This window comes from Heterodontus francisci, chromosome 36, assembly GCF_036365525.1.
Source record: "Heterodontus francisci isolate sHetFra1 chromosome 36, sHetFra1.hap1, whole genome shotgun sequence".
Taxonomy (NCBI): domain Eukaryota; kingdom Metazoa; phylum Chordata; class Chondrichthyes; order Heterodontiformes; family Heterodontidae; genus Heterodontus; species Heterodontus francisci.
The window spans coordinates 53,399,328-53,543,506 of NC_090406.1; the positions used below are offsets into that span (position 1 = coordinate 53,399,328).

General features: G+C 45.9%; 3 protein-coding genes and 1 long non-coding RNA gene across 10 annotated transcripts; 1 reads left to right on the forward strand and 3 right to left on the reverse strand.

Annotated features, from left to right (window-relative positions):
• Positions 1-4,861: 4,861 nt before the first annotated feature.
• LOC137351838 (zinc finger protein 551-like) lies at positions 4,862-24,421 on the reverse strand. 5 transcript variants are annotated; one of them, XM_068016744.1, is made up of 5 exons: positions 23,656-24,284; positions 23,407-23,504; positions 15,472-15,673; positions 7,982-8,076; positions 4,862-7,136 (listed from the first exon to the last, which is right to left on the reverse strand). In XM_068016744.1, the coding sequence occupies exon 5, from the start codon at positions 6,714-6,716 to the stop codon at positions 5,649-5,651; it is 1,068 nt and encodes a 355-aa protein (XP_067872845.1). In that variant the 5' UTR covers positions 6,717-7,136; positions 7,982-8,076; positions 15,472-15,673; positions 23,407-23,504; positions 23,656-24,284; the 3' UTR covers positions 4,862-5,648. The 5 variants fall into 5 exon arrangements, with proteins under 5 accessions (XP_067872845.1, XP_067872842.1, XP_067872843.1 ...); XM_068016741.1 differs by lacking the exons at positions 7,982-8,076; positions 23,656-24,284 and adding an exon at positions 24,297-24,421; XM_068016742.1 differs by lacking the exon at positions 7,982-8,076 and having other exon boundaries at positions 24,123-24,284.
• A 59-nt stretch (positions 24,422-24,480) lies between these two features.
• On the forward strand, positions 24,481-36,359 carry LOC137351839 (uncharacterized). The gene is made up of 3 exons (XR_010969586.1): positions 24,481-25,075; positions 29,296-31,051; positions 32,794-36,359. It is a non-coding gene; the product is annotated as an uncharacterized lncRNA (long non-coding RNA).
• A 2,408-nt stretch (positions 36,360-38,767) lies between these two features.
• Positions 38,768-98,843, reverse strand: LOC137351426 (zinc finger protein 229-like). 3 transcript variants are annotated; one of them, XM_068015875.1, is made up of 3 exons: positions 98,772-98,843; positions 98,232-98,319; positions 38,768-39,987 (listed from the first exon to the last, which is right to left on the reverse strand). In XM_068015875.1, the coding sequence occupies exon 3, from the start codon at positions 39,888-39,890 to the stop codon at positions 38,853-38,855; it is 1,038 nt and encodes a 345-aa protein (XP_067871976.1). In that variant the 5' UTR covers positions 39,891-39,987; positions 98,232-98,319; positions 98,772-98,843; the 3' UTR covers positions 38,768-38,852. The 3 variants fall into 3 exon arrangements, with proteins under 3 accessions (XP_067871976.1, XP_067871975.1, XP_067871973.1); XM_068015874.1 differs by lacking the exon at positions 98,772-98,843 and adding an exon at positions 98,455-98,538; XM_068015872.1 differs by lacking the exons at positions 98,232-98,319; positions 98,772-98,843 and adding an exon at positions 57,309-57,429.
• Positions 92,591-98,345, reverse strand: LOC137351487 (gastrula zinc finger protein XlCGF7.1-like). Its single transcript, XM_068015935.1, has 2 exons — positions 98,232-98,345; positions 92,591-93,076 (listed from the first exon to the last, which is right to left on the reverse strand). The coding sequence occupies exons 1-2, from the start codon at positions 98,343-98,345 to the stop codon at positions 92,591-92,593; spliced, it is 600 nt and encodes a 199-aa protein (XP_067872036.1).
• Positions 98,844-144,179: the final 45,336 nt, after the last annotated feature.

Here is a 144,179-nt window from a genome sequence, read left to right on the forward strand (position 1 = left end):
CAAGTGCGGCGCCCAGAATTGGATGTAATACTCCAGCTGAGGCCAAACTAAAGTCTTATACAAGTTCAACATAACTTCCTTGCTCTTGTACACTATGCCCCTATTAATAAAGCCCAGGATACTGTATGCTTTATTAACTGCTCTCTCAACCTGTCCTGCCACCTTTAATGACTTATGCACATATACACCTGCACCCCCATTAGAGTTGTGCCCTTTATTCGATATTGTCTCTCCAAGATCTTCCTACCAAAATGAATCATCTCACATTTCTCTGCATTGAACTTCAGTTGCCACCTGTCTGCCCATTCCACCAACTTGTCTGTCCTTTTCAAGTTCTACACTACCCTCCTCACAGTTCACAATGCTTCCAAGTTTCCTATCATCTGCAAACTTTGAAATTGTGCCCTGTACACCAAGGTCTAGGTCATTAATTTATATCAGGAAAAGCAAAGGTCCCAACACTGATCCCTGGAGAACTCCACTGCAAACCTTCCTCCAGCCCAAAAAACATCCATTAACCACTACTTTTGTTTCCTGTCACTCAGCCAATTTTGTATCCATGTTGCTACTGTGCCTTTTATCCCATGAGCTACAAGTTTGCTCACAAGTCTGTTGTGTGGCACTGTATCAAATGCCTTTTGAAAGTCCATATACTGCACATCAACAGCATTGTCCTCATCAACCCTCTGTTACCTCCTCAAAAAACTCCAGCAAGTTAATTAAATATGATTTCCCTTCAGAAATCTATGCTGGCTTTCCTTAATTAACTCGCATTTGTCCATATGACTATTGATTTTGTCCAGAATTATTTTTTCTAGCAGTTTTCCCATCACCGAAGTTAAACCGACTAGCCTGTAGTTGCTGGGCTTATCTTTACACCCTTGGGTGGATATCATCTGGACCTGAAGCACCATCTGGTTTATTTCCAATTTATCCAGGATGACAATCCCTTTCTATTTTAATATTTATGATGTTATTGCTGACAGCACAGCCCACAGCTGGAATCTGAGCATCATCCACAGAAGTGCAGACTGATGTAAATAATTATTTAACAGCTCTGTCCTGAACTGTCTTTTAGTGGCTGTAAACCATCTTCTCACTCCTGCTGTAGCTGCAAAGGTTTTTGCTATCAAGACCATAATTGTGCACCATCTCCTTTTCCAAAGATGTCTTAGCTTCTCTCATGGCTGCTTTTGTCTCTCTCAATTGTGGGTGATATTTGTCCCTATTCTCCAGGAAATTAAATTCATCTTGTTCCAAAGTGGGTTCAGTGTAAGACAGTTCAGGCAGTCGGACATCATGCACCGTTAGAACTACAATGGCAGGTAAAACCCCAGAAAGTTCCTTCGTAAGGATTCCTCTGGCACCTCACCCTATCTTGGTCAGGATACGGAAACCGAGCTTTCTTTCAGTCCACTACTGGAAGCCCCACTCTCTAAGGCTACAACCTTCAGCAGGGAGTGGAGTTTCACAGTGGGAGCTGTCCCTGAGTAACTGTCAGCATTGCACCCCTGTGGGTGTTGAGTCGTGTATTTTAAGTTATCCTGGTATCTGCAACTCACAATCCTTCAGTGAAGGAAATATGCCATCCTTATGAGGTCTGACCTACATTATTCCAGAGCCACAGCCATGTGGTTGACTCTTAACTACCCTCTGAAATGGCCTAGCAAGCCACTCAGTTGTCAAGGACAACTGGGGATGGGAAACAAATACCTGCCTTTTCATTAACACCCAAATCCCATCAAAGAAAAACAGGGAATTCCTGGAAACATGCTGCAGGTTTTTAATTATCTGGAGAACAAATGTCTGTTGTATAACTGTACCTGCAGTTAACAGGCTCTTGTGAAATCCTCTATCTTCTATTTTAATACAGACTTAACCAATTTATTTTAAACGGGCTTATTTGAAATGAGTTAGTCCTGAGGCAGGGTTGTCCTGCAAACACATTAAATTTTCCTCAAATAATTACTAGTCATTTTCTGACTGGAAACTTAAACCTGCCGTTTCACTTGCAGTCAGGAACAAATCAGTTTTACACCAATTCTGATTGGACAGTACATTTCCAGCATTCACCGTTGTTCTTTCTGACACAGTTGTAAAGGAGCCTTCTGTTCCATACCTAGCAGCCCTGAACCATGGAAGAGCGCGGCTGGGACATATTTCTTACACGCCTCAAGATTAACTCACACAGGGACTTTGGCCTTTCTTGTCTATCTTCACTGACAGCAAAGTGTTGTTTTTCCCTCAGTGTGACCCTGATGGACTGTGTCCAGGCTGATGTTCTGCTCCTGCCATACAATCCTCCCCGCAGATTGTCCTTTCTGAGCTCCAGGCCATCACTCAGTTGGGAAAGACAAAAATCTGCAACAACGTGTTTAGAACAATGTTGATTTATTTCAAATCTATCCAGAATATTAGATTCCAGCCCAGTTAGAGTGGTTATGAATGTCAGCAGAAACAAACACCAACTGTCAGAATAAGACATAGAAAATTTACAGCATAGGAGGCGGCCATTCGGCTCACTGCATCTGTGCCGGCCGAAAGAGCTATCCAGCCTAATCCCACTTTCCAGCTTTTGGTCTGGAGCCAGAGGTTACAGCACTTCAAGTGCATATCCAAGTGTTTTTTTTAAATGTGATTTCTGCCTCCACCACCCTTTCACACATTCCAGAGTCCCACCATCCTCTGGGTGAAATGATTTCTCCACTCCACTCTAATCCTTCTGCCAATTACTATAAATCTATGTTCCCTTTTTATTAACCTCCATAAGGGTAACAGGTCCTTCCCATCCACTCTGTCTAGGCCCAATTAAATCTTCCCTCAGCCTCCTCTGTTCCAAAGAAAACAACCCCAGTCTAGCAAATCTTTCCTCATAGCTAAAGTTCTTCACTCCGGGCGCATCCTCTGTAAATCTCCTCACTGCGTCCTCTCTGGTGCGATGACATTTTTCCTGTCATGTGGTGACCAGAACTGTAGGCAGTACTCTAGCTGTGGCCTAACTAGTGTTTTATTCAGATCTTGTACAACCTCCCTACTCTTGTAATGAAAGTGGAAAATGTTGGAAATTTTCAGCAGCTCTGGCAGCATCTGTGGAGAAAGAGTTCACATTTCAGGTCTGTGACCTTTCATCAACAGAAAATGCCTGTATGCATTCTTAACCACCTTATCGACCTGTCCTGTTATCTTCTTGGAGTGCATGTCCACAGATCCCTGGTCTCTCTGTTCCTCGACACTTCAGTATTTTACCAGTATTATATATCCTTACCTTGTTAGCCTTCCCCAAATGCATTACCTCACACTTCTCTGGATTAAACTCTATTTGCCTCTTTTCTGCTCACTTGACTGGTCCATTTGATATCTTCCTGCAGTCTACAGTTTTCTTCCTCGTTATCAAGCACAAAGCTGCAAACGTCTTAATCATGTCCCCCACGTTAAAGTCTAAATCATTGATATATATTTTTTAAATTCGTTTATGGGATGTGGACATTGCTGGCTAGGCCAGCATTATTGCCCATCCCTAATTGCCCTTGAGAAGGTGGTGGTGAGCTGCCTTCTTGAACCACTGTAGTCCATGGGAGGTTCATTCTTTTTTATTGACTTCGTAGTGGTTAGATACAACTGAGTGGCTTGCTAGGCCATTTCAGAGGGCATGCAAGAGTCAACCACATTGCTATGGGTCTGGAGTCACATGTAGGTCAGACCAGGTAAGGACAGCAGATTTCCTTCCCTAAAGGACATTAGTGAACCAGATGGGTTTTTCCAACAATTGACAATGGTTTCATGGCCATCATTAGACTAGCTTTTTAATTCCAGATTTATTAATTGAATAATTGAGCAATACCCTGGGTCTCTGAGTTACTAGTCCAGTGACAATACCACTATGCCACCGCCTCCCCACTGACATTGATATAGTACTTAATCATGCGGAACCCCACTGGAAACATCCGTCCAGTCACAAAAACACCTTTCTAGTATTACCCTTGGCTTCCCGTTGCTGATAATTCCCGCACATGCGGTTGTCCAGAATATGAGAAGTGTCCTTGAATTCCCACATGGAACAGGATATACACTCCACTGGACTGAGATGCCCTGCCATACCTTTATATATTAGACTATTAATTGACTTAACCTGAATAAATCTAAGATTTAAATAAAGATTCATCAGCTACTCACTTGTCAGCTGCTTCCTTCATGCTGATGCCACCTTTCTTTTTTATAGGGAATTAACTTAAATGTTTTACTTAACTCATTATCTAAATATCTCAAATTTTAACCTACTAAAAAATTCAGAACCCTTTATTGTCACTATGGCTTGTTATTTAACATTGTTCCCTATATCCGATTGATTGAATACTGATTGTAATTATAAATTATCAAATTGGTTTTAGTTTTAGGCTGCGTTTGCCGACAACGCAACAACGAGGTGGCACTATACTAGCATATGCCGTTCACTCCCCGTTTCTGCCCCCCCATCGCTCCAGATGCTAGCTCTAGGCTGCGGGCCGCTTCCCTCTTCTCGGCCAGTCGCTCCTACATCGTCCTGTCACCCCTTGCGTCCTGCCTTGCTTCGTCGGGCAGGGCTGTGAGGAACCATTGAATGTTGGAGCGAGTGGCCGAGAGGAAGAATGCGGCACGGTACACGGCCTAGGGCTAGTGTCTGGAGGGATGGGGGCAGGGGGAAGCAGGGAGCAAGCAGCCAGAGAGCAGGGGGGAAGCGAGGAGTAGGGAACGAGCAGCCTGGAGTGAGTGGCCGGGGTGCGGAGGTTGAAAGAGTGCATGAGCCAGTTAGTCCTGGCAAAGCAAGACATAGGCTGCGCATGTGCAGCATCTCAGATCGCAGGAGACCATTTGTGCATGTGCGCATCTTAAAGTGCTCTGATGATGCCAGCAGGCCGCTGCTTTGTCAATCATTTTGTTAGTTTTATGCTAATTAATTGATCCAGTCTTACTTTATGGTTGATTAAGTGTAGTTACCAGATCTATACGCAGTCCTCTAGCTGTGGGGGGTTGGTCTAACTTGTGTTTTATACAGTTCCAGCATAGTCTCCCTGCTCTTATACTCTAGGCTTCATCTAATAAAGTATCCCGTATGTCTTCTTCACCACCTTACTTACCTGCCCTGCCACCTACTGGTATCTGTGGACATGCACTCAAAGGTCCGCCTGTTCCTCTACACCTTTCAGGATCTTACCATTCACTGTGCATTCCCTTGCCTTGTTTGTCCTCCCCAAATGCATTACCTCACACTTCTCTGGGTTAAATTCCATTTGCCACTTTTCTGCCCACCTGACCAGTCCATTGATATCTTCCTCCAGTCTGCAGATTTCTTCATTATCAACCGGATGGCCAAATTTTGTAACATTTCTTAATCATGGCCCCGATATTTAAGTTAAATCATTGATAAATACTACAAAAAGCAAGTGGCCCAGCACTTTTTAAAATTCTTTCACAGGATACTGGCAAGGCCAAAATTTATTGCCCAAATTGAGTCCTGTGGAAACCCAAATGGAAACAGGCTTCCAGTCAGGATTCAGTTCTGGTTATGATTAACAGTAGCAATAACAGTAGAATCCAAACCCTGCTGTCACTTGTGAACTCACTGGAGCAAGCTGCCTTTACTTTTAAAACTCTTCCCACAGTCAGAACATTTAAAAAGGTCTCTGTTCAGTGTGAATAAGTTGGTGTTCGGAGAGGTAGGATGTCGCTGTGAATCCCTTCCCACACACAGAGCAGGTGAACGGCCCCTCCCCAGTGTGAACTCGCTGGTGTCTCAGCAAACTGCCTTTACTTTTAAATCTCTTCTCACAGTCACAACATTTAAAAAGTCTTTTATCAGTGTGAACAAGTTGGTGCTGAGTGAGGTGGGACGATCGAGTGAATCCCTTCCCACACACAGAGCAGGTGAACGGTCTCTCCCCTGTGTGAACTCGTTGGTGCATCAGAAGCTCGGATGAATGCCTGCATTCCTTCCCACACTCCGTGCAGGTGAACGGCCTCTCCCCTGTGTGAACTCGCTGGTGTCTCAGCAGATTGCCTTTACTTTTAAATCTCTTCTCACAGTCAGAACATTTAAAAAGTCTTTTATCAGTGTGAACAAGTTGGTGCTGAGTGAGGTGGGACGACCGAGTGAATCCCTTCCCACACACAGAGCAGGTGAACGGTCTCTCCCCAGTGCAAGTTTGTTGGTGATTCAGTAAATTATTTTTGCTTTTAAACCTCTTTTCACAGTCAGAACAGTTAAAGGGCCTCTTATCAGAATGAAACTGCTGGTGTGACTGGAGGCTCAATAAAGGGTTAAATCCCTTCCCAAATTCAAGGCACTTGTGAGTGTGTTGGTGTTGCAACAGCTCGTTTTTGCTTTTAAAGCTCTTTTCACAGTCAGAACATTTAAAGGGTCTCTTCTCAGAATGAACCCGCTCATGTGTCCGGAGGTTTGATAAAGTATTAAATCCCTTCCCACATTCAAGGCAGGTGAATGGCCTCTCTCCAGTGTGAAGTCGCTGGTGTGTCAGCAGGTTGGATGAATTAATGAATCCCTTCCCACACACTGAGCAGGTGAATGGCCTCTCCCCAGTGTGAACTCGCTGGTGTGTCAGCAGATTGGATGGATTAATGAATCCCTTCCCACACATTGAGCAGGTGAACCATTTCTCCCTAGTGTGAACTCGCTGGTGTTTCAAAAGGTTGGTTGACTGAGTGAACCCCTTCCCACACATGGAGCAGGTGAATGGCCTGTCCCCAGTGTGACTGCGCTGATGAATTTCCAGCTGGGATGGGTAATTGAAACCCTTCCCACAGTACCCACATTTCCAGGGTTTCTCTGTGGTGCTGGTATCCTTGCGTTTCTCCAGGTTGGATGATCACTTGAAGCCTTGTCCTCAGAACACATGTACGGTTTCTCCTTGCTGTGAATGTTGCAATGTCAGTGCACTGGAACACTCTCACTTGGGTGTGTCTTGGTGCTTTTCCAGTCACACTAATGTTTGAAATCTTTTCCCACAGACAGAACATAAACATTTCTCCTTCCACATTTAAAGGCCAATGAGATTCAGGTCCCAATGAATCAAGTGACTGTCAGATCTTGACGAGATGTTTGATTTGAGTTTCTCATCTGTAAAGCCTCTCCTTCGAATCCCCTGTAAAAAGATTACACAGAATGATATAGAATACACAAACGGGCCATTCAGTCCAACTAGTCTGTACAGGTGCTTATACACCTCATGCGTCGGCTCTCATTCCATCTACCTCATTTCAGCCTTTCAGCAGACCTTTTTATTCCCTTTTGCTCTCATGTTTTCATTTAGTTTCCTTTATTGAAAGCATCTCAACTATTTGCCTCAACCACTTCCACATTCTACCCACTGAGTGAGAAATCTCTCCTAATTTCCCTATTGGATTTATTAGTAACTGTATTCATCGCCCCTAGATTTCACTTAATTCAGAAGTGGAAACATTCTCTCCATGTCTATCCTGGCCAACCCACTGATAATTTTAAACAACTCTATCACATCACTGCCTAGTCTTCTGTTTCCTAAATAAAAAAGCTCCAAGCTGTTCAATCTTTCCTGATACTTGTAATCGCTCAGTTTACAAAAGCCATCACTGTCAGTCCAGGATAGAAATTCAGAAGAGACAAACATTTCCCTTGGTTTGAGTTTGCAGTGTGTAAATCCTCCCTTTCTAAGCCCCTGTAAAAGGAGTTTACAAATGATCACTGTCATTCCAGGATAGAAATTCACAACATTTGCTCCTCCTGCTTCCTGGCCCAGGATTGCCGTGCATGTGCCCTGCTGCATATTGCCTCCTGTAAAGATGACGGCCTGGGCTGGTCACTGGGAGAAGCCTTGCAGCTGCCGCCCCGTTCAGTGCAAACATGGCACCGGTAGCTTCTTATTCAGGGTTTGAGGCTGACACCGGGTGTTTAAGAAGCCTCTCCACCCACGTCAGCTCCATTCCTCTCCTGAACTCAGTGGTTTCTCACCCGCTGCGGATCCGACATGACCGCCTCTGTCCAGGTCCACCACCTCCACTGCGCATGTTCCAGACACAGCCCACACCGCACCCGAGCAGGAGCTTCTGTAATGAGGATAGGGCACATTCTGTCTCATGGGAATGCTGGGTAACAGACCAACCATTGAAAGACCGCATTACTGAAGAGAAAATAATGTTACAATCCGACTGAGATTGGAGCCAAAAGACCAGGATATAAAATTAATTGATGCAGAAACCCAAGTGCACTATGCTCTATGGCATAATTTTGTCCTGGATGTAATTAACAGTAGCAATAACAGCAGAACTAACCTCTACAGTCAGATATGAACTCCCTGGTCTGTCAGCAGGTTAAGTGAAAATGAGGTCCCACATACACAACATTTCAACAGCCTCTCTGCAGTAAGAATGCCCTAATCATGCATCAAATCTTTTCAACTTTTAAAGCTGGTGTGTTAGTAGATGGGAAACTGAGTAAATCCCTTCACACACGAACTTACAGCATAGAAGGAAGCTGTTCAGCCCATTGAGTCCATGCTGACTCTCTGTAAAGCCATCCAGTCAATCCCACTCTCCCATTCGATCCTCGTAGCTCTGCAAGGTTATTTCCAAGTGCCCATCCAATTTACTTTTGAAAGCATCATCGTCTCTGCCTCTGCTACCCTCGTAGGCAGCGAGTTCCAGGTCATTATAACAAATTGTATAATAAAGTTCTCCCTCATATTCCCCCTATATCTCTCACCCAAAACCTTAAATCTGTGTCCATCAGCTAACGGGAACAGCTTTACTTTGTCTACCCCATCAAAACCAGTCATAATCTTGTACCACCTTATCAAATCTCCTCTCAAGCTACTTTGCTCCAAGGAGAACAACCACAGCTTCTCCAACCTAGCCTTGTCGCTAAAATCCCTCATTCCCTGGAACCATTCTGATAATGAGCTGACAAATAGCAAGTAACATTCAGGGCACACAAGTACCAGGCAAAGACTATCTCCTCTTGATATTCATCTGCATTATCACTGTATCCCCCAATATCAACACCCTGGGGCTTACCATTAACCAGAAACTGAACTGAAGCAGCCACATAAATACTGTGGCTACAAGAGCAGGTCAGAGGCTGGGAATTCTGTGCTGGGTAGCTCACCTCCTGACTCCCCAAAGCCTGTGCACCATCTACAAGGCACAAGTTTGTTTTATTATTCTTTTATGGGATGCGGACATCAATGGGAAGGCCAGCATTTGTTGCCCATCCCGAATTGCCTATGAATTGAGTGGCTTGCTAGGCCAGTTAAAGAGTCAACCACATTGCTGTGGGTCTGGAGTCACACTTAGGCCAGACCAGGAAAGGATGGCTGATTTCCTTCCCTAAAAGAACATGAGGGAACCAGATGGGTTTTTATGACAATTGATAATAGTTTCATGGCACCATTAATACCACTAGTTTTCAATTCCAGATTTTATTAATTAATTGAATTTAAATCCCACCAGCTGCTGTGGTGGGATTTCAACACAAGAATATAGGACTTAGGAGCAGGAGGAGGCCTTTCCGCCCTTCGAGTCTGCTCCGCCATTTCAATAAAATCGTGGCTGATCTGGTTGTGGTCTCAACTCCACGTTCCTGTCTGCCCCCCATAACCCTTGACTCCCTTGTTTATCAAAACTCTGTCTAACTCAGCCTTGAATAAATTTAATGACTCAGCCTCCACTACTTTTTGGGGAAGAGAATTCCACAGACTAACGACCCTCAAAATAATTAGAGGCATGGTGTACAAAGGTCAAGAAGTTGCATTAAACCAATATGAAACTTCCTCTGCTGCTTCCCTCCCCAAACCTCACCGCCTTTCTACCTCTCTTTACTCCTTTAAGACGCTACTTAAAACCTACCTCTAACAAAGCTTTTGGTCATCTGCCCCAATATCTCATTCTGTGGCTTTGTGTCAAATTTTGCTTGAAAATGCTCCTGTGAAAAGCATTGGAAGGTTCTATAACGTGCAAGGTGCTATAAAAATACAAAGGGTTATTGATTTGGACATATAGCGCTGTTCCTTCATCGTCACGGAGTCAAAATCCTGTAACTCATTACCTGACAGCATTGTAGGAGCACCTTCACCACACAAACTGCAGCAGTTCAAGAAAGCGGCCCAACATCAATCACCTTCACAACTGGCAACTAGTGATTCACAACATATGTTGGTTTTGCTAGTGATGTGCATATACTGAGAATGAAATTTAAAAAAAAACCTGTATATGTAAAATGCATTAAAAGCCACTACAGAAATATTTGTTCCTAAATCAATACTCTTTTACACTGTACAGGCCATGTCTCTTGAGCAACTTAATCTCCCCTAGAATCTGCCACCCTTGACAGTCCCACATCAGAAATGGTTAGGCCAGACTGGGCTCAAAAGTACTCGGGGTTCAACCAGCAGTTTTTTCTCCATCTCCACTTCAGCTCAAACTGATGGAGCAAAAAAGACTTGCACAGGAGGCCAGGGACCGACTTCGGCATCCAACACCAATACATTCCAGTAATAGCTGCAAATCAGGAGGTGGAAGGAAGAGAGGAACTTGGTGAAATTACAATCACCAGGGAAGCGGTACGGAGCAAACTGATGGAGCTGCGGGCTGACAAGTCCCCGGGTCCTTATGGGCTTCATCCTAGGGTCTTAAAAGAAGTGACTAATGAGGTAATGGATGAGTTGCTGTTAATTTTTCAAAATTCGCTAGATTCTGGAAAGGTTCCATCAGACTGGAAAGTAGCAAATATAACCCCTCTATTCAAGGGGGGAGGAGGCAGAAAACAGGTAACTATAGGCCATTTAGCTTGATGTCTGTCATGGAGAAGGTGTTAGAATCGATTATTAAGGAGGCTATAGTTGGGCACTTAAAAAACCTCAAGGTAATTATGTGAAAGGGAAATCATGTTTAACAAATTTATTGCAGTTCTTTGAAGGCGTAACATAAAGGGGAGCCCATTGATGTACTGTACTTGGATTTCCAGAAGACATTGGACAAGTTGCGCAAAAGTAGGAGCTCATGGTGTGGGGGGTAACATATTAGTATGGATAGGAGATTGGCTGGCTGGCAGAAAACAGTATGCAGAAATGGGTCCTTTTCTGATTGGCAGGATGTGACGAGTGGAGTCCCACAGGGGTCTGTGCTGGGGCCTCAACTTTTTACAACTTATATCAATGATTTAGATGAGGGGAGCGATGGCATGGTAGCTAAATTTGCAGATGACACAAAGATAGGTAGGAAAGTATGTCATGAAGAGGACATAAGGAGGTTGAAGACCGATGTAGATAGGTCGAGTGGGTGGACAAAATTCTGGCAGATGGAGTATAATGTGGGAAAACATGAAGATGTCCACTTTGGCAGGAAAAATAAAAAAAGCAGATTACTTAAATGGAGAATTCCGAGGTGCAGAGTCATAGAGTTATACAGCACAGAAACAGGCCCTTTGGCCCATCGCGTCTGTGCCAGCCATCATGCACCTAACTATTCTAATCCCATTTTCCAGCACTTGGCCTGTAGCCTTGTATGCTATGGCTTTTCAAGTGCTCATCTAAATACTAATTAAATGTTGTGAGGGTTCCTGCCTCTACTATCTCTTCAAGGCAGTGCATTCCAGATTCCAACCACCCTCTGGTGAAAAAATGTTTCCCCAAATCCCCTCTAAACCTCCTGCCCCTTACCTTAAATCTATGCACCCCCGGTTATTGACACCTCCGCTAAGGGAAAAAGTTTCTTCCTATCTAACCTACCAATGCCCCTCTTAATTTTGTACACCTCAATCATATCCCCCCTCAGCCTTCTCTGCTTTAAGCTGAAATGCTCCAGCCCAGGCAACATCCTGGTGAATCTGCTCTGCACCCTCTACAGTGCAATTACATCCTTCCTATAGTGTGGTGCCCAGAACTGTACACAGTACTCCAGCTGTGGCCTAACTAGCATTTTATACAGCTCCATCATAAGCTCCCTGCTCTGATATTCTATGCTTCAGCTAATAAAGGCAAGAATCCCATATGCCTTCCTAACCACCTATCTACCTGTGCTGCTGCCTTCAGTGATCTACGGACAAGTACACCAAGGTCCCTCTGACCTTCTGTACTTCCTAGGATCCTACCATCCATTGTATATTGCCTTGCCTTGTTAGTCCTCCCAAAAATGCATCACCTCACACTTCTCAAGATTAAATTCCATTTTCCACTGCTCCGCCCATCTTACCAGCCCATCTATATCGTCCTGTAATCTAAAGCTTTCCTCCTCACTATTTACGACACCACCAATTTTCGTGTCATCAGCGAACTTACTGATCATACCTCCTATATTCACCTCCCATAATCATTAATGTACACTACAAACAGCAAGGGTCCCAGCACCAATCCCGGTGGTACACCACTGGTCACAAGCTTTAACTCGCAAAAAGAACCCTTGACGATCACCCTCTGCCTACTGCCACTAAGCCAATTTTGGATCCAATTTGCCAAATTGCCCTGGATCCCATGGGCTCTTACCTTTTTAACCAATCTCCCCTGCGGGACCTTATCAAAATCCTTACTGAAGTCCATATGGACCACATCAACTGCTTTACCCTCATCTACACATCCAGTCACTGCCTCAAAAAATTCAATCAAGTTAGACACGATCTCCCCCAGACAAAGCCATACTGACTATTCCTGGTTAATCCCTGCCTCTCCAAGTGGAGATTAATCCTGTCCCTCAGAATTTTTTCCAATAGTTTCCCAACCACTGTTAGACTCACCAGCCTGTAATTATCTGGTTTATGCCTGCTACCCTTCTTGAATAATTGCACCACATTCACTGCCCTCTAATCCTCTGGTATCTCTCCTGTGGCCAGACAGGATTTGAAAATGTGTGCCAGAGCCCCTGCTATATCCTCCCTTGCCTCACATAACAGCCTGGGATACATCTCATCTGGGCCTGGGGATTTATCCACTTTTAAGCCTGCTAAAACAGCTAATACTTCCTCCCTTTCAATGCTAATATGTTCAAGTATATCACAAACCCCCTCCCTGATCTCTACATCTACACTGTCCTTCTCCATAGTAAACACCGATGAAAAGTAATCATTTAAAACCTCACCTATGTCCTCCAGCTTCACACAGATTGCCACATTTGTCCCTACTCTTTCCCTGGTTATCCTCTTGCCCTTAATATACTTTATAAAACGCCTTAGGATTTTCCTTTATCTTGCCCGCCAGTGTTTTTTCCATGTCCCCTCTTCGCTCACATTACTTTTATTTTTTTAAGTACCCCCTACACTTTCTATACTCCTCTAATGCCTCTGCTATTTTCAGCCCTCTGAATCTGCCACAAACCTTTTTTTTCCTGATCCAATACTCTATATCCCTTGACATCCAGGGTTCCCTGGACTTGTTGGTCCTACCCTTCACCTTAATGGGTACATGTTGGCTCTGAACCCTCACTATTTCCTCTTTGAATGACTCTCACTGGTGTGATGTAGACTCTCTTACAAGTAGCTGCTCCCAGTCCACTTTGGCCAGATCCTGTTTTACCATATTGAAATCGGCCTTCCCCCAATTCAGTCCCTTTATTTCCTGTCCATCTTTGTCCTTTTCCATAACTACCTTATATCTTAGAGTTATCGTCACTATCCCCAAAATGCTCCCCCACTGATACTTCTACCACTTGTCCAGCTTCATTCCCGAGGATTAGGTCCAGTACTGCCCCTTCTCTTGTAGGACTTTCTACATACTGGCTCAAAAAGCTCTCCTGTATGCATTTTAAGAATTCCGCCCCCCTTTAAGACTTTTGCACTAAGACTATCCCAGTTGATATTGAGGAAATTGAAATCCCCTATTACCCTATTATTTTTACACCTCTGAGATTTTCCCACATATCTGCACCTCTAGCTCTCCCTGACTGTTTGGAGGCCTGTAGTACACTCCCAGCCAAGTGATTGCCCCCTTTTTGTTTTCAAGTTCTACCCATATACCTCATTTGAGGAACCTTCTAAGGTATCATCCCTCCTTACTGCAGTAATTGACTCCTTGATCAACAGTGCAATGCCACCTCCTCTTTTACGCCCTCCCCTGTCTTGTCTGAAGATTCTATACCCTGGAATATTGAGCTACCAGTCCTGCCCCTCCCTCAACTATGTCTCTCTGATGGCATTATGATATTATTGCTATGTACTAATCAATGCCCTCAATTCATCTGCCTTACTGGTCAGACTCCTTGCATTAAAATAGATGCAATCCAGCCTTGCATTTTTCACTTGTGCCTTAACAGGTCTATATTTGCTCTGCCTTCCAGACTGACTCAGTTTCTCTGCTATATTTGATTGTGCATCACCCCTACTGTACCTCCACTCTGTATCCCATCCCCCTGCCAAATTAGTTTAAACCCCACTGCCGCCAACAGTACTAGCAAACCTCCCAGCAAGGATGTCTGTCCTGTTCCGGTTTAGGTGCAACCCGTCCAACTTTCACAGGTCCCACCTTTGCCAGAAACAGACCCAGTGATCCAGGAAGCTAAATCCCTCCCTCCTGCACCATCTCCTCAGCCACGCATTCATCTGCTCTATCCTCCTATTCCTATACTCACTGGCATGTGGCACCGGAGTAATCCAGAGATTACTACCTTTGAGATCCTGCTTTTTAATCTGCTACCTAGCTCCCTAAATTCTTATTTCAGAACCTCATCCCTCTTTCTACCTATGTCGTTGGTACCAATGTGTACCACGACCTCTGACTGTTCACCCTGCCCCTTCAGAATGTCCTGCAGCCGCTCCGTAACATCCTTGACCCGAGCATCAGGGAGGCAACATACCATCCTGGAGTCACGTTTGCGGCCACAGAAACGCCTATCTGTACCCCTTACGATAGAATCCCCTATAACTATCGCTCTTTCACTCCTTTTCCTCGCTCTTGTGCAGCTGAGCCACAGACTTGGCTCTTGCTGCATTCCCGAGAAGTTATCTCCCTCAACAGTATCCAAAGTGGAAAATTTGTTAGAAAGGAAGATGGACCCAGGGGATTCCTGCACTACCTGCCTAGTTCTTCTACTCTGCCTGGCGATCACCCATTCCCTTTCCGCCTGAGCAGTCTTTACCTCCGGTGTGACCACCTCCCTGTACGATGATCTCAGTCTCATGGATGCTCCACAGTGTCTCTAGCTGCCGCTCCAGATCCGAAACCCGGATTTCGAGTAGCTGCAGCTGGAGACACTTCCTGCACACATGTTCGTCCTGGACACTGGAAGTGTCCCCGACTTCCCACATTGCACAGGAGGAGCACTCCACGTTGCCGAGCTGCCCTGCCATGACTTACCCTTAATTGATCTCCTTAAATTACCTATAAATTAGATTTACACTAGGGACCCTGATTCCCTAAAAAGAACACTACCTACTATATTAAAAAAAACTGTAGACCTTTCCCTTTACTTTTAGTTACTTACCCAACTATTTAGAGTCATTCCCTAATAGCAGTTACTTACCAACCAATCATCTTTCAGTTTTCCTGTGATGTCACTGCTCACTTTGTTTTTCAAACTCTGGCGCGCCTGGACTGCTCTCTGCTCTGCTCCTGGAAGGTAAGCGACTGGGCCTCGATCCTCGGGCTTAATTTATCTGCTCCGCTCTCGGCGTTCTCCCCACAGATTTGCTCCTCTCCCAGAAGGTAACAGGAATCTAGGTGTTCTAGTGCATAAGTCACAAAAAATTAGTATGCAGGTACAGCAAGTCATAAAGCAGGCTGATGGCATGCTACACTCTATTACGGGAGGAATTGAAAATAGAAGTATGGAGGTTATGCTTCACTTATACAGGGCATTGGTGAGACAACATCTCGAATACTGTGTGCAGTTTTGGTCTCCTTATTTAAGGATGTAAATGCATTGGAGGTGGTTCAGAGGAGGTTTACTAGATTGATACCTGGAATGAACAGGTTGCCTTACAAGGAAAGGTTGAACAGACTGGGCTTATTTCACTGGGGTTCAGTACAGTGAGGGGAGACTTGATTGAAGTATTGAAGATCCTGAATGGTCTTAACAAGGTGGAAAGGATGTTTCCTCTTGTGGGCAAGTCCAGAACTTGGGGCACTGTATTAAAATTAGGGGTCGTCCTTTTAGGACTGAGATGAGGAGAATTTTTTTCTCAGGGTTGTGCAACTTTGGAATTCTCTGCCTCAGAAGCTGGTGGAGGCAGGGTCATTGAATATTTTTAAGGCAGAGGTAGATAGATTCTTGTTAGACAAGGGAATCAAAGGTTATCGGGGGTAGAAGGGAGTGTGGAATTCGAGATGCAAACAGATCAGCCATGATCCTATTGAATGGCAGAGCAGGCTCAAGGGGCTGAATGGCCTACTTCCGCTCCTAATTTGTATGTTCGTATGATACAAACCAGCTCTTAGTTGGTCCGTCTGTATTACTAGACTGGTTCTGTGAGCAACGCCTGCAATAAAACAAAAACAAAACTCTGCGGATGCTGGAAATCTGAAATAAAGAGAGAAAGTGCTAGAAATACTCAGGTCAGGCAGCATCTGTGGAGAGAGAAGCAGAGTTAGTGTTTCAGGGTGAGCAGATTGAATTATAGGGAATAAAAATGGTGCAGAATTTGATGGTCAATATTAGCTCAGAAGTGGAGCAGAAATTGACTAGTGCAGGAAAAACAGTTGCTGACCATGAACGATAATGGGGGAGACAAAGCTGGTAGTCCAGCAGCGCAAGGTCGGGGGATGGGCAGCAGTGGAAACCACATTTAGTCATGGTTGGCAGAAGCAGTAAAATACCAAACATGTCTAAAATACACCCTTTACTAGAAGGAGAGGAAGTTAGACAATGGCAGAGGGGCAATCAGGAAGGGCAGAGGTTAACCAAAGCAACAGATGGACATGGATTCAGATCCACAGCAAAGGAGCTCACCAGCCCCAGAGCCATGGAACCTCTCAGATAACACAACATAGCAGTACAAGTCCTAAATTGCAGATAAATGTTGAAAAATAATCACCTCTGAAACTATTTCACTGTTTGAAAATTTAAAACCTCCTGCTGGGGCCTGCAGCTAAAAAGGTCTCAGAAGCCCTCGGGTCAGAGGTTTCAAAAATCATGTCACTGAGGGAATACCCCAGTCAATGGGATGACGTCACCAAGTAATTGCCGCAGCGTGAAGACGTTAACAAGCACACACATACCATCTGCGCCTGCACAAAACAGTCCTGGCAACAGTGAACTGGCTCTGGGAAAACTGCGCATGCAGTATCTCCTGTCAATGATTTTCTCTGCTGGTCACTGGGACTTTGAAGCCCCACCCACTCTCTGTGCCATCACCAAGCTGGCTGCGCATGTGATCTGCTCCCCATTCAACCAAGATGGCGGTTGTTTACCTAGGCCTGTGCCCTGGAAAAAGCCTCGAAGCTGCAAATGCGGGACTTGGAGGTTCCTATTCGGGGCTTGCGGCCTACACCAGGTGTTTCTGAAGCCTCCCTGCCCACCCATCGGCTCCATTCCTCTCATGCACCCCGCCAACTCTCACCCAGTGCTAATGCATCTCCAGCACTTGCACAGCTCTGATCAAAGTGACACTGAGTATGCTCCAGATACAGTCCATTACAGGCAGAGTCAGGAGAATTTATAATGGGGAATAGAGAAATGGCAAAGCTAAATGATTACTTGCGTCTGTCTTCACTGAGGAAGATACAAGAAATCTCCCAGAATTAGAGATCTGAGGGATTAGGGGGTAATGAGGAATTGAAGGAAATTAGTATTAGTAAGAAGGTTGTATTGGAGAAATTAATGGAACTGAAGGTTTATAAGTCCCCAGAATCTGATATGCTACATCCCAGAGTTACATTTGCAGTTTTCCAATCTGCTGGGACCTTTCCAGAATCTAGGGAATTTTGGAAGATTAAAACCAATGCAACCACGATCTCTGTAGCCACTTCTTTTAAGACCCTCGGATTGCAGGCCATCAGGTCCAGGGGACTTGTCAGCCTTTAGTCCCATTAGTTTTCCTAGTACTTTTTCTCTAGCGATAGTGATTGCTTTAAGTTCCTCCCTCGTTTTTGCCTCTTGATTTTCTGCTATTTTTGGGATGTTTTTTGTGTCTCCTGCTGCGAAGACAGATACTCATTCAAAGTCTCTACCAATTTTTGTTTCCCATTCTCATCCTCTAAGGGATGAACAGTTACTTGAGCCACTCGCTTCCTTTTTATATATTCATAAAAGCTTTTACTGTGTTTATATTTCTCGCTAGTTTACTCTCATACTCTAATTTCACCCTTTTTGTAGTCATCCTTTGCTGGTTTCTAAAATTTTCCTCAACTTTCTGGCCTACCACTAATCTCTGCAGTATTGTATGCCTTTTCTTTCGATTTGATATCATTCTTAACTTCCTTAGTTAGCCACAGATGGCCCATCCTTCTCAGTCTTTCTTTGTCAATGGAATATATCTTGTTGAGACTTATGAACTATCTCCTTAAACGCCTGCCACTGCTTCTCTACTCTCTTATCTTTTAACTCATTTTCCCAGTCCACTTTAGTCAACTGTCTTCATTCACTTGTAAGCCTTTATTTAAGTTTAAGACACTAGCTTCATACCCAAACTTCTCACCCTCAAACTGAATGTGAAATTCTATTATGTTATGATCATTCTTGCCTGGAGGATCCTTAACTATGAGGTCATTTATTAAATAAAAACAGAAAGTGCTGGAAAAACTCAGCAGGTCTGGCATCATCTGTGGAGAGAGAAGCAGAGTTAACATTTCAGGTCAGTGACCCTTCTTCAGAACTGGCAGATATAAGAAATGTAAAAGAGTTTAAGCAAGTAAAGCAGGGGTGGGGCAAGAGATAACAAAAGAGGTGTTGATAAGACAAGGTCACAGAATAGCTGACCAGACGGTCATGGGTAAAGGCAAATGGTATGTTAATGGCACAAAAACAAGAAATGCTGGAACCACTCAGCAGGTCTGGCAGCATCTGTGGAAAGAGAAGCAGAGTTAACGTTTCGGGTCAGTGACCCTTCATCGGAACTGACAAATATTAGAAAAGTCACAGGTTATAAGAAAGTAAGGTGGGGGTGGGGCAAGAGATAACAAAGGAGGTCTAGATTGGACCAGGCCACACAGCTGACCAAAAGGTCACGGAGCAAAGGCAAACAATATGTTAATGGTGTGTTGAAAGACAAAGCAGATTAGGTGTTAACACCTACAGATTAGGTGTTAATACACTGAATATTGAACAGCAGCAAGTGCAAACCTGAAAAAAAACAGTGGGTAAGCAAACTGAACAAACTAAGATTAAATGAAATAAACGCAAAAAAAGATTGTAAAAAATGTAAAAGCAAGGAAGAAAAAATAACTAAAAATGAAAGTAAAATGGGGAGCTGTCATGCTCTGAAATTATTGAACTCAATGTTCAGTCCAGCAGGCTGTAGTGTGCCTAATCGGTAGATGAGATGCAGTCGCATCTTCCCCTCCCTTCCCGTCAACATTCCGAAGGGATCGTTCCCTCCGCGACACCCTGGTCCACTCCTCCATTACCCCCACCACCTCGTCCCCGTCACATGGCACCTTCCCCTGCAATCGCAGGAGGTGTAATACCTGCCCATTTACCTCCTCTCTCCTCACTATCCCAGGCCCCAAACACTCCTTTCAGGTGAAGCAGCGATTTACTTGTACTTCTTTCAATGTAGTATACTGTATTCGCTGCTCAGTGTGGTCTCCTCTACATTGGGGAGACCAAGCGCAGACTGGGTGACCGCTTTGTGGAACATCTCCGCTCACTCCGCAAGCAGGACCCTGAGCTTCCGGTTGCTTGCCATTTCAACACTCCCCCCTGCTCACATCTCTGTCCTGGGATTGCTGCAGTGTTCCAGTGAACATCAACGCAAGCTCGAGGAACAGCATCTCATCTACCGATTAGGCACACTACAGCCTGCTGGACTGAACATTGAGTTCAATAATTTCAGAGCATGACAGCCCCCCATTTTACTTTCATTTTTAGTTATTTTTTCTTCCTTGTTTTTACATTCTTTACAATCTTTTTTTGCATTTATTTAATTTCATCTTAGTTTGTTCAGTTTGCTTACCCACTGTTTTTTTTCAGGTTTGCACTTGCTGCTGTTCAATATTCAGTGTATTAACACCTAATCTGTACTAATGCTTTGTCTTTCAACACACCATTAACATATTGTTTGTCTTTGCTCCGTGACCTTTTGGTCAGCTGTGTGGCCTGGTCCAATCTGGACCTCCTTTGTTATCTCTTGCCCCACCCCCACCTCACTTGCTTGTAACCTGTGACTTTTCTAATATTTGTCAGTTCCGAAGAAGGGTCACTGACCCGAAACATTAACTCTGCTTCTCTTTCCACAGATGCTGCCAGACCTGCTAAGTGGCTCTGGCATTTCTTGTTTTTATTTCAGATTTCCAGCATCCGCAGTATTTTGCTTGTACGTTAATGGCATGCTGAAAGACATAGCATTAGCACAGAGGGTATTAATGGACTGAGAACTGAACAGCCACAAACATGAAAAAAAGTGGGTAGGCACAGTAGAAACAAACTAAAATAAAATAAACACAAAAAAGAAAAAATAACTAAAGATAAAAGCAAAAGGGGGGGCCTTCCAGCTTTGAAATTATTGAACTCAATGTTCAGTCCAGCAGGCTGTAGTGTGCCGAATCGATAAATGAGATGCTGTTCCTTGAGCTTGCATTGATGTTCACTGGAACACTGCAGCAATCCCGGGACAGAAATGTGCACATGAGAGCAGGGAGGTGTGTTGAAATGGCCAGCAACCGGAAGCTTGGGGTCATGCTTTCGGACTGAGCGGAGGTGTTCCGCAAAGCGGTCACCCAATCTTGTTTGGTCTCCCCAATGTAGAGGAGACCACATTGTGAGCAGCAAATATAGTATACTAAATTGAAAGTAGTACAAGTAAATCGCTGCTTCACCTGAAAGGAGTGTTTGGGGCCTTAGATAGTGAGGAGAGAGGAGGTAAATGGGCAGGTATTACAGCTCCTGCACTTGCAGGAGAAGGTGACGAGGTGGTGGGGGTAATGGAGGACTGGGCTAGGGTGTCGCGGAGGGAATGATCCCTTCGGAATGGTGACACGGGAAGAGAAGGGAAGATGCTTTGGTAGTGGCATCACGCTGGAGGTGGCGGAAATGATTTATTAATCCTGTCTTATTACGCATTACCAGGTCTAAAACAGCCTGCGCCCGGGTTGGTTCCAGAACATATTGTTCCAAGAAAGTGTCCCTAATACACTCTATGAACTCATCCTCCAGGCTACCTTTGCGAATTTGATTAGTTCAATCTATAAGAAGATTAAAATAGTCTACAATTATTGCAGTACCTTTCCTACAAGCTCTCATTATTTCTTGATTTATATTGTCCTACAGCGTAGCTACTGTTAAGGGGCCGATAAACTACTCCCACCAGTGACTTCTTTCCTTTGCTATTTCTTATCTCCACCCAAACTGATTCTACATCGTGATTTTCTGAGCCGAGATCATCTCTCACTACTGTACTGACCCCATTGTTTATTAACAGAGAGCATCCCCTTTTCCTTTCATCCTATCCTTTTGAAATGTCAAATACTCTTCAATGTTGAGCTCCCAGCCCTGGTCAGCTTGCAACCACATCTCTGAAATGGCTATCATAGCACAAATAGAAAAAAGTGGGTATGACATCAATTCATCCATCTTGTTATGAATGCTGCATGCATTCCGATAAAGGCCTTTAATTTTGTCTTTTTACCATTTTCCCTACTCTGACCTTACTTGCTGGTGCACTCTTACTCTTGTATGTTCTATCCCTTCTTGTCACACTCTGGTTATCATTGCCCGTATTGCTATCCTGCAATATTGTCTTATCCTTTTTTGTTAACTTTCTAAATTGCCCCTCAACTGAACCTTCCCTCACCATTTAGTTTAAAGTCCCCTCTACTGCCCTAGTATTATGATTCGCCAGGACGTTGGTCCCAATAAGGTTCAGGTGAAGGCCGTACCTATGGTACAGCTCCCTCTTTCCTCAGTACTGGTGCCTTATGAATCGAAACCCATTTCTCCCACACCACTCTTTCGGCCACGCATTCAACTCTCTGATCTTATTTACCCCAAGACAATTTACTTGTGGCTCTGGTAGTAATGCAGAGGTTCTGCTTTTTAATTTAGCCCCTAGCTACTCATACTCCCTCAGCAGAACCTTTTCTTAGTCCTACCTAAGTTATTGGTACCCACATGGACCACGATAACTGGATCCTTCCCCTCCCAGTCCATGATCCTCTCCAGCCCCGAGGAGCTGTGCTTAACCCTGGCCTTTGGGACTCACGCTCTTAGCTGCAAAGAACAGTACCTATCTCCCTAACTATACTGTTCCTACTACTACATTCCTTTTTATTCAGCTCACTTTGAATGGTCCCCCTGCAGCACGGTGCTGTGGTCAGTTTGCTGTTTTTGCTCTCGTCCACACAAGCTGAAAGAACCTTGAAGCTGTTGGACAAGTGCAAGGGCAGACCGATCCTTCATTGCTACCTCCTGGGTCCCCATACCTGCCTCACTCACAGTCACACCCTCCTGTCCCTGACCATGCACCAAATCTTAAGTACCTAGCCTAAAGTGTGTGACTGCCTCCTGGAACAAAACGTCCAGGTTACTTTCCCCCTTCTTGATGCATGGCAGCAACCGAATCTTGGATTCTAGCTCATCAACTCTGAGCTAAAGTTCCTCGAGCTGCAGACACTTACTGCAGATATGGTTGCAGTGGATCACACTGGTATCCTCCAGCTCCCACATGCTACAGCTGCAACACATCACCTGCCCTGCCATCTTTATGATGTTTTACTTGGTAACTAATTAGGTCTCTAGTTTAGAAATATCACTAATAATTTTAAGAGTTATATTAAGTAATTTAACTAAACATACAAATTTAATAAAATACTTCTATCTTGCTAGTACCAGTTTAAACTGCTGACCCAGTTTAGAAAGGAAAACTCACCAATCACTTACCTGCTCCCTAATTGATGCCTCTGGGCTTCAACTCTTATTGGCTCCAGCTCCCAGTTTAGGATCACTGCTTGTTTTGTCAAAGACCAGACCAGAACAGCAGCTCCTCCCTCACTGCATTAAATTCCCACACTTCTGAGTTCAACTCTCCATCTTGCAGATATTTGTGCTACTTACTTTGTGCATCAGCAAAACATCCTGTATTTATACTAACCAGAATTTCACAGACCCGAGTCAGACCCTGCTGACTACAGAATCAGCTCTAACTACCTATCTAAGTAACTGTGCAGCGGACACTAGCAGACAGCTTGTTAACTGTTGACTAAGACTGAAAGGAACTACCATTTAATGTTAAAGTCAAGTTAAATGCCAAATGAAAACTTGACTAGATTTTAGAAAGAGATCAACCCTTGAAATTCCCACACTTACCAAATTCCCAAATAAACTCAGCCGTGGTTGTGTTACATAAATCCAGAGGCAGAGAGTTCAAATCCCGCCATGGCAGTTCGAGAATTGGAAATCAAAATCTGGAAATAAAAGAAAGCTGGTTGTCAGTAGAAGTGATGATGAAGCTGCTGGATTGCATAAGAATGTGCATTTTATACAGCACCTTTCCTGACCTCAGGGTGTTCCAAAGTGCTTTTCAGCCAATTAAGCATCTTTAAACAGTGTACTTACTCTTGTAATGTAGGAAAACATAGGCAGCCCAAGCAGTGCACAGCAAGATCTCACAAACAGCAAAGGGATAAAGAACCAGATAGTCCACTTTTTCACAATTACCGTACGGCCCCTCAAAGGATGGAAACCTGCTGACCTTACCCGGTCTGGGCCTGTACGTATGACTGAAGTCTTACACTAACATGGTTGACTATTAACTGACCCCTGAAGTGGCCAAGCGAGTCACTCAGTCATATGAACCCAGTTCAAGGAGGCAGCCGCCCACCACCTTTTCAAGGGGTGACTAGGGACAGGGTAATAAATGCTACCTTTGCCAGCGAGGCCCACATCCCAAGAATGAATTTATAAAAATTTGCAGCCAGTCCTTTCCTCAAAGAGACTGGTGGAAAATCTGAACCCTACTCATTGGAGACACTAAACCCATCGAAACTCAGTACTTGTCAAACACGTTTTCCCGCACCTATTACCTCCTCCCTCCCTTCAAAAGTGGTGGCATTAAAATCACGCGTTTCAGCGTTTTGGGTGGCCTCCCCAGCAGAGAGGCCTATCGACTGCCGCCTCCCACTCAAGCCCCAGGCTCTCTCTCTGCGGCCTTGCGCCTGGCCGCTCACATGCTGATCAGCGTGAACTCCATGACCCACCTGTCGCGCGAACCATTGCAACGCCCCGCCCCCCACAGCCATGGCAACGCCAGCAACCGTTAACCATTTCCCGCCCACATTTCTCGATGCGGGAAATAAAATCCTTCATGCGCCGCCAATAATCGCAATTCGCGCACGCGCAACTGCTCCGGTCTGAGAGAAATGTCAAACTCCGCCCATCGTCGCCATCTTTGTTAGAGGCAAATCTGCTCGAACGCTACTAAAGCAGGCGAAATGAAGCACCACAGCCCCATGCCACTTCCGAAAGGACGTTTTACAACATTGCTTTTTTGTAAAAAAAGTATTTATCTTTTATAGCCAATGTTGTTCCTTTGTTTAAGAAGGGTAGCAGGGATAATCCAGGAAATTACAGGCCGGTGAGGCTTACATCAGTGGTCGGGAAATTATTGAGAGGTTTTTTGGGACAGGATTTACTCCCATTTGGAAACAAATGGACTTATTAGCGAGAGGCAGCACGGTTTTGTGAAGGGGAGGTCGTGTCTCACTAACTTGATTGAGTTTTTTGAGGAAGTGACCAGGATGAAGGAAGAACAGTGGATAAAAGCAAAATACTGCGGATGTTGGAAATCTGTAATAAAAACAAGAAATGCTGGAACCACTCAGTAGGTCTGGCAGCATCTGTGGAAAGAGAAGCAGAGTTTCGGGTCAGTGACCCTTCTTCGGAACAGTGGATGTTGTCTACATGGACTTCGGTAAAGCCTTTGACAAGGTCCCTCATGGCAGACTGGTACAAAAGGTGAAGTCACACGGGATCAGAGGTGAGCTGGCAAGATGGATACAGAACTGGCTCGGTCATAGAAGACAGAGGGTAGCAGTGGAAGGGTGCTTTTCTGAATGGAGGGATGTGCCTAGTGGTGTTCCGCAGGGATCAGTGCTGGGAACTTTGCTGTTTGTGGTATATATGAATGATTTGGAGGAAAATATAGCTGGTCTGATTAGTAAGTTTGCGGACAACACAAAGGTTGGTGGAGTTGTGGATAGTGATGAGGATACAGCAGGAAATAGATCGGTTGGAGACTTGGGCAGAGAAGTGGCAGATGGAGTTTAATCTGGACAAATGTGAGCATTTTGGAAGGTCTAATGCAGGTGGGAAGTATACAGTAAATGGCAGAACGCTTTGGAGTATTGACAGGCAGAGAGATCTGGGCGTACAGGTCCACAGGTCACTGAAAGTGGCAATGCAGGTGGATAAGGTGGTCAAGAAGGCATACGACATGCTTGCCTTCAACAGTCGGGCATAGAGTATAAAAATTGGCAAGTCATGCTGCAGCTGTACAGAACCTTAGTTAGGCCACACTTGGAATATTGCGTACAATTCTGGTCACCACAGTACCAGAAGGACGTGGAGGGTACAGAAGAGGTTTACCAGGATGTTGCCTGGTCTGGAGGGTATTCGCTATGAGGAGCGGTTGAATAAACTCAGATTGTTTTCACTGGAACGACGGAGGTAGAGGGGCGACATGATAGAGGTTTACAAAGTTATGAGCGGCATGGACAGAGTGGATAGTCAGAAGCTTTTTCCCAGGGTGGAAGAGTCAGTTAGGTTTAAGGTGCGAGGGGCAAAGTTTAGAAGGGATGTGCGAAGCAAGTTTTTTACACAGAGGGTGTTGAGTGCCTGGAACTTGCTGCTGCGGGAGGTGTTGGAAGCAGGTACGATAGCGACGTTTAAGGGGCATCTTGACAAATACATAAACAGGATGGGAATAGAAGGATACGGACCCCGGAAGTGCAGAAGGTTTTAGTTGAGACAGGCATCAAGACCGGCGCAGGCTTGGAGCGCCGAATGGCCTGTTCCTGTGCTGTACTGTTCTTTGTTCTTTTTTTGTTTTGCAAGCTGGGCTGGATCTTATTTTCAGTTCTTCTCGGGCGAAAAAATTATGCAGGTATATTTTAACTTTAATGTTGATTTACTTGTGCCCATTCATTTCTCCTTACAAAGATGGCCGAAATCTCTGAGCCTCTGCCTTTAGGGCTTTCAATGGTGGGGTTGTTTGGCATCCTTCCATCTATGAAAGATGATGGACGTCTAGCAAATAATTCATTTTGGTGGGGTGTCTTCTTTTAGAACAAAGAACAAAGAAAATTACAGCACAGGAACAGGCCTTTCGGCCCTCCAAGCCTGCGCCGATCCAGATCCTCTATCTAAACATGTCGCCTATTTTCTAAGGGTCTGTATCTCTTTACTTCCTGCCCATTCATGTATCCGTCTAGATACATCTTAAAAGACGCTATCGTGCCCGTGTCTACCACCTCTGCTGGCAACGCGTTCCAGGCACCCACCACCTTCTGCGTAAAGAACTTTCCACGCATATCCCCCCTAAACTTTTCCCCTCTCACTTTGAACTCGTGACCCCTAGTAATTGAATCCCCCACTCTGGGGGAAAAAGCTTCTTGCTATCCACCCTGTCTATACCTCTCATGATTTTGTACACCTCAATCAGGTCCCCCCTCAACCTCCGTCTTTCTAATGAAAATAATCCTAATCTACTCAACCTCTCTTCATTGCTAGCGCCCTCCATACCAGGCAACATCCTGGTGAACCTCCTCTGCACCCTCTCCAAAGCATCTACATCCTTTTGGTAATGTGGCGACTAGAACTGCACGCAGTATTCCAAATGTGGCCGAACCAAAGTCTTATACAACTGTAACATGACCTGCCAACTCTTGTACTCAGTACCCCGTCCGATGAAGGAAAGCATGCCGTATGCCTTCTTGACCACTCTATTGACCTGCGTTGCCACCTTCAGGGAACAATGGACCTGAACACCCAAATCTCTCTGTACATCAATTTTCCCCAGGACTTTTCCATTTACTGTATAGTTCACTCTTGAATTGGATCTTCCAAAATGCATCACCTCGCATTTGCCCTGATTGAACTCCATCTGCCATTTCTCTGCCCAACTCTCCAATCTATCTATATTCTGCTGTATTCTCTGACTTTCCCCTTCACTATCTGCTACTCCACCAATCTTAGTGTCGTCTGCAAACTTGCTAATCAGACCACCTATACTTTCCTCCAAATCATTTATGTATATAAAAAAACAAAGAACAAAGAAAATTACAGCACAGGAACAGGCCCTTTGGCCCTCCAAGCCTGCGCCGATCCAGATCCTCTATCTAAACATGACGCCTATTTTCTAAGTGTCTGTATCTCTCTGTATATCACAAACAACAGTGGTCCCAGCACGGATCCCTGTGGAACACCACTGGTCACATGTCTCCATTTTGAGAAACTCCCTTCCACTGCTACTCTCTGTCTCCTGTTGCCCAGCCAGTTCTTTATCCATCTAGCTAGTACACCCTGGACCCCATGCGACTTCACTTTCTCCATCAGCCTACCATGGGGAACCTTATCAAACGCCTTACTGAAGTCCATGTATATGACATCTACAGCCCTTCCCTCATCAATCAACTTTGTCACTTCCTCAAAGAATTCTATTAAGTTGGTAAGACATGACCTTCCCTGCACAAAACCATGTTGCCTATCACTGATAAGCCCATTTTCTTCCAAATGGGAATAGATCCTATCCCTCAGTATCTTCTCCAGCAGCTTCCCTACCACTGATGTCAGGCTCACCGGTCTATAAATACCTGGATTTTCCCTGCTACCCTTCTTAAACAAGGGGACAACATTAGCAATTCTCCAGTCCTCCGGGACCTCACCCGTGTTTAAGGATGCTGCAAAGATATCTGTTAAGGCCCCAGCTATTTCCTCTCTTGCTTCCCTCAGTAACCTGGGATAGATCCCATCCGGACCTGGGGACTTGTCCACCTTAATGCCTTTTAGGATACCCAACACTTCCGCCCTCCTTATGCCGACTTGACCTAGAGTAATCAAACATCTGTCCCTAACCTCAACATCCGTCATGTCCCTCTCCTCGGTGAATACCGATGCAAAGTACTCGTTTAGAATCTCACCCATTTTCTCTGACTCCACGCATAACTTTCCTCCTTTGTCCTTGAGTGGGCCAAACCTTTCTCTAGTTACCTTCTTGCTCCTTATATATTTGAAGCACCTTTGCTGATGGCTGTGAAGGCCAATACTTGCGAGGCAGTTCTGCCACAAGTGTTCCACGTGAAGCTGCCAAGTGACACTGTGAGATTTGTTTTTGACATTGGCTCCTGTTGCGAAGCTGCTGTTGCAACTTGTCGTTATGGTAGTGCACACCAGCCCACAGGATGTGTTGCCATTTCCCTGTTTTGCCAACTAGTGACTCCCAAATGTGATAGTCGATATTTAGGGCCTTCATGTCACGCTTGCAAGCACTCTTGAAGCGGAGCTTTAGGCACCCCTCTGGTCGTCTGGCCCCGGCTACCTCACCATACAGAAGGTCCTTGGATATGCGACTATCTTGTATTCTGCGAATATGTCTCATCATTCCCCACGGAAGTGAATGTGCCTTATTCACACTACAGGGGCCCAGAGCACACGCACGGCTCTGTACTGTATCTGCAGCATGCACAGTATCACTGAGTAGAGCTGTGCGAGTGTTGGAGACGCTTTTGCAGTGGCTGAGAGTTAGTGGAGCGTAGGGGGGTGGGGAGGCTTCAGAAACCCCTGGTGTAGGCTACAAGCCCTGAATAAGAACCTCCAAATCCCGTGTTTGCAGCTCCGGGGCTTTTTCCCCAGGAACAGTCTGAGGTTAACGGTCGCCATCTTGGTTGAAGGGGGAGCAGAGTGCATGCGCGTTCATTTTGGTGATGATACAGTGAGTGGGTGCAGCTTCAGGGTTCCAGTGACCAGGAGAGAAAATCATTGACTCAGGGCTCAAGAACTAGAGGGAGGAAGAAAACTGGTAGTGAAGGAAAGAGATGGTGCGATGGATTGGATTTCAGCACAGGGAGGAGGGGAGTGTGTGGGATGGGGATTTACAGCTTTGGGGAAACAAGTGGAAAAAATGTTCTATCGAAACTAGAATCATCTTCTGAATTTCTATCCTGTACTGAAAGTGATGACTTTTATAAACTCCTTTTACAGGATTTTAGAAGAGGCTGAGTTCCAGACAGGAAACTCAAAGCAAACATCACATCAAGATCTGACATTCACTGATTGATCAGGATCTTTGAACGTGGAAGCAGAAATGCTTATCTGGTCTGTTTGTGGGAAACCCGAGTGAGAGTGTTCCAGTATACTGACTGTGGAAGAGCTTTAACCAGTTACACAGCCTGAAAAAAAATTGCACCATTCACAGCGAAGAGAAACCATACACGTGTTGTGTGTGTGGATGAGGCTTCAACTGATCATCCAACCTGGAGAGATAAGGACATCCAGATCATGGAGAAACCATGGAAATGTGGAGACTGTGGGAAAGGATAAATTACCCATACCAGCTGGAAACTCATTGACACAGTCACACTGAGGAGAGGCCGTTCACCTGCTTCTCTTTCCACAGATGCTGCCAGACCTGCTGAGTGACTCCAGCATTTCTTGTTTTTATTTCAGATTTCCAGCATCCGCAGTATTTTGCTTTTATTATGAAGTCCTGTGACATTGATCACAAGTCGTGGGAGTCAGTTGCCAGTGATCGCCAGAGCTGGTGGACAGCCATAAAGGCGGGGCTAAAGCGTGGCGAGTCAAAGAGACTTAGCAGTTGGCAGGAAAAAAGACAGAAGCGCAAGGGGCGAGTAAACTGTGTAACAGCCCCGACAACCAATTTTATCTGCAGCATCTGTGGAAGAGTCTGTCACTCTAGAATTGGCCTTTATAGCCACTCCAGGCACTGCTTCACAAACCACTGACCACCTCCAGGCGCTTACCAATTGTCTCTCGAGACAAGGAGGCCAAAGAAGAAGGCGGCTGCTGTTAATCACATCTAGCACTGAACCATGTTCATTCTGACAGTTGGAGTTTGTTGCTGCTGATAATCCCAATTGGAGGTTAATACCCAGGATAGATTTGAAATAAATCAGCTTTGTTTTAAACACGTTGTTTTACACTTTTGTCTTTCCCACCTGAGTGTTTAGCATCACCAGGCTGGAGCTCAGAAAAGTTAATATCGGGGGAGGATCGTATGGCAGGAACAGAACTTTAGCCTGGACACAGACCTTCAGGGTCACACTGAGAGGGACAAATGGCACTTTGGTCTTTCTCATCTTACATCACTGACAGCAAAGTTCCTGTGTGAGTTAATCCTGAAGTGTGTAAGAAATGTGTTCCAGCCGCTCTCTTCTGTGGTTCAGAGCTCCAAGGCAGGGAACAGAAGGTGCCTTTACAACTGTGTTTACAGTCAGGAAGAACAACAGTGAATGCTGGAAACGTACTGTCAATTCAGAGATTGGTGTAAAACTGTGATCTGTTCCTGACTCAAAGTGAAACAGCAGGTTTAAGTTTCCAGTCTGAAAAAGGCTGTGGTGATTATTCTATGAAGACTTCATGTGTTTGTTTGACAGTCCTGAGTCCACCATTTTAGGACCAGTGTAATTTCATTTAAAATAAATCTCTGAAAATAAACCAAGTCTGCATTAAAATAGTAGGTGGAGGAGTTCACAGGAGCCTGTTAACTTCTGGTACAATTATACATAGGTCATTTGATGTCAAAGAAGGACCTGCAGCATGTTTCCAGGAATTCCCTGTTTTATTGATGTGTGTCAGTTAAATGCCAGGATAACTAAAATACACAAATAAAAGCAAAATACTGCAGATGCTGGAAATCTGAAATAAAAACAAGAAACACTGGAAATACTCAGCAGGTCTGGCAGCATCTGTGGAGAGAGAAGCAGAGTTAACATTTCAGGTCAGTGACCCTTCCTCAGAGCTGGCAGATATAAGTAATGTAAAAGATAAAATACACAACCAGGAACATCTAAGGGGCTGCGATTCTGGAAGTTACTCTGGCATCACTGCTACTGTGTAACTTCACCACTGAGCCTGCTGAAGGTTGTAGGCTCAGGGAGTGGGGCCTCCAGGAGTGGACTGTAAGAAAGCTGGGTTTCAATAACATGACAAATATATGGTGAGGAACCTTACTAAGGAACCGTCTGGGGTTTTACCTGCCTTTGCAGGTCTAGGGGTGAATGATGCCTGACTCCCCAAACTGTCTTGCACTGAACCCAGTTTGGATCAAGTTGGATTTAGCTTCCAGGACAGTAGAGACAAATATCACCCACTATTGTGGAAGACAAAAAGCAGCCATTAGAGAAACTGAGAGATGGTGCACAATTGTGGCATTAATAGGAAAAGCTTTTCCAGCTACATCAGGAGTCAGAGACATAGTAACATTGAGTTAGAGAATTACAGCGAGAACATAAAATTACATCAAATCAACAGCTGTGCTTCTCAAAGCTTTTTGGTTAAGGGAACCCTTTCGAATAAATTAATCACACACCCGCCCCCACCTAAATTATACTTGTAAACTCCTTGTACATTTGCATTTCTGAAGGTAGAGTTCATCAGTGTCCTGTTAGAGGGACTTGCAGTAAAGTTTGCCGGGGCTGTCCAATATAGTGAACATTGATGTGATTGGTGATGTGAAAACTTTTATCCTCCCTTCAATTGAAAGGTAACCAGATAGGTTCGCCACTGCCTGTTGAATATTTCAGTACTCGGCACTTCCCTGCTCTTCCTGGAGTTAACTGCCAAGCTGTCAGTCATCATAAACTGGTGCATTCTCCATGGCAACACCTCTACAAATCAGAGTCCACTTGCCAATCAATCAGCATTCTCTTTTCATACAGTATAAATTTGTTGCTTCCCTTACATTGATATTCTTGCAAATTGTCCTGATGAGTGCAAGATGAGCTTCGACAAAATGTCTCCATTTTCAGCAATACCAGACAACTATCAGTTAGTTACAATCTTTTTTTGCATTTATTTCATTTCATCTTAGTTTGTTCAGTTTGCTTACCCACTGTTTTTTTCAGGTTGTTTTTCTTCAGGTTTGCACTTGCTGCTGTTCAATATTCAGTGTATTCACACCTAATCTGTACTAATGCTTTGTCTTTCAACACACCATTAACATATTGTTTGCCTTTGCTCCGTGACCTTTTGGTCAGCTATGTGGCCTGGTCCAATCTGCACCTTCTCCTTTGTTATCTCTTGCCCCACCCCCACCTCACTTGTTTATAATCTGTGACTTTTCTAATATTTGTCAGTTCCGAAGAAGGGTCACTGACCCGAAACATTAACTCTGCTTCTCTTTCCACAGATGCTGCCAGACCTGCTGAGTGATTCCAGCATTTCTTGTTTTTGTATCAGTTAGTGAATTGTTGACAATTAGTGAACGATGAGCAGCTTTATTAATGAAGCTGCACCTGGAACTCCATGTCTGTTCTCAGTGCCCTGATCCTCAGTCATTGCTTCAATCCACCCGCGTTCCTTTACATTCACTGTTCCTGCTACTCTTCCTCACCTCCTAATAGATCAATCTGTCCATAGGGAATTGGATCATTGCCATCATGTGGTGTCAAAGGTTTAAATCTGAAAATAACTTCTGATAGGAGTCATGTGTAATTTTCCTGATAATTTTTTCTCTCACAGGTGATCCTGTCCCGAGGAAGGCGCAAAGAGAAATGGAGAGGATCAAAGTGACCCAGAGATGGAGAATCGGAGAAAGTCCATAATTTTACTCTTCATCTCAGACAGTTACATTCTGTTCTAAATTTCGTGTATGAACAAGTTACAAAGAATAATTATTTCACAGCTTCCAATTTCAATGACACAAAGTTCATTTTCCAGGAAACTGGGAATACTCTTCAACTTCTGAGTTCCTGCACCAACATGTGTATTTATGCAGTGCAGTGACTAGTGTTTCCTCTAAGCTGATCAGCTGCATTGCAACCCGAAAGTCTCCGCGCAGGCCGTGTACATGTTAAATTATGTGCAAGCACGGTCGCTTATAAAAAAAATTAAAGGGGCCGCACACAAAGAAATCACCCGCGTACTCGAAACAAAATACATGGAACATTGGCAGTGACCCAGAGTAAATTCAGAAAGAAGTTAAAGAATGCGCTGAAATATCCAGAGTCTCATTGTAAAATTAATTAAACAATGAAAATATTACATTTGGGTTTAATTTGATCTTATCATCTTCCAGTGGCCTGTCCTGAATGGCCAAGCTCTAATTTTAATGTTGTGCCACTTTGTTCTGGGCTCCCCCAACAAAGGAAATAATTTCTCTTTATTGACCCTATTAGATCATTTAATCTCCTTAAATACCTCAATTAGATCACCCTTAATCTTCTATACTCACTGGAATACAAACCTAGTATACGTGACCTGTCGTCACAATTTAACCATTTTACCCCAGATGTCATTCTGGTGAATGTGCATTGCACCCCGTCCATGGCCAATATATCCTTCCTGACAGGCGGTGCCCATGTTTGAACACAGTTACTCCAGATGAGGTGTAACCAGAGCCTTATCCAACTGTAGAATTACTTTCACCTCTTTATATTCCAGCCCTCTTCAGATAGAGGCTAACATTCTAGTACTATTTTCATTCTTTTTTTCTACCTGTCCACTAGTTTTTAGTTATTTCTGTACATGGACCCCTAAATCTCTCTGTCCCTCCACAGTTCCTAATTTTTAATAATGTAGAAAATACTCTGATCCATCTTCCTTTAGATCTAATGTGAATGACCCTCAGATTTCCCACACTGAACTCCATCTGTCACTGTTTTGCCCACTCACTAAATCTATCAATGTCCCTTTGTTCTCGTCCCAATACTTAATGTACCACCTAACTTAATATTGACAATAAACTTGAATATACGGCTCTTTATTCCTGCATCAAAATCATTGATAAATATCGTGGAAAGCCGAGGTCCCAGTACAGATCCCTGAGGGACACGGCTGGACACATCCTGCCAACTGGAGTACATACCCAATACCCTACTCTCTGCCCCTACCTCCTAGACAATTCCCTATCCAAGTAACTGATACCTCCCACTTCCAAACTTGCATTATTTCTAACAGTCTCTGATGTGGAATCTTATTGAATGCCTTCTGGAGGTCAATATAAGTATCATCCATAGACATTCCCTTAACCACGTTAGTGACTTCCTCAGAAATACAACATGGTTAGTTAGATGTGACTTAACCTTTTACCAAGCCAGTCAGGTTTAGTCTCCAGACAGTTGCCAGGGATAGGGATGGTTATGGCCTAACCAATGAATTATACAGTTCCAGGATAACCTCTCTGCTCTTATATTCTATACCTTGGCTAATAAAGGAAAGGATTCCTTCTGAACCACCTTATCGACCTGTCCTGCTACCTTTAGGGATCTGTGGACATTCAGTCCAAGGTCTCTCACTTCTCAGTATTTTCCCATTTATTGTGTATTTCTTTGCCTTGTTTGACCTCCCCAAATGCATCACCTCGCACTTCTCCAGGTTGAATTCCATTTGCCACTTTTCTGCCCATCTGACCAGATCATCAATATCTTCCTGCAGCCTCCAGCTATCCTCCTTGCTATCTACCACACGGCCAATCTTTGTGTTGTCTGCAAACTTCTTGATCATGCCCCCTACATTTATGTCCAAGTCATTGTATACCACAAAAAGCAGGGGACCCAGTACTGAGCCCTGCGGAATAAAGCCTGTATCGAGTACACAATTAAAACCTGACCTGGGCCGACCCAACAACAGCCAACCCGAACCTGACCCGGGCTCGAGTCCTTTAATTTTTTTTAAATGCCCGACCCGACCCAAACCTGACACATGTAGTGTTGTTTGGTCAGGTAGCCAGGCTTTACTGCAGGGTGCGGAGTCCAGACTGCACGTTTCCCACCTTGACGTCCTGAATGTTCATTTGAAGATTACTTTCCGTAGAAAGGCAACACTGTTGACATCAGCCTGACCCAAGCCCAAGTGCTGGACCCGGAAGAGAGACCCGACACGACCCGAACCCAACATGTCCGCTTTACTGCGGACCACCACTGGAAACAGCCCTCCAGTTGCTAAAACACCCGTCAACAATTACCCTTTGCTTCCTGCCACTGAGCTAATTTTGTATCCACCTTGGATCCCATAGGATTTTATTTTTTTACCAGTCTGCCATGTGAGACCTTGTCAAAAGACTTGCTAAAATCCTTGTCGATCATCAACTGCACTACAGTCATCCATCTTCCTTGTTACCTCTTCAAAAAATTTGATCAAGTTGGTCAAACAAGGTCTTACCGTAACAAATCCATGCTGACTGTCCTTGATTAACCTTCGCCTTTCTAAGTGACAGTTTATGCTGTCTCTCAGAATAGTTTCCAATAATTTGCCCACTACTGAGGTTAGACTGACTGGCCTGTAATTATTCAGTCTATCCTTCGCTCCCTTTTTAAACAGAGGTACAACGCTCGCAGTCCTCCAATCCTCCAGCGCCAAACCTGTATCCAGTGACGACTGGAAAATGATGGTCAAACCTTCTGCTATTGCCTCTCTTGCTTCTTTTAACGGCCTACGGTACATTTCATCTGGCCTGGTGATTTATCAACTTTCAAGGATGCTAGTCCCATTAATCCTTCCTCTCTCCCTATGTTTATCACACCCAATATTTCACACTCCTCCTCCTTAACTACAATATCTACCTTGTCCCCCTCTTTTGTGAAGACAGGTGCAAAGTATTCATTAAGAACCATACAGACATCTTCCGCCCCTACACATAGGTTACCATATTGGTCTTTTATGGACCCTACTCTCTCCTTAGTTATCCTCTTACTCTTAATGTATTGATACAACATCAAGGGTTCTCCTTGATTTTGCTTGCCAATATTCTTTCATGTCCTCTCTTCGTTTTTCTAATTTACTTTTTAATTTAACCCCTCCACTTTCTATACTTCTCTTGGCTTTATGTAGCATTGAGTTCTCGGTGTCGGATATCAGCTTTCCTTTTCTGCCTTATCTTACCCTGTAGGCTCCTTGACATCCATGGGGCTCTAGATTTGGCCAATAAAAACAAGAAATGCTGGAACCACTCAGCAGATCTGGCAGCATCTGTGGAAAGAGAAGCAAAGTTAACGTTTCGGGTCAGTGACCCTTCATCGGAACTGACAAATATTAGAAAAGTCACAGGTTATAAGCAAGTGAGGTGGGGGTGGGGCAAGAGATAACAAAGGAGGTCTAGATTGGACCAGGCCACAGAGCTGACCAAAAGGTCACGGATCAAAGGCAAACAATATGTTAATGGTGTGTTGAAAGACAAAACATTAGTACAGATTAGCTGTTAATACACTGAATATTGAACAGCAGCAAGTGCAAACCTGAAAAAAAACGGGTAAGCAAACTGAACAAAGTAAGATGAAATGAACTAAATGCAAAAAAAAAAGGTTGTAAAAAATGTGAAAAAGAATGTAAAAAAAGAAAAAAATAGCTAAAAATGAAAGTAAAATGGGGGGCTGTCATGCTCTGAAATTATTGAACTCAATGTTCAGTCTGGCAGGCTGTAGTGTGCCTAATCGGTAGATGAGATGCTGTTCCTCGAGCTTGCGTTGATGTTCACTGGAACACTGCAGCAATCCCAGGACAGAGATGTGAGCATGAGAGCAGGGGGGAGTGTTGAAATGGCAAGCAACCGGAAGCTCAGGGTCCTGCTTGCGGACTGAGCGGAGATGTTCCGCAAAGCGGTCACCCAGTCTGCGCTTGGTCTCCCCAATGTAGAGGAGACCACACTGTGAGCAGCGAATACAGTATATTACATTGAAAGAAGTACAAGTAAATCGCTGCTTCACCTGAAAGGAGTGTTTGGGGCCTGGGATAGTGAGGAGAGAGGAGGTAAATGGGCAGGTATTACACCTCCTGCGATTGCAGGGGAAGGTGCCATGGGACGGGGGCGAGGTGGTGGGGGTAATGGAGGAGTGGACCAGGGTGTCGCGGAGGGAACGATCCCTTCGGAATGCTGACGGGAAGGGAGGGGACGATGCGACTGGTAGTGGCATCACGCTGGAGGTGGCGGAAATGGCGGTGGATGATCCTTTGGATATGGAGGCTGGTGGGGTGAAAAGTGAGGACAAGGGGAACCCTGTCACGGTTCTGGGAGGGAGGGGAAGGGGTGAGGGTAGAGGTGCGGGGAATGGGCTGGACACGGTTGAGGGCCCTGTCAACCACAGTGGGGGGAAATCCTCGGTTGAGGAAAAAGGTCATATCAGAAGCACCATCATGGAAGGTAGCATCATCAGAGCAGATGCGTCGGAGACGGAGAAACTGGGAGAATGGAATGGAGTCCTTACAGGAGGTAGGGTGTGAAGAAGTGTAGTCGAGGTAGGTGTGGGAGTCGGTGGGCTTATAATGGATATTAGTAGACAACCTATCCCCAGAGATGGAGACAGAGAAGTCGAGGAAGGGAAGTGTCAGAGATGGACCATGTAAAGGTGAGAGAAGGGTGGAAATTGGAAGCAAAGTTGATAAAGTTTTCCAGTTCGGGGCAGGAGCAGGAAACAGCACCGATACAGTCATCAATGTACCGGAAAAAGAGTTGGGGGAGGGGGCCTGAGTAGGACTGGAACAAAGAATGCTCGACATATCCCACAAAAAGACAGGCATAACTAGGACCCATGCGGGTACCCATAGCAATACCTTTTACCTGAAGGAAGTGCGTGGAGTTGAAGGAGGTGATCAATGGAGAACAAGTTCAGCCAGGCGGAGAAGGGTGCTGGTGGATGGGGACTGGTTGGGCCTCTGTTCCAGGAAGAAGCGGAGAGCCCTCAAACCATCCTGGTGGGGATGGAGGTGTAGAGCGATTGGACGTCCATAGTGAAGAGGAGGCAGTTGGGACCAGGAAACTGGAAATTGTCAAAATGACGTAGGGTGTCAGAAGAGTCACGGATGTAGGTGGGAAGAGACTGCACCAGCGGAGAAAAGATAGAGTCTAGATAGGAAGAAATAAGTTCAGTGGGGCAGGAGCAGGCTGACACAATGGGTCTGCCGGGACAGTCCAGTTTGTGGATTTTGGGAAGGAGGTAGAAGCGGGCTGTCCGGGGTTGTGGGACTATGAGGTTGGAAGCTGCTAGATTTGGCCATCTCACCCTTTTTCTTTGTAGGAACATGTTTAGTCTCAACCCCTTGAATCTCCCCTTTGAATGCCTTCTGAACTGATTTACCTATACTGATTTACAATATCAGCTAACAAGGGGAAGTTGGGTGGTCAGCAGCTTAGTGGGAACAGGGTTGAGGGAGGAGGAGGTGGGTGTCATGGATAAAATGAGCTCACAGAGGGCATGAGAGGAGATAGGAGAGAAACTAGGGAAATGTGAGTTTAGGGCTCAGGCAAGGAAGAACTTTAGAAGTAGTTTGGCCCAGTGGACGAGTGGAAGGGAGGGAAGCAGCAGAGGCAGCTTATTGGATGGTCTCAATCTTAGTGACAAATAAGTCCATGAGCTCCTCACACTTGTTGAAGATGACAATGGATGAGTCGGGAGAGGGAGAGTACTTCAAAAGGAACTAACGTATTCAAGATATTAAACACTGTGTTTAACACAAAGCTGATTTGACTTTTATTCAGAATATTAACCCACATAACTGGGTTAGAGTTTATTAACATTAGCAGAACAGACCCCAATGAGCATGGTTCAGTCCCCAATGTTATTAACAGCAGAATCAAATCACTGTAGTTACTTGTGAACCCGCTGGTGTCTCAGCACATTGGATGAAAAAGCAAATCTCTTCCCACACACGATGCAGGTAAATGGCTTCTCCCCAGTGTGAACTGTCCGGTGTTTCACCAGACTGGACGACTGAGTGAATCCCTTTCCACATATAGAGCAAGTGAATGGCCTCTCCCCAGTGTGAACTCGCTGGTGTACAGTGAGTTCAGATGATCGCCTGAACCCAGTCCCGCAGTGTGAGCACCTGAATGGTCTCTCGTCAGTGTGAATTCGCTGGTGTGTCAGGAGGTTGGATGACCAAGTGAACCCCTTCCCACACACAGAGCAGATGAACGGTCTCTCCCCAGTGTGAATACGCTGATGTACAGTGACCTCAGATGATCGCCTGAACCCAGTCCCGCAGTGAGAGCACCTGAATGGTCTCTCATCAGTGTGAACACGTTGATGGGTCATCAGGTCCCCAGAACTTTTATAGCACTTCCCACAGTCCAGACATTGAAAAGATCTCTCCTCAGTGTGAGCTCGCTGATGCTTCAGCAGGTTGGATGAATGAGGGAATCCCTTCCCACACACGGAGCAGATGAATGGCCTCTCCTCAATGTGAACTCGCTGGTGTGTCAGCAGGTTGGATGACTGAGTGAATCCCTTCCCACACACAGAGCAGGTGAATGGCCTCTCCCCAGTGTGAACACGTTGATGGATCATCAGATCCCCAGAACCTTTGTAGCATTTCCCACAGTCCAGGCATTTAAAAGGTCTCTCTTCAGTGTGGGTTCGCTGGTGCTTCAGCAGGTTGGATGAACGAGTGAATCCCTTCCCACACACGGAGCAGGTGAATGGCCTCTCCCCAGAGTGACTGCGTTGATGAATTTCCAGCTCATAAGGGTAATTAAATCCCTTCCCACAGTCCCCACATTTACACCGTTTCTTCCCGGTGTGACTGCGCTTGTGTTCTGATAGGCCAGATGACCGACTGAAGCCTCGTCCACACACAGAACACGTGTATGGTTTCTCCCCACTATGAAGAATGCTTTTTGTTTCCATGTTTTTTTCATTTCAGGTTATGATAAATTGGGCGACTCCATCAGATCCTGATGCGATGTTTGAGTTTTCCGACTATAAATCCTCCCCTTCTAATATCCTGTGAAATGGATTTAAAAAAGAGAAAAGAGAGTGTGAGAGAACTCACAAAAATACAAAGACAGATTGTAAAATTGAACTGAATGAATCTGGTTATTTGTGGGGCCAGCACTAGGAAAAAGTGACCATGAAAGCTGCCAGATTGTCATAAAAACCAAGGGAACCTGACACTCGGTCTGAGCCTACACAACACTCTTGCTTCTATAGGAGGAGAGAAAGTGAGGAGGTGGGGTGGGGATGAGAGTGAAGAACGACTTCTGTTGTCCGTAACTCATCCAGAACTTGGTCACAATCACCCAAACCCACACCTTCCACCACTGAGAAAGACAGGAAACCAGGTGCATGGGAAACCATCACCTCCAAGTTCCTCTCCAAGACACACACCATCCTGACTTGCACTTATATCACCATCCCGTCATCATCACTGAATCAAAATCCTGCAGTTCCTTTCATTGTGGGAGCACCTTCACCATACGGACTGCAGCGGTTCAAGACGGCTCACCATCACCATCTCAAAGAGCAATTGGAAATTGGCAATATACACTGGTTCTCCTCCCTTGAAGGTGCTGACTCACGCTGGGTTCAGTTCGACACTCATTGGTTTCCCCCCCCCACCCCAACCCTCCCTCTCTCTCTCTCCTCCCCTGAAGGTGCTGATTCTGGTTGGGTTCAGATCTACACTAACTGATTCTCCTCTCCTGAAGGTGCTGACTCTGGCTGGGTTCAGTTCTATACTCATTGGTTCCTCTCTCTCTCTCTCTCTCATGAATGTTCATAGGTTTACAGAACGATACAGTGCAAACGGAAGCCATTTGGCCTATCTTGCCTGTGCTGGCTCGTGAGAAGATCAATCCAACCAGTCCAACAACCTTGCTGGCGGTATCAGAATGATGTATATCTGCTATTGTCACAGAGACATAGAGTTATACAGCACAGAAACAGGCCCTTCGGCCCACCATGTCTGTGCTGGCCATCAAGCACCTAACTATTCTAGTCCCATTTTCCAGCACTTGGCCCATTGCCTTGTATGCTATGGCATTTCAAGTGCTCATCTAAATACTTCTTAAATGTTGTGAGGGGGTTCCTGCCTCTACCACCCCTTCAGGCAGTGTATTCCAGATTCCAACCACCCTCTGGGTGAAAATTTTTTTTCCTCAAATCCCCACAAAACCTCCTGCCCCTTATCTTAAATCTATGCCCCCCGGTTATTGACCCCTCCGCTAAGGGAAAAAGTCTCTTCCTATCTAACCTATCAATGTCTCTCATAATTTTGTATACCTCAATCACGTCCCCCTTCATCCTACTCTGTTCTACGGAAAACAACCCTAGCCCTTCTCTGCTTTAATCTGAAATGCTCCAGCACAGGGAACATCCTGGTGAATCTCCTCTGCACCCTCTCCAGTGCAATCACATCCTTCCTATAGTGTGGTGCCCAGAACTGTACACAGTACTCCAGCTATGGCCTAACTAGCGTTTTATACAGCTCCATCATAAGCTCCCTGCTCTTATATTCTATGCCTCGGCTAATAAAGGCAAGTATCCCATATGCCTTCCTAACCACCTTATCTACCTGTGCTGCTGCCTTCAGTGATCAATGGACACGTATACCAAGGTCCCTCTGACCTTTTGTACATCCAAGGGTCCTACCATCCATTGTATATTTCCTTGTCTTGTCAGTCCTCCCAAAAATACATCATCTCACACTTCTCAGGAATAAATTCCATTTGCCATAGTTCCACCTATCTTACCAGCCCATCTATATCGTCCTGCAATCGAAGGCTTTCCTCCTCACTATTTACGACACCACTAATTCTTGTGTCATCTGCGAACTTACTGATCATACCTCCTATATTCATGTTTAAATCATTAATGTATACTACAAACAGCAAGGGTCCCAGCACTGATCCCTGTGGTACACCACTGGTCACAGGCTTCCACTCGCAAAAACAACCCTCGACCATTACCCTCTGTTCCTGCCACAAAGCCAATTTTGGATTCAATTTGCCAAATTACCCTGGATCCCACGGGCTCTTACCTTCTTAACCAATCTCCCATGCGGGACCTGATCAAAAGTCTTACTGAAGTCCATGTAGACTACATCAAACGCTTTACCCTCATCTACACAGCCAGTCACCGTCTCGAAAAATTCAATCAAGTTAGTTAGATACGATCTCCCCCTGATAAAGCCGTGCTGACTATTCCTAATTATTCCCTGCCTCTCCAAGTGGAGATTAGTTTCCCAACCACTGATGTTGGACTCACCGGCCTGTAATTACCTGCTCTATCCCTACTACCCTTCTTAAATAATGATACCACATTCGCTGTCCTCCAGTCCTCTGGCATCTCTCCCGTGGCCAGAGAGGATCTGAAAATTTGTGTTGGAGCCCCTGCTATGACCTCCCTTGCCTCACATAACAGCCTGGGATACATCTCATCTGGGCCTGGGGATTTATCCACTTTTAAGCCCGCTAAAACAGCTAATACTTCCTCCCTTTCAATGCTAATATGTTCAAATATATTGCAATTCCCCTCCCTGATCTCTGCACCGACATCGTCCTTCTCCACAGTGAAAACAGATGAAAAGTAATCATTTAAAACCTCACCTATGTCCTCCGGCTCCACACACAGATTGCCACTTTGGTCCCTAATGGGCCTTACTTTTTCCCTGGTTATCCTCTTGCCCTTAATATACTTATAAAATGCCTTAGGATTTTCCTTTACCTTGAACAAAAGAACAAAGAACAGTGCAGCACAGGAACAGGCCATTTGGCACTCCAAGCCTGCGCCGATCTTGATGCCTGCCGAAACTATAACCTTCTGCACTTCCGGGGCCCATATCCCTCTATTCTCATCCTATTCATGTATTTGTCAAGATGCCTCTTAAACGTCGCTATCGTACCTGCTTTCACCACCTCCCCCGACAGCAAGTTCGAGGCACTCACCACCCTCTCTGTAAAGAACTTGCCTCGCACATCCCCTCTAAACTTTGCCCCTCACACCGTAAACCTATGTCCCCTAGTAACTGACTCTTCCACCCTGGGAAAAAGCTTCAGACTATCCACTCTGTCCATGCCGCTCATAACTTTGTAAACCTCTATCATGTCGCTCCTCCACCTCTGTCGCTCCAGTGAAATCAATCCGAGTTTATCCAACCTCTCCTCATAGCTAATGCCCTCCAGACCAGGCAACATCCTGGTAAACCTCTTCTGTACCCTCTCCAAAGCCTCCGCGTCCTTCTGGTAGTGTGGCGACCTGAATTGCACGCAATATTCTAAGTGTGGCCCAACTAAAGTTCTTACAGCTGCAGCATGACTTGCCAATTTTTATACTCTTTGCCACAACTGATGAAGGGAAGCATGCCGTTTGCCCTCTTGAATACCTTATCCACCTGCGTTGCAACTTTCAGTGTCCTGTGGACCTGTACGCCCAGATCTCTCTGCCTGTCAATACTCCTAAGGGTTCTGCCATTTACTGTATACTTCCCACCTGCATTAGACCTTCCAAAATGCATTGCCTCACATTTGTCCAGATTAAATAGGGCGGCACAGTGGTTAGCACTGCAGCCTCACAGCTCCAGTGACCCGGGTTCAATTCTGGGTATTGCCTGTGTGGAGTTTGCAAGTTCTCCCTGTGTCTGCGTGGGTTTTCTCTGGGTGCTCCGGTTTCTCCCGCAAGCCAAAAGACTTGCAGGTTGGTAGGTAAATTGGCCATTATAAATTGCCATAGGTATAGGTAGGTGGTAGGGAAATATAGGGACAGGTGGGGATGTTTGGTAGGAATATGGGATTACTGTAGGATTAGTATAAATGGGTGGTTGATGGTCGACACAGACTCGGTGGGCCGAAGGGCCTGTTTCAGTGCTGTATCTCTAAAACTAAAAACTAAAACTAAAACTAAACTCCATCTGCCATTTCTCCGCCCAAGTCTCCAACCGATCCATATCCTGCTGTATCCTCTGACAATCCTCATCACTATCCGCAACTCCACCAACCTTTGTGTCGTCCGCAAGCTTACTAATCAGACCATCTACATTTTCCTTCAAATCATTTATATATACTACAAACAGCAAAGGTCCCAGTACTGATCCCTGCGGAACACCACTAGTCACAGCCCTCCATTCAGAAAAGCACCCTTCCACTGCTACCCTCTGTCGTCTATGACCGAGCCAGTTCTGTATCCATCTTGCCAGCTCACCTCTGATCCCTTGTGACTTCACCTTTTGTACCAGTCTGCCATGAGGGACCTTGTCAAAGGCTTTACTGAAGTCCATATAGACAACATCCCCTGCCCTTCCTTCATCAATCATCTTAGTCACTTCCTCAAAAAACTCAATCAAGTTAGTGAGACACGACCTCCCCTTCACAAAACCATGCTGCCTCTCGCTAATAAGTTCATTTGTTTCCAAATGGGAGTAAATCCTGTCCCAAAGAATCCTCTCTAATAATTTCCCTACCACTGACGTAAGGCTCACTGGCCTATAATTTCCTGGATTATCCTTGCTGCTCTTCTTAAACAACGGAACAACATCAGCTATTCTCCAGTCCTCTGGGACCTCACCTGTAGCCAATGAGGATGTAAAGATTTCTTGCCCACCTATGTTTTTTCCCCCTGAACCAATACTCCATATCCCTTGACATCCAGGGTTCCCTGGACTTGATGGTCCTATCCTTCACCTTAACGGATACATGTTGGCTCTGAAACCTCACTATTTCCTCTTTGAATGACTCCCCCTGGCCTGATGTAGACTTTCCTACAAGTAGCTGCTCCCAGTCCACTTTGGCCAGATCCTGTTTTATCAAATTGAAATTGGCCTTCCCCCAATTCAGTACCTTTATTTCTGACCCGCCTTTGTCCTTTTCCATAACTACCTTAAATCTTAGAGAGTTATGGTCACGATCCCCGAAATGCTCCCCCACTGATACTTCTACCACTTGTCCAGCTTCATTCCCTAGGATTAGGTCCAGTACTGCCCAAGGGACAGGATTAATCTCCACTTGGGCGGCACAGTGGTTAGCACTACAGCCTCACAGCTCCAACAACCTGGGTTCGGTTCTGGGTACTGCCTGTGCGGAGTTTGCAAGTTCTCCCTGTGACCACATGGGTTTCTGCCAGATGCTCCGGTTTCCTCCCACAGCCAAAGACTTGCAGGTTGATAGGTAAATTGGTCATTGTAAATTGTTCCTAGTGTAGGTAGGTGGTAGGAGAATGGTGGGGATGTGTAGGGAATATGGGTTTAATGTAGGATTAGTATAAATGGGTGGTTGTTTGTCGGCACAGATTCAGTGGGCTGAAGGGCCTGTTTCAGTGCTGTATCTCTCTATGTTTCTATGTATGTTTCTCTTGTAGGAATTTCTACGTATTGGCTCAAAAAGCTCTCCTGTATGCATTTCAAGAATTCCTCCCCCTTTAAGCCTTTTGCACAAAGTCTTTTTCTTTTGGGCCTCCTTATCTCGAGAGACAATGGATACGCGCCTGGAGGTGGTCAGTGGTGATATTAGGCAAGTTGAAATTCCCTCCTATTATTACCCTATTAATTTTACATCTCTCGGAGATTTGCCTACACATCTGTTCCTCTATATCTCCCTGTCTGTTTGGAGGCCTGTAGTACACGCCCAGCCAAGTGATTGCCCCCCCTTTTGTTCTTAAGTTCTACCCATATGGCCTCATTTGAGGAACCTTCTAAGATATCATCCCTCCTTACTGCAGTAATTGCCTCCTTGATCAACAGTGCAATGCCACCTCCTCTTTTATCCCCTTCCCTATCACGCCTGAAGATTCTATACCTGGAATATTGTAATGCGAGTGGTACATGGAAAAGTCGATTGACCGGCGTACTAAACTGCTATTCAGGGTTCACTGGTTAGTTAAGCACACAGAGTACCTGGTAAAGTTTAATAAAGTTCACAAATGATTGCAAGGCTTGGATTTTGCTGTTGTGAATCACATCCAGGACTGAACCATATTTATTCTGACAGTCAGGATTTGTTGCTGATGTTAATAACCTATATAACTGGGCTGGAGTTCACTATTCTGGAAAAATGTCAAATAATTCAGCTTTGTTTGAAGCACATTGTTGTAATTTTTTTGTCTTTCCCACCTGAGTGTTTAGCATTACCTGATTAGAGCTCAAAAGGACAATCTGGGGGGAGGATCATAGAAGGTTACTGTCATTGAGGCAATGGTAGGTACATGGGAGAGGTGGGGAAATGCTTACTGTGGGTAGGTTGTTGCTGCTGTCAATGATGCGAATTAGAATTATAGAATCACACAGCAAAGAAGGAGGCCATTCAGCCCATTGTTTGTGCTAGCTCTTTGAAAGAGCATTCCAATGAATCCCACTCCTCTCCTCTTTCTCCATTGCCCTGCAATGTTTTTCTTTTACACCTCCCATTTGAAAGTTACTGTTGAATCTGCTTTCACCACCCTTTCAAGCAGTTCATTCCAGATCATAACAACTCACAGAGTAAAAAACCAAATCTGCTCAGCCCACTTCCCCCTCCCTGGCTTCATTTTAACCAATTATCTTACATCTGTGTCCTCTGGTTATCGACCCTCTTGTCAGTGGAAACAGTTTCTTCTGTTTTGCTCTATCATGCTGCTCCTCTCCACGCACCCCCCCCCCCTCCACCCACAATTTTGAACCCCTCTATTAAATGTTCGCTTCATCTTCTTTGCTCTAAAGAGAACCACTCTGACCTCTAGAGTCTCTCCACATAACAGAATTTCCTCATCCCTGGATATGATGTAAGGTGGAGGATTGAGATGAAGTTTTGGAAAATATTACCAGTTGGGAATGGGAAAAATTGAAAGGAACCAAAACAGAAAACCCAGTCTCCAGTTTTGTGTGTGGAATTGGTTTTGTTCCAGTCCCGCTGCTATCAGGTAATGAAAGTGGGTGCGGAATTGTCGCTGAGAGCTGAACCCTGAGTAATGAATTTCCTTCAGCTTTCAAATCTACACAGTAGAGTATGTAGGGCAAGAGTGTATACTTAAACTGCAGTTTTTCCAGCACAGGTGAGAACATGACAGTGAACTCTCAGTATCATAGTATTTTGTTGCCTAATATTACTGTGTAGTCCAAAGGAGAAGTGCAGCATAGATAGATAAATAGACAGACAGATAGATAGATAGATAGGTTAACAGACAGATAAACAGAGAGACAGGCAGTCAGATGACGGACACATAGTCAGGCAGTCAGACCATAAGACACAGATACATAGATAGGCAAACCGACAAATAGATCAATAAACAGGTATATGATAATTAGAGAGTCAGACAGACAGAAGATGGACACACAGACAAGCAGACAGACATACAGACTGACAGATGGATGAACAGATACATATTTAGATGTGGCAATTGTAGTGTAACCAGATGCTATTACTGTGTTGGCAAAAAATCAAAAATATCTGGAAAAAATAAATCCATTTCAAAGTGGGTGGGTTATAGCAGATTATTGTTCCCCGATATAATTCAATGAAATGACCCCATTTGGAACCAGGTGTCCACTGAAATGGCTCCTCAATCAGTAAAAGGAGTGGGACTTTAAAGTGGGATGTTGGACATGACAGAGGTTTGGACCAAGGTGTCGCGGAGGGAATGGTCCCACATCTCACATCCAACACCCCTTCTGCTTCCCATGCATGCACAAAAGAAGTAACACCTGCCCTTTTACCTCCTCCCTTCTGACTGATCAAGGCCCCAAACACTCCCTCAAGATCAAACAACAATTTACTCGTACTTCTTTCAATTTAGCATACTGTATTCACTGTTCACGATGCAGTTTCTTCTACACTGGGGAAACCAAATGCAGATTGGGTGGCTGCTTTGTGGAACACTCACATTCAGTTCGCAAGCATGACATTGAGCTTCTGGTCACCTGTCATCTTAATTCTTTGTTCAACTCCCACTCTGTCTTTGGCCTCCTACAGTGTTCCAATGAAGCTCAGCAGAAACCGAGGAAAAGCCATTTGTAACTTCAGTTTTCCAAACTCAACAACGAGTTCAACAATTTCAGATCAGAACCACTGCTCCCATCTCTACAGACAGCATCAGTTGTCCTACTATTTATTTACACCTCCTTTAGACCAGATGTCACCAACACACAGATCATGAGCTACTGGTAGCTCGCGTCTGCCTTTTAGTAGCTCACATAATGCTCCTGATCACTCATGTCATCCTGCCAGCATTATTCCGCGCATGCACCCTGACGTCACCACGTACTAACATCAAAGCGGGAAGGCAAGCAGTGAGGGGGGTCAGCACAGCGACGAATGCTAAGCGAGTGGCAACGGGGAAGCAAATGGCGAGGGTGAAGGAGCAGCAAGTGGGGAGTGAGTGGTGAACGGTGAAGGAGCAATGAGACACCGTTGTTCAAAAAAGGGCGTAAAGATAAGCCCAGCAACTACAGGCCAGTCAATTTAACTTTGGTGGTGGGAAAACTTCTAGAAAAAATAATTCGGGACAAAATCAATAGTCATATTAACAAATTCGAGTTAATTAAGGAAATCCAGCATGGATTTCTTAAGGGAAAATCATGTTTAACTAACTTGCTGGAGCTTTTTGAGGAGGTAACAGAGAGGGTTGATGAGGACAATGCTGTTGATATGCAGTACATGGTCGTTCAAAAGGCATTTGATTCACCGCCACACAACAGACTTGTGAGCAAACTTGTAGCTCATGGAATAAAAGGGACGGTAACAACATGGATACGAAACTGACTGAGTGACAGGAGAGATAAAAACATTGAAAATAGGAGCAGGAGTAGGCCCTTTGGCCCTTCGATCCTGCTCCGCCATTCATTATGATCATGGCTGATCATCCAACTCAGTAACCTGTTCCCGCTTTCCCCCCATATCCTTTGATCCCTTTCTCCCCAAGAGGTATATCTAACTCCTTCTTGAAAACATACAATGTTTTGGCCTCAACTGCTTTCTGTGGTAGAGAATTTCACAGGCTCACCACTCTCTGGGTGAAGACATTTCTCCTCATCTCCGTCCTGAATAGTTTACCGCATATCCTTAGACTATGACCCCTGGTTCTGGACTCCCCCACCATCGGGAACATCCTTCCTGCATCTACCCTGTCCAGTCCTGTTAGAATTTTATAGGTTTCTATGAGATCCCACCTCACTCTTCTGAACCCCAGCGAATATAATCCTAACCGACTCAATCTCTCCTTATACCTCAGTCCCGCCATCCCGGGAATCAGTCTGGTAAACCTTCGCTGCACTCCCTCTATAGCAACAGCATCCTTCCTCAGAAGGAGACCAAAACTGCACACAATATTCCAGGTGTGGCCTCACCAAGGCCCTGTATAATTGCAGCAAGACATCCGTGCTCCTGTACTCGAATCCTCTCACTATGAAGGCCAACAAAGAGTAGTGTTAATGGATGTTTTTCGGACTGGAGGAAGGTTTGCAGTGGAGTTCTCCAGGGATCAGTGTTGGGACCCTTGCTTTTCCTGATATATGTTAATGACCTAGACCTTGGTGTACAGGGTACAATTTCAAAGTTTGCAGATGATAGGAAACTTGGAAGCATTGTGAACTGTGAGGAGGATAGTGTAGAACTTGAAAAGGACATAGACAAGTTGGTGGAATGGGCAGACAGGTGGCAGATGAAGTTCAATGCAGAGAAATGTGAAGTGATTCATTTTGGTAGGTAGAACATGGAGAGACAATATAGAATAAAGGGTACAATTCTAAAGGGGGTGCAGCAGCAGAGGGACCCGGGTGTATATGTGCACAAGTCATTGAAGGTGGCAGGACAGGTTGAGAGAGCAGTTAATAAAGCATGCAGTATCCTGAGCTTTACTAATAGGGGCATAGAGTATAAGAGCAAGGAAGTTATGTTGAACTTGTATAAGACACTAGTTTGGCCTCAACTGGAGTATTGTGTCCAATTCTGGGCGCCGCACTTGAAAGATGTGAGGGTATTGGAGAGAGTACAGGAGAGATTCACGAGAATGTTTCCAGGGATGAGGAATTTCAGTTATGAAGATAGATTGGAGAAGTTAGGACTGTTTTCCTTGAAGAGAAGGCGGAGAGGTGATTTGATAGAGGTTTTCAAAATCATGAAGGATCTGGACAGAATAGATAGAGAGAAACTGTTCCCACTCGTGAAAGGATCGAGAACGAGAGGGCACAGATTTAAAGTATTAGGTAAGAGAAGCAAAAGTGACATGAGGAAAAACTTTTTCACGCAGCAAGTGGTTAAGGTCTGGAATGCACTGCCTGAGAAAGTGGTGGAGGCAGGTTCAATTGAAGCATTCAAAAGGGAATTAGACAGTTAATGAAAAGGAAGAATGTGCAGGATTATGGGGAGAGGGCAGGGGAATGGACCTGAGTGAATTGTTCTTTCAGAGAGCCGGTGCGGACACGATGGGCCGAATGGCCTCCTTCTGTGCTGTAACAATTCTGTGATTCTGAGAGTGGGGAAGTGAGTGGCGAGTGGTGAAGGAGCAGCGAGTGGGGGAGTGAACAGCAAGGGTGCATTTGAGCGGGGAGCAGCCAGCGCAAGTGGGGTAGTGAGCAGCAAGCATAGGGGGCAAGACCAGTCGCGACTGGCAGGGGGTGGGGGGTGGGTGGGTTGGCAAGCACGCTGGAGTGAAGGGGTGGGGTGGGGGGCGAAGAGAAGCGATAGACAAACATCAAGTGTCACAACATGCGAAGGTTCTATCTGTCCCTGGTGTTATGAAGGATTGGTCTGGCCACATTGTCCAACTGAATGGAGCGTTCTGTGGCAATGTGGTATCATCTGACCCTCGTGGAAATGTTTGTGTAAAAAGCACCTTTGACCACTAGTCCATCAGGCCGTGGTCCACATGTAACGCCCTCGAGGCCCTGCAGGAAAAGGAGATGGTGGATCCTGTCGGATGGTTTCCTGAACAGACTGTCAAACTGATTTGGCAGAATGCCTCATTGCCAGAACGTTCAAACAAGCACCAAGATATAGCTTGGCTGGTGGTGAGAAGGGCCCTTCCCGTCAGATCCTTCCTGCACACCCAGAGTCTCTCTGCCTCTGCACACTGGCCCCAAGGCAGCTGTGGTGGGGAACAGACCGTTGCCTACCTCTTTCTGGAATGTGCCTTTGCAAAGCAAGTCTGGAAAGAAATGCATTGGTTTTTGTCGCGGTTCATTCTGAGCAGGTCCATAATGCAGGTCTCTGTGCTCCATGGGCTGTTCCCAGGGACACTCAACTGCTGCTGGAGGACCATCAACTTGGTGAAAGAGACTATTTGGTCTGCCCGAAACTTGCTGGCATTCCAGTGCAAAGAGCTGTTCACGACCAAGTGCTGCAGACTGGCACAGTCCAAGGTCCAGGACTACCTGCTGAGGGATGCACTAAAGCTTGGGGCAGCTGCCACAAAGGCTCAATGGGGAAAGGCCACTGTTTAAGGTTCTCCCACCATAGTATACCAAGGGGCTGGAACCCGTGTAAAACCTTCTTGGGCCAGATGCACCAGAGAATGTTTTGTTGGTGTGATACAAAGGTACATTGTAAACATAACCTGAAATGGCGACGGTAGTGAGGCACCTCATGTAGTGTATTGAAAGAAACGGATCTGAATGGCATTAAATGAAATGTAAAATTTGAATTGTTCTGTAATATATTTTTACAAATTTTATGAATAAAGTATATTTTGGGGGAAAAGGGCACGTTAGGGATCAGTGACAAACATTAGGACCATGTTTAGGATGTTAGAGTTAGGGACTGGGGTTAGGGATTATGTTAGTGTTTTGGGTCAGGGTATTAAAGTTAGGGTAAAGTAGATGCTGCCAGACCTGCTGAGAACTTCTAGCACTTCTTGTTTTTATTTCAGATTTACAGCATCTGCAGTATTTTGTGATTTTATTATTATTAAAGTTAGGGGTTATGTCGGCGTTTCGGGTTAGGGTGTTAGAGTTAGTGGTTGGGTTTAGCGATTATGTCGGCGTTTCGGCTTTTTTATTAATTCATTCATGGGATGTGGGCGTCGCAGGCCAGGCCAGCATTTATTGCCCATCCCTAATTGCCCTTGAACTGAGTGGCTTGCTAGGCCACTTCGAGGGCATGTAAGAGTCAACCACATTGCTGTGGATCTGGAGTCACATGTAGGCCAGACCAGGTAAGGACAGCAGACTTCCTTCCCAAAAGGACATTAGTGAACCAGATGGGTTTTTGCAACAATCGACAATGGTTTCATGGCCATCATTAGACTAGCTTTAAATTCCAAATTTATTAATTGAATTCAAATTCCACCTTCTGCTGTGGTGGGATTCAAACCCATGTCCCCAGAGCAATAACTGGGTTTCTGGGTTACTAGTCCAGTGACAATACCAGTACGCCACTGCCTCCCCGTGTTAGGGTGTTAGAGTTAGTGGTTGGGTTTAGCGATTATGTTGGTGTTTGTCATAAGGCGCGTCTGCTGCACGGGAATTCTGGGTAAGCACACCGGCATTGAAAACCCAAATTTTGTGAACTGATTATTTTTTATAACATCATATCAAGATTGGGTTCAAGGTATAACAAACAAAATGAATCAATAAATTACACAGAAACAGAAATATCCATGCCCTGCGTGATGTCACACACTTGCCCCCACTTTTCAGTTACTATCTCGTACCTCAGGCCCCAACCTGTCTGGTCTAATGTGCTAAATGTGAGGAGGAACTTCTCAGCCTGAAACTCCACAAAAAGAAAATAATTCTGTCTCAAATTTCCAAGAAGCGGTTTTTGACCAGTCTCAACTCCCTTAGGGAACCAGAATTCTATTGTAAAGAAGGAACTGGTCAGGGTTTGAAACTTATTTACAAGGGGTTCTAGGAATGGGGATCTGTCTTTATTTGGTCCACTCGAGACGTTAGACGATGGAGTGCCTCAAGTGATTATAGGGCTGGATTGTTGGGGCCATGATCTGTTTTACTTTCATTAAATAAACTGGCTGAGTGAATTTAAATTTAAATCAGGTTTGCAGGCGTGGTGTTCTATTCACACATCGAAGGTGAGAGAGATGCTGTGGGACACACGCCACATCCAGTAGCTCAAAGCAATTAACAGACTAGGTTTTGTGTTTAGTGATCCCGGGTGTTGTAACCAATACCTTCCCTGGATCCCAAGACTAGGTGAGGCACTCTGGAAGGTATGGGGAGCTGGGACTTGTCCATGAGAGTAACCGAAGGTATGAGAACTGAAATAATCTACAGTATCTCTCGTGAGAAAGGAGAAAAGGCCCAAAAATAGAACAAGTGCTAACAGGACATCAATTAGTCTCCTCTTAGAGAAATCTGGAAATTGACACTCTGTGTTTGACTCAAAACAGATTTATTTGATAAGTATGCTGAAAATTAAACTCCAGCCTAGTTATTGAATCCACTAGCATCAGAAACAAATCCCAACTGTCAGAATGAATATGGTTCAGTCCTGAATAGAAGTAGATTATATCATTATCACATTGCTGTTTGTCGGAGCTTGCTTTGCACAGCTGCCGTGTTTCCTACTTTACAATGGTCACTATGTCTTAAAAATACTTTAGGATACCCTGAGGTCATGAAATGTTGGTTTCTAATATCAATAACCCTTACTGAGCTTAACTTGTGCTCTACGGTACCTCTTTCACCTTTGATGCATGAATAGAGCATCACACTTGCAAACCTGTTTTTCAATTTAACCCCAAAGTATTGAACAAGAAATGAATAATAAACTGATCACAGCCCCATCCTCCAGCTCTATACTGACAGGAGAAATTCTGCTCTGTAACTCTAGGAAGAGGCTGTGTAAACATTGAATATAGATAATCACAAGTAGACTTGAACTATTTGATAGACGAGCTGTTCAAAGCTGTTAACTTGCCAGCTGTCAAAGGAGTTATTCTTAATCTGACCAACTTCTAACCTCAGACTCTGGTCCCGGTGTAATTAATATTCAGCCTCCATTAAAGTTGATTTACAGTGAATCACTAACGTTTAACGCTTACTACTCGTTTTGTGAAATAGCTGTCCATTAGTGATTTGCTGCTCAACTGCTGGAACACTCTGATTACATTTATACATGTCTGTACACTGTTGCACTGTTGTTTAAACTCTCACTGCACTTATACATTTCTATAAACTGCGAGAACTCTCAAACATTTATACATATCTATAAGGTGCTGTATAACTTCCATTACTTTTATACATGTCTATAAACCGTCCATGTGCCCAAACGTGATCATAAATTATGAGTTGTAACCAATAAAGTGTTTAGGGCTTGTGTTGTGGTCTGGTTTGGTTTCTTCCTTGGTGATTTCTCAAGGAAAAGTTAATTTACTCACTCTGCAGCTTGAGAGGAATCAGACTGAGATTTAATAAACTGAATTTATCCTGTTCCAAACTGGGTTCAGTGTAAAATAGTTTGGGGAGTCAGGAATCATTCATCAATCAACCTACGCTGGCAGGAAAAACCCCAGACAGTTCCTTAGTAAGGACTCCTCTGGTTCCTCACTATATACTTGACAGGATATTGAAACCCAGCTTTCTTATAGTTCAGTCCTAGAGGCCCCATTCTCTGAGCCTACAACCTTCAGCAGGGTAACAGATAGAATCATTGAAAAATTACAGCACAGAAGGAGGCCATTCAGCCCGTTGTGTCCATGCTGGCCAAAAAAACCAGCTGCCCAATCTAATTCCAGCTTTCAGCACCTGGTCCATAACCTGGCAGGTTACAGCACTTCGGGTGCATGTCCAGGCACCTCTTAAAAGAATAAGGAACTTCCTCCACCACTATTCCTGGCAGTGAATTCCAGACACCCACCACCATCTGGGTGAAAAGGTTTTTCCTCATGTCCCCTCTAATCCTTCTACCAATCACCTTAAATCTCTGCCCACTGGTAATTGACCTCTCTGCTAGAGGGAACAGGTCCTTCCTGTCTACTCTATCTAGGCCCCTCATAATTTTGTATACCTCAATTAAGTCACCCCTCAGCCTCCTCTGTTCTAAGGAAAACAACGTTAGCCTATCCAATCGTTCTTCATAGCTGCAACTTTCAAGCCCTGGCAACATTCTTGTAAATCTCCTCTGCACTCTCTCCAGAGCAATTATGTCCTTCCTGTAATGTGGCGACCAGAACTGTGTGCAATACTCCAGCTGTGGCCTAACCAGTGTTTAATACAGTTTTTTTAATTCATTCATGGGATGTGGGCGTCACTGGCTAGGTCAGTATTTATTGCCCATCCCTAATTGCCTTTGAGAAGGTGGTGGTGAGCTGCCTTCTTGAACCGCTGCAGTCCATGTGAGGTAGGGACACCCACAGTGCTGTTAGGAAGGGAGTTCCAGCATTTTGACCCAGTGACAGTGAAGGAACAGTGATATAGTTCCAAGTCAGGATGGTGTGACTTGGAGGGTAACTTGCAGGTGTTGGTGTTCCCATGCATTTGCTGCCCTCGTCCTTCTAGTTGTTAGAGGTCACGGGTTTGGAAGGTGCTGTCTAAGGAGCCTTGGTGCGTTGCTGCAGTGCATCTTGTAGATGGTACACACTGCTGCCACTGTGTGTCGGTGGTGGAGGAAGTGAATATTTGTGGATGGGGTGCCAATCCAGCAGGTGCTTTGTCCTGGATCGTGTTGAGTTTCTTGTTCCAGCATTACAACCCTGTTTTTGTATTCTATACCTCGGCCAATAAAGGAAAGCATTCCATATGCCTTCTTCACCACTCTATCTACCTGGCCTGCCACCTTCAGAGACCTGTGGACATGCACTCCAAGGTCTCTCACTTCTTCTGCCCCTCTCAATATCCTCCCGTTTATTGTGTATTCCCTCGCTTTATTTGTCCTCCCCAAGTGCATTACCTCACACTTCTCTGGATTGAATTCCATTTGCCACTTTTCCGCCCACTCAATCAACAAAGTGATTCTTGACAACGCAGCCGGCCGCTGACATCATCAGACTGCGCCAAGATGTGCACATGCGCAAACGGGCTCCTACTCTCTGCGCGTGCGCTGCGTTCCAGATTGCCAGGACTGGTTGGCGCATGCGCAGATGACGTCATAGACCTTGGTGGCGGTGGGTGCGGTCTTCCCCTCCCCCCCTACCCTGCTCGCTCTCCCCCACCCTGCTCGCTCTCCACCCCCACCCCTGCCTGCCTGCTCTCTCCTCCCGCCCGCCTGCTCGCGCTCTCCCCCTCTGTCTGGCCATTGTGTGCTGCCATGTGTTTACTTTGCCTTTGTGTGATTATTTGAGCAGCGCCATCTTTAGTCTTGGCAGCTGCCTGAATGTTGCAGACTGTGACGTTTTAGTGGCACAGGCTGCATTTGTGCATGTGCCAGTGCAGCGCCACCTAGTGGTTGTGTTGTCAGCAAACGCAGCCCTCAACGAAACCATTGATATAATTCTGGAGTGTACAGCTATCCTCTTCACTATCAACTACACGACCAATTTTTGTGTCATCAGCAAATTTCCCAATCATGCCTCCCACATCGGGAGATAGGGTGGATGAGGGCAGTGCAGTGTCTGGACGTTTGATAATGTACTACTTATTCAGCTTGTTAGCAAAATTGAAGCCCATGGAATAAAAGGTGCAGTAACAGGAGGAATACAACTGTGGCTAAGGGATAGAAAACACAGAGTTGTGATGAATGGTTGTTTTTCAGATGGGAATGAGGGAGACAGTGAAGTTCCCCAGGCTTCAGTACCAGCATCACTGCTGTCTTGATTTACCTTAATGACTTGGACAGGAGAGTACAGGACACAATTTCAAAATTTGCAGACGACATAATACTTGGGACTGTGGTAAACAAAGGGGAAGATAGTCATAGATTTCATGTTCCTTACATTACAACAGCACCTACACTTCAAAAGGGCTTCATTGGCTGTAAAGTGCTTTGAGACTCCAGTGGTTGTGGCAAGTGCTATATAAATGCAAGTCTCTCTTTCAAGAGGACATAGACAGGCTAGTGGAATGGGTGGGGATATACCAGATGGAATTAAACTTAGAAAAATGAGGTGATGTATTTTAGTAGGAAGAATGAGGATAGACAATACAAGCTAAACGGTATAATTTAGTTAGGATTTGCAATGCACAGCCTGATACGGTGGTGGATACAGATTCAATAATTGCCTGCAAAAAGGGAACTGGATAATACTTGAAGCAGAAAGAAATTGCAGGTGGGTGTGGAACAAACTGGATTTGTTCTTCAAAAGAGTTGGCACATACTCAATGGGCCAAATGGCCTCCTTCTATGCAACATTATTCAACGATACTTACAATTAGAACCATAGAATCATAGAAAAAGTACAGCACAGAAGGAGGCCATTCAGCCCATCGTGTCTGTGCCGTCCAAATAAGCTATCCAGCCAAACTAATCCTACCTTCCAGCAGCTGGTCCATAGCCCTGCAGGTTACAGCACCTCAGGTATATCTCCAGGTACCTTTTAAAAGAATTGCTAGAATTCTAGAGAGCTGGGACCTCCCGCAGTGTCCTGTTTCCATATGGTTCTTGCTAGTTGTGGCAAAGTTGGGGGCCGAGTTTCTTTTCAATCAACCAATTGTACAGCTTGTTGGGACATGCATTTCCTGAGATTGTGTTAAACCAGCTGCAGCCACTCAACTATCTTCCTCTTTCCTGCTCAGACATGTCCTGTTTTTTTGCAATGGTTTCTAACTGTCAAAGCAGTTTTTAAAATACATTGTTCTCTGTTTATCTGTCATGTGGGGTCTGACTCATTCCTCCTTATCAGTTGTTTTTGGATTGTATTGCTGTTTTGTACTTGTTTAGATATTTCTGCACCAACTGTTATTTTTTCATTTCAAATTCATAATGACTTACTGGTTCCCTCTCCCTCTCCTCTCCTGAAGGTGCTGACTCTGTCTGGGTTCAGTTCTACACTCACTGGTTTCCCCCCCACCACCCCACTTTCTCTCTCTCTCTCCTCCCCTGAAGGTGCTGACTTTGACTGGATTTATTTCTACAGTTACCCTCCAGTGTCTCACACAAGTGGCCAATATTACAGACACCGAGTCTCCAGGCCTTAAGACCCCTGGGCATCTAACATCGGAACCCGATGTTACCTGATGCTACATTTCAGGTCAGGAAAACATGGTCCCTTTAACTATCGTGAGTGGAAACCATGTCTGTCTCTTTAAGAGCTGCCCTCATTCCCCATTTCCTTAAATATCTGAAACTAGGAATAATAAATCCAAGCCATTTACTCATAACAGCTTCTTAAGGGCAATTAGGGATGGGCGATAAATGTTGGCCTTACTGATGACACCCTCATCCCATAACTAAATTAAGAAAAATTACAAGGAGAGGTTACACAAGTTAGAGTCGTATTCCCTGGAATTTAGCAGGTTATAGTAGGATTTGATCAAAGTTTTCAAGATATTAAGAGGATCAGATTGGGTAGAGAATAAAACTGTTTCTGCTAGTTGCTGCCCAGGTTAATAGGGCTGTTAAGAAGGCATATGGTGTGTTAGCTTTTATTAGTAGGGGGATCGAGTTTCGGAGCCACGAGGTCATGCTGCAGCTGTACAAAACTCTGATGAGACCGCACCTGGAGTATTGCGTGCAGTTCTGGTCACCGCATTATAGGAAGGATGTGGAAGCTTTGGAAAGGGTGCAGAGGAGATTTACTAGGATGTTGCCTGGTATGGAGGGAAGGTCTTACGAGGAAAGGCTGAGGGACTTGAGGTTGTTTTCGTTAGAGAGAAGGAGGAGGAGAGGTGACTTAATAGAGACATATAAGATAATCAGAGGGTTAGATAGGGTGGATAGTGAGAGTCTTTTTCCTCGGATGGTGATGGCAAACACGAGGGGACGTAGCTTTAAGTTGAAGGGTGATAGATATAGGACAGATGTCAGAGGTAGTTTCTTTACTCAGAGAGTAGTAGGGGCATGGAACGCCCTGCCTGCAACAGTAGTAGACTCGCCAACTTTAAGGGCATTTAAGTGGTCATTGGATAGACATATGGATGAAAATGGAATAGTGTAGGTCAGTTGGTTTCACAGGTCAGCGCAACATCGAGGGCCGAAGGGCCTGTACTGCGCTGTAATGTTCTAATTCTAATTCTAAATATTAAAATATGTCTCCACTCCACCAGGTTGATTTCTTCAAATAGTTTGAACAATTGGCTATGGGATGTTGAAGTATTTCTGGGTTGTGTAAAGACCATTCAGAGCCGGGAGGCTCCTTCCGGGTTTCACACAGACAAAGACTGGACTCCGATCCACTGAACTCACTGGCAGAAATCCAGGCCCTCTCCACTGCCATTGGATAGATCACCACCACAAGGAGCCAATCACAGCCCAGATCCACACTCCCGATTGGTGAAAACTGCTGTCGATCATCATATCTCAATCGGTTCACAGAAAATAAATATCCTGTAGTTAAAGTAATAACTGTTGTAAACACTATCGACAGGGTGCATTGTAAGAAGGGAATTTTCTGACTGGAAACTCAAAGAAAACATCACATCAAGATCTGACAGAGCCACTCAATTCACCAGGACCTGAATATCTCAGAATCGCAGAAATATTACAGTGCAGAACGCAGCTATTCAGCCCATCATTTCCACACCGGCTCCCCGAATGAATAATTCACCCAATGCCATTCCCCGCCTTCTCCCCATAGCCTTGCCCATTCTTCCTTTTCAGATAACAGTCTAATTGCCTTTTGAAGGCCTCGATTGAACCTGCCTCCACCACACTCTCAGGCAGCGCATTCCAGATCCTAACCACTCACTGCATGAAGATTTTCCTCATGTCACTTTTGCCAATCACTTTAAATCTGTGCCCTCTCGTTCTCGATCCTTTCATTCGTGGGAACAATTTTCCCTAACCACTCTGTCCGGACCCCTCATGATTTTGAATACCTCTATCAAATCACCTCTCAGCCTTCTCTTCTCCAAGGAAAACAGTTCCAACTTCTACAATCTATCTTCATAACTAAAGTTCCTCATCCCTGGAACTACTCTCGTGAAATTTTTCTGTACTCTCTTCAATGCCTTCACATCTTTCCTAAAGTGTGGCACCCAGAACGGAATGCAATACTCTAGGTGAGACCAAACTAGTGTCTTATATGTGTTCAACATAAATTCCTTCCTCTTGTACTCTATGCCCTATTAATAAAGCCGAGGAAACTGTATGTTTTATGAACTGCTTTCTCAACCTGTCCTGCCACCTTCAATGACTTATGCATATATACTCCCAGGTCCCTGCACCCCATTTAGAATTGTACCCTTTATTTTATATTGTCTCTCCATGTTCTTCATGCCAAAATGAATCATCTCACATTTGTCTGCATTGAACTTCATCTGCCACCTGCTTGCCCATTCCACCAACTTCTCTATGTCCTTTTGAAGTTCTACACTTTTCTCCTCACAGTTCACAATTGTTCCAAGTTTCTTATCCACAAATTTTGAAATTGTGCACAGTACACTAAGGTCTAGGTCATTAATATACATCAGGAAGAGCAAGAGACCCAACACTGACACCTGGGGAAGTCAACTACAAACCTTCCTCCAGCCCAAAGAACATCCATTAACCACTCCCCTTTTTTAAAATTCGTTCATGGGATGTGGGTGTCACTGGCTAGCCCAGCATTTATTGCCCATCCCTAATTGCAACTTGAGAAGGTGGTGGTGAGCTGCCTTCTTGAACCACTGCAGTCCATGGTGTAGGTACACCCACAGTGCTGTTAGGAAGGGAGTTCCAGGATTTTGACCCAGTGACAGTGAAGGAACAGCGATATAGTTCCAAGTCAGGATGGTGTGTGGCTTGGAGGGGCACTAGCAGGTGGTGGTGTTCCCATGCATCTGCTGCCCTTGTCCTTCTAGGTGGTAGAGGTCATGGTGCTGTCTAAGTAACCTTGGTGAATTGCTGCAGTGCATCTTGTAGATGGTACACACTGCTGCCACTGCGCATCAGTGGTGGAGGGAGTGAATGTTTATCGATGGGGCGCCAATCAAGCAGACTGCTTTGTCCTGGATGGTATCGAGCTTAAGTGTTGTTGGAGCTGCACCCATCCAGGCAAGTGGAGAGTATTCCATCACACTCCTGATGTGTCCCTTGTATATGGTGGACAAGCTTTGGGGAGTCAGGAGGTGAGTTACTCGCCGTAGGATTCCTAGCCTCTGACCTGCTCTTGTAGCCACGGTATTTATATGGCTACTCCCAGGATGTTACAGTCATTAAGCCAATTTTGTATCATTAACCTTTGGATATAGGAGCAACATCAGCCAGAGTTGTGAGGAACAGTGCTCGCGTTCCGTATGAACACACCTTCAACATGTCGTCTCACCTCATTTAGCGAGCGGGACACTGCGAGAGCGGAGACGGAGTATAAAGAGACAGGGAGACAGAGCGACTGTTCATTCAGTGAGCGGGACACAGCGAAAGCGGAGCCGAAGTATAAAGAGACCGGGTGAGAGAGAGAGAGAGAGTTCATTCAGCGAGCGGGAGACAGCGAGAGCGGAGACGGAGTATAAAGAGACCGGGTGAGAGAGACAGAGAGTTCATTCAGCGAGCGGGACACAGCGAGAGCGGAGACGGAGTATAAAGAGAGCAGGAAACAGAGTGAGAGTTCACTCAGCAAGCGGGACACAGCGAAAGCGGAGCCGAAGTATAAAGAGACCGGGTGAGAGAGAGAGAGAGTTCATTCAGCGAGCGGGACACAGCGAGAGCGGAGACGGAGTATAAAGAGACGGGGAGACAGAGCGAGTGTTCATTCAGCGAGCCAGTTTACCTTCCAGGAGCAGTCCAGGCGCGCCAGACTTTTGAAAAAAAAGTCAACAGTGACATCACAGGAAAGCTGCAAGGTGATTGGTTGGTGAGTAACAGCTGTTAGGGAATAACTCTAAATAGTTGGTTTCGTAACTAAAGTAAAGAGAAAGTTCTACAGTTCTTTTTAATATAGTAGGTTTTTTGTGGGGTGGGAGTCAAAGTACCTAGTGTAAATCTAAATTTTGGGTAATTTAAGGGAGAAAAACAGAGTGAAAGTTAAAACGATGAATGTCATCACAGTAAAACCACAAGTTCATTGGTTGGTAAGTAACTGCTAATTTGAATTACCTATTCTAAGTTGATTTCAAATTAAAGGTGAATAGGAGAAATATTTTACAGATTAAAAACTAGAGACCAGTCGGAAATTTAAGAAAACAAATTAAAATCTAATTAAATAAAAGAGATGCAGGGCCAGGTGACGTGTTGTACCTGCATGATGTGGGAGCTGGTGGATCCCATCGTGGTTCCTGGTGAACACATCTGTAGCAAGTGTTGGCTGCTCGAGGAACTCCGGCTCAGAGTTGATGAGCTGGAGTCTGAGCTTTGGACACTGCGACACATCAGGGAGGGGGAGAGTTACCTGGACGCTGTGTTTCAGGAGGCAGTCACACCCCTTAGATTAACTACCTTGAATTCGGCCAGTGGTCAGGGACAGGAGGGTGTGACTGAGTGAGGCAGGTAGAGGGATCCAGGAGGTAGTGCTGCAGGAGCCTTAGCCATTGTCCTTGTCCAACAGGTTCAAGATTCTTACTCCCTGTGTGGATGAGAGCAGAGAATGTAGGGAGGATGAGCAAACTGACCACTGCACTGTGGTCAAGTGGGGGGAGAAAAGAGAAATGTAGTTGTAATCAGGGATAGTATAGTTAGGGGCATAGACATTGTTCTCTGTGGCCAGGATCGAGAGTCCCGAAGGCTCTGTTGCCTACCTGGTGCCAGGGTTCGGGATATCTCATCTGGGCTCAGAGGAACTTGGAATGGGAGGGGAAAGATCCAGTTGTCGTGGTCCATGTTCGTACCAACGATATAGGTAGAATGAGGTTAGAGGTTCTGCTGAGGGAATATGAGCAGCTAGGGGCTAAATTAAAAAGCAGAACCAAAAAGGTAATAATCTCCGGATTACTACCTGAGCCATGAGCAAATTGGCAAAGGGTCAATAAGATTGAAGAGATAAACGCGTGGCTCAAAGATTGGTGTGGGAGAAATGGGTTCGAATTCGTGGGACATTGGCACCAGTACTGGGGAAGGAGGGAGCTGTTACGATGGGACGGGCTTCACCTGAATCATGCTGGGACCAGAGTCCTGGTGAATCGTATAACTAGGGCTGTAGATAGGGCTTTAAACTAAATAGTGAGGGGGAGGGTTCAGTTACATGGAAAAACAGGAAGTTAAAGGAGAAGGTAGGAGTGCAGGTTAGTGGTGAGGCTGATTGTTACCAAACTGCAAGAAGTATACTGGTTAAACCAGAAGAGAGAAGTAATAAACAGGCGAATAAAGCATCAGTGCTGAGGGACAGGTTAGGGGGTATAGCCCAAATAAGAGTTCTATATACAAATGCACAGAGTGTAAGGAATAAACTAGATGAGCTGCAGGAGTAAATTCACATGGAAGATTATGATGCGGTGGCCATTGCGGAGACGTGGCCGCAGGATGGTCGGGACTGGGAACTAAATATACCTGGTTATAAAGTTTACAGGAGGGACAGGGAAAATGGCAGAGGGGGTGGAGTAGCCTTACTGATTAGAAATATCATCTCATTGATGAGGGAGGATATAATGAGGAGAAAGCATCCAGTGGAGACCTTATGGGTGGAATTGAGGAACAGAAAAGGATCTAAAACTGTAATGGTGTTGTGTATAGACCTCCTGGTAGCAGTTCTGAGGTGTTAGATTGTATAAAGGCACAAATTAGGCAAGTGTGTAACAAAGGCAGAGTAGTATTAATGGGGGATTTTAACTTACACATAGATTGGGAGAGGCAGACTAGCACCTGTCGGAAAGGTAGTGAATTTCTGGAATGTGTCCGGGTTAGTTTCCTACAGCAATATGTCCTAGATGTAACAAGGGGACAGGCAATATTAGATTTAGTTATGAGTAATGAGCCAAATTTAATTAGTAGCCTAACTGTACGTGAACATTTATCAAATAGTGATCACAACATGATCGAATTCAAGGTAGCGTTTGAAAGTGAAAAGCACGAATCAGCTACTAGAATTTTAGACTTGGGTAAGGCTGACTTTACTGGGATGAGACAGAGACTGTCCACAGTAAACTGGGTAGATCTGTTAATGGGTCAAACGACTGAAGAACAGTGGAGAATATTTAAAGAAACATTTAACGAAATACAGAGCGAGTATATACCCGAGAGGAAAAAGCTCCACTTCACAGAAAAAACAGCCATGGACAACGAAAGAGATTAGAGATAGCATAAAACAAAAAGAAAGGGCTTACAAAAATGCAAAACGCAGCACAGATCCGGCCGAATGGGATCGATACAAAGACCAGCAAAGGGTCACAAAGCAGCTTATAAGAGCTACTAAAAGAGATTATGAATGGAAACTTACAAGGGACATCAAAATCAATAAGAAGAAATTTTATTGTTACATAAAGGGAAAACGGGTGCTCAAGAGCAATGTAGGCCCACTAAAAACTGAAAATGGAGATATTGAAATTGGTAATGGGGAAATGGCAGACATGTTGAACAATTACCTTGCCTCAGTATTTACAGCTGAAAAGGAGGATAACTTGCCAGAAGTCCGAAAAAATTAATAGGACTTAACACAATTAACGTAAGCAAAACATCAGTAACAAGGAAATTAATGGAACTAAAGAGTGAGAAATCCCCAGGACCTGATGGTTTCCATCCGAGGGTGTTAAAGGAAGTAGGGGAGCACATTGTAGATGCCCTAACTATAGTCTTTCAGAGTTCCCTAGAATCAGGAGTGGTCCCTCTGGATTGGAAAGTTGCACATGTCACTCCGCTTTTTAAGAAGGGTGAAAGGGGGAACCAAGGAAATCACAGACCAGTTAGCCTGACATCTGTGGTGGGCAAGTTGCTGGAGTCTATAATCAAGGATAGGGTGACTGAACACCTAGAAAAAATTCACTTAATCAGGGACAGCCAGCATGACAGGAAGGTCATGCCTGACAAATCTCATTGAATTTTTTGAAGAGGTGACTAAGGTAGTGGACAGCAGAATGTCCATGGATGTTATTTATATGGACTTCCAGAAGACAGTTGATAAAGTCCCACATAAGAGACTGTTAACTAAAGTAGAAGCCCATGGAGTTGAGGGTAAATTACTGACATGGTTAGAAAGTTGGTTGAGTGGCAGGCGACAGAGAGTGGGAATAATGGGTAAGTACTCCAATTGGCAGGATGTGACTAGTGGTGTCCCGCAGGGATCTGTGTTGGGGCCTCAATTATTCACATTATCCATTAACGACTTGGATGATGGCATAGCAAGTCATATATCCAAATTTGCTGATGATACAAAGTTAGGAGGTATTGTAGACAGCCTAGATGATAGCATAAAATTGCAAAGAGATATTGACAGACTAGGTGAGTGGGCAAAACTGTGGCAGATGGATTTCAATGCGGGCAAGTGTGAGGTTATCCATTTTGGACCAAAAAAGGATAGAGCAGGGTACTTTCTAAATGGGAAGCAGTTAAGTACAGTGGATGTCCAAAGAGACTTGGGGGTTCAGGTGCATAGATCTTTAAAATGCCATGAGCAAGTGCAGAAAATAATCAAAAAGACGAAAGGAATGCTAGCCTTTATATCTAGAGGATTGGAGTATAAAGACACAGAGGTTATGCTGCAGCTCTACAAAACCCTGGTTAGACCCCACTTGGAGTACTGTGAGCAGTTCTGGGCACCACACCTTAGGAAGGATATATTGGCCTTGGAGGGAGTGCAACATAGGTTTACAAGAATGATACCTGGACTACAGGGGTTAAGTTACGAGGAGAGATTACACAAATTAGGCCTGTTTTCGCTAGAATTTGGAAGGTTAAGGGGTGATCTGATTGAAGTCTTCAAGATATTAACAGGAAAAGACAGGCTAGATAAAGATAAACTATTTCCACTGGTTGGAGATTCTAAAACTAGGGGGCATAGTCTAAAAATTAGGACCAGACCATTCAGGAGAGATGTTAGGAAGCACTTCTTCACGCAAAGGGTGGTAGAGATTTGGAACTCGCTCCCACAAACAGCAGTTGAAGCTGGAACAGTTGTTAATTTTATATCTGAGACAGATAGATTTTTGTTAAGCAAAGACATTAAGGGATATGGGCCAAAGGCAGGTATATGGAGTTAGGCCGCGGATCAGCCATGATCTCATTGAATGGCGGGACAGGCTCGAGGGGCTGAATGGCCTACTCCTGTTCCTATCTTCCTATGTACCTGTGAGACTCATGTACCCACCTGAATCAAAAATGGAAATGTGGGCACTGTGGGAATGGATTCAAAGGGAGGTGGTGGCGTACTGATACTGTCACTGGTGTAAGATTATTAGGTTACTAAAAGTTGCGAACCAGTGTACTAATTGTTAAAATCCAGCTATTATAAACTAACAACTAACTTATCATAAAGTAACATTTAGCTTTATTAGAAGCCTTCTTCGGAGGATGGTAACCATAATTCTGTAAGTTTTAAGGAGCGAGAGTAACAGGGTAGTTGTTATGGGGGACTTTAACTTTCCAAATATCGACTGGAAATACTATAGTTCGAGTACTTTAGATGGGTCAGATTTTGTCCAGTGTGTGCAGGAGGGTTTTCTGACACAGTATGTAGACAGGCCAACCAGGGGCGATGCCACATTGGATTTGGTACTGGGTAATGAACCCGGCCAGGTGTTAGATTTAGATGTAGGTGAGCACTTTGGTGATAGCGATCACAATTCGGTTAGGTTTACCTTAGCGATGGGCAGGGACAGGTATATACTGCAGGGCAAGAATTATAGCTGGGGGAAAGGAAATTATGATGCGATTAGGCAAGATTTAGGATGCGTAGGATGGGGAAGGAAACTGCAGGGGATGGGCACAATCGAAATGTGGAGCTTATTCAAGGAGCAGCTACTGCGTGTCCTTGATAAGTAAGTACCTGTCAGGCAGGGAGGAAGTTGTCGAGCGAGGGAGCCGTGGTTTACTAAAGAAGTTGCAGCGCTTGTCAAGAGGAAGAAGAAGGCTTATGTTAGGATGAGACGTGAAGGCTCAGTTAGTGCGCTTGAGAGTTACAAGCTAGCCAGGAAGGATCTAAAGGGAGAGCTAAGAAGAGCGAGGAGAGGACACGAGAAGTCATTGGCGGATAGGATCAAGGAAAACCCTAAGGCTTTCTATAGGTATATCAGGAATAAAAGAATGACTAGAGTTAGATTAGGGCCAATCAAGGATAGTAGTGGGAAGTTGTGTGTGGAATCAGAGGAGATAGGGGAAGCGTTAAATGAATATTTTTCGTCAGTATTTACAGTAGAGAAAGAAAATGTTGTCGAGGAGAATACTGAGATTCAGACTACTAGGCTCGATGGGATTGAGGTTCACAAGGAGGAGGTGTTATCAATTTTGGAAAGTGTGAAAATACATAAGTCCCCTGGGCCAGATGGGATTTATCCTAGGATTCTCTGGGAAGCCAGGGAGGAGATTGCAGAGCCTTTGTCCTTGATCTTTATGTCGTCATTGTCGACAGGAATAGTGCCGGAAGACTGGAGGATAGCAAATGTTGTCCCCTTGTTCAAGAAGGGGAGTAGAGACAGCCCTCGTAATCATAGACCTGTGAGCCTTACTTCGGTTGTGGGTAAAATGTTGGAAAAGGTTATAAGAGACAGGATTTATAATCATCTTGAAAAGAATAAGTTCATTAGCAATAGTCAGCACGGTTTTGTGACGGGTAGGTCGTGCCTCACAAACCTTATTGAGTTTTTCAAGAAGGTGACCAAACAGGTGGATGAGGGTAAAGCAGTGGATGTGGTGTATATGGATTTCAGTAAGGCGTTTGATAAGGTTCCCCACGGTAGGCTATTGCAGAAAATATGGAAGTATGGGGTTGAAGGTGATTTAGAGCTTTGGATCAGAAATTGGCTAGCTGAAAGAAGACAGAGGGTGGTGGTTGATGGCAAATGTTCATCCTGGAGTTTAGTTACTAGTGGTGTACCGCAAGGATCTGTTTTGGGGCCACTGCTGTTTGTCATTTTTATAAATGACCTGGAAGAGGGTGTAGAAGGGTGGGTTAGTAAATTTGCGGATGACACGAAGGTCGGTGGAGTTGTGGATAGTGCCGAAGGATGTTGTAGGGTACAGAGGGACATAGATAGGCTGCAGAGCTGGGCTGAGAGATGGCAAATGGAGTTTAATGCGGAAAAGTGTGAGGTGATTCACTTTGGAAGGAGTAACAGGAATGCAGAGTACTGGGCTAATGGGAAGATTCTTGGTAGTGTTGATGAACAGAGAGATCTTGGTGTCCAGGTACACAAATCCCTGAAAGTTGCTACCCAGGTTAATAGGGCTGTTAAGAAGACATATGGTGTGTTAGCTTTTATTAGTAGGGGGATCGAGTTTCGGAGCCACGAGGTCATGCTGCAGCTGTACAAAACTCTGGTGAGGCCGCACCTGGAGTATTGCATGCAGTTCTGGTCACCGCATTATAGGAAGGATGTGGAAGCTTTGGAAAGGGTGCAGAGGAGATTGACTAGGATGTTGCCTGGTGTGGAGGGAAGGTCTTACGAGGAAAGGCTGAGGGACTTGAGGTTGTTTTCGTTGGAGAGAAGGAGGAGGAGAGGTGACTTAATAGAGACATATAAGATAATCAGAGGGTTAGATAGGGTGGATAGTGAGAGTCTTTTTCCTCGGATGGTGATGGCAAACATGAGGGGACATAGCTTTAAGTTGAGGGGTGATAGATATAGGATAGATGTTAGAGGTAGTTTCTTTACTCAGAGAGTAGTAGGGGCGTGGAACGCCCTGCCTGCAACAGTAGTAGACTCGCCAACTTTAAGGGCATTTAAGTGGTCATTGGATAGACCTATGGATGAAAATGGAATAGTGTAGGTCAGATGGTTTCACAGGTCGGCGCAACATCGAGGGCCGAAGGGCCTGTACTGCGCTGTAATGTTCTACTTCTACTTGTGGATAAGGATAAGAATAGTCCTCGGGTGAAGATGCTAAATTGGGGGAAGGCTAATTATAACAATATTCGGCAGTTACTGAAGAATTTAGATTGGGGGCGGCTGTTTGAGGGTAAATCAACATCTGACATGTGGGAGTCTTTCAAACGTCAGTTGATTAGAATCTAGGACCGGCATGTTCCTGTGAGGAAGAAGGATACGTTTGGCAAGTTTCAGGAACTTTGGATAACGAGGGATGTTGTGAGCCTCGTCAAAAAGAAAAAGGAAGCATTTGTAAGGGCTAGAAGGCTGGGAACAGACGAAGCCCTTGAGGAATAAAAAGAAAATAGGAAGGAACTTGAGCAAGGAGTCAGGAGGGCTAAAAGAGGTCATGAAAAGTCATTGGCAAACAGGATTAAGGAGAATCCCAAGGCTTTTCATACGTATATAAAGAACAAGAGGGTAACCAGGGAAAGGGTTGGCCCACTCAAGGACACAGGAGGGAATCTATGCATGGAGCCAGAGGAAATGGGCGAGGTACTAAATGAGTACTTTGCACCAGTATTCACCAAAGAGAAGAACTTGGTTGTTGATGAGTCTAGGGAAGGGAGTGTAGATAGTCTGGGTCATGTCGTTATCAAAAAGGAGGTGGTGTTGGGCGTCTTGCAAAGCATTAAGGTAGATAAGTCCCCAGGGCCTGATGGGATCTACCCCAGAATACTGAGGGAGGCAAGGGAGGAAATTGCTGGGGCCTTGACAGAAACCTTTGCATCCTCATTGGCTACAGGTGAGGTCCCAGAGGTCTGGAGAATAGCCAATGTTGTTCCGTTGTTTAAGAAGAGTAGCAAGGATAATCCAAGAAATTATAGGCCGGTGAGCCTTACGTCAGTGGTAGGGAAATTACTAGAGAGGAATCTTCGGGACAGAATTTACTCCCATTTGGAAACAAATGGACTTATTAGCGACTGGCAGCATGATTTTGTGAAGGGGAGGTCGTGTCTCACTAACTTGATTGAGTTTTTTGAGGAAGTGATGAAGATGATTGATGAAGGAAGGGCAGTGGATGTTGTCTACATGGTCTTTCAGTAAAGCCTTTGACAAGGTCCCTCATGGCAGACTGGTACAAAAGGTGAAGTCACACAGGATCAGAAGTGAGCTGGCAAGATGGATACAGAACTGGCTCGGTCATAGAAGACAGAGGGTAGCAGTGGAAGGGTGCTTTTCTGAATGGAGGGCTGTGACTAGTGGTGTTCCACAGGGATCAGTTTTGGGACCTTTGCCGTTTGTCGTATATATAAATGATTTGGAGGAAAATGTAGCGGGTCTGATTAGTAAGTTTGCGGACGACACAAAGGTTGGTGGAGTTGTGGATAGTGATGAGAATTGTCAGAGGATACAGCAGGATAGAGATTGGTTGGAGACTTGGGCGGAGAAATGGCAGATGGAGTCTAATCCTGACAGGCAGAGAGATCTGGGCGTACAGGTTACTGAAAGTGGCAACGCATGTGGATAAGGTAGTCAAGAAGGCATACGGCATGCTTGCCTTCATCGGTCGGGGCACAGAGTATAAAAATTGGCAAGTCATGCTGCAGCTGTAGAGAACCTTAGTTAGGCCCTACTTAGAATATTGCATGCAATTCTGGTCGTCACGCTACCAGAAAGACGTGGAGGCTTTGGAGAGGGTACAGAAGAGGTTTACCAGGATGTTCCCTGGTCTGGAGGGTATTAGCTATGAGGAGAGGTTGGATAAACTCTGACTGTTTTCACTGGAACAATGGAGGTGGAGGGGCGACATGATAGAGGTTTACAAAGTTATGAGTGGCATGGACAGAGTGGATAGTCAGAAGCTTTTTCCCAGGGTGGAAGAGTCAGTTTATAGGGGACATAGGTTTAAGGTGTGAGGGGCAAAGTTTAGAGGGGATGTGCGAGGCAAGTTTTTTTTACACAGAGGGTGGTGAGTGCCTGGAACTTGCTGCCGGGGGAGGTGGTGGAAGCAGGTCCGATAGCGACGTTTAAGAGGTATCTTGACAAATACATGAATAGGATGGGAATAGAGGGATATGGATCCTGGAAGTGCAGAAGGTTTTAGTTTCGACAGGCATCAAGATCGGCGCAGGCTTGGAGGGCCGAATGGCCTGTTCCTGTGCTCTACTGTTCTTTGTTCTTTGTAAAGTGGAAAAACTTAGGAAATAAGGCACAGTATGGACAAGATGTCAAGGCAGAGGGATTCTGGGAGATAATTTCAAGTTTTGAAAAGCTTACTTTTAGCAAAAGGGTGAGATCGCGACAGCAGACAGTGAAAACAGCTTTTGTGTAGATTTGCCTTGTCATGAAATAAGGATCCTCGAAATGTAAAAGCGTTGAGATAAAGTAGTCAACACAAAGGGGTACTACTCGCGCAAATCCAAAAGTTTAGCAACCATCACAAATGATCCTTGGTTGGTTAAGAAAGGTATCCTTTAATACACGACTAATCACTGATTGGGAGAGGGGAGGGTTAACTGGAAAGCTGCCAGGATAAAAGAAGTCTTGTCTTTGACACTGTACGGCAGAGAATTTTGAACAAGAGAGAGAGACTGACAAGGAAAACCTGAAGACCAAAAGCTGCAAGAGAAAGAGTCATGCGCTCTGCCGTCCAGTCTCTAATACAGGTAGTATCTGTGTTAGACTGTTAATTAGATTAGATTAGATTAGAGATACAGCACTGAAACAGGCCCTTCGGCCCACCGAGTCTGTGCCGAACATCAACCACCCATTTATACTAATCCTACACTAATCCCATATTCCTACCAAACATCCCCACCTGTCCCTATATTTCCCTACCACCTACCTATACTAGTGACAATTTATAATGGCCAATTTACCTATCAAGCTGCAAGTCTTTTGGCTTGTGGGAGGAAACCGGAGCACCCGGAGAAAACCCACGCAGACACAGGGAGAACTTGCAAACTCCACACAGGCAGTACCTGGAATCGAACCCGGGTCCCTGGAGCTGTGAGGCTGCGGTGCTAACCACTGCGCCACTGTGCCGCCCTTAATTGCTGCCTGAGTTTGTGACTATGGTTTATCTAAAAACTTAACAAACTTTTCCTCACCTTTATCTCAATAAAGTCGATTCATAACAAGCTTTGTGCCGCAAAGTCTGTTCCCACCTTAGAAGGGGGCATAAAACACCCCTAATATTATCAAATCTTAGACTGGACTAGTAATTTAGAGATTTAGGCTAATGTTTTAGGGACATGGGTAAGAATCCCACCATGGCAGATGGAAAAATTTGCATTCAATTAATAAAATCTGGAATTAAAAGCTCGTCTGATGGTGACCATGAAACCATTGTTGATTGTTTTAAAAACCTGTAGGGAAGGAAAACTGCCGTCCTTACCTGGTCTGGACGACATGTGAATCCAGACCTACAACAATGTGGTTGAACTCTTAAATGCCTTCTGAAATGGCCAAGCAAGGCCACTCAATTGTATTAAACCACTACGAAGTTCATAAAAAGGAATGAATCCGGATGGACCACCCGGCATCGACCGAGGCACTGGAAACAATAACGGCAAACCCAGCCCTGTCGACCCTGCAAAGTCCTCTTTACTAACATCTGGGGGCTTGTGCCAAAGTTGGGAGAGCTGTTCCACAGACTAGTCGAGCAAAAGCCTGACATAGTCATACTCACGGAATCATACGTGACAGACAATGTCCCAGACACCATCACCATCCCCAGGTATATCCCATCCCACCGGCAGGACAGACCCACCAGAGGTGGCAGCGCAGTAGTATACAGCCGGGAGGGAGTTGCCTTGGGAGTCCTGAACATTGACTCTGGGCCCCATGAAGTCTCATGGCATCAGGTCAAACATGGGTGAGGAAATCTCTTGCTGATTACCACCTACCACCCGCACCACCCTCCCCCACCCCCCACCCCACCCTTGGCTGATGAATCAGTGCTTCTCCATGTTGAACACCAATTGGAAGAAGTACTGAGGGTAGCAAGGGCACAGAATGTACTCTGGGTGGGGGACTTCAATGCACATCACCAAGAGTGGCTCGGTAGCAACATGACTGACCAAGCTGGGCTGAGTCCTAGAAGACATAGCTGCTAGACTGGGTCTGCGGCAGGTGGTGAGGGAACCAACAGGAGGGAAAAACCTAGCTCACCAATCTAGCTTAATAGAATTCTTTGAGGAAGTGACAAAGTTGATTGATGAGGGAAGGGCTGTCGATGTCATATACATGGACTTCAGTAAGGCGTTTGATAAGGTTCCCCATGGCAGGCTGATGGAGAAAGTGAAGGCGCATGGGGTCCAAGGTGTACTAGCTAGATGGATAAAGAACTGGCTGGGCAACAGGAGACAGAGATTAGCAGCAGAAGGGAGTTTCTCAAAATGGAGACGTGTGACCAGTGGTGTTCCACAGGGATCCGTGCTGGGACCACTGTTGTTTGTGATATACATTAATGATTTGGAGGAAAGTATAGGTGGTCTGATTAGTAAGTTTGCAGACGACACTAAGATTGGTGGAGTAGCAGATACTAAAGGGGACTGTCAGAGAATACAGCAGAATATAGATAGATTGGAGAGTTGGGCAGAGAAATGGCAGATGGAGTTCAATCGGGGCAAATGCGAGGTGATGCATTTTGGAAGATCCAATTCAAGAGTGAACTATACAGTAAATGGAAAAGTCCTGGGGAAAATTGATGTCCAGAGAGATTTGGGTGTTCAGGTCCACTGTTCCCTGAAGGTGGCAATGCAGGTCAATAAAGTGGTCAAGAAGGCATACGGCATGCTTTCCTTCATCGGACGGGGTATTGAGTACAAGAGTTGGCAGGTCATGTTACAGTTGTATAGGACTTTGGTTCGGCCACATTTGGAATACTGCGTGCAGTTCTGGTCGCCACATTACCAAAAGGACATGGATGCTTTGGAGAGGGTGCAGAGGAGGTTCACCAGGATGTTGCCTGGTATGGAGGGCGCTAGCTATGAAGAGAGGTTGAGTAGATTAGGATTATTTTCATTAGAAAGACGGAGGTTGAGGGGGGACCTGATTGAGGTGTACAAAATCATGAGAGGTATAGACAGGGTGGATAGCAAGAGGCTTTTTCCCCAGAGTGGGGGATTCAATTACTAGAGGACACGAGTTCAAAGTGAAAGGGGAAAAGTTTAGGGGGGATATGCGTGGAAAGTTCTTTACGCAGAGGGTGGTGGGTGCCTGGAACGCGTTGCCAGCGGAGGTGGTAGATGCGGGCACGATGGCGTCTTTTAAGATGTATCTGGACAGATACATGAATGGGCAGGAAGAAAAGAGATACAGACCCTTAGAAAATAGGCGACATGTTTAGATAGAGGATCTGGATCGGCGCAGGCTTGGAGGGCCAAAGGGCCTGTTCCTGTGCTGTAATTTTCTTTGTTCTTTGTTCTAGCTGTCGCAAATGCATATGTCAATGACAGTATTGGTATGAGTGACCACCGCACCGTCCTTGTGGAAACAACCATCTTCACATTGAGGATACCCTCCTTCATGCTGTGTGGCACTACCACCGTGCTAAATTTTGAACAGTTCTAGCAACTCAAAACATACATGAGGTGCTGTGGGCCAACAGCAGCAGCAGAATTGCATTTAACCACAGTCTGTAACCTCATGGTCTGGCATATCCCCCACTCTACCATTACAATCAAGCTGGGGGATCAACCCTGGTTCAATGAAGAGTCTAAGAGGGCATGCCAGGAGCAGCACCAGGCATACCTAAAAATGAGGTATCAGCTTAGTGAAGCTACAACACAGCATTACTTGCATGCCAAACAGCAGAAGCAGCATGCGATAGACACAGCTGAGCAATCCCACAACCAATGGATCAGATCTCAGCTCTGCTGTCCTGCCACTCCAGTTGTGAATGGTGGTGGATAATTAAACAACTAACAGGAGGAGGAGGTTCCACAAATATCCCCATCCTCAATGATGGGGGAACCCAGCACATCAGTGTAAAAGATAAGGCTGAAGCATTTGCAACCATTTTCAGCCAGAAGTGCCGAGTTGATGATCCATCTCGGCCTCCTCCTGAGGTCCCAGCATCACAGATGCCAGACTTCAGCCAATTCGATTCACTCTACATGATATCAAGAAACAACTGAAGGCACTGGATACTGCAAAGGCTATGGGGCCCTGACAACATTCAGGCAATAGCGCAGAAGACTTGTGTTCCAGAACTAGTTGTGCCCCTAGCCAAGCTGTTCCAGTACAGCTACAACACTGGCATCTACCCGGCAATGTGGAAAATTGCCCAGGTATGTCCTGTGCACAAAACGCAGAACAAATCCAACCCAGCCAATTACCACCCTATCAGTCTTCTCTCAATCATCAGCAAAGTGATGGAAGGTGTCGTCGACAGTGCTATCAAGCAGCACTTGCTCAGCAATAACCTGCTCACTGACGCTCAGTTTGGGTTCCGCCAGGGCCACTCAGCTCCTGATCTCATTACAGCCTTGGTCCAAACATGGACAAAAGAGCTGAACTCAAGAGGTGAAGTGAGAGTGACTGCCCTTGACATTGAGGCAGTATTTGACAGAGTATGGCATCAGGGGGCCCTAGCAAAGTTGGAGTCAATGGGAATCAGGGGGTAAATTCTGCTGCTTGGAGTCGTACCTCGCACAAAGAAGATGGTTGCGGTTGTTGGAGGTAAATCATCTCAGTCCCAGGACATCACTGAAGGAGTTCCTCAGGGAAGTATCCCAGGCCCAACCATCTGCAGCTGCTTCATCAACGACACTCCCTCCATCATAAAGGGGATGTTTGCTGATGATTGCACAATGTTCAGCACCATTCACGACTTCTCAGATACTGCAGCAGCCTGTATCCAGATGCAGCAAGACCTAGACAACATTCAGGCTTGGACTGCTAAATGGCAAGTTACATTCGCGCTACACCATTGACTATCTGAAACAAGAGAGAATCCAACCACCTCCCCTTCATGTTCAATGGCATTACCATTGCTGAACTTCCCACTATCAACATCCTGGGGGTTACCATTGACCAGAAACTGAACTGGAGCAGCAACATAAATACTGTGGCTACAAGCGCAGGTCAGAGGCTGGGAATTCTGCAGCGAGTAACTCACCTCCTGTCTCCCCAACGCCTGTCCACCATATACAAGGCACAAGTCGTGAGTGTGATGGAATACTCTTCGCTTGCCTGGATGGGCGTGGCTCCAACAACACAGCAGAAGCTTGACACCATTCAGGAAAAAGCAGCCAGCTTGATTGGCACCCCATCCACCACCTTCAACATTCACTCCTTCACCACCGACGTACAGTGGCAGCAGTGTGTACCATCTACAAGATGCATTGCAGCAATTCACCAAGGGTCCTTCGAAAGTACCTTCCAAACCCGCAACCTCTACCACCTAGGACAAGGGCAGCAGATGCATGGGAACACCAGCACCTGCAAATTCCCTTCCAAGCCACACCGCATCCTGACTTGGAACTATATTGCCATTCCTTCACTGTTGCTGGGTCAAAATCCTAGAACTCCCTTCCTAACAGCACTATTGGTGTACCTAGACCCAAGGACTGCAGTGGTTCAAGAAGATAGATCACCACCACCTTCTCAAGGACAGTATTAGGAATGGGTGATAAATACTGGCCAGTGATGCCCATATCCCATGAATGAATAAAAGCAAAGTTGCCTGTCTGAGCTGGAAACTCATGGATGCAGTTCCACTGTGGAAAGGCTGCTTTTCACCAGCTGAGTGTGGAAAGAGATTCACTTACCCATCACTGACACATCAGCAAGTTTGTAATGGGCAGAATCCATTCACTGCTCTGTACATGAAAGGGATCCAATTGATCATCCGATTTACTGGCACACCGGCACTCTGGAAAGAAACTCTCCAGGTACTTCACATGTGGAAAGAGATTCATTCTCTTTTCCTGCTTGTTGACACTCCAGTGTCCATATTGAGAAAAGTTGCTTTCAATACATTGAGAGAAAATCTTTCAAGGTTCAAAGCAGCTGATGCACGATCAGTGCATTCTGACTGGAGGGAGACTGTTTAAATATCCTGTGTATGGGAAGAAATTAACCCCAACTGCTGAGACAGGGGTTCGATTCTGCTCTTACAAGAACATATGAACATCGGAAATAGGAGCAAGGAGTAGGCTGTTCAGTCCTTCGAGGTTGCTCCACCATTAAGTAAGATCATAAAAAACTTACATTTATATAGCACCTTTCATGACCTCCCAAAGCACTTTACAGCAATGAAGTACTTTTGAAGTGTAATCACTGTTGTAATGTAGGAAATGCAGCTTCCAATTTGCACACAACAAGCTCCCACAAAGAACAATTTGATAATGACCAGATCATCTGTTTTACTGATGTTAATTGAGGATAAATATTGGCTATAACTCCCATGCTCTTCTCTGAAATAACGTCATGGGATTTTCTACATCCCTGTGAGAGGGCAGACAAAGTCTCCATTTAATGTCTCATCCAAATGATAGGCCCTCAGCACTGCACTGGATTGTCAGCCTAGATTCTTGCTGGCTCAAGTCCTGGAATGAGACTGAACTCACAAATTTCAGACTCACAGATAAGAGCCCTACCAACTGAGCTACAGCTAAAATCATGAATGACGTGCTACCTTAACACTATCTCACAGTCACCTTCTTCCCTTATTGTTCAAAAATCTATTAATCTCAGTTTTGAATACACTCAATGATTGAGCACCCACAGTCCTCAGGCATAGAGAATTTCAAAGATTCCCAAGCATTCTTTACCTTAGTCCTAAATGAGCGACCCCTTACTCTGAGACTGTGACTATTAGTTTGATACTCTGCAACCGGGGGGGCGAAGGGGGTGGGTGGGGGGGGGGGGGGGGGTGGTAGGGGGAGTTGGTGGTGGAACATCCTCTAAAGCCAGTTAAAAATTTTGTATATTTCAATGAGATCATCTCTTATTCTTACAAACTCTAGGGAATATAGGTCTATCTCGTGCGAATCTTCATTACTCTTCCTCTCGGGCAAGTATATCCTTCCTTAGGTAAATGGACCAAAACTACAATTAATCACAACTATGACTGAACCAGGGCAGATGGCCCATGTACTTGGATTTCTGTTTGAATTGTTTATTAATTTTATCCCAATTGTTCACAGAAAATCATTTTCTATTCCCTAACTGGAGCTTTCAATGGCAGATCTGTTAACCAGCCTTCCCTGCAGAAGTGAATGTGCACCATTGATATTACAAGAGCCCAGCGCGCAGGCGTGATGTGGGACTGTATCTGGAGCCTGTGCAGTGTCACTTTGATCAGAGCTGAAAATGTGCTGGAGATGCTTCTGCAGTGAATGAGAGTCTGTGCGGAGTAGGGAAGGAATGGGTAGGTGGGCAGGCAGACTTCAGAAACACCTGGTGTAGGCCACTAGCCCTGAATCAGAACCTCCAGGTCTCACGTTTGCAGCTCTGGAGCTTTATCCCCAGGAACAATGCACCAAGGCTCCTTTGACAGCACCTTCCAAACCCGCGACCTCTACCAACTCCAAGGACAAGGGCAGCAGATGCATGGGAACACCATCCAACCCACACACCATCTTGACATGGAACTATATCTCCATTCCTTCTATCGCTGGGTCAAAATCTTGGAACTCCCTTCCTAACAGCATTGTCGGTGTACCTACCCCACATGGACCGCAGCGGTTCAGAAAGGCATCTTACCACCACCTCCTCATGGGCAATTCGGGATGGGCAATAAATGTTAGCCTGGCCAGCAACACCCACATCCCCATAAACAAATAAGAAAAAACAGACCCAGGTCAACAGCCACCAGCATGGCTGACCAGGGAGCAGAGTGCATGCACAGTCCCACAACACAGGGTGGGTGGGGCTTCAGGGTCCCAGTGACCAGGAGAGAAAATCATTGATTTTATTCTCACTCTGCACATAGGAGCTGGAGAACTGAACCCAGTCAGAGTAGAGGGAGGGAGAAAACTGGCAATGGAGGAAAGAAATGGTGCGATGGTTTGGATTTCAGCACAGGGAGGAGGGAGAGTGTGTGGGATGGGGATTTAAAGCTTTGGCGAAACAAGAGAATAAAAGATGTTCCATAGAGACTAGCATTGTCTGTTCTAAATTTCTATCCTGTACTGATAGTGATGACTTTTGTAAACTCCTTTTACAGGCTTTTAGAAGTGGAGGGTTTGCAGACAGGGAAACGCAAACCAAACATCCAGATCTGAGAGAGTCATTCAGTTCATCAAGACCTGAATATCATCAGACGTTGAATGTGGAAGGAGAAATGTTTGCCTGTTCTATGTACGAGAAAAGATTTCAAGCATCAGTGTGACTGGAAAGGCACCTAGAAACAAACATAAACAAACGCACGCACGCACACGAGAGTGTTCCAGCTCAGTGACTGTAGAAACAGCTTGAAGCAGTTACCTAGTACAAAAAAAACCACACCATTCAAAGTAGGGAGAAAACTTACACGTGTTCTGTGGACGAGAGTTCAATTGATCATTCAATGTGGAGAGACACAATACCCACACTGTGGAAATGTGGGGACTGTAAGAAGGGATTCAGTTCCTCATCCTATCTGGAAACTCATCGACACAGTCATACTGGGGAGAGGCCGTTCAACTGCTTCATGTGAGGGAAAGGATTCACTCGGTCATCCTGCCTTCTGACACACAACCTGTTCACTCTGATAAGAAACCTTTTAAATGTTCTGACTGTGAGAAGAGCTTTAAAAGAAAACACGAGCTGCTAAAACACCAAAGACTTCACAGTGGAGAGAGGCCATTCACCTGCTCTTTGTGTGGGAAGAGATAAGAAACATAGAAAAATAGTAGCAGGAGTAGGCCATTCGGCCCTTCGAGCCTGCATCGCCCTTCAATACGATCATGGCTGATCATCCAAACTCAGTACTCTGTTCCCGCTTTCTCCCCATATCCCTTGATCCCTTTAGCCCCAAGAACTATACCTAACTCTTTCTTGAATATATTTAATGATTTGGCCTCAACTGCTTTCTGTGGTAGAGAATTCCACAGGTTCACCACTCTCTGGGTGAAGAAATCTCTCCTCATCTCAGTTCTAAGTGGCTCACCCCTTATCCTTAGAGTGTGACCCCTGGTCCTGGACTCCCCCGCCATCGGGAACATCCTTCCTGCATCTAGTCTGTCCAGTCCTGTTAGAATTTTGTAGGATTCTACGAGATCCCCTCTCATTCCTCTAAACTCTAGCGAATACAAGCCTAATTGACCCAATCTCTCTTCTTATGTCAGTCCCGCCATCCCAGGAATTATTCTGGTGAACCTTCGCTGCACTCCCTCCATAGCAAGAACATCCTTCCTTGGATAAGGAGACCAAAACTGCACACAATACTTCAGATGTGATCTCACCAAGGCCTTGTATAATTGCAGAAAGACATCCTTGCTCCTGTACTCGAATCCTCTCGCTATGAAGGCCAACATACCATTTGCCTTCCTAACTGCCTACTGCACCTGCATGCTTACTTTCAGTGACTGGTGCACAAGGACACCCAGGTCTCGCTGCACCTCCCCCTTTCCCAATCTATTGCCGTTCAGATAATAATCTGCCTGTTTTTGCCACCAAAGTGGATAACCTCACATTTATCCACATTATACTGCATCTTCCATGTATTTGCCCACTCACTCAACCTGTCCAAATCACACTGGAGCTTCTCTGCATGCTCCTCACAGCTCACAGTCCCACCCACCTTAGTGTCGTCTGCAAAATTGGATATATTACATTTAATTCCCTCATCTATATCATTAATATATATTATGAATAGCTGGGGTCAGTCATCTGATCTAAGTTGATGCACCAACTTATTCTCTCTGATCAGAGACCTTTTAAATGTTCTGACTGAGAAAAGATTCAAAAGAAACAAGGATCTACTAACACACCAATGCACTCATACTGGGGAGAGACCGTTCACCTGCTCCAAGTGTGGGCAGGGATTCACTCAGTTATCCCACCTGCTGTCACACCAGCGAGTTCAGTCTAATCGTAGACCTTTTAAATGTTCTGACTTTGAGAACTGCTTTAAAAGCAAAAACTACCTAAATGCAATACCAGCCCATTCACACAGGGGAGAGGCCTTTAATCTGCTCTGTCTGTGGGAAGGGATTCAACAATTCATCAAACCTGCTGAGACACCATCGAGTTCACAAATGACTGCAGGGATTGGATTCTGTTGTTATTGCTGCTGTTAATCACATCCAGGACTGAATCATGTTCATTCTGGCAGCTGGAGTTTGTTTCTGTTGATTGTAACAACCCTTAACTGGGCTGGAGTTTAATATTCTGGATAAATGTAAAATAAATCAACTTTGTTTGAAAGACACAGTGTGTTGAGTCCTTGATGTCTCGGATCAGGGGAAACTAACAAACGCTGTGATCGATTGTTCCATTTTTGGATCTGTTATCCTCTGCCAAAGAAAGACTTGTATAGTTGTGGCGCCTTTGATACAAACATACGAATTTGGAGAGAAGGCCATTCAGCCTTATGAGCCTGCTCCACCACTCAATAAGATCATGGCAATATGTTTGTGTCTCGAATTCCACACTCGCATCTACCCCCGACAACCGTTGATTCCTTTGCCCAACAAGAATCGATCTGCCTTAAAAATATTCAATGATCCCGCCTCCACCACTTTCTCAGGCAGAGAGTTCCAAAGTCGTACAACCCTCAGAGGAAAAAACTCTCCTCATCTCTGTTCTAAAAGGGCGACCCCTAATTTTCAAACAGTGCCCCCTAGTTCTGGACTTGCCCACAAGGGGAAACATCCTTTCCACATCCACCTTGTCAAGACTATTCAAGATCTTATATACCTCAATCGAGTCTCCCCTCACTCTTCTAAACTCCAATGAAAACAAGCCCAGTCTTTCCTCATAAGACAACCCGCTCATTCCAGGTATCAATCTAGTAAATCTCCTCTGAACTGCCTCCAATGCATTCACACCCTTCCTTAAATAAGGAGACCAAAACTGCACACAATATTAGAGATGTGGTCTCACCAATGACCTGTATAACTGAAGCATAACATCATTACTTTTATTTTCAATTCCTCTTATATTAAGGGATAGCATTCCATTAGTCTTCTTTATTACTTGCTGTACCTGTATACTAACTTTTTGTGACTCAGACACGATATCACCTAGGTCCCTCTGCACGTCGGAATTCTGCAGTCATTCTCTGTTTAAGTAATACTCTGCTTTTTTATTCTTCCTGCCAAAGTGAACAACTTCACATTTTCCCACATTATACGCCATCTGCCAGATTTTTGCCCACTCACTCAAGCTCTCTATATCGGTTTGCAATCTCCTTATGTCCATGACATTAGGACGTTCCAAAACACTTTACATCAATTAAAATTCTATTGAAGTGTAGTCAATGTTGTAATGTAGGAAATGCAACAACTAATTTGCACACAGCAAGCTCCAATGGACAGCAACGTGATAATGCCCAATCTGTTTTAGTGATGTTGATTGAGTGATAAATATTGGCCAAGACTCTGGGGAGAATTTCCTTGCTCTTCAAAATAGCTTCATGGATCTTTTATACCCATCGGTTGAAAGATGGTACCTCTGAGTGCAGCGCTCCCTCAGTATTGCATCGGAATATCAGACTAGATTTTATACACAAGTCTCTGCATGTGGATTTGAACCTACAACCTACTGACTCAGAAATGAGAATTCTACTGTTGCACCACATCATTGGGGATTACTTAAGTTCTCAAACCTTCCAGTATTCTCATGGACAAGTCTCAGCCACCCCCCCCACCGACCGCCCCAATACATCCCAGAGTGTCTTGGTATCCAGGGAAAATTTTTTTTCTTTCATGGGATGTGGGTGTCACTGGCTAGATCAGGATGTATTCCCTATCCCTAAAATTGACCTTGAGAAGGTGGTGAGGACAGGAGTCCGTGTGGCGTAGGTACACCCACAGTGCTGCGAGGAAGGGAGTTCCAGGATTTTGACCCAGCGGCAGTGAGGGAATGGCGACATAGTTCCAAATCAGGATGATGTGTGACTTGGAGGGGAACTTGCAGGTGGCGGCGTTCCCATGCATTTGCTGCCCTTGTCCTTTAAGGTGGTAGAGGTCGCAGGTTTGGAAGGTGTTGTCAAAGGAGCCTTGGTGCGTTGCTGCAGTGCATCTCCTCATTTCCCGGCGGAGCAGCAGGAGAAGGTAGCGACTCTTCGGTGGGTAAGTGAAGGCACCAGGAGCTGTGTTTTAAAAGTTGTACTTACTGTTTTCCTTGTGTTCAAGTTACTTTTGGCGCGGGAGGAACCGGAAGCTGGACGGCAGCAAGGACTCCTGGGTAGGTATTTTCTTTAAAGGTGCGGAGCAGAGTTAACTCGAGACACTACACATGTAGTGTCTCCCACCCATCCTCCTCCTCTAACCTAATAATAAGACCCTTTTTACCCTCCTCCTCTAACCAAAAAGGACTGAACAGGTAAGCTAATTCACTGTTTTTGTTAATATCTATATTTGTACTTAATAAAGGGGTAATTGAGTAAAAGAAATGGCAGCCAGGGGAGTGCAGTGCTCCTCCTGCAGTATGTTCGAGGTGAGGGGAACCTCCGGTGACCCTGCCGACTTCACCTGCTGGAAGTGCATCCGTCTCCAGCTCCTATCAGACCGTGTTAGGGAACTGGAGCTGGAGCTGGATGAACTGAGGATCATTCGGGAAGCTGAGGGGGTGATAGATAGAAGCTACAGGGATGTCGTTACTCCACAAAACAAAGGCAGCTGGGTAACAGTTAGAGGTGGGAAGAGGTCAGTGCAGGGATCTCCTGTGGTCGTTCCCCTCAGCAACAAGTATACAGTTTTAGATACTGTTGGGGGGGACGGCCTATCGGGGGCAGGCTGCAGTGAACGGGCCTCTGGCACGGGGTCCTGCACTGTGGCTCAGAGGGGAAGGAGGGAGAACGGGAGAGCACTAGTCATCGGGGACTCGATGGTGAGGAGTACCGACAGGCGGTTCTGTGGGCGCAAGCGAGACGCACGGATGATTTGTTGCCTCCCTGGTGCCAGGGTCCGTGATGTTTGTGATCGCGTCTTCAGGATCCTTAAAGGGGAGGGGGAGCAGCCAGAGGTCGTGGTGCACATTGGCACCAACGACGTAGGAAGGAAGGGTGGCACAGATGTTAGAAGTGAGTTTAGGGAGTTAGGCTGGAAGCTGAAAGCTCGGACGGACAGAGTTGTTATCTCTGGTTTGTTGCCGGCGCCACGTGATAGTGAGGCTAGGAATAGGGAGAGAGCACAGCTGAACACGTGGCTGCAGGAATGGTGTAGGAGGGAGGGCTTCCAGTTCTTGGATAATTGGACTGCATTCTGGGGAAGATGGGACCTGTTCAAACAGGACGGGCTGCATCTGAACCAGAGGGGCACCAATATCCTGGGAGGGAGGTTTGCGAGTACTGTTCGGGAGGGTTTAAACTAGTTTGGGAGGGGGATGGGAACCGGACTTGTAGTCCAGGGACCAGTGGGTCCACTCAGAAAGACAAAGAGTGTAGTGAGGTATTGGGGAAGGTAGCACTGTCGCAGAGGACAGATGGGCACGGAGAAGGGTTAAAGTGCGTATACTTCAACGCAAGAAGCATCAGGAATAAGGTGAGTGAATTGAAGGCGTGGATGGGCACTTGGGACTACGATGTTGTGGCCATCACTGAAACGTGGATAGGTGAGGGGGAGGAATGGTTCTTGGAGGTACCTGGTTATAGATGTTTTCATAAGATTAGGAATGGTGGTAAAAGAGGTGGGGGGGTGGCTTTGTTAGTTAGAAATAGTGTAACAACTGCTGAAAGAATTTTCGAGGAGGATCTGCCGACTGAGGCACTGTGGGTTGAGGTCAGGAACAGGAAAGGAGCAGTCACCTTGATGGGAGTTTTCGATCGGCCCCCCAATAGCAGCAGGGAGGTGGAAGAGCAGATTGGGAAACAGATTTTGGAAAGGAGCAGAAGTCACAGGGTAGTAATTATGGGGGATTTCAACTTCCCAAATATTGATTGGCAACTCTTTAGATCGAATAGTTTGGATGGGGTAGTGTTTGTGCAGTATGTCCAGGAAGCTTTTCTGACTCAGTATGTAGACTGCCCGACCAGAGGGGAGGCAATATTGGATTTGGTACTAGGTAATGAACCAGGGCAAGTGATAGAGCTGTTGGTGGGCGAGCACTTTGGAGATAGTGATCACAATTCTGTAGCATTCACTGTGGTAATGGAGAGGGATAGGTATGTGCAACAGGGCAAGGTTTACAATTGGGGGAAGGGTAGATATGATGCTGTCAGGCAGGAACTGAGGAGCATAAGTTGGGAGCATATGCTGGCAGGGAAGGGCACGGTCGAAATGTGGAACTTTTTCAAGGAGCAGATAGTAGGGGCCATTGATAAGCATGTCCCTGTCAGACAGGGAAGGGATGGTCATGTGAGGGAACCGTGGTTGACAAGAGAGGTTGAGAGTCTTGTTAGGAAGAAGAAGGATGCGTATATAAGGTTGAGGAAAAAGGGCACAGGCATAGCTCTGGAGGGATACAAGATGGCCAGGAAGGATCTGAAGAAAGGGATTAGGAGAGCTAAGAGAGGGCATGAAAAATGCTTGGCGGGTAGGATAAAAGAAAACCCCAAGGCCTTTTACGCGTATGTCAGAAATATGAGGATGACTAGGGGGACCGTAGGTCCGGTCAAGGACAATAGCGGGAGACTGTGTGTTGAGCCGGAAGAGATAAGTGAGGTTTTGAATGAGTACTTCTCTTCGGTATTTACGAATGAGAAGGGGTGTATTACTGAAGAGGACGGTGTGAAACAGACTGGTAAGCTCGAGGAAGTGCTCGTTAGGAGGGAAGATGTGTTGGGGTTTTTGAATAACTTGAAGATAGACAAGTCTCCCGGGCCTGACGGGGTATATCCAAGGATGTTATGGGAAGCAAGGGATGAAATTGCAGAGCCGCTGGCAATGATCTTTTCATCTTCTCTGTTGACGGGGGTGGTACCAGGTGATTGGAGGGTGGCAAATGTTGTGCCCCTGTTCAAGAAAGGAAATAGGAACAACCCTGGGAATTACAGGCCAGTTAGTCTTACTTCGGTGGTAGGCAAGTTGATGGAAAAGGTGCTGAGGGATAGGATTTCTGAGCATCTGGAAAGACACTGCTTGATTCGGGACAGTCAGCACGGTTTTGTGAGGGGTAGGTCTTGCCTCACAAGCCTGATTGAATTCTTTGAGCAGGTGACCAAGCAAGTGGATGAGGGTAAACCAGTGGATGTGGTGTACATGGATTTTAGTAAGGCATTTGATAAGGTCCCCCATGGTAGACTTATGGAGAAAGTCAGGAGGCATGGGATAGTGGGGAATGTGGCCAGTTGGATTAAGAATTGGCTAACTGATAGAAGGCAGAGAGTGGTCTTAGATGGTAAATACTCAGCCTGGAGCCCAGTTACCAGTGGCGTGCCACAGGGATCAGTTCTGGGTCCTCTCCTGTTTGTGATTTTTATTAACGACTTGGATGAGGAAGTCGAAGGGTGGGTCAGTAAATTTGCAGATGATACAAAGGTTGGTGGAGTTGTGGATACCGAGGAGGGCTATTGTCGTCTGCAAAGGGACTTGGATAGGTTGCAGTGCTGGGCTGAAAAGTGGCAGATGGAGTTTAACCCTGAAAAGTGTGAGGTCGTCCATTTTGGAAGGACAAACACGAATGCAAAATACTGGGTTAACGGTAGGGTTCTTGGGCATGTGGAGGAGCAGAGAGACCTTGGGGTCTATGTGCATAGATCGTTGAAAGTTGCAACTCAAGTGGATAGGGCTGTGAAGAAGGCATATGGGGTGTTAGCGTTCATTGGCAGAGGGATTGAATTTAAGAGCCGTGAGGTGATGATGCAGCTGTACAGGACCTTGGTAAGGCCTCATTTGGAGTACTGTGTGCAGTTCTGGTCGCCTCATTTTAGGAAGGATGTGGAAGCCTTGGAGAGGGTGCAGAGGAGATTTACCAGGATGTTGCCTGGAATGGAGAATAAGTCTTACGAGGAAAGGCTGAACATTCTAGGCCTCTTCTCGTTAGAACGGAGAAGGATGAGGGGTGACATGATAGAGGTTTATAAGATGATCAGGGGAATAGATAGGGTAGACAGTCAGAAACTTTTTCCCCGGGTGGAGCAAAGCGTTACAAGGGGTCATAAATTTAAGGTGAAGGGTGGGAGATATAAGGGGGATGTCAGGGGAAGGTTCTTTACCCAGAGAGTGGTCGGGGCATGGAATGCCTTGCCTGGGGAAGTTGTTGAGTCAGAAACTTTAGGGACTTTCAAACGGCTTTTAGATAGGTATATGGATAAAGGAGAATGATGGGGTATAGATTAAATTGTCCTTGACAGAGGACAAAGGATCGGCACAACATCGTGGGCCGAAGGGCCTGTTCTGTGCTGTATTTTCTATGTTCTATGTTCTATCTGGTAGATGGTACACACTGCTGCCACTGTGTGTTGGTGGTGGAGGGAGTGAATGTTTATAGATGGGGTGCCAATCAGCTGCTTTGTCCTGGATGGTGTCGAGCTTCTTGAGTGTTGTTGGAGTTGCACCCATCCAGGCAAGTGCAGAGTATTCCATCACACTCCTGACTTCTGCCTTGCAGATAGCGGACAGGCTTTGGGGAGTCAGGAGGTGAGTTACTCGTTGCAAAATTCCCAGCCTCTGACTTGCTCTTGCGGCCACAGTATTTATGTGGCTACTCCAGTTCAGTTTTTGGTCAATCGTAACCCCCAGGATGTTGATATTGGAGGATTCAGCAATGATAATGCTGTTGAATGTCAAGAGGAGATGGTTAAATTCTCTCTTATTGAAGATCGTCATTGCCCTGTGCCTGTGTGGTGGGAATGTTACTTGCCACTTATCAGGTCAAGCCTGAATGTTGTCCAGGTTTTCCTGCATAGGGACACAGACTGCTTCAGTATCGGAGTCGTTGTGAATGGCACTGAACATTGTGCAATCATCAGCGAACATCCCCACTTCTGATCTTATGATAGTGGGAAGCTAATTGATGAGGCAGTTGAAGGTGGTTGGGCCTAAGACACTACCCTTTGGAACTTCTGCAGTGATGCCCTGGGACTGAGATGACTGACCTCCAACAACCACAACCATTTGGGCTTGGTATGACTCCAACCTGTAGAGAATTTGTCCCGATTCCCATTGACTCCAGTTTTGCTAGCTTTCCTTGATGTCATACTCGGTCAAATGCTGCCTTGATTTCAAGGGCAGTCACTCTCACTTCACCCCTTGTGTTCAGCTCTTTTGTCCATGTTTAGAGCAAAGCTGTAATGAGGTCAGGAGTTGAGTGGCCCTGACGGAACCCAAACTAAGCATCAGCGAGTGGGTTATTGCTGAGTAAATGCCGCTGGATAGCATAGTTGATGACCCCTTCCATCACTTTGCTGATGATCGACAGTAGATTGGATTTGTCCTGCTTTTTCTATACAGGACATACCTGGGCAATTTTCCAGATTGCCGGGTAAATGCCAGTGTTGTAGCTGTACTGGAGCAGCGTGGCTCGGGGCGCAGCATGTTCTGGACCACAAGTCTTCAGTACTATCGGCAGAATGTTGTCAGGGTCCATGGCCTTTGCAGTATCCAGTGCCTTCTGTGGAGTGAATTGGATTGGCTGAAGACTGGCACCTGTGACGATGGGGACCTCATGAAGAGGCCGAGATGGATCATCAACTCGACACTTCTGGCTGAAGATGGACGCAAATACTTCAGCCTTGTCTTTTGCACTGAAGTGTTGGGCTCCCCCATTGTTGAGGATAGAGTTATTTGTGGAGCCTCCACCTCCTGTCAGTTGTTTAACTGTCCATCACCATTCACGACTGGATGTGGCAGGGCTATAGAGCTTGGATCTGATCCATTGGTCGTGGGATTGCTTAGCCCTGTCTATTGCATGCTGCTTCCGTTGTTTGGCATGCAAGTAGCCCTGTGTTGTAGTTTCATCAGGTTGACACCTCATTTTTAGGTATGCCTCCGAGTGCTTTCGCAAAGGGGCCAAGTACTGGTCATAAACCTTGGTGGCCTTGATGCGGTGGTAACAGGTTGGTCACTTTGGGCCTGCCCCTGCATTTGCCACCAAGATCCAGAAGAAGCTAAAATAAAGGCAGAAAGGATAGACCGAATAATTACAGGCCAGTTTGTCTAACCTCAGTAGTGGGTAAATTATTAATCTATTCTGAGAGACAGGATAAACTATCACTTAGGTTAATCAAGAATAGTCAGCACGGATTAGTTAAGGGAACATCTTGTTTGACAAACTTGACAAATGTTATGAAGAAGTAACAAGGAAGAGCGATGAGAGTAGTGCAGTTGATGTTGTCTACATGGATTTTAGCAAGGTATTTGACAAGCTGGATACAAAATTGGCCAGAGGCAGGAAACAAAGGGTAATTGTTTTAGTGACTAGAGGGCTGTTTTCAGTGGCGTTCCGTAGGGCTCAGTACTGGGTCCCCTGCTTTTTGTGATGTATATTACCAATTTGGATGTAAATATGGGGGGCAAGATCAAGAAGTTTTCAGACGACACAAAGATTGGCCATGTGGTAGATAGCAAGGAGAATAGCTGTAGGCTGCAGGAAGATATTGATGGTCTGGTCAGATGGGCAGAAAAGTGGCAAATAGAATTCAACCTGGAGAAGTGTGAGGTGATGCAATTGGGGAGGTCAAACAAGGCAAAATACACGATAAATGGGAAAATACTGAGAAATGTAGAGGAAGTGAGGGACCATGGAGTGAATGTCCACAGATCCCTGAAGGTAGCAGGACAGGTCGATAAGGTGGTTAAGGCGGCATATGGAACCCTTTCCTTTTTTAGCCGAGGCATAGAATACAAGAGCAGGGAGGTTATGCTGGAACTGTAAAACTCATAGGTTAGACCACAAACTATGTGCCGTTCTGGTCACCTCATTACAGAAAGGATGTAATTGAACTAGAGAGGGTACAGAGGAGATTTACGAGGATGTTGCCAGGACTGGAAAAATGCAGCTATGAGGAAAGATTGGATAGGTTGGGGTTGTTTTCCTTGGAACAGAGAAGGCTGAGGAGAGATCTGATTGAAATGTACAACATTTTGAGGAGCCTGGATAGAGTTGAGTTGAAGGGTCTGCTCACCTTTGCAGAGAGGTCAGTGACGAGGAGGCATAGATATAAAGTAACTGGTACAAAAATGAGAGAGGAGATGAGGAAAAACCTTTTCAGTGGGGTCTGGAACACACTGCCTGAAAGGGTAGTTGAGGCAGAGATCCTCAACTCATTCAAAAGGAGTCTGGATATGCACCTCAAGTGCCATAAGCTGCAGGGCTACGGACCAAATGCTGGAAGGTGGGATTAGAATAGGTGGATCGTTTTTTGGCCAGAACAGACACGATGGGCCAAGTGGCCTCTTTCTATGATTCTATGGAAATACTCAGCAGGTCTGATAGCATCTGTGGAGAGATTTTGTCGATTTCTTCTGGAGCAAAAGGAAACACTGGGTCTCTTCCATGGTCCTGTGTCTCCCAATTGAGGAGCGTGGCCAGTCGCTGGTGTGCGCCTGTACTCTGGCTGTAACTCTCCACCTTCGAACCCTGTACGCCAAGCATCCTCCCAGATGGTGCACACTAACAACATAATTTTTCCGCCGGGGCACTGCCTTCAAGACGGCATGCAGCTCCCAGCAGCAAACGTTAGCTGTGCCTCTGACGCAGTTGCCTTTCATTTACCGGGATCTATTCAGAGTCTGGAACACGGTCACCTCCAGTCTGGAATGTCCCTTGCTGAAGGAGGAGGGGGCCCTGAATGTTCTGGCAGCCGGCTCTGGGGATGGACTGACAGGCGGAGGAGTAACTGAAGCCTCCAGGACGCTCCTCATTGTGGGCATCGATGGGGCTCGGGATAGTGGAGCGCTCCCGCCTGAGCTGACCCAGGCCCCGAGGTGGGTGGGCTGGAAGGAGGATCTCGTCGGCCCTGAATCCCTCCTCAGGAGCCGGTCCCACACAACATGAGCCTCCGTGCCATTCCCACACCACACGTAGGGACTTTCCTGTACGGGTTGCTCCTACTCACTCTCCACTTCCTCGCTCTCATCTGCCACCCCGGACATGCCACGGCAGTTTGTGTTGCCATCTGGAGGCAACGGGAATCCCTGGTGGAGGATTCCCTATGCGGGAGTCCTCCCCACTTTACATCAGGGACCTGGGGTGGAAGGTACTACACAAGGCAATCCCGTGAAATAAGATTGTTCAGTAGATTCATGGACTCCCAGGCTGCCTGTAATTTCTGTGGCCCGGACGAGTCAGTGTTCCATGTATATACGGAGTGTGCGAGGTTGCAGCCCCTCTGAGTTTTTAAGGGGGCTATTCCTCAAGTTTTGGTTGCACTTCAACCCCACGCTCCTGATCTTTGGGCGGCCAGTGCAGAGCGGGGTGGGCTGGGAGGAGGATCTCCTCGTCGATCTGTTCCTGGGCCTGGCCAAGGTTGCAATTCACCATCAGGGGATCCATCTGACCTGATTGCTTGTCCCTCTTCCGAGGTTACGTTCATGCCCAGGTGTCCCTGGAGAAGGAGCATGTGGTGTCCACTGATTCGCTTGAGGCCTTCTGTGACTGGTGGGCACCGCAGGGGCTGGAGTGCATCATAGAAAAAGCCAATGCTACTTTATTTGAGCTCTGTTTTATTGAGTAAAGCTTCTTCTACACTGTCCCATCAAACGCTCCCAGGACAGGTACAGCTCAGGTCACATAAAGAGAACATAAGAAATAGGAGGAGTTGGCCATTTGGGGTAACGCTCCCTCTACACTTCATTGGCCATAAAATGTTTTGAGACGTCCTGATGAGACGGTGTGTTGGAAATAAAGCTGATTTATTTGACATTTATCCAGAATAGTAAGCGCCAGCCTAGTTATAGGGATTATTAACATTAGCAGAAACAAACCCCAACTGTCAAAATGAGCATGGTTCAGTCCTGGATGTGATTAAAAGCAGCAATAAACAGCAGAATCCCTGCAGTCACTTGTGAACTCGCTGGTGTCTCAGCAGCTTGGATGATTTCGTGAAACCCTTCCCACAATCAGAGCAGGTAAACGGCCTCTCCCCGGTGTTTCAGCAGATGATTTCGACTTTTAAAGCTCTTCTCACAGTCAGAACATTTAAAAGATCTGATCAGTGTGAACAAGTTGGTGTGTTAGCAAAGAGGATAACTGACTGAATTCCTTCCCACACATGGAGCAGGTGAACGGCCTCTCCCCAGTGTGAACTCGCTAATGTCGCAGCAGATTGGATGGATAAGCGAATCCCTTCCCACATTCAGAGCAGGTAAACGGCCTCTCCCCAGTGTGAATACATTGGTGTTTCAGCAGATAATTTCTACTTTAAAATCTCTTCTCATGGTCAGAACAGTTAAAAGGTCTCTGATCAGTGTGAACAAGTTGGTGTGTCAGCAGGTTGACTGGATAAGGGCAGCACAGTGGTTAGCACCACAGCCTCACAGCTCCAGTGACCCGGGTTCGGCTCTGGGTACTGCCTGTGCGGAATTTGCAAGTTCTCCCTGTGTCTGCGTGGGTTTCCGCCGGGTGCTCCGGCTTCCTCCCACAGCCAAAGACTTGCAGGTTGATAGGTAAATTGGCTATTGTAAATTGCCCCTAGTAGGTGGTAGGAGAATGGTGGGAATGTGGTAGGGAATATGGGGTTAATGTAGGATTAGTATAAATGGGTGGTTGTTGATTGGCACAGGCTCGGTGGGCCGAAGGGCCTGTTTCAGTGCTGTATCTCTCTATGACTCTCTAATTCCTTCCCACAGTGAGAGCAGGTAAACAGCCTCTCCCCAGTGAGAATGCATTGGTGTGCGAACAGGTTCAAATGCAGAGTGAATCCTTTCCCATGTAAAGAACAGGTGAACGGCTTCTCCACAGTGTGAGTGCATTGGTGTTGCAGCAGCTCATTCCTGCAATTAAATCTCTTTTCACAGTCAGAACACTGAAAAAGTCTCTGATCAGTGTGAACAAGTTGTTGTCTCAGAAGGCTGGAAGACGGAGTGAATCCCTTTCCACACACGGAGGTGGTGAATGGCCTCTCCCCGGTGTGACTGCGTCGATGAGTTTCCAGCTGAGATGGGGAATTGAATCCCATCCCACAGTCCTCACGTTTCCACGGTTTCTCTGTGGCGTGGGTGTCCTTGGGTCTCCACAAGTTGGATGCTCGCTTGAAGCCTTGTCCACACACAGAACATGTATACGCTTCTCCCTGTTGTGAATGGTGCGATGTTTTTTCAGCCTGTGTAACTGGCTAAGATTTCTTCCACAGTCAGTGCATTAGAACACTCTCACTCGGGGCTGTGTGTCTCAGTGATTTTCCAGTCACACTGATGTTTGAAATCTTTTCCCACAGACAGAACAGACAAACATTTACTATTCAGGCCCTGATGAATCGTGCAACTTTGTCAGATCTTGATGTGCTTCTTGGTTTGTGTTTCCCGCCTTTAAATCCTCCCTTTCTAAACTCCTGTAAAAAAGAGTTTACAAAAGCCCTCACTGTTAGTCCAGGATAGAAATTCACAACATTCTCCCCTCTGCTTCCTGGCCCAGGATGGCGGTGCAGGCCCCCTGCTGCACATTGCCCCCGATAAATATGGTGGCTGTTAACCTGGGCCTATCATGGCGAGAAACCCCACAGCTGCCAATCCGCTCGGTGCAAATGCGGGACCGGTAGCTTCTTACTCTGAGTTTGAGGCATACACCAGGTATTTGTAAATTGGATAATGTTCCCTGTTTTATATTGGGGCCTGGGAAATATTGAAGCCCGCATTAACCTGCTCCCTTCAGCCTTCTCCTTCCTGTTCAATTCCATTTCCCACACTTTTACTCTCATCCCTTCCCATCACCCAGAAGCACAACAGGGTTCATCTTGTCCTCACATTCCACCCTACCAGCCTCCACATTAAACGCACCATCCTCCATCATTTCCCCCACCTCCAGTGTGATGCCAACACATCTTCCCCTCCTCTATCAGCATTCAGCACCCTCGTCCAAACCTTTATCACATCCAACAACCACTTCCCTTCCCATGCAAGCACAGGAGATGCAACACCTGCCTTTTAACTCCTCCCTTCTCATTCTCTAAGGCACCAAACACTCCCTCAAGGTGAAACAGCAATTTACTTGGACTTAAACACCTCGAGAAGTCCTCGAGGCGGCCAACAACCCCAGCTTATACACACTACTGAGCCAGCAGCACTTGAGATGGCTCGGCCATGTGAGCTGCATGGAAGATGGCAGGATCCCCAAAGACACATTGTACAGCGAGCTCGCCACTGGTATCAGACCCACCGGCTGTCCATGTCTCCGCTTTAAAGACGTCTGCAAACGCGACATGAAATCCTATGACACTGATCACAAGTCATGGGAGTCAGTTGCCAGTGTCCGCCAGAGCTGGCGGGCAGCCATAAAGGCAGGGCTAAGTGTGACGAGTCGAAGAAACTTAGTAGTTGGCAGGAAAAAAGACAGAGGCGCAAGGGGAGAGCCAACTGTGTAACAGCCCCGACAAATAAATTTCTCTGCAGTACCTGTGGAAGAGCCTGTCACTCTAGAATTGGCCTTTATAGCCATTCCAGGCGCTGCTTCACAAACCACTGACCACCTCCAGGCGCTTACCCATTGTCTCTCAAGATAAGGAGGCCAAAGAGAGAAACATAGAAAAATAGAAAATAGGAGCACGAGTAGGCCATTCGAGCTTGCTCCACCATTCATTATGATCATGGCTGATCATCCAACTCAGTAATCTGTTCCCGCTTTTGCCCCATATCCTTTCATCCCTTTAAACCCAAGAGCAAGATCTTACTCCTTCTTGAAAACGTACAATGTTTTGGCCTCAACTGCTTTCTGTGGTAGCGAATTCCACAGGTTCACCACTCTCTGGGTGAAGAAATTTCTCCTCATCTCAGTCCTGAAAGGTTTACCCCGTATCCTTAAACTATGACCCTTGGTTCTCGACTCCCCCACCATCGGGAACATCCTTCTTGCATCTACCCTGTCAAGTCCTGTTAGAATTTTATAGCTTTCTATGAGATCTCACCTCACTCTTCTGAACTCCAGCGAATATAATCCTAACCGACTCAATCTCTCCTCATACGTCAGTCCTGCCATCCCAGGAATTAGTCTGGTAAACCTTCGCTGCACTCCCTCTATAGCAAGACCATCCTTCATCAGATAAGGAGACCAAAACTGCACACAATATTCCAGGTGTGGCCTCACCAAGGCCCTGTATAATTGCAGTAATACTCAGCTGCACTCGAATCCTCTCGCTATGAAGGCCAACATACCATTTGCCTTTTTTACTGCCTGTTGCACCTGCATGCTTACCTTCAGCGACTGGTGTACGAGAACACCCAGGTCTCGTTGCATATTCCCCTCTCTCAGTTTATCGCCGTTCAAATAATAATCTGCCTTCCTGTTTTTGCTGCCAAAGTGGATAACCTCACATTTATCCACATTATACTGCATCTGTCATGCATTAGCCCACTCACTCACCCTGTCCAAATCACACTGGAGCTTCTCCGCATCCTCCTCACAACTCACCCTCCCACCCAGTTTTTTCTCATCTGCAAATCTGGAGATATTACATTTAGTTCCCTCATCTAAATCATTAACATATATTGTGAATAGCTGGGGTCCTAGCACCAATCCCTGTGGTGCCCGACTAGTCACTGCTTGCCATTCGGAAAAAGACCCATTTATCCTCACTCTTTGTTTCCTGTCTGCCAACCAATCTTCTATCCATCGCAATACACTATCCCCAATCCCATGCGCTTTAATTTTACACGCTAATCTTTTATTTGGGACTTTGTCAAAAGCCTTCTGAAAGTCCAAATAAACCACATCCACTGGCTCCCCCTCATCAACTCTACTAGTTACAGCCTCGAAGAATTCTAATAGATTTGTCAAGCATGATTTCCCTTTCGTAAATCCATGCTGACTCTGCTCGATTCTATCACTGTTCTCAAAGTGCTCTGCTATAAAATCTTTGATCATGCACTCTAGAATTTTCCCCACTACCAACGTCAGGCTGACTGGTCTATAATTCCCTGCTTGCTCTCTACCTCCCTTTTTAAATAGTGGGGTTACATGAGCTACCCTCCAATCTGTAGGAACTGTTCCAGAGTCTATAGAATCTTGGAAGGTGACCACCAATGCATCCACTATTTCTACGGCCACTTCCTTAAGTACTCTGGGATGCATACCATCAGGTCCTGGGGATTTATCGGCCTTCAATCCCATCAATTTCCCCAACATCATTTCTCTACTAATACTGATTTCCTTCAGTTCCTCTCTCTCACTAATCCCTGTGTTCCCCAATATTTCTGGTATGATATTTGTGTCCTCCTTTGTGAAGACAGAACCAAAGTATGCATTTAGTAGGTCAGCCATTTCTTTGTTCCTCATAATAAATTCCCCTGTACCTGACTGTAAAGGACCTACATTTGTCTTTACTAATCTTTTTCTCTTCACATACCTATAGAAACTTCTACAGTCAGTTTTTATGTTCCCCGCAAGCTTGCTCTCGTACTCTATTTTCCCTTCTTAATCAATCTCTTGGTCCTCCTTTGCTGAATTCTAAACTGCTCCCAATCCTGAGGTCTGTTGTTTTTTCTGGTTAATTTATATGCCTCTTCCTTGGATCTAATGCTATCTCTAATTTTCCTTGTAAGCCATGGTTTGGCTACCTTTCCCGTTTTACTTTTGCGGCAGACAGAAATAAACAATTGTTGCAGTTCATCCATGCGCTCTTTGAATGTTTGCCATTGCCTATCCACCGTCATCCCTTTAAGTAACGTTTCCCAATCCATCATAGCCAACTCGCGCCTCATACCTTTGTAGTTTCCTTTACTAAGATTCAGGATCCTCGTCTCAGAATCAACTATGTCACTCTCCATCTTGATGATGAATTCTATCATATTTTGGTCGCTCATCCCCAAGGGATCTCGCACAACTAGATTGTTAATTATTCCCCTCTCATTACACAATACCCAGTATAGGATGGCCTGTTCTCTAGTAAAATGGTGAGGGGTTTGGATAGAGTGGAGGTGAAGGACCTATTTACTTTGGCAGAGAGGTCAGTGACTAGGGGGCAGAGATTTAAAGTGATTGGTAGAAAGATTAGAGGGGAGAGGAGGAAAACATTTTTCACCCAGAGGGTGGTGGGTGTCTGGAACTCACTGCCTGAAAGGGTAGTTGAGGCAGAAACCCTCAACTCAGAGTTGGTTCCTCAACATATTGGTTCAGAAAACCATCCTGTATACATTCCAAGAATTCCTCCTCCACGGTATTGTGACTAATTTGATTTGCCTAAATCTACATGCAGATTAAAGTCACCCATAATTACAAATGCTCCTTTATCACATGCTTCCCTAATTTTCTGTTTAATGTCATTCCCAACATCACCACTACAGTTTGGGGGTCTATATACAACCCCCCTTAGTGTTTCTCAGCTCTACCCATACAGATTCCGCATCGTCAGAGCTAATATCTTTCCTCTTTAACCAGCAATGCAACTCCACCGCCTTTTGCTTTTTGTCTGTCCTTCCTAAATACTGAATACCCCTGCATGTTCATTTCCCATCCCTGGTCACCTTGCAGCCATGCCTCTGTAATCCCGACTATATCATACCTGTTTACATCTATTTGTGCGATTAATTCATCCACTTTATTGCGAATGCTCCGCGTGTTAAGGCACAAAACCTTAAGGCTTGTCTTTTTAACATTATTTGGCCCCTTCCCACTAATTTTCACTGTGGCCCTGTTTGATTCTGACCCTTGATTTCTCTGCCTATCACTTTTCTTATTCCCCTTACTGTCTTTTGTTCTTGTCTTTGATCCCCCCTCCTCTGACTCCTTGCAAAGGTTCCCATCCCCCTGCCATTTTAGTTTAAACCCTCCCCAACCACTCTATCAAATACTCCCCCTAGGACATCAGTCCCGGTCCTGCCCAGGTATAACCCGTCCAGTTTGTACTGGTCCCACCTCCCCCAGAACTGGTCCCAATGCCCCAGGAATCTAAAATCCTCCCCTCACACCATCTCTTCCGCCACGTATTAATCTGATATATCCTGCCATTTCTACTCTGACTAGCATGCAGCACTGGTAGTAATCCTGAGATTACTGGACCTTTGAGGTGCTGAAATAAAAACAAGAAATGCTGGAAATACTCAGCAGGTCTGGCAGCATCTGTGGAGAGAGAAGCAGAGTTAACTTTTTAGCTCAGTGACCCTTCTCAGAAGAACTCGAGGAACAGCAGCTTATATTTCAATTTGGCATTTCAGTCTTCCAGACTCAACAGAGTTCAACAATTTCAGATCATTTCAGTTGCATTACTGTGAGATGTAAACAATAAACCCAGTACTTACCAGCAGCACCTTCAGAATTGATGGTGAGAAATCCCATGCGCAGAGTGAGAATAAAATATTTGTCTGCAAAATCTCCCGTTCTAATATCCTGTAAAAGGAGTTTACAAAAGCCATCACTGTAAGTACAGGATAGAAATTCAGAACAGACAATTCTTGTTCCCCCAAAACTGTAAATCCCCAACACTCCCCCTTCTCCCTGTACTGAAATCCAAACCCATCACACCATTTCTTTCCTCCACTGTCAGTTTTCTCCCTCCCTCTGCTCTAGCTGGGTTCAGTTCTCCAGCCCCTGTTTGCAGAGTGAGAATAAAATCAATGAATCAATCATTTTCTCTCCAGGTAAGTGGGACCTGAAGCCCCGCCCACTGTTGTGTCACCAAGATGACCGCACATGCGCTCTGCTCCCCGCTCAACCAAGATGGCGTCGTTAAACTTGGTTTGTTCCCGGGAAAAAGCCTCAGAGCAGCAAACGCTGGATCTGGAGGTTCTTATTCGGGGATTGCGGCCTACACCAGGTGTTTTGGAACCTTCTCCGCCCACCTGCTGCAAAAGTAGCTCCAACACTCGCACAACTCCCAGCAAAGTGATACTGCGCATGCTCCAGATACAGTCCAACTCCGCGCCTGCGCACTGGGCCCCTCCGGTGTGATTCGGGCACATTCACTCCCGTGGGGAATGTTGGGTAACATGTCATGCTGATTGAAAAATAATTCTCTATGACCATATTGAGATGAAATTAATGAAAAATTCAATCAGAAACCCAGGTTCAAGGGTCCTCTGCTATGCTGCAGTCCCGGAAATGATTAATTCAGTCGAATTCAATCCCTGCAGTTCACAAATAAAAACAAGAAATAGTCATAGAGTCGTACAGCATAGAAACAGGCCCTTCGGCCCACCACGTCCATGCCGACCATAATGCCTATCTATACTAATCCCACCTGCCTGCATTAATTCCATATCCCTCTATGCCTTGCTCATTCAAGTACCTGCCCAGATGCCTCTTCAATGTCGCTGCTGTTCCTGCCTCCATCACCTCCTCAGGCAGCTCATTCCAGATGCCCACTATACTTTGTGTGAAAAATTTACCCCTTGAAATCTCCTCCCTCTCACCTTAAATCTATGCCCTCTAGTTTTAGTTACCCCTACCATGGGAAACAGACTCTGGCTATCTACCCTATCTATGCCTCTCATAATTTTATATATCTCTATCATGTCCCCTCTCAGCCTCCTTCGCTCCAGGGAAAACAGACCCAGCCTTTCCAATCTCTCTTTATAACTCAAGCCCTCCAAACCAGGCAATATCCTTGTGAATCTTTTCTGCACCGTCTCTAGCTTAATCACATCTTTCCTGTAGTGCAGCAACCAGAACTGCACACACTACTCCAAATGCAGCCTAACCAACGTTATGTACAACTGTAACATGATGTCCCAACTCTTGTACTCAATGCCTCGGCCGATGAAGGCAAGCATGCCATACGCCTTCTTCACCACCCTATATACCTGTGTTGCCACTTTCAGGGAACTATGTACTTGCACCCCAAGGTCTCTCTGCTCAACAACAATCGCAAGGGCCCTGCCATTCACTGCATATGTCCTGCCCTGGTTTAACTTCCCAAAATGCATCACTGCGCACTTGTCTGCATTAAATTCCATTTGCCACTCCCTTGCCCACTTTCCCAGTTGATCTATTTGCTGTTGTAACCTTAGACAACCCTCTTCACTGTCCACTATACCAGTAATTTTGGTGTCATCTGCAAACTTACTTATCATGCCCCTTATATTCACATCCAAGTCATTAATAATAATGACAAACAACAGAGGGCCCAGCACCGATCCCTGCGGCACACCACTGGTCACCGGCCTCCAATCTGAAAAACAACCCTCCACTACCACCCTCTGCCTCCTATCACCAAGCCAATTTTGTATCCAATTTGCTAGCTCACTCTGGATCCCATGTGTTCGAACCTTCTGGACCAACCTACCATGTGGGACCTTGTCAAAAGACTTGCTAATGCCCATGTAGACAACGTCCATCACCCTGCCCTTGTCAATCCTCTTGGTCACCTCCTCGAAAAGCTCAATCAAATTCGTGGATATGATTTCCCACGCACAAAGCGATGCTGGAAATACTGTGGAGAAAAGCAGAGTCTACATTTCAGGTCAGTGATCCTTCATCAGAACTGGCAGATATTAGAAATGTAAAAGGTTTTAAATAAGTAAAGCAGGGGTGGGCAAGAGATAACAAAAGAGAAGGTTTTGATAGGGCAATGTCGCAGAGAATAACTGACCAGAAGGTCATGGAGCAAAGGCAAACGGTATGTTAATGGTGTGCTGAAAGAGAAAGCATCAGTCCAGAGAGGGTGTTGATTGACTGGAAAGCTCAAAGCACTTCAAGCAAAACGTTTAAAAAATTTTAAAAAACAGAAACAGTGGGTAGGCACAGTAGAAAAAACTGAACACACTAAAAAACCTAAAATAAAATAACCAAATAAAAAAGAAAAAATAACTAAACAAGCCAAAAGACTTGCAGGTTGATAGGTAAATTGGCCATTATAAATTGTCACTAGTATAGGTAGGTGGTAGGGAAATATAGGGACAGGTGGGGATGTTTGGTAGGAATATGGGATTAGTGTAGGATTAGTATAAATGGGTGGTTGATGTTCGGCACAGACTCGGTGGGCCGAAGGGCCTGTTTCAGTGCTGTATCTCTAATCTAAAAAAAAATAAAAAGGGGGTGCCCGTCATGCTCTGAAATGATTGAATTCAGTGTTCGCAGGTGGCAGTTCACAGGTGTACTCACTGGTGTGTCAGCAATTGAATCACAGAATATAGAATTGTGACAGTGCAGAAGGAGGCCATTCGGCCCATTGTGTCTGCCCCGTCTCTGTGAATGAACATTTCACCTAGTGTATTTTCTCCGTACCTCTGGACATTCTTCCTTTTCAGACAACAGTCTAATTCGCTTTTGAATGCTTCAATTGAACCTGCCTGTACTACACTCTCAGGCAGTGCATTCCACTTGCATAACCACTTGCTGCATGAAGAAGTTTTTCATCAGGTCACTTCTGCTTTTACCAATTATTTTAAATCTGTGCCCTCTCATTCTCGATCCTTTCATGAGTGGGAACAGTTTCTCCCCGTCTATTTTGTCCAGACCCCTCATGATTATAAATACCTCTATCAAATCTCCTCTCACTCTTCTCTTCTCCAAGGAAAACATTCTCAATTTCTCCAATCTATCTTCATAACTGAAGTTCCTCATCCCTGGAATCATTCTTGTGAATCTTTGCTAAACCGTCTCTAACACCTTCACATCCTCTCTAAAATGCGGCACCCCAAACTGGATGCAATACTCCAACTGAGGACGAATTAGTGTCAGAATGAAGTTCAACATAACCTCCTTGGTCTTGTACTCTATTCTCCTATTAATAAAGCTCAGGATACTGTGTGCTTCATTAACCACACTCTCAATCTGTCCTGTCACCATCAATGAGTTATGCACATATACACCCAGATCCGTCTGCTTCTGCACCCCCTTTATTTTATATTGTTTCTCATTTTCTTCCTTCCAAAATGTGTCACTTCATATTTCTCTGTATTGAACGTCATCTGCCATCTGTCTGTGACATTTGTCACAGACCTATATTTATTTTTCTCCTCGGACTAAAAACAGTGTGTGCACCTTGAAGACGTTGTTAAAAACAGTGCACCTTTAAGGGAGAGAACGTTCTGGAGAGACAGTGTGCCACAGCTGCATTTTTTGTTACCCTGGGCAACAGCAGGAGAGAACAAAGATCAAAGAACAGTACAGCACAGGAACAGACCATTCGGCCCTCCAAGCCTGTGCCGATCATGATGCCTGTCTAAACTGAAACCTTCTGCACTTCCGGGGACCGTATCCCTCTATTCCCATCCTATTCATGTATTTGTCAAGATGCCTCTTAAACGTCGCTATCGTACCTGTTTCCACCACCTCTCCCGGCAGCAAGTTCCAGGCACTCACCACCCTCTGTGTAAAGAACTTGCCTCGCACATCCCCTCGAAACTTTGCCCCTCTCACCTTAAACCTATGTCCCCTAGTAACTGACTATTCCACCCTGGGAAAAAGCTCCTGACTATCCACTCTGTCCATGCCACTCATAACTTTGTAAACCTCTATCATGTCGCCCCTCCACCTCCGTCGTTCCAGTGAAAACAATCTGCGTTTATCCAACCTCTCCTCATAGCTAATACCCTCCAGACCAGGCAACATCCTGGTAAACCTCTTCTGTACCCTCTCCAAAGCCTCCATGTCCTTCTGGTAGTGTGGCGACCAGAATTGTATGCAATATTACAAGTGTGGCCTAACTAAGGTTCTGTACAGCTGCAGCATGACTTGCCAATTTTTATACTCTATGCCCCGATCGATGAAGGCAAGCATGCCGTATGCCTTCTTGACTACTTTATCCACCTGCGTTGCCACTTTCAGTGATCTGTGGACCTATATGCCCAGATCTCTCTGCCTGTCAATACTCGTAAGAGTTCTGCCATTTACTGTATACTTCCCACCTGTATTTGACCTTCCAAAATGCATTCCATCACATTTTATTTTATTCATTCATGGGATGTGGGCGTCACTGGCTATGCCAGCATTTATTGCCCATCTCCAATTGCCCTTGAGAAGGTGGTGGTGAGCTGCCTTCTTGAACCGCTGCAGTTCATGTGAGGTAGGCACACCCACAGTGCTGTTAGGAAGGGAGTTCCAGGATTTTGACCCAGCGACAGTGAAGGAACGGCGATATTCTTCCAAGTCAGGATGGTGTGTGACTTGGATGGGAAGTTGCAGGTGGTGATGTTCCCATGCATCTGCTGCTCTTGTCCTTCGAGGTGGGAGGGGTCGCGGGTTTGGAAGATGCTGTCTAAGGAGCCTTGGTGCATTACTGCAGTGCATCTTGTAGATGGTACACACTGCTGCCACTGTGCGTCGGTGGTGGAGGGAGTGAATGTTTGTGGATGGTGTGCCAATCAAGCGGGCTGCTTTGTTCTGGATGGTATCGAGCTTCTTGAGTGTTGTTGGAGCTGCACCCATCCAGGCAAGTGGAGAGTATTCCATCACACTCCTGACTTGTGCCTTGTAGATGGTGGACAGGCTTTGGGGAGTCAGGAGGTGAGTTACTCGCCGTAGGATTCCTAGCCTCTGACCTGCTCTTGTAGCCATGGTATTAATATGACTACTCCAGTTCAGTTTCTGGTCAATGGTAGCCCCTAGGATGTTGATAGTGGGGGATTCAGCGATGGTAATGCCATTGAATGTCAAGGGGAGATGGTTAGATTCTCTCTTGTTGGAGATGGTCATTGCCTGGCACTTGTGTGGTGCGAATGTTGCTTGCCACTTATCAGCCCAAGCCTGGATATTGTCCAGGTCTTGCTGCATTTTTCCATGGACTGCTTCAGTGTTTGAGGAGTTGCAAATGGTTCTGAACATTGTGCAATCATCAGCGAACATCCCCACCTCTGACCTTATGATTGAAGGAAGGTCATTGATGAAGCAGCTGAAGATGGTTGGACCTACGACACTACCCTGAGGAACTCCTGCAGTGATGTCCTGGAGCTCAGATGATTGACCTCCAACAACCACAGCCATCTTCCTTTGCGCTAGGTATGACTCCAACCAGCAGAGAGTTTTCCCCCTGATTCCCATTGACTCCAGTTTTGCTAGGGCTCCTTGATGCCATACTCGGTCAAATGCTGCCTTGATGTCAAGGGCAGTCACTCTCACCTCACCTCTTGAGTTCAGCTCTTTTGTCCATGTTTGAACCAAGGCTGTAATGAGGTCAGGAGCTGAGTGGCCCTGGCGGAATCCAAACTGAGCAGGTTATTGCTCAGCAAGTGCTGCTTGATGGCACTGTTGATGACACCTGCCATCACTTAACTGATGATTGAGAGTAGACTGATGGGGCGGGTTGGACTTGTCCTGCTTTTTGTGTACAGGACATACCTGGGCAATTTTCCACATTGCCGGGTAGATGCCAGTGTTGTAGCTATACTGGAACTGCTTGGCTAGCGGTGCGGTAAGTTCTGGAGCACAGGTCTTCAGTACGATTGCCGGAATATTGTCGCGACCCATATCTTTTGCAGTATCCAGTGCCTTCAGTTGTTTCTTGATATCACGCGGAGTGAATCAAATTGTCTGAAGTCTGGCATCTGTAATGCTGGGGACTTCAGGAGGGGTCCAGATTAAACTCCATCTGCTATTTCTCCGCCCAAGTCTCCAACCGATCTATATCCTGCTGTATCCTCTGACAATCCTCATCACTATCCGCAACTCCACCAAACTTTGTGTCGTTCGCAAACTTACTAATCAGACCAGCTACACTTTCCTCCAAATCATTTATTTATACTACAAACAGCAAAGGTCCCAGCACTGATCCCTGCAGAACACCACTAGTCACAGCCCTCCATTCAGAAAAGCACCTTTCCACTGCTCCACTCTGTCTTCTATGACCGAGCCAGTTCTGTATGCATCTTGCCAGCTCACCTCTGATCCCGTGTGACTTTTTGTACCAGTCTGCCATGAGGGACCTTGTCAAAGGCTTTACTGAAGTCCATGTAGACAACATCCACTGCCCTTCCTTCATCAATCATCTTCGTCACTTCCTCAAAAAATTCGATTAAGTTAGCGAGGTCACATGTTTCTACTTGGCTGTGGATGGAACTAGCAGAAACTGGCTGAAACCAGTTAGTTCTGAGGAGACATTCCAGCGAGACCTACTGAAGAAAAAAGGAGCTGTTTATTCTCTCAGCAAAAATTCTACAAGGAACTACAAGCCAAGTTAATTCCCTGAGTAAAGAAGGAAAACCTTTTTTTCAAGACACCCTTTGTATTGCTGTGCTCATCTTTCAAAGAACTGTTTCATGCTTGCTGCAGCTGAAGAGGTGAATGCCTATCTACTGAAGGACTACTTTCATCAAATCCGGATGAACACTTCGAGTGACCTCTGATTATTTTTTACATTAGATGACCTCATCCATCAGGAACATAACCTACAAAAACTTACTTATTTTATTTATTCTTAAGAGACAGCTAATTTTTAAAAACTCCACTTTTAAAACCAGTTAACTGTTAGTTTTTTTGAGTGTATGTGTATGAATGTAGGAGTTAGGTTAAAATAAGAAGTTATAAGGTCTTTAGACATAAGTTTACCTTAATAGTGTTTAAGATTTAGTTTTTTTTAACAAATAGTTAATTTGTTGTTGTCTAAAGATACCTGGTTTGGTCTGTTTCATTATCGGGTTACTGGAGTGTTTAATTTGGCTATTTTCAATTGCGTGTGAAAGCTTAATAATATGCTGCGACCTATGGAGTGATGGGACTGAATTAGCAGTGCATTGCTCCTGCCACGGTCGTAACATACTTAATGGGCAACTCTTTCCAGCATCAGAATCAGATTAATTCGGGAGCTCACATTTGGAATCATATTAATTACTCGTCTCTGAGATAACACATAAACTGGGTTCTTGCATCTGGAATCAAATTAATTGCTCTCGCGTCTGGGATCATATTACTTGGAAACGCGATTGTTGGGATCCAAATCTAATGCCAATTACAAAAAAAAGGAACAGGTTTCTTGTATAATAAAGTACAGTCTATATCATTTTAATGGAATTAACGGTTGCAGCAGAATCTCTGGGTAAGGAGAATGTTTCCCTCAGTGACTTGATAACTTTAACTAAGAATAAACTAAAAGAACTGGTGGCAAACTTGGGATTAGAATTGAAATCAGGTGCCAAAAAAGCAGTGGTAATTGACCTAATAGCCCAACTTCTGGAATTAGAAGAAGAAGAAGAAGAAGACGACGAAGAACAGGAAGGTAGTAAGTCAAAGAGTGATGCAGTGGAATTGGCTAAAGTTCAGTTACAGTTGAGGCAACTGGAGCTTCAATAGGAAACAGAAAAAGAATAGCAATAAGAAAACTTGAGGCTGAAAAAAAGGAATGGGAGAAAGAGAGGGAATTTGGGCTAAAAGAAAAGGAACAAGGACAAAGGGGTGGTCTTGACTCCAGGGAAAATTCGGGTCAGGAAGAATCTGAATTCAGCCCAGGACCCAGCAAAAAGCTGTTTAAATTTGTACAAGCTCTTCCTAAGTTTGAGGAAAGGGATGTAGAGGCATTTTTCATATCTTTTGGAAAAAAATAGCCAAACAGATGAAGTGACTGAAGGAAAGCTGGACACTTCTTATGCAAAGCAGGTTGGTAGGTAGAGCTCATGAGGTTCATGCCGTGCTTCCTGAAGAGGCTTCTGAAATTATGACATGGCAAAAAAGACTATTCTCACTGCGTATGAGTTAGTCCCTGAAGCTTACCATCAGAAGTTTCAGAATTTATGGCGATTGGCTGGGCAGGCACATGTAGAATTTGAGATGGTGCTTCGAGAATTGTGAATAAGCCAAAACCTTTTGTCTGTTACCCCTATAAACCTGAGAAGAATAGAAAATGGGAGAGTGAAAGGAAGGCAAGTAGCTGGGGACAAGAAGGAACAGCTGGGAATGCCCCAGGATCACCTCCTCAGGCCAGAAAGGAAGGTGCTGAGGGTATAAGTGAGGTTCGCAAGCTGAAGTGTTATCATCGCCACAAAACGTGTCATCTTCATTCAGTATGCTGGAAATTGTGAGCTAAACCCATAGACCTTGTTGGGGTACACAAAGTTAATGCAGAGGAAAAAGACTCTGACTGACAGTATAGCAAACCAGGCTATAGCTTTAACGGCAGCCGTAAAACCAGATTTAAAAAACTAAAGAGAATGTAGAGGTTAAGAATAAGATACCCAAAAGTTGTAACGAATTTTTGTCAAAGGGGAAAGTCACTCCATATTATTTAAGTGAAGCAGGAAAACCTATTATTATACTCAGGGATACAGGAGCAACCCAAACATTTTTTCTGGGGAAAGATATAAAGTTTCCACCAGAGAGCACCTTGAATGCTAAAGGTTTAGTTAATGGAATTGGCGGGGAGTATATACCCGTACCATTATATAGAGTACGCCCAGAGAGTGACTTAATATCTGGGATGGTAACTGTAGGAATTGTCCACAGTTTGCCAGTAGAGGGAATTGATCTACTCCTAGGAAATGATTTGGTATCAGTTTCTCCTATAATTGCAGAGGAACCAAGTGAAGTTAGGGAAACGGACCAATTGCAGGAACAAGTTCCAGGAATATTTCCTGCGTGTGTAGTCAACCGAGCAATAGATAAACAGGATCCACTGTCGGAGGTAAAAATGGCACCATTAGATAGCCAAGTATCTGAAACCTTATTTGGGGATTTCGATAATCCAAATAAGATGTTTATAGAAATGCTATAGAGGGAGTGCAGCGAAGGTTTACCAGACTGATTCCTGGGATGGCGGGACTGACGTCTGAGGAGAAATTGAGTCAGTTAGGATTATATTCGCTGGAGTTCTGAAGAGTTCAGAAGATCGCATAGAAACCTATAAAATTCCAACAGAACTTGACAGAGTAGATGAAGGAAGGATGTTCCCGATGGTGGGAGTCCAGAACCAAGGGTCAAAGAACAAAGAAAATTACAGCACAGGAACAGGCCCTTCGGCCCTCCAAGCCTGCGCCGATCCAGATCCTCTATCTAAACATGTTGCCTATTTTCTAAGGGTCTGTATCTCTTTTCTTACTGCCTATTCATGTATCTGTCTAGATACATCTTAAAAGACGCCATTGTGCCCGCATCTACCACCTCCGCTGGCAACGCGTTCCAGGCAACCACCACCCTCTGCGTAAAGAACTTTCCACGCATATCCCCCCTAAACTTTTCCCCTTTCACTTTGAACTCGTGTCCTCTAGTAATTGAATCCCCCACTCTGGGAAAAAGCCTCTTGCTATCCACCCTGTCTATACCTCTCATGATTTTGTACACCTCAATCAGGTCCCCCCTCAACCTCCGTCTTTCTAATGAAAATAATCCTAATCTACTCAACCTCTCTTCATAGCTAGCGCCCTCCATACCAGGCAACATCCTGGTGAACCTCCTCTGCACCCTCATAGTCTAAGGATACGGGGTAAGCCTTTCAGGACTGAGATGAGGAGAAATTTCTTCACCCAGAGAGTGGTGAGCCTGTGGCATTCGCTACCACAGAAAACAGTTGAGTCCAAAACATTGAATGTTTTCAAAAAGGAGTTAGAAATAGCTCTTGGATCTAAAGGGATCAAAGGGTATGGGGCGAAAGCTGGAACAGGCTACTGAGTTGGATGATCAGCCATGATCATAATGAATGGCAGAGCAGGCTCGAAGGGCCAAATGGCCTACTCCTGCTCTGATTTTCTATTTTTCTATGTTTAACAGATCTTCTATAATTGCAGCTCAGCAAGCTGATCCAGAGATATATTGAATAGCACAGACAACTCTGACATAAGCTGAGTTGAAAGGAGTTCCGGAAGGCTGTTATATGAAACAGGGTTTTTAGGAGGAAATGGAGACCGCCTCATTGACCTGCAGAAAAAGTCTGGACTGTTGTTCAAAAGAGAGTAGTACCACCTAAATATCGCCAAGGATTATTAAGGTTAACACATGACATTGCTTTTGCAGGTCATAGGGGAATTCGGAAGACCAGATCATGCATAAGCCAACATTATTACTTACCAGGTCTTACAAAGGATGTGAGACAATTCTGTAGGACATGCCATACCTGTCAAATGGAGGGAAAACCACAACCTACCATAAAACCGTCACCACTAGTTCCCATACCAGTGATTGAGGAACCATTTTGGTCGACTGTGTAGGACTCTTGCCAAAAGCAAAAGCGGGGCAACAATACTTACTACCATGGATATGGCTACTCGATTTCCAGAGACCATTCCTTTGAGGACAATTACTGCTAAAATTGTAATCGAAAAGTTAACCCAATTCATTATGAGATAGGCTTACCACTTGAAGTTCAATCGGATCAACTTGCTAATTTCATATCTAAGATATTTCAAGAAGTCATGGGCAATTTGGGGATGAGACAGTTGAAATCTTCAGCATATCACCCACAGTTACAGGGAGCTTTAGAGAGATTTCACCAAACTCTCAAAACAATGATTAGAACTTGCTGTCACAAATATCCACATGACTGGGATAAAGGACTAGACTTTCTTTTATTTGCCACCAGAGACTCATCGAATGAGTCTACAAGCTTCAGTCCTTTTGACTGGTTTACGGGCATGAAGTAAGAGGTCCTCTAAAACTTATAAAAGACAGATTCTTGGAACAAAAGAATGAATCTTCGATACTAGACTATGTATCTGTGTTCCAGGAAAGGCTCACAAAAGTCTGCAGTGTAGCTCAGGAACACCTTAAAGCATCCCAAGCCAATATGAAAAAATGGACAGACAATGCAAAAGCCCGTGATTTCCAACCAGGGGATGAAGTATTAGTGTTGTTACCATTACATGGAGAACCATTAAAAGCACGGTTCAGTGGCCCATATTCTTTCTTTCTTTTCTTTTGGGCCTCCTTATCTCGAGAGACAATGGATACGCGCCTGGAGGTGGTCAGTGATTATGGAGTGACCTCTCCATGGCGCATGCCTGGGCAAATTTATGGAGGTTGAGAGTTGCCCAGTCGTCAAAACCCCCCTCTCGGCCTTTCTGGTGGGGTCCAAAGGAGTGCAGGACACGACGTTTGGCACCAGTATGGCTGCAGGAACTGCCGGAAACATGCCAAAGGTGACACATGACCGCCTACGGGGTTCCGCTCCGGATTTTCTGTTAGGGTTTACTCCCTTAGCCTTGGTCTCTCCCAAGACGCCCACAAGGCAGTGGGGTTGTTGGGGCCCCTACACAGGTGTAGGATGGTAGTGGCCCATATAGAGTGATCAAAAGAGTGGGTAAGGTAGATTACTTGATTGACACCCCTGATTGCCGGAAGAAGAACCGGTTGTGGCCATATCAATATGTTAAAGCAATATTACCACAGGGAGGTGGATAAGCCAATACAGGTATGTCAGGTAATTGAGATGGTTGAGAAGGAAAAGGATAGTGAGGATGAGACAGAAGCAGGCCTAGAAAATTCTCAGATTGAACCTCCAACTATCAGATTAGTGAATACAGAATGGCTTGGAAAATTGGATAACATGCTTTTGCTTTGCGAGGTAAAACAACATGAAGTCCTAACCAGGCTTTTCACAACATTTCAAAGAGTTTGTAGGGATAAGTCAGTATGTACAACCGTAGCCACACATGATGTGGATCTAGGGAGGAACCATTTCTTTAAAATAACATCCTTGCCACTTAGGTCCAGACAGACAGGCCCAAGTGAAAGCAGAGGCCCAATGCATGCTGGAGGGCAGCCTAGTTGAGCCTAGTCAGAGTGGCTGGAATTCGCCAGCGGTCTTGATGCCTAAACATGGTGGGATGGTCCAAATTTGCATATACTATAGAAAAGTAAGTGCGGTGGCAAAGGCAGACTCATAGAAAGTTTAAGGCACAGAAAGAGGCCACTTGGCCCATCGTGTCTTTGCCTGCCGAAAAACGATCCACCTGTTCTAATCCCACCTTCCAGCATTTGGTCCATAGCCCTGCAGATTATGACACTTGAGGTGCATATCCAGACTCCTTTTGAATAAGTTGAGGGTCTCTGCCACATCTACCCTTTCAGGCAGTGGGTTCCAGACCATCATCACCCTCTGGGTGAAAAAGTCTTTCCTCATCTCCTCTCTAATTTTTCTACTAATCACTTTAAATCTATGCCCCCTCGTCACTGACCTCTCTGCTATGGTGAATAGACCCTTCACCTCCACTCTATCCAGGCCCCTCAAAATTTTATACATTTCAATCAGATTTCCCCTTAGCCTTCTCTGTTCCAAGGAGAACAACCCCAGCCTATCCAATCTTTTCTCATAGCTGCATTTTTCCAGTCCTGGCAACATCCTCGTAAATCTCCTCTGTACCCTCTCGAGTGCAATCCTTTCTGTAATGAGGTGACCAGAACTGTGCACAGTACTCAGGTTGTGGCCTAACCAATGAGTTATACAGTTCCAGAATAACCTCCCTGCTCTTGTATTCTGTACCTCGGCTAATAAAGGAAAGGATTCCATATGCTGCCTTAACCACCTTATCAACCTGTCCTGCTACCTTCAGGGATCTGTGGACATTCACTCCAAGGTCCCTTATTTCCTCTGTACTTCTCAGTATTTCCCCATTAATCGTGTATTCCTTTGCCTTGTTTCAAAGGTATCACCTCACACTTCTCCAAGTTGAATACCATTTGCCCCTTTTCTGCCCATCTGACCAGACCATCAATATCTTCCTGCAGCCTACAGCTATCCTCCTCACTATCCAACACACGGCCAATCTTTGTGTTATCTGTAAACTTCTTGATCATGCCCCCATATTTATGTCCAAATCGTTAATATACACCACAAAAAGCAGGGCACCCAGTACTGAGCCCTACAGAACGCCACTGGAAACAGCCGTCCATCGCTAAAACAGCCGTCCACAATTACACTTTGTTTCCTGCCACTGAGCTAATTTTGTATCCACCTTGCTGCATTTCCCTGGATCCCATGGGATTTTAGTTTTAACCAGTCTGCCGTGTGGGACTTTGTCAAAAGCCTAGCTAAAATCCATGTAGACCACATCAACTGCACTACCCTCATCTATCTTCCTTGTTACTTCTTCAAAAAATGTGATCAAGTTTGTCAAACAAGATCTTCCCTTAACAAATCTATGCTGACTATCCTTGATTAACCTGTGCCTTTCTAAGTGATAGTTTATCCTGTCTCTCAGAATAAATTCCAATAATTTGCCCACTATTGAGGTTAGACTGACTGGGCTGTAATTATTCGGTCTATCCTGGGCTCACTTTTTAAACAGAGGTACAAGGTTAGCAATTCTCCAATCCTCCAGCACCACACCTGTATCCAGTGAAGACTGGAAAATGATGGTCAGACCCTCTGCTATATCCTCTCTTGCTTCTTTTAACAGCCTAGGATACATTGTTTCTGGCCTAGCTGTGATATCATACTGCCACGTATCTATCTGTACCCTCAGCTCATCTGCTTTATTTGCTATATTGTTAAAACATTTTCTAACCCTCATTTCCTCTGTGTTGCAGACTCATCCATTAATTTTCCGCCTTCCATTTTCATTTCTAATTTTGTCCCAACTGAGTCTACCCTCAGGTCCCCATCCCCCTGCCAAATTAGTTTAAACCCTCCCTAACAGCACTAGTAAAATGTCCCGCAACGAATTCAGTCCCGGCTCTGTTCAGGTGCAACCCGTCCGGCCTGTACAATTCCCATCTCCCCCAGAGCTGGTCCCAACATCCCAGGAATCTGAAGCCCTCCCTCCTGCACCATCTTTCCAGCCATGCATTCATCTGTCTTATCCTTTTATTTCTAGACTCACTTGCACGTGGCACTGGGAGTAATCTGGAGATTACTACTTTTGAGGTCCTGCTTGCTAATTTCTTACCCAGCTCCCTAAATTCTGACTGCAAGACCACATTCCACCTCTTTCTACCTATGTCAGTGGTTTCAATGTGGACCACGACTGCTGGCTGTTCACCCTCCCCCTTCAGGATGCTCTGCAGCCGCTCAGTGACATCCTTGACCCTGGCACCAGGGAGGCAACACACCATCCTGGATTCACGTCTGCGGCCAGAAAAACGCCTATCTGTTCCCCTGACTATTGAATCACCTATGGCTCTTCCAGTCTTCCCTAATACCGCCCCCCCATGCAGCTGAACCACTCATGGTGTCATGGACTTGGCTCTGTCTGCACTCCCCAGGTGAAGCATCACTTTCCTCAGTTTTCAGAACTGAATACCTGGTGGAGAGTGAGATGCACTCAGGGGTTTCCTGCACTACCTGCCTGATTCTTTTTGACTGTCTGGTGGTCACCCATTCCCTCTCTCCCTGCATACTCTTAAGCTGTAGGGTGACTACATCTATAAACGTGCTTTCCACGTAGCTCTCATCCTCATGAATGCATCACAGTGTCGCCAGCTGCCGCTTAAGGTCCAAAACCCGGAGCTCAAACTGCTTCAATTGATGACACTTCCTGCACAAATGGTTCTCCAGGATAGGGAAATCATCCTGGAGCTCCCACACAGCACAGGAGGTGCACTCTCGAGGTTGAAGCAACCCTGCCTTCCTTTATTTATTAGTTGACCCTTTGCTACTGCTAAAAAAACCTTACCAATACTACAACAACTTAGAATTATTAATAAAACCTTACTGGTGCGATAAATCCTACTAAAAATCATTACAGTTCACTAGTTAAAATAAACCTTACTCAAAAAAAACAGCTATACTCACTTGTTCCTTATTATTGAGCAATTTACACATGCACTCTAACAGTAATGTACTAACCCAGCAATTTAGAGTTATTCCTTAACCGCAGTTACTCACCAACCAATCACCTTGCAGCTTTTCTGTGACGTCACTGCTCACTTTGTTTTCAAACTCCGGTGCACCTGGACTCCTCTCCGCTGCTCTCCCGGAAGGTAAGTGCTCTAGGCCATGATCCTCGGGATCTATTTATCGACTCCCCGCTCCATGTTCTTCCTGCTGGTCCCCACCTCTCCCAGAATGTAACTGCTCTAGGCCGTGATCCTCAGGCTCTATTTATCTGCTCCCTACAGTGTTCTTCCTACAGGTCTGCTCCTATCCGCTGCTCTCCTGAAAGGTAATACTCCTACCCAGTTTCACATTTAGAAGACTGTATGGACAGAGTGGGCAACACCATGTGTCTTAAAGAGATAAATGCGTTCGAGGGATACTGTCAAATTCCTCTGACACCCCAAAATAAAGAAAAGTCAGTTTTTGTTACATTGACGGGGTTTTTCAGCATCAAATGATACCACACAGGTTAGGGGGTACTCAAGAAACTTCTCAGAGAATAGTGAATCCAGTAGTGGCCAGTGTTCCTAGCTGTGCAGTTCACCTGACTGAGGTGATGGACAATAGGGACACTTGGAAGGAAAACATGAAACAATTGGGAGATTATGTTTGGAAGGTTGCAATGGGCTGAATTGGACAACCTTTGTAAAAATGTAAAGTCAATGTTTTGATGGAGTTTACTGTTGTTACAGCCTTATCATTTTGAAAGGGCAACTAAACCTGAGGGTCAATGTGAGGTTATCCACTTTGGTAGGAGGAATAGATGTGCAGAGTATTTCTTAAATGGTAAGAGATTAGGAAATGTAGATGTACAAAGAGACCTGGGTGTCCTTGTCAATAAGTCACTGAAAGCTAACATGCAGGTGCAGCAAGCAATTAGGAAGGCTAACGGTATGTTCGCCTTTATTGTAAGAGGATTTTAATACAGGAGTAGTGAAGTCTTGCTGCAATTGTATAGAACCTTGCTTAGACTGCACCTGGAGTACTGTGTGCAGTTTTGGTCCACTTACCTTAGGAAGGATATTATTGCCATAGATGGAGTGCAACGAAGGTTCACCAGACTTGTTCCTGAGATGGCGGGTCTGTCCTATAAAGAGAGATTGGGGAAACTGGGCCTGTATTCTCTAGAGTTTTGAAGAATGAGAGATGATCTCATTGAAAGCTACAAGATATTAAAAGGGATAGACAGGGTAGATGTATCTAAGATGTTTCCCCTGGTTGGGGTGTCTAGAACCAGGGGACACTATTTTAAAATAACGGGGAAGCCACTTAGGACAGAGATGAGGAGAAATTTCTTTACTCAGAGGGTTGTGAATCTTTGGAATTCTCTACCCCAGAGGGCTGTGGAAGTTCAGTCATTGAGTATGTTTAAAGCAGCGATGGACAGATTTCTAAATACCAATGACATATGGGGATATGAGGATAGTGTGGGAAAAAGGCATTGAAGTGGATGATCAGCCATGATCATATTGAATGGCAGGGCTGGCTCGATGTGCTGAATGGCCTACTCCTGCTCCTATGTTCCTGTGCAAAATTGTATATATTCTGGGGAAAAAACAATGTTATCGCCAACGCTTTGTCACAAATTTAACTATGTTAACTTATATGGATGGCAATGCTATAACGAAAATGCTGTGAATTATTAGTAGAGTGAATGGTGTGAGAATGTGAAAAAATATTTGTGTTTTTTCCCATTTTCTTTTGTTTTTGCACCGTAATGAAGCGCATTTTGGGCATGACGTTTCATTTCGCCAAAGGTGGAGGTGTCACGGACCTGTAATTATTTTTCTCCTCGGATTAATAGAGTTCACAAGTGACTGCAGGGCATGTATGCTACTGTTATTGCTGTTGTTAGTCACATCCATGATGAAACCATATTCATTCTGACAGTTGGGATTTATTGCTGAAGTTAACCGGAACATACGAACAGGAGTAGGCCATTCGGTCCCTCGAGCCTGCTCTGCCATTCAACTAGATGATGGCTGATGTTGTGCCTCAACACCATTTTCCTGCATTATCCCCATATCCCTTGATATCTTTAATATCTAGAAATCTATTAATTTTTGTCTTGAATATGCTCAATGACAGCCTCTACAGCCATCTGGCATAGAGAATTCCAAAGATTCACAACCCTCTATAATAACCTCGATAGGGCTGCAGTTTAATATTCTGGATATATGTCAAATAATCAGCTTTGTTTGAAGCACATATTGTAGATTTTTGTCTTTCCCACCTGAGTGTTTTGCATTACCTGATTAGAGCTCAGAAAGGACAATTTGGGGGGAGGATCGTACAAGGCTACTGTCATTGAGGCAATGGTAGGAACATGGGAGAGGTGGGGAAATGCTTACTGTGGGTAGGGGCTGCTGTCAATGATGGGACCTAGAATTATAGAATCACACAGCACAGAAGGGCGGCGCAGTGGTTAGCACCGCAGCCTCACAGCTCCAGGGACCCGGGTTCGATTCCTGGTACTGCCTGTGTGGAGTTTGCAAGTTCTCCCTGTGTCTGCGTGGGTTTTCTCCGGGTGCTCCGGTTTCCTCCCACAAGCCAAAAGACTTGCAGGTTGATAGGTAAATTGGCCATTATAAATTGTCACTAGTATAGGTAGGTGGTAGGGAAATATAGGAACAGGTGGGGATGCTTGGTAGGAATATGGGATTAGTGTAGGATTAGTATAAATGGGTGGTTGATGTTCGGCACAGACTCGGTGGGCCGAAGGGCCTGTTTCAGTGCTGTATCTCTAATCTAAACACAGAGGATGAAGCCCAACAGGAAAATGAACACGATCTGACAACAGAAGGAGGCCCATTATGTCTGTGCCGTTTCTTTAAAGAGCTATTCTGTTAATCGCACTCCCCTTTCCCTGCAATGTTTTTCTTTTACACTTCCCATTTGAAAGTTACTATTGAATCTGCTTTCACTGCCCTTTCAAGCAGTTCATTCCAGATCACAACAACTCACTGAATTAAAAAAACAATCTGTTTAGCCCACTTCCCCTCCCTGGCTTCTTTTGAACCAATTATCTTGAATCTGTGTCTTCTGGTTACCGACCCTCTTGTTTGTGGAAACAGTTTCTCCTGATCTGCTCTATCAAGCTGCCTCTCCTCCTATAATTTTAAACACCTCTATTAAATTTCTTCTTAGAATCATAGAAAGTTTATGGCACAGAAAGAGGCCACTTGGCCCATCGTGTCTGTGCCGACCGAAAAACCATCCACCCAGTCTTATCTCCGCCTTCCATCATTTGGTCCGTAGCCCTGCAGATTACAGCACTTGAGATACATATCCAGGCTCCTTTTGAATGAATTGAGGGTTTCTGCCTCAACTATCTTACAGGTAGTGAGTTGCAGACTCAACCACCCTCTGGGTGAAAAAATGTTTCCTCATGTCCCCTCTAATCTTTCTACCAATCACTTTAAATCTATGCCCCCTCGTCATTGCCCTCTCTACTAAGTAAATAGGCCCTTCACCTCCACTCTGTCCTGGCCCCTTGAAAGTTTGTACATTTCAATCAGATCTCCCCTCTGCTTAACCACCTTTGCTCTCAAGAGAACAATCCCAATTTCTATAGTCTTGCCACATTCTCATCCTGGACATCCAAGGCACAAGGGTTTGGAAAATATTACCAATTTGGAGTGGGAAAAATTGAAAGGGGCCAAGCAGAAAACCCAGTCTCCAACTTTGAATCTTTAGATCTGCTTTGGGAAATGGAATCATAGGAACAAAGGAACATAGGAACAGGAGTAGGCCATTCAGCCCATCGAGCCTGCCCCGCCATTCAATATGATCATGGCTGATCTTCCACTTCAATGCCTTTTTCCCACACTATCCTCATATCCCCTTATGTCATTTAGATTTAGAAATCTGTCAATCTCTGCTTTAAACATACTCAATGACTGAGCTTCCACAGCTCTCTGGGGTAGAGAATTCCAAAGATTCACAACCCTCAGAGTAAAGAAATTTCTCCTCATCTCTGTCCTAAGTGGCTTCCCCGTTATTTTAAAATAGTGTCCCCTGGTTCTAGACACCCCAACCAGGGGAAACATCTTAGATACATCTACCCTGTCTATCCCTTTTAATATCTTGTAGCTTTCAATGAGATCATCTCTCATTCTTCAAAACTCTAGAGAATACAGGCCCAGTTTCCTCAATCTGTCTTCATCAGACAGTCGCGCCATCCCAGGAACAAGTCTGGTGAACCTTCATTGTACTCTCTCTATGACAATAATATCCTGCCTAAGGTAAGGGAACTAAAACTGCACACAGTACTCCAGGTGCGGTCTAAGCAAGGTTCTATACAATTGCAGCAAGACTTCACTACTCCTGTACTCAAATCCTCTTACAATAAAGGCAAACATACCGTTAGCCTTCCTAATTGCTTGCTGCACCTGTATGTTAGCTTTCAGTGACTTATTGACAAGGACACCCAGGTCACTTTGTACATTTACACATTCTAATCTCTTACCATTTAAGAAATACTCTGCATATCTATTCCTTCTACCAAAGTGGATAACCTCACATTTTTCCCATTCACTGGCCGGAATTTTACCCCACCCCAGTGAGCCGGATGGTGGCGGTGGGATGGCATAAAATGGAGCGGGAGGCTCTGGGAGGCCTTCCCAACCCGCTCCTGCCTCCGCCCCACTTTCTGTAGGGTGGTGGGGGGGTAGGGGGGGGGTGGTGAAAAACAGGCTGCCCGCCCCAGGCCAATCAAGGCCCTTAAGTTGCCAATTAACAGCCACTTAAGGGCCTTTGCCCGCCTCCATGGGAATTTTACCCGTGGCATGCGGGCGTCCTGGAGCGCCGGGAAAGGCTGCCTGGTGAGTGTTGGCAGCCTCTCTGCGCTCCGGTGGGGGGGGTGGTGCCCTGACAATCGGGCACAGACCGATTACTGCGGCGAGGCAACCCAAACTTACCTGCACTTCTGGCTCCATGCCCTCAGCTGGGCTGCAGTCCCAGCAGTGTCCACCGCTCCCGGGCGCTGCTGGGACTAAGTTCTGCTGGCCCGATGATTGTCCGGCAGCTCAATGAGACAGGACTTCCTCCCTCAAGTGGGTGGAAGTCCCGCCTCACACAATTAAAGCCTGGGGACCTGTAAAGTGCGGGACAGATCCCTGGCTAGGCAGAAACGGGTTTGTCACCGACTTTTACGCGGTGGCCAGCTCCCGTCTGCCCAACGTAAAATCCAGCCCACTAAGTCTGTTAAAATCCCCTTGAAGCCGTTTGCATCTTCCTCACAACACACATTCCCACCTAGTTTTGTGTCATCTGCGAACTTGGAAATCCTACATTTGGTCCCCACATCCAAATCATTGATATATATTGTGAACAACTGGGGCCCAAGCACTGATCCCTGCGGTACCCCACTAGTCATAGCCTGCCAATGCGAGAATGACCTGTTTATTCCTACTCTCTGCTTTCAGCCTGTTCATCAATCCTTAATCCATGCCAGTATATTTCCTCCTATCCCATGTGCTTTAATTTTGCTAACCAACTTCCTGTAGGGATCCTTAGCAAAAGCCTTCTGAAAATCCAAGTATACCAAGTCCACCAACTTCCATTTATCAATTCTGTTAGTAACATCCTGGAAAATAGTGAATGTAACTCCTTTATTCAAAAAGGGAGGGAGACAGAAAGCAGGAAACTAAAGAAACAGGCCAGTTAGCTTAACATCTGTCGAAGGAAAAATGTTAGAAGTTATTATTAAAGACGGTATGGCTGGGCATTTAGAAATATTCAGGCAGAGTCAACATGGTTTTGTGAAAGGGAAATCATGTTTAACAAATTTATTGAAGTTCTTTGAGGGAGTTACATGTTCTATGGATAAAGGAGAACCGGTGGATGTAATGTACTTAGATTTCCAGAAGGCTTTCGATAACTGCCATTTCAAAGGTTATTGCAGAAAAGAAAAGCTCATGGTGTAGGGGGTAACATGGATAGAAGATTGGTTAGCTAACAGGCAACAGAGAGCAGGGATAAATGGGTCATTTTCTGGTTGGTAAGATGTAATGAGTGGTGTGCTACAGGGATCTGTGCTGGGACCTCAACTTTACACAATTTATATAAATGACTTAGATGAAGGGACCGAAGGTATGGTTGCTAAGTTTGCTGATCATACAAAGGAAAGTAGGAAAGTAAGTTGTGAAGAGGACATAGTGGGGCTACAAAGGGGTGAATAGGAAAAGACCTGGCAAATGGAGTATAATGTGGGAAAGTGGGAAATTGTCCACTTTGGCAGGAAGAATAAAAAAGAAGCCTATTATCTAAATGGTGAGAGATTGCAGAGCTCTGAGATGCAGAGGGATCTGGCTGTCCTCGTGCATGAATTGCAAAAGGAAAACTAATAGTATGTTATTGTTTATCGTGAGGGGAATTGAATACAAAAGTAGGGAGGCTTTGCTTCAGCTATATAGGGCATTGGTGAGACCACATCTGGACAGTTCTGGTCTCCTTATTTAAGGAATGATGTAAATGTGTTGGAGGCAGTACAGAGAAGGTTTACTAAACTAATACCTGGAATGGGCGGGCTGTCTTATGAGGAAATATTGGACAGGCTAGGCTTGTATCAGCTGGAATTTAGAAGAGTAAGAGGTGACTTGATTGAAACATACAAGATCCTGAGGGTTCTTGACAGGATGGATGTGGAAAGGATGTTTCCTCTTGTGGGAGAATCTAAAACCAGGGTCACTGTTTAAAAATAAGGGGTTGCCCATTTAGGACAGAGATGAGGAGAAATTTTTTTCTCTCAGAGGGTTGTGAGTCTTTGGCATTCTCTTCCTCAAAAGGTGGTGGAAGCAGAGTCTTTGACTATTTTTAAGGCGGAGGTAGATAGATTCTTGATAAGCAAAAGTGTGGAAGGTGATCAGAGGTAGGTGGAAATGTGGAATAATTACTTCAGCCATGAACTTATTGAGTGGCGGAGCAGGCTCGAAGGGCCTACTCCTGCTCCTAATTCGTGTGTTTGTATGTTCGTATGTATGTAAAAAACTCCAACAGGTTTGTCAAACATGATTTCCCATTCATAAGTCCGTGTTGACTGTGCCCAATCAGATCATTATTATCCAAGTGTCCATTTATCACATCCTTTAGAATAGATTCTAGCATTTTCCAAATGACTGATGTAAGGCTAACAGGTCTGTAATTCCCCGTTTTCTCTCTCCCTCCCTTCTTAAATAGTGGGATGACATTTGCGACCTTCCAATCTGCGGGAACCATTCCAGAATCTATAGAATTTTGGAAGATGATGCATCCACTATCTCCATAGCTACCTCTTTCAACACTTTGGGATGTAGAATATCAGGTCCTGGGGAATTATCAACCTTCAGCCCCATTAATTTCTCCAATACTACCATCTTACTAATACTAATTTCCTTAAATTCCTCATTCCCCCAAATTCCTCGGATCTCTAATTCTGGGAGATTGATTGTATCTTCCTCAGTGAAGACAGACACAAAGCAATCATTTAGCTTCTCTCCCATTTCTCTATTCCCCATTATAAATCAGGGGTGAACTGCCTGACTGACCAGAGGCAGTCAGGGTACCTTTCCCATCTTTAAGATGCTGGAACATTTACTCTGATGTTATCAGAGAAGTTAACTGATCTGATCCATTGAAAGGATTCTCATTCCTGCACATCAGAAATTAAAACCTAATAGTGGCTTTGGGACAATCAGAATACTTGGTAACAGAGAAGGCACCAAAAGGCAACAAAGGAGACTGCACCAGTTGTAGGAGATAAAAACAGAAAATGTTGGGAATATTCAGCAGGTCTGGCAGCATCTGTGGAGAGAGAAACAGAGTTAATGTTTCAGGTCTGTGATCAGAACTGGTTGTAGGAGAGCTGGTTCACGGTGATATGTATGTGTCTGCAGTGGGCGGGATCAGACTGTCTCCATGTATCCACAATGAATGACCCACCGTTTATTCACTGACATATTGTGGAGTAAAAACAGAAAGTGCTGGAAATACACAGCAGGTCTGGCAGCATCTGTGGAAAGACAAAGAGAGTTAACGTTTCGGGTTTGTTACCTTTCATCAGAGCTGGCAAAGATTACAAATATAGTGGGCTTTGAGCAAGTGAAAGGGGGATAGGGAAGAAGAACTAAAGGGAAGCTGTGTGATAGGCCAGGACAGGAAATATTAAATGACAAAAATGTCATAGAACAAAAGCAATGGAGTGATAATAATTGTAGTAAAGGCAAAGCATTAGTCCAGAGAGAGTGTTAATGGCAGAATAAAGAACAGCTCTGTCCAAAAGCAAAAACATGAAAAATAAGTTTAAGACAGGACTATGGTTATTAAATAAAATAAAAAGGCAGTCATGCACTGTTATACATGTTAGTGTTATACATGCAGTGTTAGTTCCTGAGTATCCCTGCCCTGCCCCTAGCTCCTCGGTATAGCAGCCCTGCAGTGCTAGTTCCTGTTATACATGCCCCGCATTGCTTGTTCTTCAGTATCCCCACCCTGCAGTGATATTTCCTGGGTTTCCATGGTCTTGCCATGCTAATTCCAGTGTATAGATGCCTCACAGTGCCAGTTCTTGGGTATCCTCACACCACTGTCTAGTTCCTGGGTAAATCTGCTCCACAGTGCAAGTCCCTATGTATATCTGCCCTGCAGTGCTAGTTCCTGTGTATCCCTGCCCCGCAGTACTAGATCCTGGGTATACCTGCCCTGCAGTGCAAGTCCCCCGTGTATACCTTCCCCGCAGTGCTAATTCCTGTGTATACCTGCCCCGCAGTGCAAGTTCCTCAGTATCTCCACCCTGTAGTGATATATCCTGGAGTTCTATGACCCGCCGTGCCAGTTCTTGGGTGTACCTGCCCCGCAGTGTTAGTTCCTGTGTATCCCTGTCCTGCAGTGCTGGATCCTGCATATACCTGCCCCGCAGGGCAAGTTCCTGTGTAGTTCCACCCTGCAGTGTTATTTCCTGGGTTTCCATGACCCGCAGTGCTAGTTCCTGGATAGAACTGCTCCACAGTGCAAGTTCCTGTTATACATGCCCCTCAGTGCAAATTCCTCTCTATACCTGCCCTGCAGTGCAAGTCCCTGTGTATACCTGTCTCGCAATGCTATTTCCTATGTACAGCTGCCCCGTAGTGCTGGTTCCTGTTATACATGCCCCGCGTTTCTTGTTCCTCAGTATCCCCACCCTGTAGTGATATATCCAGGGATTCCATGACCCGCAGTGCTAGTTCCTGGGTATATTAGCTCCACAGTGCTAGTTCCTGTGTATCCCCACTGCAGTGATATTTCCCGGGTTTCCATGACCCGCAGTGCTAGTTCCTGTGTATACATGCCCCTCAGTACAAGTTCCGGAGTAGATCAGCCCTGCAGTGCTAATTCCTGTGTAGAGCTACCCAGCAGTGCTTGTTCGTGTTATACTTGCCCTGCAGTGCTAGTTCCTCGGTATCCATGGCTTTACCAAGCTAATTCCAGTGCATACATGGCTCACAGTGCCAATTCCTGGGTATCCTCATGCAACAGTGTGCTAGTTCCTGGGTGTACCTGCTCCACAGTGCAAGTCCCTCTGTATATCTGCCCCACAGTGCTAGTTTCTGGATCTACCTGTCCCGCAGTGTATACCTGTCCTGCCGTGTTAATTCCCATGTATACCAACCCCGCAGTGTTAGTTCCTGAGTATCCCTGCCCTGCAGTGATAGCATCTTGGTATACCAGCCCTGCGGTGCAGGTCCCCGTGTATACCTGCCCTGCAGTGCTAGTTCCTGTGTATACCTGCCCTAAAGTGCGAGTTCCTGTGTGTACCTACCTCGCAGTGCTAGTTCATGGATATACCTGTCCCGCAGTGTATACCTGTCCTGCAGTGTTAATTCCTGTGTATACCAACCCCGCAGTGTTAGTTCCTGAATATCCCTGCCCTGCAGTGATAGCACCTCAGTATACCAGCCCTGCGGTGCAAGTCCCCGTGTATACCTGCCCCGCAGTGCAAATTCTGGTGTATGCCTACCCTGCAGTGCTAGTTCCTGTGTATCTCTGTCCTGCAGTGCTAGTTCCTGGGTATACCTACCCCACAGTGCTGGTTCCTGTGTACCCCTGTCCTGCAGTGCTAGTTCCTATGAATATCTGCCCCGTGGTGCTAATTTCTGTGTATAACTGCCTCACAGTGCCATTTCCTGAGTATTCCTGCCCTGCAGTGCAGGTCCCTGTGTATACCAGCTCCGCAGTGCTTTCTTTCTTTTTCTTTTGGGCCTCCTTATCTCGAGAGACAATGGATACGTGCCTGGAGGTGGTCAGTGGTTTGTGAAGCAGCGCCTGGAGTGGCTACAAAGGCCAATTCTGGAGTGACAGGCTCTTCCACAGGTGCTGCAGAGAAATTTGTTTGTCGGGGCTGTTGCACAGTTGGCTCTCCCCTTGCGCCTCTGTCTTTTTTCCTGCCAACTACTACGTCTATTCGACTCGCCACAATTTAGCCCTGTCTTTATGGCTGCCCGCCAGCTCTGGCGAATGCTGGCAACTGACTCCCACGACTTGTGATCAATGTCACACGATTTCATGTCGCGTTTGCAGACGTCTTTATAGCGGAGACATGGACGGCCGGTGGGTCTGATACCAGTGGCGAGCTCGCTGTACAATGTGTCTCTGGGGATCCTGCCATCTTCCATGCGGCTCACATGGCCAAGCCATCTCAAGCGCCGCTGACTCAGTAGTGTGTATAAGCTGGGGGTGTTGGCTGCTTCAAGGACTTCTGTGTTGGAGATACAGTCCTGCCACCTGATGCCAAGTATTCTCCGGAGGCAGCGAAGATGGAATGAATTGAGACGTCGCTCTTGGCTGGCATACGTTGTCCAGGCCTCGCTGCCATAGAGCAAGGTACTGAGGACACAGGCCTGATACACTCGGACTTTTGTGTTCCGTGTCAGTGCGCCATTTTCCCACACTCTCTTGGCCAGTCTGGACATAGCAGTGGAAGCCTTACCCATGCGCTTGTTGATTTCTGCATCTAGAGACAGGTTACTGGTGATAGTTGAGCCTAGGTAGGTGAACTCTTGAACCACTTCCAGAGCGTGGTCGCCAATATTGATGGATGGAGCATTTCTGACGTCCTACCCCAAGATGTTCGTTTTCTTGAGGCTGATGGTTCGGCCAAATTCATTGCAGGCAGCCGCAAACCTATCGATGAGACTCTGCAGGCACTCTTCAGTGTGAGATGTTAAAGCAGCATCGTCAGCAAAGAGGAGTTCTCTGATGAGGACTTTCCGTACTTTGGACTTCGCTCTTAGATGGGCAAGGTTGAACAACCTGCCCCCTGATCTTGTGTGGAGGAAAATTCCTTCTTCAGAGGATTTGAACGCATGTGAAAGCAGCAGGGAGAAGAAAATCCCAAAAAGTGTGGGTGCGAGAACACAGCCCTGTTTCACACCACTCAGGATAGGAAAGGGCTCTGATGAGGAGCCACCATGTTGAATTGTGCCTTTCATATTGTCATGGAATGAGGTGATGATACCTCGTAGTTTTGGTGGACATCCAATCTTTTCTAGTAGTCTGAAGAGACCACGTCTGCTGACGAGGTCAAAGGCTTTGGTGAGATCAATGAAAGCAATGTAGATGGGCATCTGTTGTTCACGGCATTTCTCCTGTATCTGACGAAGAAAGAACAGCATGTCAATGGTCGATCTCTCTGCACGAAAGCCACACTGTGCCTCAGGGTAGACGCGCTCGGCCAGCTTCTGCCTGTTCAGAGCGACTCGAGCAAAGACTTTCCCCACTATGCTGAGCAGGGAGATTCCACGGTAGTTGTTGCAGTCACCGCGGTCACCTTTGTTTTTATAGAGGGTGATGATATTGGCATCGCGCATGTCCTGGGGTACTGCTCCCTCATCCCAGCACAGGCATAGCAGTTCATGTAGTGCTGAGAGAATAGCAGGCTTGGCACTCTTGATTATTTCAGGGGTAATGCTGTCCTTCCCAGGGGCTTTTCCGCTGGCTAGAGAATCAATGGCATCACTGAGTTCCGATTTGGTTGGCTGTATGTCCAGCTCATCCATGACTGGTAGAGGCTGGGCTGCATTGAGGGCAGTCTCAGTGACAACATTCTCCCTGAAGTACAGTTCTAGGTAGTGCTCAACCCAGCGGTCCATTTGTTTGCGTTGGTCAGTGATTATGTCCCCCGATTTAGATTTGAGGGGGGCGATCTTCTTGATGGTTGGCCCAAGAGCTCTCTTCATGCCATCATACATTCCTCTGATGTTTCCGGTGTCTGAGGCCAGCTGAATATGACTGCATCGGTGTTGCCAGTAGTCGTTTGCGCAACGCCTAGCTGTTCTTTGTGCAGTACTTCTGGCTGCTTTAAGTGCTGTGGATGTTAAATCGCTGGGGGCTTTCTTGTAGATCAACAGTGCAATGCGCTTAGCGGCTATGACAGGTTCCAGCTCTTCATTATGAGATTGAAACCAGTCTCTGCATTTCTCTTCGCACTTTTGCCGTAGGTGGTCAAAGCTGACTCATAGATGGCGTCTCTGATGTGGGCCCACTTGGTCTCAGCATCCCCTGTGGAAGTGTTTTGAAGGGCTGTTTCAAGTGAATTTAGAAATTTTTGTAACAGCTGTGGATGAGAAATTCTGCTCGTGTTGATGCGCGGGTGGCCCTTCTGCTTGGAATGATGCAACTTCTTTGGTCTGAGTCTAACCTTGCTGCACACCAGGGAGTGGTCGGTGTCGCAGTCCGCACTGTGGAAGCTGCGTGTGATTTGAACACTGTTTAAGGCGGCTCGCCTTGTGACAATGAGGTCTAGCTGGTGCCAACGACGCGATCTTGGGTGCCTCCATGAAACCTGGTGACAGGGTTTAGTGTGAAAGAACAAGTTGGTGATGCAGAGGTTATGATAGGTACACAACTCAAGCAGTCTCTGCCCGTTCTCATTCATCCTTCCAACGCCATAGCGCCCAAGGCAGGAGGGCCATGAGTCATGGCCGGCCCCAACCCTGGCATTAAAGTCCCCCAGCAGGAATAGGTGTTCGGTGTTGGGGATGCTGCTAATGATGTTATGGAGTTGTTCATAGAACTGGTCTTTAGCTTCAGGTGAGGAGCAGAGTGTTGGAGCATAGATGCTGAGTAGGTGTACTGGACCAGAGGTGGTGAGCAGTCGGATGGACAGTATGCGTTCCGAGCCATTTGAGGGAGGCTCTATCATGCTGAGCAAGGAGTTTCTGATGGCGAAGCCCACTCCATGCTGTCTTGGTTCTTCAGGATCCCTGCCCTGCCAGAAGAAGGTGTAGTCTTGCTCTGCTAGAGAGCCACTCGCGGGGAGGCGAGTCTCTTGAAGTGCTGCAATGTCCACATTGAGTCTACTGAGCTCGTTGTTAATGATGGCGGTCTTCCGAGAATCGTTGATTTGTGTAAGGTCTTCCGACAGGCCAGGACACATAGTTCTGACGTTCCAGCTTGCAAAGCGAAGGGCTGGTACCTTCTTTCCGTTTTTCATGTTGTTTGGTGCGGTGTATCAGTCCACCTTTCGGGCAATGACCCTGAGTTCCAAGCACCCATTGAAGCAGGCAGACTGTGGCAGGACAGAACCTTATTGACCGGGGGTTGCCCGGTTTGAGGCGGGCGGTAGCTGTCCAGTGAGGTGCAATGACCTCTCCCACCGACAAAGGCAACCCGTGGCGCCCAGTTTCTACGCCAATTTATCTGGACTTATAACCCGTAACTGCTGCCTTCCGTGTTGTGTCAGTCGCTGTGAGGCAACTATGGAGTGACCTCTCCATGGCGCATGCCTGGGAAAATTTATGGAGGTTGAGAGTTGCCCAGTCGTCAAAACCCCCCTCTCGGCCTTTCTGGTGTGGTCCAAAGGAGTGCAGGACACGACGTTTGGCACCAGTATGGCTGCAGGAACTGCCGGAAACATGCCAAAGGTGACACATGACCGCCTACGGGGTTCCACTCCGGATTATCTGTTAGGGTTTACTCCCTTAGCCTTGGTCTCTCCCGAGACGCCCACAAGGCAGTGGGGTTGTTGGGGCCCCTACACAGGTGTAGGATGGTGCCGGTGGGAGGAGGGGATGCAAGGGGGAGGGGTAGAGGGAGGGGGGTGGGAGGGGGGTGCGAGGGGGAGCAGGGAAAGGGGCTGTAGGGGGGTGGGGGGGGGGGGTGCAGGGGAAGGGGGTGCGGGGTGAAGATGGTGCGGGGGGGGGGGGGGCAGGCTGGGACGGGGTTGTGAGGGGGTGAGCTGAGAGGGTGGAGCAGGGAAGCAGGAAAATTCCAAGATGTCTCCTGGGCTGGAAGCTCCTCAGGAAGCTCCCTTGCTGTTCAACTCTATCCATGGCCATCTGCTCCCATCCCTAACGTTTTCTCCCCCAATCTACCCTCTTGAACTGTTTAAATTCCGCTGGCTCTTTAAATCAGTTCATTTTAGCCCTATCTAAAAGTTAACAGTTAGTTTAGTGTATGTTACCTGGGCCCACTGCCCTCCCCCAGCCACACCTGCTCTTTGTTTTCTCAATGAAATTGATCCGGATGAAACTGACGAGAACAGCTGCCGATACTTTAATCTCCGATCCTGCTGTCTTCACAGTCCAGAGTGTCTGCAGCCACGGGCATGCGGTAAGTCCATTGAGGTGAAGAAGGAGCAGCGGGACCCGAGAGAAGTCTTGAGAAAAGGTGCCCCGAACACCCAAAAAAGCCACGAACGGCCCCCCCGACCGCAACTTCAAAGCGCCCGCGGGAGATGGCTCGGAGAGCATCTGCAGCGCACTGTCGGCAATGCTGCATGCCTTTATTTAAACCACTGCAAAAAAAAAAACCCTTAGCAAATGTAATCACCTCTAAGTCTGCCAAAAGATGCTTCACCTCCCGAAGGACGTGGATGAGCTTTCCGGACGTCGATGGTGGGCACTGAGGAAATGGCTTATTACCTGCACCAGCTTCTCCCCCCCCCCCCCCCCCCCCCCTTTACCCCCCTTCCACCCCCCCCTTTACCCCCCTTCCACCCCCCCCCCCCTTTACCCCCCTTCCACCCCCCCCCCCCCGTCCCCTTCCCTGCTCCACCCTCTCCGCAGTGCTAATTCCTGTTTCTCCCTGCACTGCAGTGATATTTCCTGAGTATCCCTGCACTGCAGTGATATTTCCTGGGTATCCCTGCATTGCAGTTCTAGTTCCTGGGTATCCCTGCACTGCAGTTCTAGTTCCTGGGTATCCCTGCACTGCAGTTCTAGTTCCTGGGTATCCCTGCACTGCAGTGATATTTCCTGGGTATCCCTGCACTGCAGTTCTAGTTCCTGGGTATCCCTGCACTGCAGTGGTATTTCCTGGGTATCCCTGTACTGCAGTTCTAGTTCCTATGTGTACCTGCCTCGCAGTGCTAGTTCTTGTGTATATCTGCCCTGCAGTGCAAGCGCCAGTGTATACCTGCTCCACAGTGCCAGTTCCTGTCTGTACCTGCCTCGCAGTGCTAATTCCGATGTATAGCTACCCAGCAGTGCTTGTTTGTGTTATACATGCCCCGCGTTTCTTGTTGCTCAGTATCCCCACCCTGTAGTGATATATCCTGGGATTCCATGGCCTTGCCTTGCTGATTCCAGTGTTTACATGCCTCACAGTGCGAGTTCCTGGGTATACGTGCCCCTCAGTGCTAATTCCTATGAATAGCTGCCCGAAGTTCTAGTTCATGTTCTACATGCCCTGCAGTGCTAGTTCCTCAGTATCCCCACCCTGTAATGATATTTCCTGGGTTTCCATGACCCGAAGTGCTAATTCCTGTGTATACTTGCCACGCAGTTCTAGTTCTTGCCTATCCCTGCGCAGCATGCTAGTTCCTGTGTATCTCTGCCCCACTGTGCAAGTCCCTGTGTATACCTGCCCCGCAGTGTTAATTTCTGTGTATGCCAGCCCTGCAGTGCTAGTTCCTGGGTGTAACTCTCCTACAGTGCTAATTCCTATGAATACCTGCCCCGTGGTGCTAATTCCTATGTATGATTGCCTCACAGTGTTATTTCCTGGGTATACCTGCCCTGCAGTGCAGGTCCCTGTGTATACAAGCTTTGCAGTGCTTGTTCCTGTGTATACCTGCCGAGCAGTGCTAATTCCTGTTTCTCCCTGCCCCGCAGTGCTAATTCCTATGTATCCCAGCCCTGCAGTACTAGTTCCTGGGTATATCTGCCTTGCAGTGCAAGTCCCGATGTATACCTGCCCCACAGAGAAATTAAGGGTCAGAAACAAACAAGGCCACAGTGAAAAATTTTGGGAAGGGGCAAGTAATGTTAAAAAAACCAGCCTTAAGGTTATGTGCCTTAACGCGTGGAGCATTCGCAATAAAGTGGATGAATTAATCGCGCAAATAGATGTAAACGGGTATGATATAGTCAGGATTACGGAGACTTGGCTGCAAGGTGACCAGGATGGGAAATGAACATCCAGGGATATTCAGTATTTAGGAAGGACAGACAAAAAGCAAAAGGCGGTGGAGTTGCATTGCTGGTTAAAGAGGAAATTTACGCAATAGTGAGGAAAGATATTAGCTCTGACATTTCTGGTATGATATTTGTGACCTCTTTTTTGAAGACAGAACCAAAGTATGCATTTAGTTGGTCAGCAATTTCTTTGTTCCCCATAATAAATTCCTCTGTTTCTGACTGTAAGGGACCTACATTTGTCTTCATTAATCTTTTTCCCTTCACGGGTGGAATCTGTATGGGTAAAGCTGAGAAACACTAAGGGGCAAAAAACATTAGTGGGGGTTGAATATAGACCCCCAAACTGTAGTGGTGATGTTGGGAATGGCATTAAACAGGAAATTAGAGATGCATGCGATAAAGGAACATCTGTAATTACGGGTGAATTTAATCTGCATATAGATTGGACAAATCAAATTAGTCACAATACCGTAGAGGAGGAATTCTTGGAGTGTACACAGGATGGTTTTCTGGACCAACGCGTTGAGGAACCAACTGGAGAACAGGCCATCCGAGACTGGGTATTGTGTAATGAGAGAGGAATAATTAACAATCTGGTTGCGCGAGACCCCTTGGAGATGAGCGGCCAAAATATGACAGAATTCTTCATCAAGATGGAGAATGACATAGTTGATTCTGAGACTAGGGGCCTGAATCTCAGTAAAGGAAATTACGAAGGTATGAGGCGCGAGTTGGCTATGATGGACTGGGAAGCGTTACTTAAAGGGATGACGGTGGATAGGCAATGTCAAACATTCAAAGAGCGCATGGATGAACTACAACAATTGTTTATTCCTGTCTGGCTCAAAAGTAAAATGGGAAAGGTAGCCAAAACATGGCTTACAAGGGAAATCAGAGACAGCATTAGATCCAAGGAAGAGGCATATCAATTCGTGAGAAAAAACAATAGACCTCAGGATGGGAGCAGTTTAGAATTCAGAAAAGGAGGACCAAGGGATTGATGAAGAAGGGGAAAATAGAGTACGAGAGCAAGCTTGCGGGGAACATAAAAACTGACTGTAAAAGTTTCTATAGGTATGTGAAGGGAAAAAGATGAGTGAAGACAAATGTAGGTCCCTTACAGTCAGAAACAGGTGAATTTATTTTGGGGAACAAAGAAATGGCTGACCAACTAAATGCATACTTTGGTTCTGTCTTCACAAAGGAGGACACAAATATTATACCAGAAATATTGGGAACACAGGGTTTAGTGAGAGAGAGGAACTGAAGGAAATCAGTATTAGTAGAGAAATGGTGTTGGGAAAATTGATAGGATTGAAGGCCGATAAATACCCAGGGCCTGATAATCTACATCCCAGTGTACTTAAGGAAGTGGCCTTAGAAATAGTGGATGCATTGGTGGTCATCTTTCAAGACTCTATAGACTCTGGAACAGTTCCTACAGATTGGAGGGTAGCTAATGTAACCTCACTATTTAAAAAGGGAGGTAGAGAGAAAACAGGGAATTATAGACCAGTCAGCCTGATGTCGGTAGTGGGGTAAATTCTAGAGTCCATTATCAAAGATTTTAGAGCAGAGCACTTGGAGAACAGTGGTAGAATCAGGCAGAGTCAGCATGGATTTATGAAAGGGAAATCATGCTTGACAAATCTACTAGAAGTCTTCAAGGATGTAACTAGTAGAGTTGATGAGGGGGGGGCCAGTGGATGTGGTTGAGTCGGTTAGGATTATATTCGCTGGAGTTCAGAAGAGTGAGGGGGGATCTCATAATAACCTATAAAATTCTAACAGGACTTGACAGGGTAGATGCAGGAAGGATGTTCCCGATGGTGGGACAGTTCAGAACCAGGGGTCCTAATCTAAGGATATGGGGTAAACCTTTCAGGACTGAGATGAGGAGAAATTTCTTCACCCAGAGAGTGGTGAACCTGTGGGTTTTGCTACCACAGAAAGCAGTTGAGGCCAAAACATTGTATGTTTTCAAGAAGGAGTTAGATATAGCTCTTGGGTTTAAAGGGATCAAAGTTTATGGGGAGAAAGCAGGAACAGGTAACTTTTTTTTATTCATTCATGAGATGTGGGCGTCGCTGGCTATGCCAGCATTTATTGCCCATCCCTAATTGCACTTGAGAAGGTGGTGGTGAGCTGCCTTCTTGAACCGCTGCAGTCCATGTGAGGTAGGCACACCCACAGTGCTATTAGGAAGGGAGTTCCAGGATTTTGACCCAGCGACAGTGAAGGAACGGCGATATACTTCCAAGTCAGAATGGTGTGTGACTTGGACGGGAACTTGCAGGTGGTGATACTCCCATGCATCTGCTGCTCTTGTCCTTCGAGGTGGGAGGGGTCGCGGGTTTGGAAGGTGCTGTCTAAGGAGCCTTGGTGCATTACTGCAGTGCATCTTGCAGATGGTACACGCTGCTGCCACTGTGCGTCGGTGGTGGAGGGAGTGAATGTTTGTGGATGGGGTGCCAATTAAGCGGGCTGCTTTGTTCTGGATGGTGTTGAGCTTCTTGAGTGCTGTTGGAGCTGCACCCATCCAGGCAAGTGGAGAGTATTCCATCACACTCCTAACTTGTGCCTTGTAGATGATGGACAGGCTTTGGGGAGTCAGGAGGTGAGTGATTCCTAGCCTCTGACCTGCTCTCGTAGCCATGGTATTTATATGGCTACTCCAGTTCAGTTTCTGGTCAATGCTAGCCCCTAGGATGTTGATAGTGGGGGATTCAGCGATGGTAATGCCATTGAATGTCAAGGGGAGATGGTTAGATTCTCTCTTGTTGGAGATGGTCATTGCCTGGCACTTGTGGGCGCAAATGTTACTTGCCACTTATCAGCCCAAGCCTGGATATTGTCCAGGTCTTGCTGCATTTCTACACAGACTGCTTCAGTATTTGAGGATTCGCGAACGGTGCTGAACATTGTGCAATCATCAGCAAACATCCCCACTTCTGACATTATGATTGAAGGAAGGTCATTGATGAAGCAGCTGAAGATGGTTGGGCCTAGGACACTACCCTGAGGAACTCCTGTAGTGATGTCCTGGAGCTCAGATGATTGACCTCCAACAACCACAGCCATCTTCCTTTGCGCTAGGTATGAATCCAGCCAGCGGAGAGTTTTCCCCCTGATTCCCATTGACTCCAGTTTTGCTACGGCTCCTTGATGCCATATTCGGTCAAATGCTGCCTTGTTGTTAAGGGCAGTCACTCTCACCTCACCTCTTGAGTTCAGCTCTTTTGTCCATGTTTGAACCAAGGCTGTAATGAGGTCAGGAGCTGAGTGGCCCTGGCGGAACCCAAATTGAGCATCACTGAGCAGGTTATTGCTAAGCAAGTGCTGCTTGATGGCAATGTTGATGACACCTTCCATTACTTTACTGATGATTGTGAGTAGACTGATGGGGCGGTAATTGGCCAGGTTGGACTTGTCCTGCTTTTTGTGTACAGGACATACCTGGGCAATTTTCCACATTGCAGGGTAGTTGCCAGTGTTGTAGCTGTACTGGAACAGCTTGGCTAGGGGTGCGGCAAGTTCTGGAGCACAGGTCTTCAGAACTATCGCCGGAATGTTGTCAGGACCCATTGCCTTTGCAGTATCCAGTGCCTTCAGTCGTTTCTTGATATCACGCGGAGTGAATTGAATTGGCTGAAGTCTGGCATCTGTAGTGCTGGGGACTTCAGGAGGGGGCCGAGATGGATCATCAACTCGGCACTTCTGGCTGAAGATGGTTGCAAATGCTTCTCCCTTATCTCCCTTATCAGCACTGATGTGCTGGGCTCCCCCATCATTGAGGATGGGGATGTTTGTGGAGCCAGTTAGTTGTTTAATTGTCCACCACTATTCACGACTGGATGTGGCAGGACTGCAAAGCTTAGATCTGATCCGTTGGTTATGGGATCGCTTAGCTCTATCTATTGCATGCTGCTTATGCAGTTTGGCATGCAAGTAGTCCTGGGTTGTAGCTTCACTAGGTTGACACCTCATTTTGAGGTATGCCTGGTGCTGCTCCTGGCATGCCCTCCTGCACTATTCATTGAACCAGGGTTGGTCTCCCAGCTTGATGGTAATGGTAGAGTAGGGGATATGCCGGGCCATGAGGTTACAGGTTGTGGTCGAGTACAATTCTGTTGCTGCTGATGGCCCACAGCGCCTCATGGATGCCCAGTTTTGCATTGCTAGATCTGTTCGAAATCTATCCCATTTAGCACGGTGATAGTGCCACACAACACGATGGACGGAATCTTCAATGTGAAGGCTGGACTTCATCTTCACAAGGACTGTGCGTTGGTCACTCCCACCAATACAGTCATGGACAGATGCATCTTCAGCAGGCAGATTGGTGAGGAGAAGGTCAAGTATGTTTTTCTCTCGTGTTGGTTCCCCCACCACCTGCCGCAGCTCTAGTCTAGCAGCAATATCCTTTAGTACTCGGCCAGCTCGGTCAGTAGTGATGCTCCTGAGCCACTCTTGGTGATGGACATTGAAGTGCCCTGGCCACCCTCAGTGCTTCCTCCAAGTGGTGCTCAACATGGAGGAGTACTGGCTCATCAGCTGAGGGAGGGCGGTAGGTGGTAATCAGAAGGAGGTTACCTTGCCCATGTTTGACCTGATGCCATGAGGCTCCATGGGGTCCGGAGTCGATGTTGAGGACTCCCAGGGCAACTCCCTCCCTACTGTAGACCATTGTCCTGCCACCTCTGGTTGGTCTTTCCTGTCGGTGGGACAGGACATACCCAGGGATAGTGATGTCAGTGTCTGGGACATTGTCTGTAAGGTATGATTCCGTGAGTATGACTATGTCAGGCTGTTGCTTGACTAGTCTGTGGGACAGCTCTCCCAACTTTGGCACAAACCCCCAGATGTTAGTAAGGAGGACTTTGCAGGGTCGACAGGGCTGGGTTTGCCGTTGTCGTTTCTGGTGCCTAGGTCGATGCCGGTGGTCCATCCGGTTTCATTCCTTTTTATTGACTTCGTAGCAGTTAGGTACAACTGAGAGGCTTACTAGGCCATTTCAGAGGGCATGTAAGAGTCAACCACATTGCTGTGCTTCTGAAGTCACATGTAGGCCAGACCAGGTAAGGACAGCAGATTTCCTTCCCTAAAGGTTTTTACAACAATCAACAATGGTTTCATGGCCATCATTAGCACTTGGCACGTCATAACCTTCAAGGCTATGGGCCAAGTGCTGGCAAATGGGATTAGGTAGACAGGTCAGGCGTCTTTAATGCATTGGTGCAGACTCGATGGGCCGAAGGGCCTCTTCTGCACTGTATTATTCTGTGATTAGACTAGCTTTTAATTCCAGATTTATTAATTAAATTCAAATTCCACCTTCTGCTGTGGTGGGATTTGAACCCATGTCTCCAGATCAATACCCTTTCGGTTACTAGTCCAGTGATGATACCACTACGCCACCACCTCCCCACTGAGTTGGATGATCAGCCATGATCATAATGAATGGCGGAGCAGGCTCAAAGGATTGAATGGCCTGCTCCTGCTCTTATTTTCTATGTTTCTGTGTAATTCCTACGTATATCTGCCTCGCTGTGCTAATTGCTGTGTATGCCAGCTCTGCAGTGCTAATTTCTGTGTTTATCTGCCCTGCAGTGGTAAATCCTGTGCCTACCTGCCTCACAGTGCTACCTCCTGGGTATCCCTGCCCTGCAGTGCTCGTTGCTATGAATAGCTGCCCTGCAGTGCTAATTCCTATGAATAGCTGCCCTGCGGTGCTAATTTCTATGAATAGCTGCCCTGCAGTGCTAGTTCCTGTGTATACCTACCTCACAGTGCTCATTCCTGTGTATACCTGCTCCACAGTGCTAATTCCTGTGTATCCCTGCCCTGCAGTGCTAGTTCCTGGGTATATCAGCCCTGCAAGTTCCATTGTGTACATGCCCCGTAATGCTAGTTCCTGTGTATAATTTCTCCACAGTGCTAATTCCTGTGTATAATTTCCCCGCAGTGCTAATTCCTGTGTATACCTTCCCCGCAGTGCTAATTCCTATGTGTAGCTGCCCAGCAGTGCTTGTGTGTGTTATACATGCCCTGCTGTGCTAGTTCCTCGTTATCCCCACCCTGCAGTGATATTTCCTGGGTTTCCATGGCTTTGCCAAGCTAATTCCAGTGTATACATGCCTCACAGTGCCAGTTCCTGGGTAAACCTACCCTGCAGTGCAATTCCCTGTTTATACCTGCCCTACAGTACCTGCCCGCAATGCTAATTCCTATTTCTGCCTGCTCAGCAGTGCTATTTCCTGGGTATATCAGCCCTGCAGTGCAACTTCCATTGTTTACGTGCCCCGCAGTGCTCATTCCCATGTATACCTACCCTGCAGTGCTAGTTCCTGTGTATACCTTCCCCGCAGTGCTAATTCCAATGTATAGCTGCCCAGTAGTGCTTGTGTGTGTTATACATGCCCTTCAGTGCTAGTTCCTCGGTATCCCCACCCTGCTGTGATATTTCCAGGGTTTCCATGGCTTTGCCATGCTAATTCCAGTGTATACATGCCTCACAGTTCCTGGGTATCCTCACACCACTGTGCTAGTCCCTGGGTAAATCTGCTGCACAGTGCAAGTTCCTGTATTTATCTGCCTTGCAGTGCTAATTCCTGTGCATACCTGCTCCACAGTGCAAGTCCCTGTGTATATCTACCTCAAGGTGCGAGGTCCTGTGTATCCCTACCCTGCAGTGTTAATTCCTATGTATAGCTGCCCAGCAGTGCTTGTTCATGTCATACATGTCCCGCAGTGCTAGTTCCTCAGTATCCCCACCTTGCAGTGATATTTCCTGGGTTTTCAAGGCTTTGCCATGCTAATTCCAGTGTATACATGCCTCGCAGTGCCAGTTCCTGGGTATCCTTGCAAGGTCCTGTGTATACCTGCTCTGCGGTGCTTGTTCCTGTGTATATCTGCCCCACAGTGCTAATTCCTTTGATTTGCTGCCTGGTGGTGCTAGTTTCTGTGTATAACTGTCTCACAGTACTATTTCCTGTGTATTCCTGCCCTGCAATGCAGGTCCCTGTGTATACCTGCTCCACAGCACTAGTTTCTATGTATACCTGCCCCGCAGTGCCATTTCCTGAGTATTCTCACCCCACAGTGCTTGTTCATGGGTATACCTGACCCGCAGTGTTAATTCCTATGTATAGCTCCCCAGCAGTGTTCTTTCATGTTCTACATGCCCCACACTGCTAGTTCCTCAGTAACCCCACCCTGCAGTGATATTTTCTGGGTTTTCACAGCCCTGCAGTGCTAATTCCTGCATTTACATGCCTCACAGTGCCAGTTCCTGGGTATCCCCACCCCGCAGTGCTTGTTCCTGGGTATAAATGCTCCCTAGTGCAAGTCCCTTTGAATATCTGCCCTACAGTGCTAATTCCTGTGTATACCTGCCCCGAAGTGCTAGTTCCTGTGTATACCAGCCCTGCAGTGCTAATTCCTATGTAAAGCTGCCCAGCAATGCTTGTTCATGTTATACATGTCCCGCGGTAGCAGTTCCTGGGTATCCCCACCCCGCAGTGCTTGTTCCTGGGTATACCTACTCCCTGTGTATAGCTGTCCCGCGGTGCTGGTTCCTGGCTATACCTGCCCCGAAGTGCTAGTTCCTGGGTATTCCTGTCCTGCAGTGCGACTTCCTGGGTATACATGCACTGCAGTGCTAGTCCCTGTGTATACCTGCCCCGCAGGGCTAGTTCTTGGGTATAACAGCCCCACAGTGCTAGTTCCTGTTAGAGATGCCTCGCAGTGCTAATTCCTGTGTATACCTGCCCCACAGTGCTAGTTTCTGTGTATACATGCCCCGCAGTGCTAGTGCCTGAGTATACATGCCCCGCAGGGCTAGTTCCTGTGTATACCTGCCCCACAGTGCTAATTCCTGTGTATACCTGCCCCACAGTGCTAGTTCCTGTGTATACCTGCCCCACAGTGCTAGTTTCTGTGTATACCTGCCCCGCAGAGCTAGTTCCTGTGTATACCTGCCCCGCAGTGCTAATTCCTGTGTATACCTGCCCCACAGTGCTAATTCCTGTGTATACCTGCCCCACAGTGCTAATTCCTGTGTATACCTGCCCCACAGTGCTAGTTTCTGTGTATACCTGCCCCGCAGAGCTAGTTCCTGTGTATACCTGCCCCACAGTGCTAATTCCTGTGTATACCTGCCCCACAGTGCTAATTCCTGTGTATACCTGCCCCACAGTGCTAATTCCTGTGTATACCTGCCCCACAGTGCTAATTCCTGTGTATACCTGCCCCACAGTGCTAGTTTCTGTGTATACATGCCCCGCAGTGCTAGTGCCTGAGTATACATGCCCCGCAGTGCTAGTTTCTGTATATACCTGCCCCGCAGGGCTAGTTCCTGTGTATACCTACTCCACAGTGCTATTTCCTGTGTATACCTGCCCCGCAGTGCTATTTCCTGTGTATACCTGCCCCGCAGTGCTAATTCCTGTGTATACCTGCCCCACAGTGCTAGTTTCTGTGCATACATGCCCCGCAGTACTAATTCCTGTGTATACCTGCCCCGCAGTGCTATTTCCTGTGTATACATGCCCCGCAGTGCTAATTCCTGTGTATACCTGCCCCACAGTGCTAGTTTCTGTGTATACCCGCCCTGCAGTGCTCGTTCCGGTGTATGCCTGTCCCGCAGTGCAAGATCCTGTGTATACCTGCCCCGCTTTGCTAATTCCTTTGTATAGCTGCCCAGCAGTGCTTGTTCATGTTATACATAACCATCAGTGCATGTTCCGGTGTATACCAGCCCCGCAGTGCTAATTCCTGGGTAAATCTACCCTGCAGGGCAAGTCCTGTGTATACTTGCCTTGCAGTGCAAGTCCTGTGTATACCTGCCCTGCAGTGCAAGTCTTGTGTATTCCTGCCCTGCAGTGCTATTTCCTGTGTATACCTGCCCCGCAGTGCTAGTTCCTGTGTATACTTGTCCCGCAGTGCAAGATCCTGTGTATACCTCCCCCGCTCTGCTAATTCCTTTGTATAGCTGCCCAGCAGTGCTTGTTCGTGTTATACATGCCCCGCAGTGCTAGTTCCTTGGTATCCCCACTCTGCAGTGACATTTCCTGGGTTTCCATGGCTTTGCCATGCTAATTCCAGTGTATACATGCCTCACAGTGCCAATTCCTGGGTATTCTCACCCCACAGTGCTAATTCCTGGGTATACCTGCTCCACAGTGCAAGTCCCTGTGTATATCTGCCTCAAAATGCGGGTTCCTGTGTATCCCTGCCCTGCACTACTAGTTCCTGTGTATCCCTGCCCTGCAGTTCCTGGGTATACTTGCCCTGCAGTGCAAGTCCCCGTGTATACCTGCCTCGCAGCGCCAGTTCCTGCATATACCTGCCCCGAAGTGCTACTTCCTGTGGATACCTGCCTCACAGTGCCATTTCCTGGGCATTTCCGCCCCGCAGTGTTGGTTCCTGGGTATACCTGCCCTGCAGTACTAGTTCCTGTGTATCCCTGCCCTGCAGTACTAGTTCCTGGGTATACCTGCCCTGCAGCGCTAATTCCTATCACCAGGGGAAGTGGCAGCGGTGAGAGTGGGAGCACGCGAGAGGAGCCGGGATATAAAGAGCGGGCACCCGAGGCCTGAGACCAGAAGCGGTGGTGGTGAGAGACACTCTGTTCTGTTCTGTGGATCTGCTTGACCAACAAAATCAAAGTGTCACGGGAGAGCTGGTAAGTGATTGGTGGGTATTTATTCAGTGTCTCTTTTTGTTTTAGCCAAGCGATTTAAATCAGGAGACATCATTACAGGTTAAGAGTACACTTAAATAATTCATTTTTTTCAAATACTGAGATTGAAATTAATTAATTAAATCAAATGGAGATGGCTGGGCAGGCGATGTGTTACAGCTGTAGTATGTGGGAGTTGGTGGACGCCGGTGCGATCCACGGTGACCACATCTGCAGCAAGTGTTGACTGCTCTAGGAACTTTGGCTCAGAGTTGATGAACTGGAGTCCGAGCTGCGGACACTGAGACACATCAGGGAGGGGGAGAGTTACCTGGACACTGTGTTTCAGGAGGCAGTCACACCCCTTAGATTAATTATATCAAATTTGGACCGTGGTCAGGGACAGGAGGGTGTGACTGCGAGTGAGGTAGGTATGGGGATCCAGAATTTAGTTTTGGAGGAGCCTCAGCCAGTGCCCTTATCCAATAGGTACGAGGTTCTTGCTCCCGGTGTGGACGAGGGCACAGACTGCAGGGAGGATGAGCAAACTGACCACAGCACAGTGGTTCAGAGCGCCATTCAAGTGGGGGGAGAAAAGAGAAATGTAGTTGTAGTAGGGGATAGCACAGTTAGGGGAATAGATACTGTTCTCTGCAGCAAAGATAGAGAGTCCCAAAGGCTGTGTTGCCTGCCTAGTGCCAAGGTTAAGGACATCTCTTCTGGGCTGGAGAGGAACTTGGAGTGGGAGGGGAAGGATCCAGTTGTCGTGGTCCATGTAGGTACCAATGACATAGGTAGGACTAGGAAAGAGGTTCTGCTGAGGGACTATGAGCAGCTCAGGGATAAATTAAAAAGCAGAACCACAAAGTTAATAATCTCCGGATTACTACCTGAGCCACGTGCTAATTGGTGTAGGGTAAATAAGATTAGAGAGGTAAATGTGTGGCTTAAAGATTGGTGAGGGAGAAATGGGTTCCGATTGATGGGACACTGGCACCAGTACTGGTGAAAGAGAGAGCTGTTCCGTTGGGATCGGCTTCACTTGAACCATGCTGGGACCAGTGTCCTGGCGAATCGTATCACTAGGGTTGTCGATAAGGCTTTAAACTGAATAGTGGGGGGGAGGGTTCAGTTGAAGGGAAGTTTAAAAGGTCGAAAAGTAATGAGAGAGCAGAGGTGCAGGGTAGTGAAGAGGCGAACGGTAATCAAAGTGTGACAGGAAGGGATAGAGAATACAAGCACAAGAGTACAGCAAAAATGAGAACCAGAGTAGGTAAAAATGGTAAAAAGTCAAAGCTTAAGGCTCTTTATCTGAATGCACGTAGCATTTGTAACAAGATAGATGAGCTGCCAGCACAAATAGAAATAAATAAATATGATTTGATATCTATCACTGAGACGTGGTTGCAGGATGACCAGGACTGGAATCTTAATGTTCAAGGATATTCGATGTTCCGGAAGAATCAGCAGAAAGGAAAAGGAGGTGGAGTAGCTTTGCTATTAAAGGAAGGGATCAGTGCAGTTGTGAGTAATGATATAGGTGTAATAGATCGTGATATAGAATCAGTTTGGGTGGAAATAAGGAATAGCAAGGGAAAGAAGTCACGGGTGGGAGTGGTCGATAGGCCCCCGACGAGTTGCCTCTCTGTAGGACAAGATATTAATCAGGAAATAATGGAGGCGTGTAAGAAGGGCACCGCAATTATCATGGGTGATTTTAATCTGCATATAGACTGGACAAATCAAATTGGCAAGGGTAGCATGGAAGATGAATTTGTAGAGTGCATCAGGGATTGTTTCTTAGAACAATACGTTGCAGAACCTACCAGGGAACAGGCTATTTTAGATTTGGTATTGTGTAATGAGGTAGGATTAATCAGAGATCTCATAGTTAAGGATCCTTTAGGGGGAAGCGATCATAAACATGGCAGAACTTCAAATTCAGTTTGAGGGTGAGCAACTCAGGTCTCAAACCAGTGTATTCAACTTAAACAAGGGCAATTACAGAGGTATGAAGAAAGAGTTGTCTAAAGCGGGCTGGGAAAATAGACTACAGGGAAAGTCAGTAGATGGGCGGCACAGTGGTGCAGTGGTTAGCACCGCAGCCTCACAGCTCCAGTGACCCGGGTTCAATTCTGGGTACTGCCTGTGTGGAGTTTGCAAGTTCTCCCTGTGTCTGCGTGGGTTTTCTCCGGGTGCTCCGGTTTCCTCCCACAAGCCAAAAGACTTGCAGGTTGGTAGGTAAATTGGCCATTATAAATTGTCACTAGTATAGGTAGGTGGTAGGGAAATATAGGGACAGGTGGGGATGTGGTAGGAATATGGGGATTCGTGTAGGATTAGTATAAATGGGTGGTTGATGGTCAGCACAGACTCGGTGGGCCGAAGGGCCTGTTTCAGTGCTGTATCTCTAAAACTAAAAACATGATCAGTGGCAGACTTTTAAGCAAATATTTCATAACACTCAGCAAACATTTATTCCAGTCAGAAGGAAGGACTCGAAGAGAACGATGAACCACATGTGGATAACAAAGGAAGTTAAGGAGAGTATCCAATCAAAAACAAAGGCGTACAATGTGGTGAAAACAAGTGGTAGGTCAGAGGATTGGGAAGTTTTAGGAACCAGCAGCGGATGACTTAAAAAACTAATAAAGAAGGAGAAAATTGATTGAGAGTAAATTGGCAAGAAATATAAAAACAAACAGTAAGAGCTCCTTTAGGTATATAAAAAGGAAGAGAGTAGCTAAAGTAAGTGTGGGACCCTTAGAGGATGAGACTGGGGAATTAATAACAGGAACAGGGAAATGGCAGATGATTTAAACCAATATTTTGCATCGGTCTCCATGGTGGAGGACACTATAAACATCCCAACAATAATAGATGAGCAAGGTGTAAATGGGAGGGAGGAACTTGTAATAATCTCTATCATGAGGGAAAAGGTGCTGGACAAACTGATGGGACAATTCGCCAGGACCTGATGACCTGCATCCAAGGGTTTTAAAAGAAATGGCTGCAGAAATAGTGGAGGCATTGGTCGTAATATACCAAAACTCACTGGATTCTGGTAGGGTACCAGCAGATTGGAAAACCTCTAATGTGACGCCCTGCGTATACCTGCCCCGCAGTGCTAATTCCTGTTACACATGCCCCACAGTGCTAGATCCTTGGTATCCCCACCCTGCAGTGATATTTTCTGGGTTTCCATGGCCTTGCCGTGCTGATTCCTGTGTTTACATGCCTCACAGTGCCAGTTCCTGGGCATCCCTACCCCGCAGTGCTCGTTCTTGGGTATACCTGCTTTACAGTGCAAGTCCCTGTGTATACCTGCCATGCAGTGCTAGTTCCTGTTATACATGACCCTCAGTGCATGTTCGTGTTATACATGCCCCGCAGTGCTATTTCCTCAGTAGCCCCACCCTGCAGTGATATTTCCTGGGTTTCCATGGCTTTGCCATGCTAATTCCAGTGTATACATACCTCACAGTGCCAGTTCCTGGGTATCCTCACCCCAAAGTGCTACTTCCTGGCTATACCTTCCCCGCAGTGCTAGTTCCTGGTATACCCACCCTGTAGTGCTGTATCCTGGGTATACCTGCCCTGAAGTGCTAGTTACGGGGTACACATTCCCCACAGTGCTAGTTCCTGTGTATACCCACCCCGCAGTGATAATTCCTGGGTATACCTTCCCCGCAGTGCTGGTTCCTGGGTATATCTGCCTCGCAGTGCTGGTTCCTGGGTATTCCTGTCCCACAGTGCTTGTCCCTGTGGTTACATGCCTCTCAGTGCAAGTTCCTGTATATACCTGTCACGCAGTGTTAATTCCTGGGTATACCAACCCTACAGTGCAAGTTCGCGTATACCTGCCTCACAGTCCTAGTTCCTGGGTATTCCTGTCCTGCAGTGCTCGTTCCTGTGTATACCTGTCCCACAGTGCTAGTTCCTGTGGTTACATGCCCCTCAGTGCAATTTCCTGTATATACCTGCCCCGCAGTGTTAATTCCTGGGTATACCTGCCTCACAGTGCTAGCTCCTGGGTATAACTGCCCTGCAGTGCAATTCCCTGTGTTTACCTGCCCTGCATTGCTAGTTCCTGTGTATACCTGCGTACGGAGTATTGCGTACAGCTTTGGTCCCTTTACTTGAGGAGGGATGTAGTTGCATTGGAGGCAGTTCAGAGGAGGTTCACTAGATTGATTCCAGAGATGAGGGGTTTGTCTTATGAAGAGAGATTGTGCAGTTTAGGCCTTTACTGTCTAGCGTTTAGACGAATGAGAGGAGATCTAATTGAGATATATAAGATGATTAAGGGGATTGGCAAAGTAGACATAGAGAGCATGTTTCCTCTTGTGGGGCAATCTAGAACGAGAGGTCATAGTTTTAGGATAATGGGTAGCAGATTTCAAACAGAGACGAGGAGAAATTATTTCTCTCAAAGGGTCGTGAGTCTGTGGAATTCACTACTCCAGAGTGCGGTGGATGCCGGGACATTGACTAAATTTAAGGAGGAGATAGACGGATTTTT

Bases quoted from the DNA above. Each gene is read 5' to 3' on its own strand.
- LOC137351487 (XM_068015935.1), bottom strand. From the start codon at position 98,345: ATGGCTTTTGTAAACTCCTTTTACAGGATATTAGAACGGGAGATTTTG. The intron at 93,077-98,231 runs GTAAGTACTGGG...CATTCACAACAG, and splicing joins CAATTCTGAAGGTGCTGCTG to GGAGAAGCGTATACATGTTC.
- LOC137351838 (XM_068016741.1), bottom strand. From the start codon at position 6,716: ATGTGTGGGAAGGGGTTCACTCAGTCAACCAACCTTTTGAAACACCAG.
- LOC137351426 (XM_068015875.1), bottom strand. From the start codon at position 39,890: ATGGAAACAAAAAGCATTCTTCATAGTGGGGAGAAACCATACACGTGT.